Genomic DNA, 121,896 nt, shown 5'->3' with positions numbered 1-121,896 from the left:
GCGACTTGTGTATATACAGATAGTTGAATTCATATGAAACTGCACTTTGTGTTTTATGATGTATGACGTCATACATGTCCTGTGAAGGAGATGCTACGCATTATGGGATACAAAAAAGCAATTTGATATATCAAGTTAGCTGCTATCTTTTATAAGTAGTTTAGTCGGGAAGATATTTCACACGAAGCGTAAACTGATTTGCTTACTAGAACAAAATATGAATGAAACAAGAATATATTGTCAAGTTTTGCGATTATAATGCGCATGTGCGAGTTTGATACTCTCAGAAATAAGAAAGTGGTATATTTTTTATGACATTAAATTAAAAAAATTACCAAATCATAAGAGCTTATATGAAGAAAGATGCCATTATTGTCATGAGTGTGTTAGTAAGCATATTACCGATTTGTGATCCCTTAGGTTAAAGTCATCTTGAATAGGAGTAATCCCAGATGTTTCATGAGCATCTCCAAGGATTAATAGAGCAACTCTATAGAGCATCATTAATTAAACAAAAGTTTTACGCTTTATAATATTCTCTTCTAAGTATTCTGAGTTGGTCGTTAAGAATCTTCATACAATCTCAACCAAATTCAAACTGCAACATTTCAGGAAGTGGAGATTCCTTCCGATTTTTTTGGCTGAGGTTTCAATATTCAAAGCCATAAATTTCAATATTCAAAGCCAATGAGTGACATTGCTTGATTTTCATTTGTTTTATTTTTCTTTTTCGTCATTTTTCCTGTTAGCGTTGATTACATTGCCCGTAGATATTCCACACCGACCAAACGGACTCTTAAGTTATCCTTTAGAACGCAGTTCGGGAGATTTATATATTCAGAGACACTTTTGATGAAGTCTACGAAATGAGGATAACAAGAATGTTTTAAAAAAAATAATCTAAATGATCATCTTCCACGCGAAGGAAAGATTATCCTTAACCTCTCAAACCGAGAGAAATCCAAAGCAAACAATCTCCCTTTGACGTAAACGTCGGTAATAACAGAAACACGTTTTGCCGTTGTAATTAAACCCGAGGAGTTCAAGAACAACTGCTTGTCTTCATTTGCTCCAAGAAGGTTTTATACGAGTGTACTTCGACCCCGTTGCCGTGTTCCTAACCGATAATGCTCTCTCGCCATTTGCTTGCTAAGCGTCCCGCGAGAGGTGTCCATGATCATTTTCTCGATATCCGGGAGATCTTTTGAAGAAGCAAATTGCAGCATTCACGGAGCAACTCGATCCCTCTGACCCTTCGCGTTCCCGGGGCGTGACTACACCCGAAAGAATAACATAACCGTGCATCACAGATCTGTACTGTCTGTTCACCTGACACGCATCAACGACAAGCAGCAATCATTTTGGGGATATAAAATGTCCTCTCTCACGTACACCTCCCCTTGACAACATGTTATAAGAACTTTAAGACGACTTAGCTTTTCTAGCGGTTTAAATAAGGCGATCGTGTTTGCATGACGAATAAAAAAAAAAAGAAATTCGATATTTTTGGTGGTGATTTTGACCAAAGCAATGTTTAGAATAAAGTTAGCTGACAAAACTTTTTTTTTTTTTGCAAAATTATTTATTTCTCTCCGTCAAAGAAGGTCACATGACCATTACATAGCATAGAAAAGATAGCAAAACACAGCATACCATAGAATCCTGCTCCACACTACAATCTCTTAGAGATAACAATTCTTTTATGTAATTACAGATTTCTCATAAACATGAATGAAGTTACAGACATCTCAATTCTTCTCTCATTCCCCCACTTTATCACAGAACCCTGCTTCTTATTATAATCGTAGAAGATTAGTTTGAGGGAAATCAGTTGCAACAAACACACCACAGTTGTTTATCGCTGTTACAAAACAAAACTTTGGCTTACTAAAGCATTTAAAGTCGAATGCCGTTAAAAAGATAGATCATCTCACTCAAAAGTTTTGTTTTAATGATTACAATTTTAAACCAGCACAAGAAATGGGTGATTACACATTACGTATTCAACTAAAGGATCTAAGACTTATTTGAAGTGTTTAAATTGGCGTGATTACACTTTATTTCTTCATTTTTTCTTCCATTTATTTATGCCTAATTTCATACTTGCCCTTCTGGGATAAGTAGGAAATGAAATATAAATTAATGGACGAAAATAAATAAATTTAGTACAATAATTTCCACACACTTTTTCTTTATAGGATTTGCAATATCACAAAATTAGAGAATTTTCAAATTCTATTATGAAAAATGTTATCAGCGAACCCAAAGACAAGAATGAGTAAATATTGCCATGAATTGAAAGCTAAGATAAACGAAACAATAATCACAAACGTGAGATTGATATGAGATAAGGATGGGGAAGGCGTTTTTACTTTCAAGGCAACAACTCAAAGTATTAAGATTCCAATCCTATAAGGATGGATCATTTCTGTCTTGCAACGTCCAGTCTTAAAATCAGTTCCCATCTGCAGTTGTTGAAGCTCAACGTGGCCAATATCTCATTTTATTTGGCTGCTCACAAGTAAAGATCTTAATAGGTTATATTTTCTGGAAGATTAGTAAACGGACTGACCATCTTAATTAGCATTTTATCTGAATTACATTGAAACCCAGAGAAAAAATGCTGTTAAGAGAAAAAATCAAAGAAAAGCCAAAAGATTAGTTAGAATTTTTTTCTCTATTTTCGCTTAATTCTAATTTCGTTAAATCCACAAAAATGAATAATAACTCCGATGATTTAAAAGAAAAAAAAATAAAAAGATCACATCCTTTCTTTATGCAACCCAAACCATCAAATCAATTGTATGCCAACACAGATTAGAATGATCAATACTTCAAACTCGATATAATTTAATATAGTTGCCATTTTAACGTGTCAATTGCATTTACAATAGTTCAAATTTGAATTCAGATTTTTTAAACTTAAACATTAATATTTTCTTCTCTTAGAATAACGTTTAGTAGGATAAAAATATAATATTAGCCTTCTATCAATGTTGGAACGTATTCACTCCTATTCCACTGGACGCTAATCACTGGACAGCAAATGTGGGCAAAAATTTGTTGCAATTTTGCTGAATATAAGCAAGTCTCTGCCAAACAATAAATCAACAGTTAAACGATTCTAATATAACAAATGGCTATTCAAGCACTTACTGTAACATCTGCATCAAACCTTTAGTTTTATATATATATATATATCGGACACATGGGATGAGACTAGGTTGAGTGCACCACGACAAACATATCTAAACAGTACTCGATTAACCGAACAGTTCATCTTTATAATTAATCCGCTATTATAGCTCGGACTTCATCTGGTGAGTATCATGCAATGGGAAACTGAACGTCAGGTCTCCATTCAATGCGATACGCGATAGACTGGATAGAGTATAAATGGACAATCAGCTAAAGACAGGAAAACGAATCACAATATCCCACACCGATATAGAATAGATAATCTCGTTCTCAATGTTGAGCAAAGGCCGTGCTTCGTGGTCCAGTTTGTTTTTTCTCTTTTTCTTTTTATATTGGCCTGTTCTTCTACGCAATAACTAAAGACTGTAAATGTAAAACTGGAATAAAATATATAGAAAACACTTCCATTTTAATCTGATGGATAAATCTGTTGATAAACACTAAAATCTCATATATACGAAGTGTTGGAACCCCCTAACATCGAATGTTTGTGATGAATACGCAGAAAACGAGCCTCCAACACATACACGTATTTGGTACGATGTCTGGATAGACTTGGTGCAGAATCACATCGACTGTTTATGTCTGTCCATGCTCTTACAGGCACTCATCTTAAGAAAAAAAACTTATTCTGATGATCGAAGTTAAAATAAATGAATAATACTATGTATTCTCACGTGCACTATAACAGGTGAAATTGTAAAAAGCAATGGTTTATTATTATTATGTTTTTTACTCTGTTGAAGCTCCCTACAGCGGAAGTTGATATAATAAACCACGCCATACAAACTTCCGTTTTTTTGACATGAACAAATCCTTTCACAAGGTATTCATGTAATCCTAAAATCTTCATTTAACTGTCCGCTATAGAGAGATTCTGCTTTAAACGATGCACATAGAAAACTAACCATTAAAAATTACAAATAAATCTACTGATGTAGACCGTGTTCCCAGTATAACGTACAATGACAAAAGTTGATCCTCCAGTTTTGTTTAACAGTAACGCAATAGGTGGCACTGGCAGTCATGTTCTTTTTTATTTGTCATCTGCGAAAGGTTTTGCCAATATATTGATGCACACAGTCGAGTTAGCGTAGGCTCACTTTATAATTCGGTCCACCAGAGGGCACGCACACACTATATCCTGTAAGGATGGCGTTTAGTACTTGACGCTCTAAAGGATAATCCCGCGCAGAGAATTAAGAGTCCTACTCCAGTGATCATGAGGTACATAGACCAGGATAGCTGACACGTACCTAAAAGATAAAATTAAAATCAAAATGATATATTGGGTTGCGTACAGTTAACTATTTACCTGAAATATCAGTGAGTTGATATTATTTTTCTTATGAATATTTATAAGACTATATATAAAAATAAAAATAAAATTGCTAAATATTTTTGAAATTGTAGATGTCAGCACTTGCGTTTTACATCAAGTTATAATAAAATATAATTGGTTGTATGTTATAATAAATGTATTTTATGAAAGGCGAAAGATAACCTCTCGAATTATATTGAAATCTGTATTTTAATATCTGAATATATTCTAGGCTATAATTTCTCTACAAGTTATGATCGATTACAATACAGTTTCACGAATTTGAAGCATTTACGAAGGAAGAAAAGGAAATCAAAGCTCAGGTGGATTGTGGCAGCCTGAAGTTCTGCCCTTACAATATTCTAGTATCTTGAATTAATTATTCACGTGTGACGTCATATCAACACCGTACGATCATTCCCGCACCTCGTTTCCCTTTCCACAAAGATTTAGTAGGACAATCAAACTTTAATGCCCCTGCGAACCTGCAGCCTCCTTGGCTGTGGGGGGAGGGGGTGCACTAACCACTCATCAGCCAAACAGAAGGGCAGATGTAGAGTGCGAAACCTAATTTAACAGAAAATATTCAAATTCGGCTGCAGAAGATCTTCATTTTTCTTAGGTGATTTGTAACGATTTAGTCATGGGAATGCATCGATAAAGGGACGAGAGTCTACTTACCCAAGCTATAAGCGTCAGAGGTTCCCCCGCATGTTTCTTGAACCTCAGGACTGCTCCACCCATTAGGATAGATGGCGCAACCAGTTCCTATTACGACAGCTGGAACAAGGAAAGAAAAGTGAGACGGGATTTCATACATTTAAATGACAAAATAACTCCAATTCAGTTTCAATGCTAAAAATTAAATGAAAAGCGCGTGAGAAAGTGAGCAAAAATAATAAACAATAGAAATAAACGAAACGGGGTGGTTTCGCAGTATTCTAGCATTATTTTGATTGTTTATGGGCTTATTTTTCCGCACATAAATTCAATGACATGGCCCCATTATAAATATTAACTGGTTGCCATTAGCAACGTAAATAGATAACTTCCATATAATACACAATCTTGAGCAATTCTTCATTGACGTCAGTGTTGGCATCAAGAAATCCTGGACATATCTTATTGCTGTACATGAACGTTCAGCATTGCCAAGCTTTCAATGAGTCCACAACGTATTCTAGGATTATCCACCCTGATGTTCTTCAATATATAACTCGCATTATTCTTAATGTGTCGATTGTGTTTTTTTCTCCCATTATTTCTAGGTGTTAAATGGCTTAAAACTAGCCGAAACCATCACTTAAATGCTTAAGATATTCTTCCTTCACTTTTCCGGTTACATCCCAAGCCGAATGACTAATTGTAGCAAGTAAATTGGATAATCCTAAAAATAATGGTTGATCCAATCTCTTAGCTTGCCATGCCTTCCATCTACATGTTTGAAGTTGGAAAGGAACTTCCTACTATCATATGGCAGCAGTTAAATCATCTTTAATTTAAAAGCCTTTTAGAAATTGCCTCTGCATCCAAGATAAGGTTCGAACCCAGGATTTTCCAGCTAAAATGGTGAATGTGTTAAATTAGTGTTACAGTTAATTTATAAAAAAATCTATAAATATTAAAAAAATTCGATGGAGGAGAGATATCTTTCATAAAATTTTTCCTAAATGAGGTTTCATCCCATTTAATAAACTTCGCATCGTGAAATGTTTTAGTTCAAAACCCCCTTGACATTTAAACCCAATTAATGCAGTTCTCCTATGAGGAGTTCATCGTGAAAGCACCGAAATGCCATCATCGCCTTCTGCGTGATATACTGAAGGATTCTACTCGAAATTTCCTGTTTCATTTCGCATGTTAAAGGTCATGCAATAGGCGTTCCAAGCAAACGCAAGTGTTATCCGAAACACCTCCGTCTCTTGTGCGTAAACTACTCCGACGACACACACACACCAGATTCTAATTTCTACCTGGCTTCTATTTGCAGCGCTCACCTCATCCATTGATCTGCTCAGAAAACACCCAAGAGGATAAAGGGATTTGAATGTTTAATTTCTTCTTCGTTTTTTTCGGTAACCGAGCTGTTTCTGTCTTAACACTGTTTGCTGGTAGAGCAGCTCACAGTTAAAAAGATTTCCATGCTGATACTGTCAACCCAATCCAGCTAAGTCTGCCGGTAACCATGGCAACGATAATAAGTAAAATGAACGGAACAGTTGCCCAGAAACAACACAGAAACGAGAATACCCAGAGGTGTTTCCATCTGTAGGCAAAGATTAGTGAAAAACCTTACGGTACCCCATCATTACAGACTGCAGCTAGAAAAATCAGCGCGTGTTTCTTTTTTTATTTTCATGCAATGCGAATCCTCGGGATAAACATAACTGTAGAGAACACATAATGACATTAAAAATTCTGAATTACCCGAGGATTTGCTCTGATAAACGCACAAACTTTTTATTTTTTTCATGCAGTCAAAAATCTGATTCCTATCTAGTAGTTTTCATCGCAGAATGATGTTTTTCAAACTGTGGGGCGCGCCCTCTAGAGGGAAAACGAAGTCAAGTCCAAATAGCATCGATTCCATGATTTGTAGCTTAGTGTTATGTACACTGTTTTTGGTACATTTATGAAAATTAGTACATGTTTTTGTTTTATTTTAACCCATAAGTTTTTTAAAAAAATTAATTGAAGGATGAGAAAGAAGTTCTAATATTAATATTAATATTAATATTAATAGAAATAGAAATAATACGCTTGTAGGCATTTCGATAGACATCGATGTCAATGCGTTTCATTATTTTTTCCTTTGATTTCTGTTTGTCCCAAATATTAACCCGAGTATTTTGCTAGACGGGAGCATATTATTGCCGACGAAAGTCCAGTTATTTCTTAATGAAGAGACGAGACGATACGCTTCTGATGTACTACTCAGAAATCGTTTAGAAGGCGCCCGCCAAACGAGACCTCGTGACGGCTGAAAGGTTACCAAGAGGGAAAAAAAGCAATCACTTAAGGATTAGCTAACCCTTTCTCGGCTCGACTGTTACCGCAAACAGTTGACTCGCATACGCTACGGTTGAGAATGCGTGCGTGTGTGTGTGTGTGTGTGTGTGCGCGCGCTCACAGTCCTGACAGTTGACGCCGGTATCCACGACAACAGCGTCATTGAACAACACTTCTATAGCAGATCTGGGTAACAGGAAATTATTTTCTGAATCTGTGAAATTATAGTTAATGGTCGACGACAGGTGATCGGAAAAGATCGCAATGACTTCACAAGCAGGTTCGAAAAGTGCGATTGCACAACAGCAAACCCCTTTGAAGGAATGTTTGAGATAATATTGTTGTGCTGGCACGAAGAACACATCTCAGAGAGCCTCTGATTGGCGTTTCATAACGAACAAATCATCCTTATCACTCCATCTTGTCTCCAGATAGTAATCATAGAAGGGTGAATCAAGTCGGCTGGCAGCGGCTGACTCATGATTGTCACGTTCTCCGTCTTCACTGCTTCGAGTGTGTGTGGGTGGGTGTGTGAGAGTCATATTGGAATGTCGTTGTCTTTCATCTGAGGATGATGAAGTTTAGAATATATAAACAAACAAATAACATCCTATAATGCCTTTTAATTCTCTATAGCAGTGTTTCTCAACCTGTGGTCCGTGGACTACAGGTGGTCCGCGACGATGGGACAGTGGTCCGCAGACAGACTTAAATTAAATAAATAAATATATATTTTTAATTATCCAAACAAAACAAATCAAAATTGAATAATAAGTAAAAATTATTGAAATAAAAGGGATACTTAAAAAACCAACAAATACCGGCAGAATGACGAATGATGAAAGAGGGGTGAAGTGAACATCAATATGGTTTTATTGCTTCCGCCTTCTCTTGCTGTTTTGTGAGATTTGAAGTGAACATGTGTAGTCCACATTTCAACCGATTGCTTGTTGGTTATCGATTTTTATTATTGAAGGTTTTCCTCCAAGATTCAATATGTCTTTAGAAGTGGTAAGTGGTACTTGGACAAAGTGTGTCGTGAATTAATCCCAGTATTTATATATTTTTCGGAAGCGTTTTTTAATAATGGAAAAGTGGCTTAGAACTAGGACTTTGAGAAGCAAAACAAATGAAACAGGTGATGCTAAGTCTAATTGTGATACACGTGTTGTAACGGCGAATAAATCTGATATTATTAAAGTAGAAGAAACAAGAAGTTCAAAGAAAAAATACCATCGGAAATATAACAGTTCATATTTGAAATTCGGGTTTACTTGGTGTGGAGATGAAAGTGAACAGAAACCTCGGTGTGTTTTGTGTTATGAAGTGTTGTCGAACGAGTGCGTGAAACCTGCGAAACTCCGACATTTAGAAACTGAACATCGTGATGTGAAAAATAAGCCAGTTGATTTTTTCAACGACACTTACGGACATTAAATCATGGGAAAGATTTCGACCATGGGTTCGATTAATAGCAAGGCACTGGAAGCATCCTATCTCTTAAGTTTGCACATAGCGAAAACAGGGAAACCTCAATCTATCGGGATAAATTTACTACTTTCCAGCTATAAAAGATTAATATGTTAATATTAATCTTTTAATATGCGCAAGATAACAGCATTCATGACAATATTCTGTTTTGTAGAACTTTGTCATCCCGAACAACTGGAGAAGAAATATTTCACACTCTCAATAATTACATAATACACAAAGGGATCCAGTGGGAAAAATGTATGGGCTTCTGTTCGGATGGAGCTCGCGCCCTTACAGGCAGGCATAGTGGAGTTGTTTCTAAGGTCAAAGAAGTAGCTCCGGATATGAATTGGGTGCATTGTTTCATACATAGGGAAGAGTTAGTCTCCAGAGGAATGCCAGCAAAATGTAAAACTGTGCTGTACAACGCTGTAAAGCTAGTTAATTTTATTAAGGCTCGACCGTTAAATAACAGGTTATTTTTAGCACACTCTGCGATGAAATGGGCAGTGAATATATACGACTTTTGCTTCATTCTGAAATTCGCTGGCTTTCCAGGGGAAAAGTACTAACAAGGTTATTTCAATTAAGGCACGAAGTTTTATTGTTTGTAAATGAACATAATTCTGATTTTGCATCACTCCTTGTTGACGAAGCAAGGTTATCAACACTATCCTATCTTTCAGACATTTTTTCAAAATTAAATGAACTAAATCTCTCCCTTCAGGGAAGTTTCTTAACTGTTCTTGATGACTACGACAAAATAAAGGCATTCGAGAAAAAACTTGTGTTATGGATTAGTTATGTAAAAGAAAGTCAATTTGCACCTTTTCCAACATTGGAATCCTTTTTAGTGGAAAATAATATTTTTGTTGATTCTGAGTTTCTGGAAAGGGTTTGTGACCACTTCAAAAATCTGAACGGAATTTTGAAACATATTTTCCGAATAACTTTTATAATAAATTTCTATCGGTTTGCGATCCATTTCAGGCTTACAGTCACGAGAACAACCTTTTGTTATCGAAAAAAAGAACAGTTAATTGAGCTTTCAAGTGACAGTGGGCTTAAAATGCAATTCTGTGATATGGTATGGCTCGTTCTATATTCTGTGATATGGTATGGCTCGTTCTATATTCTGTGATTTTGGATCTCGCCTTCAGTGAGAAGTGAATTTCCCGAATTATCTGAAGAAGCATTGAAAATCGTCATGCAGTTTTCTACAACCCATCTTTGTGAGAAAGGATTTTCGTCGCTACTTCAAATTAAAAAAAAAAAAATACAGAAATCGTCTTAGTGTGTGTGTGTGTGTGTGTGTGTGTGTGTGTGTGTGTGTGTGTGTGTGTGTGTGTGTGCGTGTGTGTGCCGATCTTCGACTGAAGTTGACCAATATTGAGCCAGATATCCGCAACTCTGCAAGGGCCAAGAAGCTCAACCATCTCATTAAAAGTAAGTAGTAACATAATTATATAATTTTATTTATTTGTTTAATAAAAATTAAAACTATTTTTATTGATGATACACTTTTAATCGTTTACTTCTAATTTAATTCAAAACATGCTTTTAGATTTATTATGTTATAAATATCATAGTTTTTGCCAAATGCTGGTAATCCCCAAATAGGTTTTTAAAAACGTTTTATAACTTTGTGGTCCGTAGAATTGTTTTAGGCAGTTTACTGGGTCCTTGGGCTTAGAAAGGTTGAGATACGCTGCTCTATAGCAAGCATAAGACACTCTTTGAAACAGTAACTTTCTTTCCGGAAATCAGTAATTATACGCAGACGATTTCCATCTTTCTCACCATCTCAGGCGTTGAGTGCATTCGTTCAACGTGCTATGCGAGAGACCATGCGAGACGATATTCTTATTCCGACAAGTAGTTATGTGTGCTCGTGTGTGTTATGGGTGTGTGTCGGGGGACTAAAATCATGAAGGCTTTCTCTATAGAACTAAGAAAGACTTTTTTTAATGCCTAAGGAGGTAATTTGGTTGAAAAATGAAGGTCCAGAATAACAAATTCATCATAAAATCTCTGACGACTGCAACTTTAGCAACACAGTTTAAAGCCACAGGAACAGTTTAAACATAGAAAACTACACGTATTTTGAAAAAATGACATCCAATACTATCAATGAAATTATGTTATCAGTCTAGAGATCTAATACAGATCTCGGATCTAATAATATTGCAAACTGGGATTGAGTTGAGGTGATGAATATGAAATAAATCTTCAATCCATCCGTATCTTAGGAATGGTTTGAGTCTCCTTAGGGATCGAAGGCCAATTAATGCAGTCTGTCTGTTTTGAGAGACTAAAACTCCAAGTTTCCAAGAAAAGTCCTCCACTTCCGTATGAGCCTGGTTTACTTACCATTTAAAAGACCTGAAAAAAGGTTCCTCGCGCTATAAACGAGATTCGAACTCGGTTTTTTCCAACCAAAGGGTTCGTCTGTACCAGCTGAGCTACGGAGGCTCGCAAAATAAATTAAAAAACCGAATTATTATTCATGAAACAAATCTAAAAACTAACAGGGAATGTTACAAACTTCTCAGGCATAGAAAGTACTTCAGGTTAACTACCTTAACAATGTAAGATAGACCTGTGCTTAAATAAACTAAACGCCTTCTTAATGTTGTACCTCGCCATTATTAACAATGCGTCTCATGCTGCTGCGTTAACGTTCTTTCATTGATGCAAACACCCATAGAAACGAATCGGTCACACGTGCCGAGTTAAAGGTGTGTCGTTTAACTCAGATCCCTATGATGTGACCAAACTCCGATCAACTCCCACGCATTCTTCATGGTCTGCTAATCTTACCATTCCTAATCAGTCTACTTTTAACTTGCTGAAATCTTATGGATGTCATCAGCTCACCGGAATCCATGGCTATAGTGTTTTGAGTTATTTGTAATCGGTTTTAAAGGCGTAGATAGAAACGCCTAATTGGATATCATTCTACGTCACTAAGGCACTAAAGTCTGTTCTCATTTAATCCAAAGCACTTCAACAAGTTTAGAAACACTTCAAACACCAAATTTCATCAAAATTCGTCCAGTCCGAGTGCCATTATTATATGCATGCGTTACTGTGGATAAAAATACTTCTTATATGTGCTTAGAAGTTGTCGAAACACACACATAAATGGATAAATATCATAAATTAATCCGTGCAATTTTAATTTCAACAAGAAAATTAAATTTCCTTTCATTCTAATTACTACAGACGACTTCTACTCGCCGTATCAAGTAGCGAACAACAAACAGCACCCTCTGAGGATAACACCCTTCAGTCTGCACTATTCCGCTCCATCTGTGAAGGACGGCAGGCAGTCTCCGTATCAGATCAGTGCGACACTAATAAATGGTTTCTAGCTGCACGTTCGTCACAACGCTTTCTACGGGGACGTCCTTTGAGAAAATTAATGGTGTGCGTCTTTAGTTTTCCTGCATGTACACCTACCCAGCAGTGTCTCAAGGTGATCGATTGTTTTCTTCCTTCGATAATTAAGGGATGCAACGGGGGGGGGGGGGGGGGGAGAGTAACCAATGGGTGTGTTTCCAAGAGGTAAGTAAACAGAGAAAGACACGGCAAACATCCGGGGAACTGAAAAGTCGAAGGCTGCTTCCAATAGCATGCGGTCCGCTAATGAAGTTTTCCACGTTTGTTCGTTTGTTAGAGCGAAAAAATGAAGAGTGGAGAAAGTTAAAAATCAAGAAAATGCAACGAAGACATCCGCTGTGGGATTATCTCAACGCAGGAGGTAAACAACTGTCCTTAGGTTGACGGTGTGTATTAGTTAAGTTCCCAGTAGTAGCAAGGGAAGTCTTTATTATTATTATTATTACTATTGTTATATTCGTTTCGAAAATTGCATCAAAACCTGTTAGATTCGATTGAATCCGTCTGGGTATGACGTGTTGTTATCGAAAACTTCATTGTTGAATACAAAGACAATTGATATGAAGTCTACATCCTCTATATTCAAGTAGGCTAGTCGTGATGTTTCTTCATTGTCAGACTTAGGTATAGGATTAAAAGAAGAATATAATTTCTTGTCAACTATAATATATATAGTTGGCCAGCCTGCTGGCCGAGTGGTTAGCGTATCTGCTATCTAGCGAAAAGGCTGTGGGTTCCAATCCCGCCTTGGGCATGGATTTTTGTGATTGTCTTTGGAAATACTAGTGGCGGCAGATGGTGTTGGTATAGTTTCGATCAGTTGGTATAGATTGAGCGGTGGAGCAGGTGTTCCTCCCTCGATGAGTCTTTGGACTCCCTGGAGGTGTCTAATAATAATCTTATATTTAAAATTGAAAAATATTCTTTTTTTTTTTCTAGAGTATTTAATAATAAAATAATACACCTTTTATTTTTATATATAAAAAATGTATGAATTCTTTGTATACGATAAAGTAGGAAGAGACCCCGTGTGGTGGCCAGGATAAGAATAGCCCCAGTGTAGCCTATGCATGTCGTACGAGGCGACTGAAATGGGCACCCAAGGAGGGTAATGGATGGCAATGCTGTAGCCAATGAAGTTTTAACTGAGGCTCAACTATTGTTGTCCTCCTGACATGATCAGAGCTTATAGCACTATATTACCATATTCATACATTTTCTTTACTAATAACAGGGAATATGAAAAGCATTTTTGCTTCACCCATCTAGCAAAAAAAAAAAAAAAAAAAGTAGGAAAGAACCCATAGTAGATGGATTTTTAATTCGTTATCTCAATGACTGAAACTGAGGCCGTTGGTAGCATACGGTATGTAAGGTGGAAGCTTTTAAAATGTCAGTGAGATGTTCTAACTGAAATTGAGTTCGCTGGACATATTTCAATAGATATACTTAAGTACCAAAATATTAAATTCCATCCAACTAAGAAGGAATTATTACTTTCATATCAAAATATTTTGTCGAACGTGTTCCTTAAAAAAATAATTAAAATAAAGGAGAAATATCTTTTACAATTAATTTTGAAGATTCACTTGCCGAATTTTAAAATAATTATCGTAGCCAGAGCTGAGGAATAATAGATGCACATTTTTTGAAATGAGCGTTAGGTTTAATTGGCCATCTAAAACAATCTAATTTAGTGTAATTCTATCACAATGGGATACAAAGTTAGCTTACAAGTGCGTAACCATGACAACGTTTTTTTTTTTTTTTTTTTTTTTTGCGACATATATAAATTAGAGCAACAACAGCCATTCCATTAACCCACAATAAATGTTATCCCATCTATTTTTCTTGCTATAATGAGTCACTGCTTACGTAACAATGAAGATTATATGCTAAGTTTTCTCTTTTGGATATTGTCCAAACCGAGCCATGTTGAACATACAGAATACGATAATATGCAGCTAATAAAATAATTATACCCCCTCTTAATGTTTCAGACAGAAAGTAGGCTTGATCAGTAAATTTGTGGTTCTTTCTTTGCACGAAGAGGTCGCTGTTAAAGAAAATATGCAGACGATGACGTCATCGCTTCTAAAGAGATTCAACTCTAATGGAGTCTAGTAATCATAAGATGGTTTTGGAACACTGCCAAACATTCAAAATCGACATGTTTATGCCTACGTAAGTAAGAATTGTAATTGAAGATTTTTTTTTTTTTTTTTTTGTGTAAGTAAATATGTTTGTTAAGTAAAGAAAGGTCAAAGGTAACAAGTTACAGAAGAAAATATGGAGAAATTTTTATGCTGAACTAAAACGATCCCAACACGCAATTATGATCATGAAATAGACAATTGGAATATTAGCGTGATGGACCAATAAAAATAAAGCCGAGAACAGCTGACCTACATTCTATAAAAAAAATAAACCAATTAGCAAAGGGCTTTTTAGTTAAGCCAATCAGAATATAAAGTGGGTTATTTGCATTCCAATTATGTGAATTACGTTATGGAACATGAAAAATAATGAAGAAACGAATTCGGTATTTTTTAAGTTGATCATTTAAATTATAATAAATTGTTTTGGTTGTCATAAATATAAAAATGCAAACAAAACAAGCCTCTAATTTATAACTAAAAGAGGAAGAGTTTTTTTTTTTTTTTTTTCCCCCTGCAATGAAGAAACTGTTCATCTTTACTTTTCTTTCTATTATTGTAGATGGTACGTGTTTTTATTTGACGCAATCTACTAGTTCGGTGGTCACGTGACCTCAAGAGGAAATTGCCTTATTTGCAATACCAAGAGCATCTGTTCTGTCTCAGTGCGGAAGTGATATGAAATGTCAATTTCCTTAACAATGAACTTACGTAAGAGCACGTGCAGCACTTAAAAGCAGTTATGATTGGACCAAGCGAAATTGCTTCGGGAAAATAAACAGCAAAAAAAAAAAAAAAATTCCCTTCCTTCAAACTCGTGCTCAGTTGATCATTTCAAACAATCGAATTTAATAAATATGAAACAGAGGGCGCGCTTGTTTCGTTTTTGTTTTCCCAGGGAATTAAATAATCACAGTAAAACAAAAGTAAACACGCTGGCAAGGTAACAGTGGCATTCGCAACTTAAACAATGTTTTTAACAAGGCTTCAACATCCAGTACACGTTCCCGCTCATACCAACAGCCCCATCCTTGCTTTGTTTTCATAAAAACCAGCATTTCTGTGCCCATTAATTTTTATCTGGATGCCTCGTAGCAATTTGTCTCCGAAGATTTTTCGATCGTCTACGCAAATGCTACCCTAACGATAATCACCTTGTATTTACGTGCTATTCTTCGCGCGCACACACACCTATATTAACTTTGACTTCCTCGTGTCATTGACGACACAGCACCGTAATTTCCTATCGATTTTGACTCCTCCGGATGTAAACACGTAATCTGTCGATGTTTTTTGTGTCTGTATCAGAAAGAGATAGCAAAATAATTATAGTTTAGCGGAGGATGGCAATCGAGAGCTACAAGATCAATTTTGTTCGTGTAAAATTGTACACCTGCGTATACACCGTACATAATTTTCACTGGTCGACAGTTTGTAGAAGAAAAAGTTGTACAACAACTGTATTATAATTTTTTTTTTTTTTTAAGTAGTGGGGCTCTAGAGGGGCATACTTTTAAAATGACGACAGGTTGTTGTCTTTTTTTTTTTTTTTTTTTATAAATACAGCATTCCCACCCATTGTAGAGATCATACCAAATTTGCCAGTTTAAAATACAATCCCATCGCGGGATTCGATGCCCGCGACCTATTGGTTGAAGAGTGGAGTCTCTTAACTTCTCGACCAATCAAGCCGCAACCTTGCTATGGGTTGGTCGAATGTAATCAGCTGCTTAAGGGAGAAGAACCCTCTGGAAAGAAAGCCCAGCTGTTGGATGTTAAGAAAGTTTTGGACACCACATGTTTATGGCAAGAATTTTTTTTTCTTCCACTAGAGAATAGTCGGAAGCGGAAACTTGCGTCAGTGTTCTTGCAATCTTATCGATGTATTACAAGACCACCGAGAAGTGCTAAATACTAAATATTAATATAAATCCAATGCATTGGATTTAATATGAATAAACTTTAGTATATTTCTGTATATTCTGTTGATGTTTTCAAACCTTTCGAAGCATTCTTGCAGATTTCATAAAAATAATAATAAAACAAATAAATAAACACGTGCCAATCAGGAAACTGACAAAGCCCAACAAAGAAAAAAAATCAAATTGTTTTTTATTAGCTTTTGATAGCAACAATGCTCACGTGCAGCAACATTAACAAAAATCTTTCATTTTCACAATTCAGACGAACAGAAACGATTCGATTATTTGAAAACAATTGCATTCTCTAAACTGTCTATCACGTCATTTAAAGGGTTACGAACAACAATTGAGAAATTTATTGGAAAAGAGCCAAAAATAATCCATTTCTGTCTGCACTTAAGTTCGGTTGCCGCATTAACTTGGATCATATTCCGTTTTGGACGATGGTGTTTTCCTCATTATTTACACGGAAAACACCACCAACGCAGGGAGTGTAAAGACATTTAGCTTAAGTTATCTGAAAAATCGTTTTCTGAGTCATTACCTCAGTCGAATACGATGAAATATTTGGGTATCTCGGAGATACTTGAAGACGGGGGAGGGGGATAATTATAGGGTACTGCTCGTTAAGGACGCTGTGCACCAAATTACACCCGACAACTGCGCCTGCAGAATAATACAATTATCTAGATGACGAACGAGGTGATCGTGGTTAGCTCTCATGAAGATGATAATTGCCGCCAACGTTACAATTAGTCCAAATATGAAGGGACGTTGTACGAAAATGGTGTCGTCGTCAGCGGGTAAAATTCACTCCCCATCCCCTTCGGCGGGAGATGTTAGCAAGTAGTTTAGTTTGTTGAGGACAATGTTTTCGAACGGATAACCGACGAATTAAAATGGCTAATAGCGGATGCAAGGGAGGGAGCCATCTGTTTCCTGGAACGATAAATATACAAGAAGGAAAGGTTAAAATAATAAATAATTGTAATAAGTGGTACGTGGCCTTTCTTTTTCTTCCAGAACAGTTCCATCGTGATGGCTCACTTCAATTGGTTGCGGTGTGACGTCATAGCCACTTAGGGATTCCACTTTGCGCTAATTCAATAGTCGAAGTCTGTCAGAATGAGAATACCCTTTGCTCTTTTTTTTTTTATTCTTTAGGGGGGGAGGGAGGAGTGTTAGATACTCCTGAATCTGAGCTCTAGACAACCAAACATGGAACTTTTCTCAAGCCACTTCAGGCCTTTAATAAACAGGGCGATTCAAACCCGCAGTTTCTTGGTTAGACAGTGGCGCTCGTGCTATTTTTGCTCCGACTATCTCAAGGGTTCTCTGTCTTTTTTTTTTTTTTTTTTTGTGTTGTAGACTCTTCCATTGAGCACGTTTGTGGCTCTGATAACAGTAAATATTCTTATGTTAGCCACGGCATGCCTGAGCGTACGGAACTGGTGTAAACACCCGTATTTCCGTGTCATCGCGGAATACGGGTGTTTACACCATCATTGCAATAGATCCTGTGTCAGTGTCATCGCATCCGGACATTACTTCAAAGGGTCTAATCCCTACATCAATCTTCGGTAATGGGCTATACATAGTAACACTTTGTTGACTCGCTTAGGGAACTGTTCTTAAAATAGACAACTACTGTTTAAGAAATTCGTCTTAAGGATTTGTTCACAGAGGGGGGGAGGAATGTTTATAACTCCTAGGAGATGATGTCGTTGTTCCGTACGTGCCGACACAGTTGAGCAACACACACTGAGATAAAGATATCTTGCTGGATTTCTTTGGCTTTTGTGGTCTAGAAATCCGATACTCTGGTAGACACAACCTTCGAGGGGTGGGGGTGAGGAGATTTGTTAAAGCCTATTTGTTTCTATTGGATGATTGTATTTTTATTTTCCTTTTTAAGACGTAATTCTCGCATGGTTGATCTATGTGGGAGTCAAGTTTTTCTGTTCGGACTGACTGACTCAAGAATATTTGTTGCTAAGAGTTTTATGTTGATTGTAAATACCTTCGTTAGTTGGTTTCAAACATTGTTGATTGCTTTCTGTGCAGTATGTATGGTATGTGCAGTATAGGGAGGAAGTAAGAAAGAAATTTCTTTATAATCTCGCATGTCTTACATGCTTCGATAATAGCACTTTTGAAGTGGATAAGTGTAATTTGGTGGCGTTCGATTTATGGGTGGAAAATCGTTAGTCTCGTGTTTATTTTATAAATATTGCAATCGACAATCATAAGCCTGTCGTTCTGAACCTACTTTATCGTTTGCATGTGGCTTCCGAGTTGTTCCTTTCATTAGCTGGTGAGAATTCATTTTTAATGCATCGGCCTTCTTCATATGTAAATGAACACACATAAAGGTGAAGTTAAATGCTCCATTCACAAAGTCAGGTATAACCAATTTCACATCGTTCCACTAGATGGCAGCACTTACAAAAATAGTAAAATTATGTTTTGTGCAAATAAATAAAAAACTGCCATTTAATAGAAAATTTTCTGATTGCCTTAATGTTTCATTAAAATATATTTTCATAGAATTCTGAACATTTTGATGTATTTTATAAAGAGAAGTAGGAAATGCCCGTTTATCGAAGAATGCATGTTGCTAAGCAACATGCATTCTTCGATAAACGACTTTGGGAATTGTCTTATAAAAATGAAGTTTTTAAACACTGTCAGCAACTTTTTTCACTCGCTCCGAATATATCCCATCCTGTTACACACCGTCGATTTGATTCTTAACGCCATACATTCTTGAAGCATCCAAACCTTTTATTTATTTTTTATCGGATAGTTGGTTCCATGCTGAAACGTGAAAAGAACTCTTAAAGAGCCTCGACCATTTTTTTTTTTTTTTTTTTTATCGAAGACAGGAAGCTCTCGTAACACACGTTTTATGAGTCGCTGCCCTGAATTCCTCTGAGGTATTTAAACGTCCCTTCACTGTGTCTAGATGCAAAGATGCGTTTTCTTGGTAAAGAAATGCTTTTTTTTTCTCTTACATTTATTCTTGAAAATCTTGGAAATAAGCATTGCAGTAAAACACGGCAATTTCGATTGAGAAAAAATATTTTCCTGAAATGTCAAAATACAACAGCTTTCCAGAAGATCCGTGTTCACGCAAAACCTTTCAAGAAATTAACACCACGGTGACGTATTTTCACGTGATTTTCTGTTGCACGCATGCGCAGACATTAATCAAAGACTAATGACACGCCAGATGTATCTCTAAACACTAATGCGGGTCTGTGTGTGGGTGTATGTGTGGTGTTTCTTCTTCTGACATTATTACGAAAAAACGCTCATCATACAAAACCAGGGATGGGAAAAAAAAGTTAATTCTTTCCAAAATACGAATCATTTCATAGCAAAATTTCACAAATAGAAGGATTTATCAATTCCCCTTCAATGCGGAATCAAGCTACCACCTCCAAACGTACAGTTGAAAAGATTTCGTCATTTGCATCCTTCCTATCCCTTCCGGAATGATTTCCCAAGAGGCTTATTTGCCTGTCAGTGTACATAACAGCTTCTAATAGAGCACTAAAGCCTCCGTAACTCAGTCAGCATAGACGAAGCCCTTTGGTCGAAAAGACCTGGGCTCGATTGCCCCGTCCATGACGTGAGGAACCTTTATCTGGTGAAGTTAAATGCTGGGGGTGTTTTTTTCCCGGAAACCCGGGTTTTTAGTCCCTCAGAACAGACAAACCGGCCCCGTGAACACACGCTGCTATAGTCAAAAAAATACACACTTTATCCTTCATTAGGAGGGCTCAATCAGTCCTAAGGGGCGGTCTAGGAGGGAACCCCCACATGAATAAAATAAAATAAATCAAAGCACTGGATCTCATTAACATGTGGCGAAAACATTCGACTCACTAAACGTTATCGACTCAAATCACTATCTTTGTCTTTCAATACCCAAACTTGATTTCAGTAATAAGAAAAAAAGTTCCACATTCTCAGTAGAATCTCTGATTGGTGAAAGGAATACAAGCAGCAGGAAGAGGAAAATGAAATTCTTACGGTCACCAACATCCGGATCGAAGATGGCACCTGAATGAACATGCAAGGAGTTTATCTTTGTAATTCTACGAGTTTCCTAAACTACGCTCACTGATGGTATTGATGCAGCGTAGAGATGTCTGTCTGTCTAACCCCCTGTGAGCTAGCATGGCACTTAATGAACAAAAAGGACAATTTCACGTCCGACTTTACTCTTTCTATGACAGCCAATTTCTGAATTTGTTGGAAAACAAATCATAGGCTAGAAATTCACTCATCTTAAGCGATTAAAAGTGGAGCTCCACCCACTCATTAAATATGTGCAACTAGAAGTCTAATCTATTCCATTTAGAGAACAGAATGGTATAAAAATTATTTATTTACTTCCAGTGTGATGAATTCTATGATAATTTTCAAATTAATATCATTAAAGTACTCGGCCCTTTTTGTAAACCATCATTTTGATTGTATGTGAAGCTTGTATTTGGAATATTAATATAAATTTTAAATTACCACCCAAAAGGTATTCGATGCACAGGAAACTCTTTACTAAGGTCAAAAGAAGTTCTACTTGCTGAGTTTTTATCGAAAAAAAAAATCGGAGTTTGAATCCAGGAGTCCAGTCCGGGACCATTCCTTTCTAATGGATTTTAAGATGAAGTAACTGCTTTGGATTGAGAGTCAAATTATTTTGTCGTATTAGGTGTCAGTATAGGGTATTGTAGTACTCATCTCCCAAGATCCAACACTAACTCTATATTAATAGACTCTAAATCAGTGTTAAGTATTTTTGGTGATGCAGCTAAGTCATTGAACTGTACAGCAAGGTTGATTTCTTAGTTCTCATTACATTTCGTGCATATCGAGATTCAAGGGTGAAAGCTGTTGTTATCCAACAGGAGCAACCAATAAATGGAATGTTGAACAACAACAACAAACAAAGAAAAAAAAACTAGTCTGTACGTTCCAAATTGTCTTTCGGTATCATCTGAGAACATTAAAGATGATGGCGAAATCATGACAAAATACATTTTCGTGTAAACTGCAGAAGGAAGGCAGAAACCCTCTTTGTCATGTCAGCAGAATGTTTCCACAATGCGGGAGAAAACGACACAAAGCGGCTAAGAGCCCTTATAATCAAAGAGACATTGTATCTTCACGGGGAGAAGATATGCAACCTAACAATGGTTGCGTGATTAGCGGAAGCAGTGTCATCTGGGATGATGGATGGTAAGCATACAGAGGCGACTCAGCGATCAATTGGATAACATAATAGATCTCCGCCAGTGTGAACCGAACTGTCTGCAGCTTGTGGGGTGAGGAAGATTTACAGTCATCATCTGTTTATCTTATCTATCACTGAAAGATTCAATCTCTCATCGGAGAGTGAGGGAAAAAGATAACACAACCTTATGTATTAATACTTCGTGTTTGAAGTGGAGTACTCGTTGTGATTGGCTGAAGAAAAGCTGGGAGTTAAACCGGAGGTGAAGATGGTTTTTAATTACGTCAGTTCTATACATAAAATCTTGCAATATTTTTTTTTTATTTTTGTAAACACATATTAATTTAGACAGAAATGCTACATTTTTCTGAATAAATTTACGAAGTTCCTATTACAGAACATCCTTAAGCTCGCTTATTAAATTATCCTGTTTGACCGAAGGCTTTATTAACAGGCGGCTACTTGAAACAGTATCCCTTTGCACGCTCTGCAAAACGAGACTTTGTAAGCAAGCTAAGATAGCCGCTAAACGAATTTATTATGGATGCAGTCAGCTCGAGCACTTCTCTTTGAAGTAAATTTCCCCCATTGGTTATTTAAATACTAGTAATGGCATATCGGAGGTGCAGTTCACAAGATCGTCGGAAGCTTTCATTGCTCGGAGATGCTAAAAGAATGTTTGGAAGAGTCGAATTTTGAGTCAGATGTTTCTAATTAGCCTTAAAAGTCATTGGAAAATTAAGAGAAGTCAAGAAATGATTGGCGTTGAAGACCAAAGTTAGAGTTTGGTAAAATTGTAATTTTGTGAATAACAATTTGTTTATATTATTGAGGGATGGGTACGATAATAAGAAAGAAAAATCGAATTATTCTCTTGAAGTTTTAAGAAACGTAACTCCGTCTGAAATGCACGTATGAGGGTGGATCAAAATATCCAAGAAAGTACAGAAACCACTATCGAGTGACAACGTGTGGGTTTCCAAAAATTATGACAAGCGTCGTGAATATTTAGGGCATTTAGCAACAGATATTGATATCGCCTACAAATAAAACGAAATTAGCACCGCCTACAGGTTCTTGAAAGAATCAGGCATCACTGAGCTGATTTAAAGTGTGAGGGTTAGGAAATGGATTCGTTAAAGAAGCAAGCTGTGTACGTGTGTGTATGTGGGTGGCTGGCTGTTCGCGCGCGCATACGCATGCACACAAAATGCGCACAGCGTGCTAGCTCTGTAATAGTTAATGAAGTTAACGAACATCATACACTACTAATTAAGAACTCCGTCTCATAGTCCAGCACGTTGAGTTTCTTAGAGGCTATTATTGGTCGAAGTAACGTGTTTTAGCGTTATTTTAACGCTTTTTTTTTATTTAAATGCCACGTGACATTCTTTGCACACATGTTAACGCAGAAAAGCGACAACCAACAGCAAGGTATTTAGCACACAATCGTTCAAATTGAACCAACAAGCTAATTGATGTCCCTTCACTTCTAGGAAACGGGGGCTCACTAAAGAAAATGTTTTCTTGATTGAGTTACCAGGAACAATAAAGAGTTTCTTTGCCACATTGTATCGAGTAAACATCATCTATCCTATAACTGGTGTAGACTATTGTCCAAATTAGATTAACCATTAATCGATTCCCTATTTTTGTTTTCTCAGCAAAGTGGACGTGGTTGGAATACCTCACGACAGGTAGAAAGAAAAATTCAATTCATTTTAGTGGCAGAATGCTATAGAAAGAGTGTACAGTCCGCACTTGTACGGTCGAGTAAGTGCACGTAAGTTAGTCATCAACTCGAAGAACAACAGCGTCAATATCATGACTATTCGATGATATCGGGGTGTGACAAAGTAGGTTACATTCTTTTCCGAGTTGGTTGGAGAAGGTGAATGTGGCGAATGCCCACAGAACATCTTAAGTCTTGAGTGCCTTTATGAAGTTTGGTGACGTATGTATAAGGGTCTGGATCCGTTACTCCTGACTAGGACGTTTCATCTGAATAATGAGGTGCTTCTAGATTGCGAAACAACCACCCCATGTCTCTTTGAACACGATGATGTATTGCGTCTACTACAGGTATTGCAACACGATTTCAGGATGATCAGGTGGAAAAACTTGACTGGCCTACATCGAGTCGCCATCTCAACCCAATAACACCTTTCTGAATAACGCCGTTGGCAGGCAGACCTTTTTATGTTCAACAATGACAGAAAGAATGGCGGTCATGTTGAAGGTAGAATAGTCCAAACTACTCAACTCGTATTATCGCAAATTTGTGGAGGGGATGCCAAAAAGGATGGAAAATACAATCGTGGTCAGCGGAGAGCCAAACGTTATTGGTGTGTGTTCGCTCGCGCGCGCGCGATTTACGTTTCTATGAAATATAATGCTTCCTCATTACTTATTTTAGCTTATATAAGTGTATATAGGTAGTGAGTAATCAAAGTAAAAAATAAATTGGACTATACGGATGGCTTCACATTTCAATGTACGATACTTATAAAGTATAACATTTCGTAGGTGATGTTCGAATAACGAAAAAAAAAAAAGATCTCCAAAAAAACACCTGACAAATTACAATAAATGACACAACTGTGTTTAGGGTCCCATCCGAGATGCTTACAGAAACGTGTCTGCCAAGAGAACGCTCACTGGATTAGTATTCGATTAGAACACCGATATCTTGTTCCGAGAACGAAACCTAATTTTTTCCGTCACTTCAGAGTAGCACTTGATGTTATCAGATATGATTAAATAAATAAAAATAAAGAAATAAATCCTACAACGTCTTTTATATCCAAAAACAGTACGCGAAGCTTCATTAGCGGTAACTAAGTTTTTGAAGACTGTTCGACAACCAATCTCCCACATTCAGCCATCACTGGCAGCTGAGCTCGAGTCACTCAGTGATTTAAATTCACATTCGTTATATGCTAGAAAATTATTGGGTACTACGCTCGTAGCTAGCCAGTATGTATTAAGAGGATGATAATATAAAGAATAATAAAGATAGATCTGACTAGGGGATGTTCATTATCCATGACCTATAGAACTGGAACGAAGTACTAGTTCTACAGGTCAGGTCAGTAAAAAGAGCTCAGGACAGTAGGAAATGGTAAAATCCCTATGCTAAACATCACCATCCTTTTTAACAGCATCACAGGCTTGTGGTGGATGCAAATGCATCCGTGTCAGTCGAAGCCAGTCGCTTTCTCCACATTAACGCAATTAATGTCACTCGCACAGCTGACAGCTACGTGAAATTTGAGTATGAGCAGGTGTGAGTGTGTCATGGCCCATTTCAGCATCGGTTCATCATTCTAATAAACTTACAATCTGCGTTTTTCAAGCCATAAAAAAGCGCATTTCAGGAAACTAATATATCATCGTAGCGAATGTGAAAAATGGAAGTAACACGTAACTGCTTGCAGAGGTGCAAGTGCGAGGAATTTAGCAGAGTTTCGCATCCTATCTTGCCATATATTGAAAGAAAATTTTCACGAGCAGCTATTAATCATTCTTCTTAGACAGACTGACAAAGTCACCCCCATTCACTTGAAAAAGAATTAGTGACATGGTCTTAAAACTTTCTAGCTTTATTGCGAGGTATGCGATTACTGACTCCAGAACTGAATTTTGAACTTCGTTTATAAAACTTTGTGGAAACAGTCAGAGTGACAGCCAATATAAATGATGGAAATGTTTATGACGTCAGAGTGCTAAAAGGGCTCGGTTGAATTCCATTTGATAATGGAAAAGGAAGAATAAATTCTTCTCACTGTTGATCACACTGTTTGGATATACCGATGATCTGGATGAACACAGCGTTAGCCGCAATGCATTTCGGATTATTATTTGTATTTATTCTTAGCAGCTGCTTCCGAGGTAATTACTAACACATCATAGTCATTTAGCGTAACACAGAAAGGCATTTTTAGTCTACGGACCAAAATTTAACTTGGTGATTGGTCGAAATGGGGGAACAATATCTCGGAAGAGCAAAATCACCAGGGGGTCTGTTTTAGGGCCATTCCTGTTTAATCTATATGCGTTAATGATATTGGCGAAGATTTGGATAGAGATATTCAGTTATTTGCAGATGATGCAAAGTTGGGACGAGCCATGAAGAGTAGTGAAGATGTTGTGGCCTTACAAGAAGACTTGAATAAATTGAGTGATTGGGAATGGGGATGTGAGTTCAATGTTGCAAAATGCAAGGTTTTAAAATTTTGAAAACAAATATGAGATATAGAATTTATGCTTGGTGTGGATATATTGTCGGAGGTGGAGGAAATAAGAGCTGGGGGTGATAGTGGATAAGAATCTGAAATTTAGGGGACACATAGCCAAAGTTATGAAGACAACACAAAGGCTTCTGGAAATGATGCGGAGGACACTGACGTGTAGAAGTAGGGAGATTCTTGTTCCATTGTATAAGGCTTTGATTAGGCCACACATGGACTATTGTGCCCAGATTTGGTCAGCTGGTTTTCAGAAGGATGAAGAGATAGTCCAAAGGAGACTGACTAAGGTAGTTTCTGACCTCTGGAATGTCGAGTACGAGGAAAAGTTGAGGTTCAGTTTACAGAGTCTGGTGGACAGAAGGAAGAGGAGAGATATAATAGAGACCTACAAGTTATTAAGGGGTTGTTATAGGATCAATGTTTGAGAGGTTTTACTACAAACGGCGGGAGATCAGGGGATATCCCTGGAAGCTGTGAGCATAGTAGTGAGAAGCAGGTTTTTTCATGCAGAGTTGTGAATGATTGGAATGCCTTGCCTGAGAGTGTGGTGTCTGCAGAGAATTTGAGTGTGTTTAAAACGCAGTATGATGAGCTGTGTGAATGACAAAAGGACCCCCCCCCCCCTAGATGAGTCTTTGACTCCATGAGGTCTTAGAATAATAAAAAATCCCGTGGAACTAAAATGCAACGGAACTCAACGAAATCTACGAACACTTCATCTGTGCGCATGCGTTATTTTCATATGCGCAAACCACTAACAAGAAGATCACGAAGTGAGCTTTTTTGTGCTACCATACAATTACGTAAAGTATGAATGCTTCGCCATCTGTTTCTTCTCTCTCTCCAGATATTTTTAATTCCTTATCTTTACGATACTGCGTGCGAACATTCTTCCTCTCTCGTGCATCCACTTGTTCACGGAAACCAATACACGAGAAGGAAATTCTTACTGGCTATATTTAGGATCTGCTAAACAACCGGATGGCCTGGAAATCAATTACAAATGGTTAAGCAACTTCCTTCTCTCTCTATCTATCTCTTTCTTCTTCAAATATTCATGTCAGAAAAGGAGAAAGAAAACGTATCAACGGAAAAGAGCGCTAGAGTTATAAAAGTCTCGTGACTTTTCTCGATCCGTAAAATCTGAATCACAATCTTGGAAAATTTTTCAATAAAAATGCTTCCATTAGTGTATGAAGCAGAAATTATCAATCTCTCTGTTTCTCTCTTTCTCTCATACAAACACTGAATGACCTTTTCTCGCATTCACACACTAGGTATACGGTATCCATGGTAACAGCACTGTTTCTTTGTTTACGTGCCTAACTGGTAGATAAAATTCAACAAAGAAAACAAAAAGTGTATAGAAGAAGGCTTCTTGTTTATATTGTGCCTATCGAAACCCGAGAAAAACTCGAGAGCATTGAGGGAAGCGTCCCTCGGTCAATATCTTACTATGCATAAACCCTGTTTAAAATTTAAAATGTTAATCTGAAGTGTTTTAGAAAAAGAAATGTTGGGTGTTCTTCCTGCTACGAGTTTGAAGAATTGATGTTCTCAAGTCGACTACGCAAAAGTAGTTCGTTTTTTGTTTATACATAATGTAACGGGGGGAGATTGGGACTCGGATTTAGATATAGAAGCTCTCTCTTCCGGAAATAATAAAAAAAAAAAAAAAAAAAAAAAGCCCACACTTACGAAATTTATTTTTGTTTAGGTTAGTGCACTTGTGTTTTCTTTTTTATGTTGGGGAATAGGGGGGGGGTGGAATGCCGAAAAATATCTATACAACAAATGGCATATCATTTTGTTTAGGGAACATTAAACTTATTCCAGTGACAATTCAAGTTAAAAGCAAGAAATTTCGCAAATCAAAACGAAAAATCAGATGGATTGTTTTATTTAATAATAAATTGTATACGTATTCAGTTAAAGAGTAAAAATAAAAAATAAAAAATAAAATAAATAAAAACGGATTTTCCATTAAAGAAAAGATAGTTACTATGGCAACAACGAAGCGATAACAATGAGCAAATGATTCTCTATTGTGTTAACTGTTAGTAGATACTTTCCACATGCTCGTGGGGAAGTGTGTGTGGGATTTTATTTATTTTCAGTAAAGACCAGATACGAGTCACGTGATTAAAGATAACGTAACAATGTCGAGTCTGTTGTATGTCAAGCATAGCGCTTACAGACAAGACTAGGGGATGCATGCAAGGGTGAGTATTTCTCCTGTCTTAGTACGCCTCTTCAAGCCTCTGTTCCGACACCCACCCACATCCGTATGAAGTTTTAAATCGATGGGTGAAAATGAAACCTTGTTATTTTTTAGAGATGCACTTGAACAAGAAAATATTATGGGGGGGGGGGGGGGAATGATTGATTTTCATTTGTTTGTTAAAAAGATGCAAGCAAGTCGTACGTGCAATAGATATTTTTATAGAGTCTTGTCTTGTTCCGGTTTCTCGATTATTTGAGTAAAATAAGTTATGAATGTGAACCTCGTGGAAATTTAAGGTTTTCTAAATGAATCCCAGTTCCCATGCCGTGTTCCAGGCACGAAAGGCTGGTACAGAGATTGATGGCTTTAATAAAACCCCGGCAACCCCAGGGAATGGAAATATCGGTTTCATGTTCCGAAATCTGAAACGTCCTTAACAAATCATTCGTGACGGGTAAGTTTTAGTGGTGCACTTATGACATCCTGACTGGAGGACGCTACCAGATGGCGTTGGGATCAAAGTAGCTCTCTTAAACTTTAATCGTGTATCCGACGAGGAGATGCGACCGTTAAAGGTGGGGGGTGGGGGGGGGGGGGGGTGGGGGGGGGGGGGGGTGGGGGGGGGGGGGGGTGGGGGGGGGGGGGGGTGGGGGGGGGGGGGGGTGGGGGGGGGGGGGGGTGGGGGGGGGGGGGGGTGGGGGGGGGGGGGGGTGGGGGGGGGGGGGGGTGGGGGGGGGGGGGGGTGGGGGGGGGGGGGGGTGGGGGGGGGGGGGGGTGGGGGGGGGGGGGGGTGGGGGGGGGGGGGGGTGGGGGGGGGGGGGGGTGGGGGGGGGGGGGGGTGGGGGGGGGGGGGGGTGGGGGGGGGGGGGGGTGGGGGGGGGGGGGGGTGGGGGGGGGGGGGGGTGGGGGGGGGGGGGGGTGGGGGGGGGGGGGGGTGGGGGGGGGGGGGGGTGGGGGGGGGGGGGGGTGGGGGGGGGGGGGGGTGGGGGGGGGGGGGGGTGGGGGGGGGGGGGGGTGGGGGGGGGGGGGGGTGGGGGGGGGGGGGGGTGGGGGGGGGGGGGGGTGGGGGGGGGGGGGAATAACATCGTAATTATAGCGAAACTCACAGCGGGTTTTGGTTTTATGGTTCTTCTTAGTCCACCGCTGTTTCCTGGCACTTATGGTTAAAATAATTTGCGTCATTTTAAATTATTCTTCCGAAACCATTCCTTTTAAATTATTCTCTCACTCTTTCTCTCTCTCTCTGTGTGTGTGTGTGTGTGTGTGTGTGTGTGTGTGTGTGTGTGTGTGTGTGTGTGTGTGTGTGTGTGTGTGTGTGTGTGTGTGTGTGTGTGTGTGTGTGTGTGTGTAAACTAACTCCTTTTCAAACTTTCTTTTAATCTTTGAATTGGGAAAATGCTCCGTTTGCCAATTAAGGACCAACAATGAGTCCGGAACCCAAAAATATTAACTCAGGTCCTCTGGCAATTGCAATTCTGAGAATATACTCTTGTTTCCTCTGGGGAAGACACAAACAATTATATCCCACGAACCGTTTCGTTTTGCGCCACATCCCAAAAAGATAATCACAATTAGTTCTTCATTAATAATGGATTCGAGATTCCCCTTTATGTTCCAGGAAAGCATCCTGAAACTAACTTTAGGATTTTTTTCAGACTTTTCATGCAAATGAACCGAAATTTTACGTCTGCGAAAAATACCAAGAAAATTTCAAGACCTATCTTTCTGAGATTGCTTCATATACTTCGATTAAATATTTCCAGGAGTCATACACCTAAAAGTTGTTTGGATTGTCTTTTGAATTTATCGACCTTAAATTACATCGCCGTGTGGGTGCCTTAATCATTTCTGGTTAGCAGAAAGATTAGCGTCTACGCTCTCTAATCAAGGAGGTCATGGGTTCGATTTCCGCTTCAGATATGAATGTCATTAAGCGGAAGATGAATTTTCGTCGTCCCGTATGAGATGCCACCCATTTTATTAGAGACCGAAAGTAGTTCGAAAAAGTTCCATGTTTATTCTCTCGAGCAGGGTTCATGGATAACATTAACCCACATTTCGCTGGGATCAGCTTGTGCCATGATCTCGAAATATCGAGGACGTTTGTTCCTAAATGCGACCCTCTGCACCTCAGTCTACATCGGCGATGTCTTTGGGACGGAAAAGCCTTGGTTCGAATCCCGTCTCGGACGCGAAAAACTATGCCATCTCGTACGGCGGTGGCATAGTTTTTTTTCCTCCCAGCAACTCGAATTTTTCTTTCCCCAAAACAGACTAACTGGTCAGAAGAATACACGCAATTACAGACGTAATACACTGGCCTCATAGGTTCTTCTGCCGTAAATTCAAAAGAAAAAAAGCTTAATGCACTCTACATGTGGACTAAGAGAACTCTATTGCAACCTTCTGTGTCTTTGACTGTGCTAATTTATGCAACTGCAAAGCCTCGAGAATCTCATATTGAATAAAACAATCGAATAATTGTTTAAAGTGTTGGAATTTCAGGCACGAGGATCCCTGGAAGTTGACGTTGCTTATAGTGGCTTTTCAACAAGAGTACATTCAGAATGTCAAAGGTTAGCGTGTTCACTAGTTAACAAGACATGGAATGCATATGGTTGCTATGAAATGCTAAAAATATTATTCACCATAATGTAAGTACTCGGGAAAACAAAATGCAATAACTGTTCATCTTGGAGAATACCTTTCTTTATTTTTTCTTCAAATTAATTTTTCACTTTCTTTTTGGTATGCGAATTCGATGGAGAAAATAAAGAAGGTACTTAAACTTAATGGGAAATTTATGTAGGATGCAGTGCGGGTAGTAATTAAATCATGTTATTGTAATTAATCGTTATTCTAGCAAATAAACGACGTTATAAATTGCCCCTATCGGAGGAAAGTTAATTGAATTTCTAGTTCGATTTTTTATGTTATTATATATTGGCTCACACGTACTGTTAAACCACCAACCACACTTGCGAGTTGGGTAAGAAAAAAAAAAGAAAAAAAAACTTTTAGTGTATGAAATTGAAGAAAAATTCTTCCACGATACATCATATAGTTCCAACTTTTATCGATGTTTATATTTTTAATATTAGATATATAAATATACATCCCTTTGATCTTCGTTTCGAGGAACAAGTATAAATTACTTTCCCGGCCTCTAAAATAGAAAATAAAAAAAAAATACAAACGTTATATAACTCCGTAGCAGCCAGAACACATCTGCTTAGAGTTACATTCATATGGTCTGCTATCCCGGATAAGATAACAAACTCCGCTTGTCACTGAGCCTACTCCACATAAAAATAAATAAATAAAATTGAAAGAAAAAAAAGTTCTTAAAGTAGAAGCCCGTGAGACCAGAAAGAACATTGCGGTACCAGTTTTCACATAAAATATGACTCTGCTAAATAGCTACACGTGAAATCGAGGTTTTTTTTTTTACAATAAACCGGAGTTCTTTAAGTGATAGCAACGTTTCCACCACTCCACTTCTTATGGTAATTTTGTCTCTTTCAAATCCCTTTTAATATTTTATTTATTTTAAAGAAACAAAACTCAGATTTAGGGTTACTGATTACAAACAAAATCCAAATATATCACTGTAAAAATAAGCAATTGTTGCTGTAAAAACATAAGCACGTGTTTGGATGCCACTCTTTTTCCCCACTCGTGTTCTCTTTCTTGCGTGGGAAGCGCAGTGTTAATGGACAATGGCAAACGATAAGAAATTCCTGGGAGATCTGCCATATGCCATGTGGAGCAGGAAACTGTTTCCATATATTACACACGCTGACCGAGAACATAGCTTTCAGCTGCAGAACGAGGACAAACAAAAACATGGTATGGTTATAAGGGTTGGGATAATGGAAAACTTCTCCATCTTTCTACATGACTGTCTCTCTTTATTACCGAGTTCATTCGTCTTCTCTTCCTGTATACACACACACACACACACACAAATGGCCATTCGATTTTCTTACGTTGTTTCATGAATATCAAGTCCATTTTATTAGAAAAGATGGACTTAGATTCAACCGTCGAAAACAGATTAACGAGAAGCGGCGAATGCTTAGAACGGTTCGAAAAATTGCAATCGGAAGTTCTTTCTTCAGTCTATTAGTATTGTTTTCTATAGTCTTGGCAACGTCTCTCTGCTAGTGAACACACACACACACACAGAAAGAGAAAGGGAGGGAGTCGAATGAAGATAATGTGCAGTCATTGCTGTAAATAATTTATCCAACACGTGCATTCAGCGTGGACTGTTTCACAGTTTCTTTTCCACTTTTCCTTACGAAAAGAAACTGTGATAAAAATAAGATGCAAACGGAGTTTTATTGTCCAGTAATTCTTCTAAGATTGTTAGAATTGAAAATGTGGGTGATGAGTTGGGTTTGATAAGTGCTACGAAGATGTTTTTTCTTTTAGCAGAAAACTGGCAGTGTTCTGGAAGAGAAAAACAGTTATCGAATTTCTTTTCAAGACCAAGAAGGGATAGTAAAAAAACAAACAAAAACAAAACATGAATACGAAATGCAAACAGACTACAGTGGACATTGATTAGTAATTGGATAACATTTTTTTTTTTTTTTTTTTTTGCATTTCTCACCTAAAGGTGTCATCTTCTAAACAAAACGCAATCTTAAAATATTTGTAATGATGATATTAACTTTAAATTTGTATTATCATCAGAAATGCGAATACATCCTAACATTCAGAAGATGTTGATCTCTCTCGACATCTATAATTCTTTTAATTACAAATTTAAACGGACAAATCCACATTAAAGCACCGTAGGTATTGGAAACTAGCTCCGTATCTTCCAAATGTAACATAGTTCAACTTTTTTCCCTGCTTGCATCTTCATAAAATATGAAGACTCCAGGATTTCATATTTTATTCAGTACCAAATTCATATTTTATAAACTCAGAAAGGCATAATTTATAAGTGCGACTCATCGTCCTACCAAATGCTTTCATACGGCCATGGCTCCACGGTTCTCTGCATGCAAGTATTAAACGCGCTGTGTGGTATGCAGCAAATCTATTGGATCATATGACGCAATTTCTAGAACTGCAGTGTTCGTTCTGTTTGAATCTACCATCTTTGTGTTTAATTTGATGAACTTAACAAGATCAACAGTAATGACATTAAATATAGCCATTAGTTTCTCATTTCGCTAATAGAGACTGTCATGATGGTTTTGATAATGTCCAGTAAGGCTGATTAAAGATTTGCGAGTAATGTCATTAATGCAGTAACCGTCTACGATTCACTATAGCAACCTCACATTCAATTTCGATCTCGGAGACGTATTAGTAGACAAATGTAATTTATTTCCATAAATACGTAAGAAGTAATAGAGAGAATGGACGAGAGATCGGAAATTATTTTAAAACTTTGTCTTTTGCAATTAATAAGCACATCGAATTAGAACCGAAGCAATTAAAGTCAGTGTATTACGTCTGTCAATTATGTGTGGGTGTGTTCCGCTGTTGGTTTGTTTATTTATAGGGATGAAACTCTTACCCCCTCCGCACGAGACCGGCTAACTCAATCTCTTTTGAAAGCGCTATAAAGATCTTCCAACCACAAGATAAATGTTCCCAATATCCTCAGCACTGCGTAACGAAAGCTTTAATTAGTTTATTTGTCCAATTAGAAGCATTTTTAGGCTCTAAACCTGAAACTTCGTTAATGGGATGTTTTGCTAGAGTGCAACTGACAGCATTTTTTAGTTCGTTGTAATTGCTGTTAGTATCCTAATGAAATTCCATTATGATGTCGTTTATTATTATGTTTTGGGTATCTGTGGAAAGACGGATGATTTCAATAATAACATGCAATTAACTACAAAGAAAGCACGCAGTTTTACTGGTCTTAATACTATCGTTTTTTAAGGATGAGCAAAATGAAAGTTAATGAGTTTGTAGCTTCTAATAAAACAATGAACTTTGCTAAAAATTAAAAAAAAAATTGCTAATACGGTCTAAAGATTTTGGCACCCAAGTTTAATTTACGTTTAAGTGTTTTTTTTTCTTTTATATTAATGTCTGTTATTTAATTTCAATCCATAACAAACCAAGAGAATGCTGCCTCGCAGAATTTAACTAAAAAATCGCACTCACATAATACTTATAATGCAGTTACTTTTAGCGACATGTTAATGTTCCTAAATACAACTGATCCATAACTATTGGTCGTCCCAGAGAGCGCAGTCGAAAGCATGCAAGTTCTTTGGTTATAACGTACTAAAATCTCATTATAAGGAACTGTTTCAAAACTTTTCAACAGTTAGTTGGTCACAATATCTTTTGGCCTCTTTAGTTACTGGAGAATCCAGTCAGCCGGAGCCTTAGTTGTAATCATCACGTATTTTGTTTCCTTGATCACTTTAATTTTCAAAACAACTCTTTTCTCTTATCATAAAGTGCTGGGAAGAATTAGCAGCTGATGGTTATAAATGAAATAAATCCACTATTCCCGTTCTCATTTCCCAAAGAGAGAGGAATGAAAAAGCATTAGTAGGCAGACCTGTTGTAGTCAAAACTTTTAAAAATGGGTAAATGGTGTCTCTACCTTATCTATCGCGGCAGCTGTGTATTTGTATATAGATGAAAGGCAAAAATTCAGTCATTTACACTCACCTGTTGCCATCTTGTGATCCTAATTCTAATCAGCATTATTCCGATGTGTATTTAGTGTGTTTTATGGTCTGTTTTCCTAATTGTAGAATTAAAAATTGCATGTCTTCTAAGATAAATTGAAAAAAAAAAAAGTATTTATCTATCCCCAAATCATCGACAGTTTAAACAGGATTTAAAAAATAAAAATAAAAATAAAAACATTCTGTTCTCGTTTGCTAGAGTTGTTCTTGCGGGAAGAAATTATTCTGTCTCGATTGTGTTGCTTTGAACTCCCTCAGCAATTCACTTGCATTCCAACTGATGTGTTTACGGATGTCAACAGCAAACAATAATTTACGCATAATTCGCAGTTAAGCAAAATGAACAACGAACAGATGGCCAAAGTGGCTTGTGAAGCATGCTGATGCGAAACAGATTTTACTCAACCGTCTGTTGCGATCATGTGGGATAGTTCTGAGTCTGCGTTAATCTACTGATCAGAACATCATGTCGAAAACTCACAGTATTAAAACACAAAATTGTGAGTTTTCGATTAAATAGCAAAAAATTAACTGTCTATGTTATTTTAAATTACAGTATAGAGTTATATTGTAACTGTATATTTTACAAATTTGTTTAAAATTCAGAATTTGGCATTCCTCAAACATTTTATGCATTTTTTACTCCACTGCTCTGTTAGTTCGTCTTCTGATTTACAGGTTTAATAATCTTTAAATCCACATGAAAAGTTTATTATACTTTTATGACGCAGTCAATTTTCCTGAAATTTTTAAAGAGGAACTCAAGGATCCGCATTCAGCAACTGTGATCTCGTGTGGATCCTTGAGATTCCATTCCATGCCTTCTTAAGATGTTTTCCAATGTGGACTATCAGAGAAAGAAATTCAACTGTTCTCAATGATCTTAAAATCTAATCTGGATGTTTGTTTATTTTTCTATAGAAATCTTGACGCTGTCACATTGGCTACTTTAAGCACAACATAAAATGAAATTTAAAAAAAAAAAACACGTTTTATAAGATTTTAAGAGGCTTATTGACTTTATACTGTTTTTACGACGTCATAACATTGGTCATTTGGTCCTTGTTAAGAAACCCGGATGTCAGTGTGGCTCACAAAACAACGTTAATGGAAAAAAGGGGAAAGGCGAATTAGGCCTTTTCCTTAAGGAATATTTATTAGCCATCAAATATTGGCATTTCGTTGAGGAATAATGAATGATTTGTACGTTATGAACTAATTTAACAGAACTTTTGAAAGAACTCTTCATGCCATAAAAACAGAGGTTCTGGTAAGCACAAAGATAACAAGGCTTAAATTGTATACTGTCAGTTCCATTAGCTCCTGCTCGCAACAGAGTTATTTATTTCGCTGTTTTGATTTTCTCCGACCTTAACCAATACAAAAAACTGCCCAGCAAACAGATACAAGTTAGAACTCAGTTCTTGAGTACGACCTACATTCTAAGAACAGTGGGTAACGACCTTGTCGCATGAGGCAGGTTTTGCAACTCGCGCTAAATTATATGTTTCATATATCTGACTTCCCAAATAACAATTAGCAGTACCAACAATAACGTTCTCAAGACGTATATCTACGAAATATAGCTACAGGCACTCGCTACCTTCGGAACTACGTAAACAACGATAACGTTTTCCGATAAGCTGGCGGTAAACTTCAATATGTTCTATCTGTCTGAACGATTTCCGTCCCTACGAGCACTCGGCTGACAACTTATCAATAGGGTTTCTTGTGTTGTGCGATCTGGCGCGGTAGTTCAGTTCGTCGGGGCCGCCACGCACTGAATGGCGATACGAAGGAGCAACACAAGTCCGTTGAACTGAAGTTTACTGACTCCAGGTGGGGCTGGAAGCTCCTCGCGATTTCCTTTGTGATCCTGTAACAAAATCCAATAAGATTTATTACTGAGAAAGTTAGCCTAAATGTCGTAACCACGTTTTAGGTTCATGTAGGTAATAATAATAAAAAAATTGAAACGTCTAGTCTGTTTACGCAACCTTCCCCCCCCCCACCCTGAAGTGTGTTGAGAATGGACTCTTCCAATCGCGACTCCTAGCAACAGTTTCCAGGTGTTCTTTCTTATTAAAACGTTCCCTTAATGCTTTCTTGATGACCGTTTCTTCTTCGCACCTACGCGAGAGGGTCTTGTATGTATTCGCTCTGCTTCTCGCCGTCGTTTTCTCGTTCACACTTGCTTTCTTTTTCTTTCTTTCTTAGCCATCACTTACTTAACTCACGGAATATCGGGAAAGCAAGTTTTTTTTTCCCACCTCTTTCAACTCGGCCATTGTGATCACAACCAGTCTGGTGGGGTCTGATGGAAGCTATTAAACTCTCAAATGGTAGTTCGCTCGGGCCGCTGCATCTACCTTAAATTAAACATTCCATCAGTGTTTCAAAGCACTCTTAATTCGGGGGTGTGGCAGCAGAAGAAACTTTTGAACGACGCAAATAGTTTTGCGCATTTTCTTTTGTCACATTGAGGGGCATTGAGGAACTCTTCGGTTATTTCCTTCCTGTGATATTTTATAAAAAGGCTCATCAAAGCGAAGGAGATACTTGATGATGGGTGCAATTTCAAGAAGTCATCAGGCGGACGTTATGATTCTCCGCAAGCCAACTAAATAAGATTTCTACAAAGAATGTTTCCTTGGAGCAACATCACCATGTGTGCCGTTCTGAAACAATGCAATCCACACACAACTAGTCTCTTTAACCTGTTTGTTACGATACCCTCCCTTCCCCATTGAAGGAACCTATTAAGTGGTATCCACAAGGATGTTTTCCAGTACATTTATACTGAAAATGCAGTGCCATACAGACAGAGAGAGAGAGACGGAAGGAAATAAATTAAGAAATATAGACAAATAATACTCCATGAAGTAAATAATGAGACATCGTGGCCATTAAATTTCTGTTTAGTATTAATTCTCTTGCATTACACGCTCTATTTCACGCATTAGCTGGCAATTAAAAGCAAATACGTAATATTTCCACACAGAGCAGGTCACGTTACACGTTCACAGGCTGACTCTAATGTCGCTCCGTGCACACCGGGTTTAATAACAACCTATTTTACTCCAGTCAGTAAGGAGCCTCTCATGTTAACCGACAACTGCATCCTCGGAACGAAATTCCGCTTCTAAAAACATTACTCGTCTACTGACTCACTAACCAATCGAATTTCGTTTCAGTTATATTTCGCAAAAAAATATCTGGAAGGAATAACCTTTCTCCGTGGCCACATTACGACAATTGCCTTCCGGATACCCCTGGCCTACATCACATATATGACCTTGTCTCCACGCGCTTTCCGCCAACCCTCCCTCTCCTCGTACTGGCTGACATGCCCTTCTCAAGTACTTACCTCTTAGCGCTTGCAAGGCTTCTTTTCTTTCCTTAACCTTCAAGGATATCTGGCTACTATCATCTTAGAGGTCCCAACTCACGCTTCTCTATTCTCTCCCGTTTCTACCTGTACGTCTTGTTTGCTCCCGCCGGTCTGAGCTGGACCAAGAAGTTATTTACGTATTGTGGGAAAAGGCCAGGTGGGGGAACGTGGAGGGAATGCATTCAGAGCTGGTTTATTTCGGGGAATACTGAAGAAGGAGTGTTTTGTTGGTACGAGAGATAATACGTTCAAGGAAGCTGTTTTGTAGGTAGTTGGCTTTTTCTGTAGGACTCTTCCCCCGCAAAAAAAAAAAGGGAGGAGGGTGAGATTATTCTTTCAGGGACCTGGAACCACGTAGGTCTGGTACGCTAAACATATAACACTTTCAAACAACTTCTTTGTCTTCATTTGTCGAGTCTACGTTATCCCTTGGAGCTCAACAACTTTTATATCTTCGTTTTCATTTAACTGTTTTTATGAACTTTAAGCTGTTTATATCATTTTCTTTTAATCTGTTGACTCCTTTCTTTTATAAACTCCTTTCTTTTATGAACTTTAAGCTGTTTATATCATTTTCTTTTAATCTGTTGACTCCTTTCTTTTATAAATGTATACAAAATTCAATTTTTTTTTATTTGCTCATTGTGTATTAAGTTGGGATTCATGAAGGATATTTGAGGTTCAAGAAACCCTTTAAGATTTGAAGAAACTGAAAGACGTTGTCTAATAAAACACGGTGCATACAATCATTCCAGTAGTCAAGATAAAAGAATCGCTGCATGTTCCTGAACAGCCAAGTTCAAGGTTTACACAGGAAGTACTCATTCTTATCTCACAAGCGTGGGGTTCTTGAAACAGTCGGCGCATGATTAGCATAAGAAATGTGTTTATATCATAAGAAGTGATGTGTGTGTGTCGCGTTTCAATGTGATTAGCAACATTGGGGTGTCAAGAATCGAGGTTACCAAGAGCGTGAGAAAGGAGCCCCGCCTTTTTTTTTTTTTTTTTAGATATCTGTAAAGAATGAGGAAGACACGAGAGTGTGACTGGTTCTTTTTTGCTTAGTTTTTTTTAATTAGATCTACAGGACAATTACTTAAATTTTTAAAATATAAATCAGTGGGGAAATTATCTTGGAGTAATCAAGATTAATATTTATACACGCAAAGTGTCTAATTTGCTCATCTAATTCTATCTCTCTGTCTCTGAAACCAGGGCCTCCTGTAGTAGCTATTAATAGCTGTGCAAATTTGAGAAACTCATCCCTTAGCTACAGTGGAGATATCCAAATTCCAAGTTTATTTGAAATAAATAAAATTAAATTAATTTTAGCTTTTTGGAAAAGAAAAAAAAAAAGCAAACATCATGTCTGTCTTATTATAGATATTCTCACCCCAATGTCTTTGTTCGGTGGCTTCAAGTTCCCCTGTCGAAACAGGCTGGAGCGCAAATATTACGACAGTGGGTCACTCTTAGTGACGGAAACCACTGTTCCGTGCTTGGCGGTTGTAAGGGATACGGGCTCCAAAGTTAAAAAAAAAAAACATTTTTTTTTTTTATTATATTCAACTTTAAGGAGATCCCCAACGTTGATTTCTCCCTGGACCCACACTCCCTAAAACCAGCTCTAAGTGCAGCTGTTTTAACAGAATACTTGAGTCGTCAGGAGCAAACCCATATGGTGGGCACACACACACACACGCACACACGCTTTCTCTCTATGGCCTGATGATCGCGACAACGGTCCTCACTTTAGCGATAGGAACGCTGATGTTTGGAAAGCGATTCATACGTCCTGAAGGCATTTCCGAACCCAGCATTATCTGTGTTGATTTGCAACAGCAGATTACGCATGTATGTACGGTTAGACAATGGGGTGTAAGCAAAGAGACGGATCACTTTGTAAGCAGAAACATGAGACTTGTGCGAAGCTACGAATTCGTTCGGTTGGCTCTCCTTTCAACAAGCACTGACGTCCTCTTTGTGTGATGTGTGGCATTCACAGGCGTTTGATTTATGATCATTTGAAATGAATAAGATATTTTATAACAACAATATCCGATAATGCTTTTGCGGGTCGGTAGCAACGGTGCACATTTGAGTAGATGGGCACAAATGTTGATGATGATGTTAAGAGGAGTGCGATTCGATGCAGGCCGCAACTATCCTCATGGAGAGTGTGCGTTGTGCACAAAATTGACCGTTCAGGTGGACCCACTCGGTGAAATTAGTCTGTTCAGCAACGGTAGTTTCAGATGATTCGAACAGATATGCTTTCGTTGAGAGCTTAAGATAATAAAAACAAAAATAAGCAAAATAGTTAAAAATTGCGCGTAGCACATCCTCAGGGGAGAATGCACCAAACTATATGATCATAGCTGCGATTGTTGCGAACATAAATAATTTTTTTTCTAAAAATCAGAGAAGCGAAGGTAGCTATCGAATACCTCCTCCCTTCCCCCACCCACCCACCCACACAGAAAATGCTCCTGGTGTCAAAGATAAGTCAGACAAGCGGGGTGACATTTGGTGAAACGCATAGAGCGAAATAGGCGGAAGCATTCACTTCATATTTAAATACAAATCGTATTTCGTGTGTAGACCAACTCCAATTTTCGCTACGGCAGCAGATATCAGAAATTCCCCGTAGTGTCAATTGATAGTAACGGATGCGACTCGTGGAAAAGCTCTCAGGTTTAAATTAGCGAGCAATAATGTTGCGACACGAAAAATACATTGATAAATATGCATTCCTGGTAAAGAAGTATAAATACTGATCATTAATAATAATAATAATCTCTTGAACATTGTGAATACGATATTTTAATCTTAACTGAAATCGCCTGGACGGAATGGGAACCAACTAACTACTCACTGAGGAATTACCAGCGATGGGGACTCGTTGCAGAACAAAAAGAGGAGGATGCATGCGTGTACTAAATCAACCAGCAGTGTGACAGAGGGAACTGTTCCGTTTATAACAGCAGAATATAAACTGGTGAAAATAGAGCAAGGATGTACAGAGAATGCTCGCTTTACTAGCATTGCACCATCCACAAGACCAAAACATAACGACTTTCCTTCACGAAGCAGTAAACTGGATGAGCAATCTCACTTTGATGACACGTGATGCGAACATCAGTGCAGCTCACCAAAGACCTTCGCGTTTGAATACCTCGATCAGCTGGACAGCTGCAACTTTGCAAATGCCATAACAATGTGACTAGAGAGTAAATCAAGGAAAGCAGTCTGTTTAGCTTATGCACGGATCACATCCAACGACTTCTCCCAGACAGTGAATACGACGTCTGCACTGTTAAATCAAAAACATTAATCGGGACAGGCTTAATAGATGAAAACTATCCACAGGGAATATAAGATGCTGTTCGCTAAACATCCCATAAAAGCAACTAGATGAACAAAATAACAATAAATAAATAAAATAAAAAGTAAGGAATTTCCCCCTTTATTAATGATAAAATTCTTTTCTTAACCCCACCGACAATGGGGCTCCCGTAGCTCAGTCGATTTGATTTCGATTATTTTAAATTTAAAAATAGTGCGCCAATTAAACGCTATTTTAATGCATTACACGCTGAAGGTCTACTTAAAGCATATTCTAATGTCGATGATGATGATGCCCCCCCCCCTTTCAAAACACTATGGGACCCGAACGAACTAACGGCCTACTCTCGACAACTTAAAACACAAATGCTAACTGTGAAGAAAGAACTTCAACTTGTCTTTGACCCAAAATTATATCCGTAACAGGGACAATTTAATAGATGCTGCCATGCACGGCGGAAATCTACGGAATACCTCCGAACCAAACTTCGCATTATTTTGCCGTAAAAATTCTTCTAAGTAAAAGACAGACGCAGATACCGACCTGCATTAAGAAAATTATCTCTAACAGTGGTGGTGAATCAATAATAAGACATTAGCAAAATTGCAGAGAAGAATTGTTTCGGTGGTACTTTGGAACACACACGCACTAGTCAATAACGAACCCTCTAATAGCTGCACACACACACACACACACACAATTCTAAGCATGAAGGAATGTCGGGCATGGCGTCCAAATATTAAAATATGATTAGTGTAACGACAGCGACAGAACATTGCACAATGTAGTGTCTAGTTGGGCAGACGGCGCTAATTTCGTACGTAGTTATGGAATGGCCTTCACAATGCGAAGTTCCCTGAAGAGAGTAGTCCATAAAATTTTGGAAAGCACGTGCCAGAATGGTAAAACGTTACAAGTTTATTTCATTATTATGTTTGTGTGTTTCACATTTTCACAAAAGAAGAGAAATCCGATTGCAAATAAATGCTTTGCAGATCACCAATCGAAGAGCACTTGGACGCATGTGTTCTCGGTGTAGCGTCTTTGCGTGCATATTGCTGTTTAAGATTAGTTCGTAAGGCTTCCAAAGATTTGTAAGCTGAGAATTTTTTTACGCGGCTCTTAGTGAAGAAATTCCCAACTATCTTGTCTAAGGTCTACAACCCACCATAAAAACATTTCTTTGTCGTATTTGTTTTCGTGAAACGAATTTTTGAGATTCCTCCTAGGATGCATCTCCAAAATTCAGGGGTGCATCCAAGGAGAATATTGTTTCGAATAAAAAAACATCTAATGAACATATGTCCAAAGAAGCTACATATCTGAAATTTAAAAAAATATATATTTTTTTTTTATAATTAATAAACTCGTATTCAAAACTATTCTTGTGTTTCGTATTGATATTCAACACATTTTGATTTAATCGATGAGGATGTTTCTAATGCTATTTATATGCAAACCTTGTTTAAATGAAAAGTTAAATCTTTTCATTTAACAGAAGAAGTCTTTACTTTAAATATTTCGTGTGAGGATCTCAACGCTTTTTAAGGCTCAGAAATAGTCTTTACTAGCATGAAGTGTTACGTAACATGGCCACTGCAAAGTACTTAAGAAACTTGCATTCCCGATAGACAAAGTTTTTAAAGGGGGAAACGACGTCCCCCTGCCTCCCCAGGAAAAACAAAATCTCCTAGACGATCCCATGTATCTAATCCTTGTCCACCGTACACAAGGAAGGTCTGTGGGCGTAATAATGTGTTGAGGATGCCGTCACGAGAAGATAAATTTTAAGAAATAAAATAAGCCACTTCAGCTTCCCTTCCTCCTGGGATTGTGCATGTCGGATTAACACGCTACAAAGGCGTGCACTTCACTGGTGGAGCACACGAGCCACAACTAAATCCCAAATAGTTGAAAGAGAAGCCTTTTGTGAGAAAACAGCAATGTCTTGAAGGGCACCAAAATCCCTTTCGCGAAGTAAGCACAGCATTGGCCTCGAGCAGGACATTAAGTGGAAAGAAAGGGAAGACCCTATAATAGAAGCCCCGCGAGCTCGTGCCACAAAGCCCACCACACTATTGTTTCCATCAAAGACTTTTCTGTTCGTCAGTTCGCACAGGGAGGATGCTGTAACGGCAGAGGGCGCACGTACGATCAATCCGTCAATATAGGCGGAACAACGAAACTCTGTTACATCCAGTAATTTTAGTAGAAATGTTGCCGATAAAGGAAAGTTTCCATTACACGTACCTCACGCGCGTTCTGTCTGTCCCCACAGCACTTACTTGAGATGGATTACTTTCCGACTATTTTCTCACTCCGCCATTCTTTAGATAATCGCTTATTTTATCTGAGTTCTTCCGCGAATAGTGATCTACCTTCTTTCTCCTCTCGCCTTTTACATTCCATCTTTCCTTTTCACTCTTCTCTCTCTCTGTCCTTCTTCGTCATTCTTTCCTTCAAAGATTTTTTCTTCTACTTCTAACCATGTGATTTCTTTTGTCAGTCTTTAATCTCGTGATTCAAAAGGTACTCTCTCTCTCTCTGTCATTCACTCACTCACTCTCTCTCTCTCACACACACACTGGTAACTGTGTGTGTGTGTGTGGGGTGGGGGGGTTGTAGTTCCGTACCGGCACTGAGCCGATAATCGAATATCAATATCCACTAATCGTTTTATCGTAGCTTCTATTGAAAAGAACGAAGGTTGCAGACATCATTCAGGATCTCTGATAGAACATGAATCCATTTAGAATTCATTGAAATCTGGTCTTATTACTACCACCGCAATTTAAAGACTATATTCTTCACGTTCAATCAGTCTATTTTAAAGAACCGGAATGAAAACAATATTCCGAAGAACAGAAGAATTTAACCAGATTTGTTTATCAAACATATGTATAGCGTAACGTTTCTCCTGATTTGCGTATCAGAAAAGTTCCATTTGTACTGTAATGTTTGCCTAACAACTTTTCTTTTAGTAGCTCAGTGGTAAGATGCATGCTACTACTTCCAAAGGTTTGATGGATGCTCGAATCTAACTTATATTACAAATATTCTTTTGAATTAGGGGTAAATGACGAATAAAGCGATTTTATCTCGCACAATCACCAAGGGGTAGTAATGATTGTATTAACTTTATCAAACGCTTGTTCATTGACTTATTCTGTGATGGCGAAGAGCGATTCCTTTGGTTACTTTTGTAGAGTTCATTTGGTTTTTATCTTCATCTTATTTAAAATTGACCTCTATTTACTCCAGAAAGAGAGAGAATTGTCGTCTAATCTAACACACGACACTAAAAAAAGGTCCTTAAAAGGACTGGCTTAAAGGGGCGAAGCAAGAATGCTTTTCATCTTCCCCGTTATCTGTAGAGGACAGTGTAGGGATAAGGTGTTATTGAGCTATTAAAGCTCTGATCATGGCAGGAGGGTAACAGCAATAGCCGAGCCTCAGTTAGAACTTCATTAGCTACAGCATTGCCATCCATTACCCTCCAAGGGTATTGGATTGAATGAATCAATCCCCGACTGTTTAAGTAAAGGTGATATCTCAAAAAATCGGACGATCTCTAGGCCACTCCATAGTGGGCGAAAGACCGTCCATATCTCAGCGTCGGTTCCACTCAGTGACGGGCTCCCCGACCACCGAGCAGAACCGCTCAAATTCCGAAGAAAATAATTCACCGACAAAGTCCGGAGACTCAAATTGCTCCCTTAAGGCAAAAACCTCAAGAGAGCAAACTCTCGAAACTCATTATCCAAGGGGGTAACAGCAACAGCCGAACCTCAGTTAAACTTCATTGGTTCAGCATTGCCATCCGTTACCCTTCATGGGCATCTCATATAAAATCAATCACCGTATGTTTAAGTAAAGGTGATATCTCAAAAATATCGGACGATCTCTAGGCCACTCATTCGTGGGCGAAAGACCTTCCAAATCTCCGCGTTGGTTCTACTCAGTGAAACTCGACCACCGAGCAGAACCGCTCATTCCGAAGAAAATAATTCACCGGCAAGTACCCCTCAGCGGGCCGTGCCGGAGAACACTTTCCCCGGAGACTCAATTGCTCCCTTAGGGCAAAACCTAAGAGAGCGAACTCATTAACCCAGGATAACAGCAACAGCCGAACCTCAGTTAAACTTCATTGGTTCAGCATTGCCATCCGTTACCCTATTTGGGCATCTCATATAAAATCAATCACCGCATCACACGGTCGACAATTGACAATTGACAATTATGTCTTTAGGGGTGAAGCAAGATGCTTTTCATATTCCCCGCTATCTGTTGTGGTTACAGTGAAGGTAAAATTTATGAGCAGAATGCTCCCCCTGATTGGGCATGGAGATTATGCATCACTAAAGGAGGCCAATATAGCTTTTGGTCTTCTATATTTGAATATGTCCGTTGGATAGTATGCTGTAGCTTGTTGAACCAAATCGTTGGGATGTGTGGACGTCTTCAGGAAAAACTTGGTGGCTAAGGATCGTAGAAAAGAGAAAATATAGGGAATATTTGTGTCTCTGTGGAGTTGAATGTTTCTAACATACCACGGGGCGTTCAAAATCATTCTCAGGCACTTGTTCTGCACTCGCTGTATTTTGATGATGTTAGCATTAGAGGTGTGGCTCCAGGCCGGAGAGGCATAGGTGATTATAGGACGAATTGTCATCTGGTATAGTTGCAATTTGATTCTGTTGCTGAGCTTGCTATTTCTATTAATTAGCGGATAGATCTGTGCTATGGATGCCTTTGTGCATGCAGTCTTGGTGTGTTGATTGAAAGATAGCTTTTTGTCGAGAATTACACCCAGGTAATTTGTTTCTGACTGCCAGGGAATTTTAGTATTGAATAGTAACAAATCTCCTACAGGAGACATTGGCCTTTTTGAGAAAAGAACGGCTGAGCTTTTCTGGGGGTTGACTTCCAATCTCCACTTAGAGAACCAACCCTCCAGCTTTAGAATGTTTTCTTGAAGCTTTCTGGTAATGAAAAGGGGTCTGAGAGATCTGGTTAGTATTGCCGTATCGTCCGCATATAGGGCCAAAATGGAAGTCATCGGATTGTGCGGGATGTCTGACATGTATATAGAGAACAGTAATGGAGCCAGTAGAGATCCCTGCGGCACTCCAGCAAAGATATGGCGCTGGGAGGATGTAGAACCGTTGATTTTTACTTGCATTGATCTATTTTGAAGATATGAGTGGATTAAATGAACCATTTTAGGTGAGATGCCGCTTGAGATAAGCTTGTGCAGGAGTCCAAAATGCCAGATTTTGTCAAATGCTTTGGATAAGTCTAGGAAAACAGCGCCTGTGCACTGGCGCCAGTTGTAGCTGGTTGTGATGTATTCAACAATTCTGTGGATTTGCTGGGTAGTACTATGGTGTTGCCTAAAACCAAACTGTTCTTTTGGAAGGATGTTTAGGTCATTTATTGAGGTCTGAAGTCGTAAGAGGATGACTTTCTCTGCAACCTTACCCAGATTTGAGATGAGACTGATTGGACGATAATTTTGGGGTAGGTGTGAGTCTTTGCCTGGCTTATGTATGGGAATTACGTCAGCCAGTTTCCAGGTGGAAGGAAAATAGTGAAATCTTAAAATTGCATTTATTATACTGGTCAGGTACACTACTGCCCTTCGGGGCAGAAGTTTAATCACACGATTAGTAATGCCGTCTGGTCCAGGAGCTTTTTTGTTCTTTAAAGTTTTAATAATGTCATATATCTCAGCAGGTGATGTTGATGCAATATGGTCAGTGCTGGTGATAGGAAGTTTGAGTGAGTGTCTGACCTTGCTGTGAATCTTATGTATGTGGTCAAAGTCAAGGTTTCCATACGAAGGCCTGCATTGCTCTTCCAAGCTGTGCGCTATAACCTCTGCTTTGTCCACATCTGTGTGAGCAAGGCCCTGATCAGTTAATATTGGGGGAAGGGATCTGCCTTTGTTTTTGGTATTTTCAGTAGTCCCCAGATGGAGTGATCACTAGGTGAAATGGAGGATAACTTTTCATCCCATACAGAGTCTCTATGAGCTTTCAGTGCATCTCTTACTGCCCCATTTAGTCTGTTTAGATTTGTTTTATCTTGTGGTGCACACGTGTTACGGAATCTTTTTCGAGCTCTGTTTTTGTCTCTGATTAAGTTCATGATGTCTTCAGGCAAACGATCTGGCTTGCGGGCAGATTTGTAGGAGGAAGCTACCTTTATAGCAGAATTAATTTGTTGTGGGAGATTTGTAACTGCAGTTTCTACTTCTTCTTTTGTGCGTATGTGAGGAACAGGTCCAATATAATCCTTGAGTGCTGCTGACAGTCTTTCCCATACAATGTAGGAGTGAGAAGGAGGACACAGGAATTCTTGATTTCCCAGCTGTAGTAGAATTGGATTGTGATCGGATGATAGTTCATCCATAGATATGATACTGTACTGAAGTTTAATATCCTGCAGGATAGCTATATCCAGGATGTCAGCAGTGCCGAACGTACTGAGATGAGTTGGTTCGGTGGGGCCTGCCACAACAGCATTGCTTGATCCTAAGTAATTGAAAAGGATGCAACCATTCTTGTTTGTAGTTGAACAATTCCACGCAGGATGCTTGGAATTCAGATCCCCGGCAATAATGGTGGGCCCTCTGATGCCTAAGATGGCATTTAGATCAGAGTGAAGTAGAAATTTTTGGGGAGGGTTGTAAGCTGAGTAGATTTTCAGTTTGCCAGTGGAGCTGGTGACTACTTCCACTCCTGTGATCTCAAGGTTAGTGGTTGAAGGAATGCTCACAGAGTGGTGCTTAATGTAGTTTTTAATGAAGATGGCAGTGCCACCGCCTCTGTAGAGTAGTCTGTCATTTCTGCATAGGTGATAGCCCCTTATTGTAGGATTGTCTGAGGGTCTTAGATGAGTTTCACTGATTAGAATAACATCTGGCTGATACCTAGATGTGAAGGCACGGAGTTCCAGGACTTTGTTTTTGAGGCCATTTGCGTTCCAAGCAACTATTTGAAGAGATGCTGGAATGAGTTTGTTACTATTCATTTATGAGAGCTGTGAGGATGACCTGTGTTTCACGAAGAAATCTTTTAGTGGAGGTTTCAGTAGGGTTTGATAGGCTAAAATTTTGTAGCATGTTTGCTAGTGAGGCCGTGATAATAGCTGTTAGGTTTTTAGGTGCTCTTGGTTGATTTTGCTCTGGAATTGGCCTAATTGTACGGGTCACATCGGCATAACTTCTTGTTTGCTTTTGGTTGGAGGTCTCCGACTGTGGCCGCTGAGTCTCCGGTTTTGATGTCTGGGCCGCTGGTGTTCTTGTACTGTAGGAGGAGGGCTGACTGATTGCCTCCATCCGTCTGTTCTTTGGGTGTTGAGTACATCCTTTGTAGTTCGCCGGATGAGGGCCACTGCAGTTGGCACATTTGGCCGAGGTGGTCCTTGGCTTAGTGCAGGTATTGGTTGGGTGGCTGTCTCCACATTTTAAACATCTATATTCTGCTCTGCATAGATTCTGGGCATGGCCAAACTTTTGGCACCTGTGGCACTGCCCAGAAGATGATCTTTTACGGAGTGGTTCCGGTGTGACGATGAGACCACAGACTGTTTTTAAGTTGTGGATATCCTTATATATTTTGTGAATCTCAACCAGGACTAATGGCATGAGAGTTTTGTCTGTTTTGTACATTCCGCTGACCTTGACTGGTGGCAGATCCTGAGAATTTAGGTCAGCAGCGATTTCTGCTGTGTCAATGTCTTCACAGACACCACGAAGGACTACTTTTAAATTTTTTTCCGAACTGAGCGCAAAGGTATGATACTGGATGCCTCTGTCGTCCAGTTCCTTGGTCAACCTTCTATAGTCTGTCACTGTTGCTGGCTGGATCTTTATGCCTTCATCCATGTTTTTGGCCTTAATGAAGCCAATATGCAGATTGGACATTGTGGATCGTAAAGCTGCCCACTTTTGTTTTTCTCTAAGGATGACCGGAGGCACCTTTTCTTTGGGAGAAGTAGCGGCGTCCGAACCCTGAGAATCCTGTTCCATTACAGTATTGTCATTGTGCGGTTCTTCTGTTGTTCTTCGCTTTTTGCGAGCACGCACTTCTACAAAGTCTGAAGGAGTAGAAGGCATCGACTCTAAATGATCTTCAGCGACAGCGTCTGAGACACATTCGGGGGGAAACGTGTCATACAGTTTAACTTTTCCCGGCCAATTATCACTCAGTAGCTTTCCCAGTCTGAGGAATTCCCTGTAAACTTCTTCGAATTTGGTCTCATTCAGAAGTTTTGCCATTTCAAGAATTTAAAATGTGTTGAGACACAGATGGAGAAAGAGTAGAGATCCCTCAGGTGCCCCGAGCAGGCAAAGACAATCCTGTGGACTTTTGAGGGTCCACTAGCAAATCCCGTAGACACTCTTAGGTGTCTACCAGCAATAAAATGTTACTCTCTCTCTCTCTCTCTCTCTCTCTATATATATATATATATATATATATATATATATCCCGTAGATCAAATCGATCTACCAGCATCGGTAGCAAATATTTCACCTTAAAAACCTCAGAAAATGAAGAACACTTACCTCTATATATATATCATTTATCATTCAAAACTATCGCACTGAACTAATACGCGAGCCGCCATTTGCATTTCATCCGGAAGCCACTCACACGGTCGAGTCCTTATAAGGACTGGCTTAAAGGGGCGAAGCAAGAATGCTTTTCATCTTCCCCGCTATCTGTAGAGGACAGTGTATGGTAAGGTGTTATTGAGCAATTGAAGCTCTAATCATGGCAGGAGGGTAACAGCAATATAGTCGTGCCTCAGTTAGAACTTCATTGGCTACAGCATTGCCATCCATTATCCATTACCCTCCAAGGGTATTGGATTTTGGATTGAATAAATCAGTCGCCGCATCTCACGGTCGATTGATTCATTCATCCCATGACCACACGGTCGAGTGATTCATCTCCTCTTTTAAATATACTAATATCTTTATTAATTTATGGTGAAATTTAAAAAAAGTCATTTTTTTTCTTTAGCCAGCATAAATATTATAAAATATAAACTAAAATATAAATGTAAATTCAATTTCAATATAATTTTATAAAAATTAAAATTTTAAATTAATTAAAAAATACATTTCAAAAATTTGAATTTGACTGAGTTCATTGCAACGATGAATATTTTTAAAGCACGCACTCGAAGCAAATTTAATATTTCTGGAATCGATGCAAAACTTGTAATAACGAAATCAAGATAGTTAAGTTGATGCTCGTGGTTATTACTATTAATGATAGCACGTATAAAATAAACGCAGAAGTTTTTACTCTACGAACATTTAACAAATTATTTTATTTAAGACTTATTTTTATACAGGATTGGATAACAAAAAAGTAATAAAGAATAATACGGCATAATTCAATAATGCATATTCCTGTTTAAGGCAAACGATAAAATTGATTATTTGAAATGTATTTTTAAATTAACTTAAAATTTTAATTTTTATATAAAATAACATTGAAATTGAATTTAAATTTAAAATTTATTTATATTTCCTAATATTCAAATAGAGTAAAAGAAAAAACACTACTTTTTAAATTTCACCATAAATTAATAAAGATATTAAAATATTTAAGAGATTAAAATAACACTAAAGTGTCAAAAGTCCTTTTTAGGACTTTCAGGTAACAAATGGCAATGCTGTAGCCAATGAAGTTTTAACTGAGGCTCGGCTATTGCAGTTACCCAGCCATGACTAGCTTTTTAGCTAAATAACATCTCATCCACACAGATTTACTTCGTTCAGATGACGGGATAAAGAGTCAAGGACTCAGTCCATCGCCCAGTTCTTTTAAGAACTAAGCTGTCAATAGAAGCTTGCTTTTTTCGGCAGACTTCTTGTTCAAATATTCTGGTAAATAAACGTATAAATAAACGTATGATACATATGAAAACTTAATACAAAAAGTCCAATCGCTAGGTCAAATTCGGCTATATTTATTTGTTATATTGTGGCGCCAACTAACATTGTTTTGAAATGTTTTAAAGGTCACTGCGTATATCAGGAATTAGGCAAAACAACCACTTGAGATCAACTGACTAACTGTGACTACAGTATTACTCTATTAGAAAGATTCGTGTGTAATGAAGCAGAGAATAGTGTGGTGTTGGTTTGGATACTGTTAATGCGATTTTAGAGGTTTAGGAAGAAAAGAAAAATATGGGCGAAAAATGAAAACTACACTTACTCAAGATAGTTTACTAGTTAGGAAAATCAAAATGAATCCAAGATTGTTTGATGTAGACTTAAATCGAGACTTGGCAGCTAGTGGGATTAATGCTTTTGACATGACAGTCCGTAGAAGATTGCCCACAGACCAAAAACGAAACAACTGTTGATGAAGGCTATGTAGAAAAAGCAGCTCCAATGAGCAAAAGTGTACAAAGATTGGACTGTTGAAAAGTGGAAGAAATTTCTATTCTTGGATGAGAGTCTTTTCTTTCTCCATGGAATGCGAGTACCCTATGTTCACAAATCAGCGGCTGAAAAGATTTCTCCCACCTACTTTCAGCAAGCTTCTCCTAAAAAGGTGTTTTGGGGGTTGTTTTACACATGATGGTCCAGGATCACTTCTGTTTGTTGACGGTGTGATGAAAAGCGACCAATACATCAAAAATATAGAAGGAAGTGGTCTCACAGATCCAAAAAGACAAATCTTCTAACAATATCTCGCTCCATGCTGCACTTCGGAAAAAGTGAAAGAGTTCCTCAAAATTCACAACGTCCAATTGCTTCAGTGGCCAGGTAGCTCTCCTGGCATTAACTCAATAGAAAATTTGTGGGCCATAGTGAAAAGAGATTTGGAAGATTAAATTGTGATACAAACGATAACTTAATCCAATCCATTATAAAAGTATGGTTTCGAGATGCAGAAATAAGAAAAATGTGTTCTGAGTTGGTAGAGCCCATGCCTAAGCGAATTATTGAACTTATTAGGAACGCAGCAGCACAAATAAATTATTAGGTAAAGTTGAAGTTTATTTTGCACTTATTTTCTTGCGAAATGAAAAATTTTCTTTAAAATGTGAGTACTCAGATTAATTTGTTCGCTACTGTATTTTTCTCTCCCGCTCTCCTCCATGTAGACGATGGGTTCGAATCCCACACTGATTAATGTCTTTCATCGTCCGGTGTGACGCTACTCTGCTTATACGAGGCTTGAAGTGGCTTGGGAAAATTCTGTGATTGGTTTTTCGGAAATCGATTTGTACATGTTTAACTTTGGTTTTTGTACGATCTACTATTAAATTGTACGATTAAACATGTACGATTTGTACATGCTTAACTTAGTAGCTTACAGAAAGTGGACACGCATTTGACAAATACAGGATACCCTTCCATAAAGTTAGTTGCCTAATATGAAATCTGAGCATCCCAGTACCTGCAGACAAATTTGTAAACTGGATAAAACAGATCCAGCCTGACTAAAACCGTACTCAAACAAGGGGCGTCCTTTGAAGGGGTGTTGGATTACAGGCATTGATGAAGATTTGAAATAACTTTGCAATTTCTTTCCACTGCATTTTACAGCGAACGAATTTTCTTTTTGTTAGATTAATCTATATTAACATACTAAGCATCATCCTATTTCTAGGTGCTTTCTAGCGAATGATTTGTTTCTTCCAATCATATATTTCTCTCGGAAGCGAGGAATGATGAGTTGCAAACTATAGCCTGTTCACACAGTCGAAGAAGTGTATAGAAACAAAGCCCGTGGCACCAATCACAAGCAACGCAAAAAATTCTCCATTTTCATTGGGTGACGTACCAGCTCCTCGCGAAAATAAAAGAAGCAAACTCACATCACTGCAATTGCAAGTGTCTCAGTTTAACTCGCATTTCCGTGAAAGAATAATTTAGTTTTCTTCATTTTTCAGGTAGTATTAACAGACGTTCACGTTTAATAAAAGATGTGAACACTAATACAGTTCAAGAAACAGGTTTTCGACCAGTTACTTGCAGCTCACTTCTAAACACCCAAATAGGAAGTACGCAGATCCATAGCTTTACAAGACAAGATCAGCAGTTATAAGAAGATCCAAACAAAATTTCTAAAAGGCAAGATTTTAATAAACACACAAAAGTGTCTTCAAACAGGGGTTCATCCCTTATTTTCTTATGCTCCGAGACTTGAACTCCAAAGTAAAGTTAGGGGATAGAGATCTCTTAAGGGTCACTTTAAAGCCATTTCTTTTGCGATCTTCCTCAATTAGGAGGCCCTTCGTACCCTAGGTCGTGTGATCAGTAGCGCGGAACCTTGCAACTGCTGTTATAGCCTGTCTTTATTTTCTCGTCAAGAGTCCCGTGGCATTGTTAGTTGCCGTAGCATTCTCTGTGTACGTGTTACCAAGGGACGTACAACGGAAGTCACTTCCCATTGCTCCTTTTTTTTTTTGGACAAATAATTACTTGTAATGGAGAAAGTTGCTGATGGGGGGGGGTAATTATGGAAGAGTAAAAAATATCGGTAACAGTGCTGTATATTGACTTTGACCCCAGTAACATCCCTTGAGACACTTCTGAATGCCTTTTTTTCTTTCAAGTTATTTTGCACCTTACGATTTATTTTCGTAAGTGAGTCTTTTTCTTTGTTTAATGTGATTTTCACGGCCTACATTAAGATCTTTTTGTTACTCAATACGTTTAGGAAACTCTTTTTAATTCCGAAATGTCACCAGAAAGTTGCGGGATCAGCTTATAACTCGCTTCGATTCTAAATCAGTGCACGAGTGAGACGACTGCTCTAACATGGCATAAAAAATTCCTGCTTAAGAACATTCCAGATGTTATTTCGAGAGAAAGAAATTCATGAATTTGTTCCCGGAACCTTTATCATTTCAGAATTTTGCAGACTTGATCGATATCAACACAAAGGAAACACGATTGCCTCCAGGGATAGTCCATATGTTTTCTGCAAATTCAAGTGTTTTGACTTCAATGGAGAGCATTCCCGAGTTAAACTTATTTACTAGACGTAAGCCATTGGCGATAATGTCGAAGCAAAAACAGCTTATAAAACTCTGTACTGTCTTACGATAATTCTTATATTAATATTAACATCATCATTGATAAACAAACTGCAGAGTACGAACTTACCTGAACGTCACGTGGCTTCTGGATATATTGCACATGCGCAATAACACTATTTCAGAAGTTAAGATCGTGAACACCCGCGACTGTCTATTTTTCAGAAACACTCGAGTTCTTTTTATTTCTCCCCAAATATTCTTCTCAACTTGAAATCTTGTTTTCAAGCTCGTCATAACATTCTTATAATCTCCACAGGAGGCGAAGAGAATATCGCTCAAAGGGAAAGACTGAAGAACGAACCACACAATTAACAAAAATCTCCTCCTACGTCACTTGTTCATTCCTGATGTGTTGCCTTTCCCCAAGTAGATGGAAATGAATAAAGCATAATTGCCATTTCACGGGAAGTCGTGGCATCAATTTGTTGACTGACGGTTAGAACAGCAACCCCAGAAATTAAATCTTTAAGGCCAGATATTATGTCTGTAAATTGCGTGTGTTCTTCTGGTCGGTTTAACTGTTTGAGAGACAGGGGAAAAAAGAGTTTCAAGTAAGATAATCCTCCATTTCTGTATGAGACTGAATTGCGCACCTTCATTTGAAAAGTCGTTTCGAATTTCTTTCATGTTGTGTTGTGATATCCTAGCGATTGTGCTACGTAGGGGACTGCATGAATTAGGAAAACCAGTTCTAGTTTCAGGATCATACCCCCCCCCCCCTCCACACACATACACATGTTTGGTGTAACAACCACCGATGATGCGGGAAGCCTCACGTAACTAGTCCGTGTTTGATCTCCAGAGAACAGATTTTAGCTTCTGACTTAACTAAGTCGTAAACCAAAATAGCATTATCACTTTCTGCAGTCAGAAATTTATAACGTAATTAACTTCTTGCCGGAAAAGACTGACTTCCATTTTTCCTTCCCGTTTCAAAGCTATCTATAATTTTTAGCGTTTTATCTTTCACCCCAAAAATAACAAATAAGGAACCTTGCCAAGTTCAGGTTTGTATTCTGATAGGAAAGTGTCCTCTGACGATCTTTCATGGCATCGCTCCACCTTCCAAATGACGTTAGTCAGTTATATCATCAACTGTAATTAATTTAATCACCCATTTCGCTCGTCGGAGCATGATCTCTAGCAACACTACTGAACTAAAGCATCACTTGCCTGTTGAACTCACGGCATTTGACGGTGAAATATCGCGAGTTCATCTTCACCAGGTGTACCATCACTTTGCTACTTGGAGTAGTCGATTCTATTCCCGCTCTGAGGAGTTGAAACAATAATGGATTTGACTGTCACAAAAAGGCTTCGTAATTACACACAAACCGTGAAGGGTTGACGAACATTCACACATTATAATTAACGATGAAAAAAAAAAACTTCTCCGATGGGTGGATTAAAGACAATTTAATAAAAGGGAAAGGGCGTAGAGGTTCCAAAGGATTGCTAATTTGTTAAGGAGCACGAGGCTACACACCCTAACGGAAGACCTTGTGTTACGTAATAAGCGCTCTTGTTCGAAAATAAGAACAACAACAAAAAAAAAAGACCTTTAGTGTGGGTTGACAGTGAAATGTCCACTTATGAAAATAGTGGGCGGGAGTCGCTTCGGAGGCGATTCGCAGTGAACGCCTCGCTTTCTGTAGCCTACAAAAATGCTCCGACAGAAAATATGTAAGACATACACTGCAATGTCTTTTGAATAAAGCAGTCATTGTGTTCGCATTTTAGTTGAGACTTACTCTAAAGATGTTTTCAAACCCTACTGTCAATTAACGATGTGTTCGAGAGGGGAAAACCTCTTTTAAAATAAAAACCAACCACATTCATCTTTACGTATACAAGTGTGACAGAAATCGCTCTTGTCCAAAGCTATCAGACTCGGCATAGCCCCTTCTTAAACACTGGAATTGTGGGAAGAACTTCGGATGGTTTGAAACCAAGATTTACTCTTTTTGTTCGCAAGCATCTACTTTCCAAGAACATAGTCGAGTCAATCATCTAGTGGAACTTTTCTTCCTCTTACCACCCAATTTAAAATCTCCTAATGCTATTTCATCTCTCCACGCCATCTAGTGTGACAACAGAAGACAGTACCAGCACTTGTCGTACTCTACCACTTACACTGTCCTACCTACCTCAAACTACACCAAATGTTCTACTTTAACCAACTGTGAAACATTTTAATTCCCAAAGGTGTGCTTCTAACTTCCCAAGTAGGTCACCTCATTTCTTTTCACATTCTTTGAGAATTCCATTTTTTTTTTTTTTTTTTAACGAAAAGCCATTCAATTTTTCTGTATTCTTACTGCAGAAAAAAAAATTCCAGTCTTTTTACAAGTAGAAGGCGACCTTATTTTGCCTCGTTTTACGTCCATTGTGTAAGTGAAGGGCGACGAAAGGTCCTCTGAGACTGGGCGTCAGTTACATCGGAGGGGAGTTGGAGGGTTGGTTTCCTAAAGTATCAATTTAATTCCGACGTAGAATAGTGTATGGGATTGTAAGAAAAGTATTGTCTCGTCTTTTCCACAAAATACGGCGTGTGTGTGTGTGTCAAAAAAGAAAAGCAAGACGAGGGGAGTGAGACTAAAGAAATAGATTTTTAGTGACGGATATTTTGCGTGGGAGGATGCTGCAAAGTGCTGACACTTTAAGTAATTATCCCTGACGGCTAAGTGAGGAAACCAGAAAGTGAAGCCAAGAGATCTTATTAACCTTCCGGCGTTCTTCGTACGGACGGTAAACATATTAACAGATAAATTTCACCGTCCTAGAAAAACATTGCTCACATTTCAAACCGTAGTCGTTAACACATGTCAGCAACCAGCCAGGTCAAATAAACAACCCTAGAGCGCACCACAAAGTCATTTTCGCGTTGTCTGGCTTCACTCTCAGGACTATCCAATGATCGCATTATAATGGCATAGCAGAGGGGGAAAAAAAAGAAAGAGGGAAGGAAAAAATGCACACAGTATCATTCGGTGAAGATGTCTGACACCACCAATTCCCTTTTCTGTTAGGATATTTCTCAAATGCAAAGTGTAAGAAAGCACAATTCTGGTCGTAGTGATTGAAAATAATGTCAATAAAATATCTTTAACCCAGAGGAGGTGAAGTTTGGAGATTTATTCGGGGAAAGTGTAGTTGAGATGGGCTAGTTGTAATTATTCTCACCAAAACCGCAGTCTTTTAAGTGAGTGTGTTCGCCGGCTGGTTTGACTATTTTGTTGAATGAAAAACATACGTTTTTCAGAGAAGAAAATTCTGCTGATTCGTATGAGACCGGATAACTCACAATCAGCTGAAAAGAGCGGGATTCGAACCCCCATTTTTCCCTAGAAGAGATGGAATGATAGGGATTCGAATGTCGAAGCGTTCTTTGTACTACACAAAGATGGGTGGACACGCTACTGATGAGTTCTATTGTGTGCTGTGCTAATCATAATTGTAATCCCATTCTCAGCTCACGTTATGATCGGTAAAAACGTGCATTAATTTTGTTTATTGATGAACATCCTCTCTTCTCATTGTTATTCACTCCCCTTTAGTCAGGCAACAGATTATGTTCGCGATCCCTACTCGTTCTCTTACCTGATTCTGGTACCGCAGACTGACTTGCATAATGAAAAGCACTCTTTGGAAGTTGCACGACCCTTTGACCATTTTTGTGTTTGTCGACAATGTTTCGCTGGTGAGAAGACGCTGAACAAAAGATGTTTTGTTTCACAGCGTTTGACTACTGGTGGACGTTTCCATTGATGTTCGGCGATTTTCTCTACTTAATCACACGTCAAGGAAAAGAGCTCAAGGTCGACTTTTAAAACAAAACTAGACTGCTAAGACCGATGGTGTAACGAAAGATTATACCTCGTTCCGTCAACCAGAACGTTCGACGTTGCTTCCTTATGGGTCCTCAAGTGGACACACTCGAATGACGGAACTGCTTCTTAATCGAATCCGGAGAACCTTCCATGAGTCTGAATCATGTTATGCTTAAAAGGAAATTGTATCACGTGATTGTCGTACAAATAGTCTTTTTTTTATTATCCCTCCTCCTTAATGAAAACAAAGAGCACTTTATCAGAAACCAACAGATATGCCCACAACATAACATTATGTATTGCGAATGGAAAATGAACCCGAAAGAGAGATATTTCTTCCTTCTTTCAGTTGAGTATAACGGACATGTAAACGTCGAGGTATCAGAATCGTAATCAGCTGTGTAGCACAGCTAAACTTTGGTGCGATGATTTTATATACTGATTATCGTTATAGTTTCCAGGAACAGGCAAAACAAGTGGATTTAATTTTCATTTTAAACTTGAAGAATACCGTTGGGATTTTTGATGTGTCCGTTGATGGGGAAACAGGTGCTGATTGACGATACAGATGACATCGGCAATTGTGCAGTTAACGACGAATTTGTAAAACAGCTTTTGGATTTCGTTCTGTTCTACATTTACGAGCTGTCCGAATCATTCGCTAATTAATTTTATACTCACGCACAGAACTAAGCAATGGCAACCCTTGGTCCATCATGACTTCAGAGGAGGACCATGTGTAACTTTGTCCATCATGACTTTTAGAGGCGCAACCTTCCTGTTTCACATGTTGCCATAACAGAGAATCAACAGCTTGCACACCACATCGATACGGGAACAAGTCAAATTGTAATAAGGATCCGAAGACCACAGAGATAACTACACTTTTAGCTTACTCGTTGGCTGCATAGGATTGACGCATTGCTTCTCTGACCAGTTGACTGTTCCTTAATCTGTTTTCGATGAGGTATTCGTTTCCTGCACAGTAAAATCATCGTATTGAATTAGATGCGCAGAGAAAGTGGTTTGATAGACAAAGAGAGCGCATGTTGCGGATTAAATATAAGGCAATTACGTGAACCGCTAATAGATAGATAGAGTGTAGGAATTTTATCATCGATTAGCAGCTTATACATTAATAGAACTTCTGTAATTAAGGTATAAGAAAGGATCCATGTGGAACGACAATACAAACCAACTTCATGAAATCAGAAATAACATGGCGAATTTTCAGTTAATTAATAAAAAAATAAATATTTTAATTTTGTATGCGATTTTCAAGCCGCTTGGATAGAAAAATCTTCTTAAACTCCGAAGTAAAGGAAACACCATACACAAGTATAAATATTTTTCTTATTAGTAAAGAAAGCAGCAAAAGTGACTTTTTTATGTCACCAGATTCCCAGATAAGCCACCGTCTGCAGCGAAATCTTGTAATGTTTACAACATTCGTCGCAAAATCCTTCAAGGTCACCTAATATGTCTCTAGCGGCACAGCTGTTCGGGTTTGTCTTGCAGCAAATACCTTCGAGATTTATGACGACTTTTCACGCTTTGTAGAAAAATCCTAACCAAGCGATGGTCTAAAACTTTAGACTGCGTTTTAAGAAATGATCGTCAATCACAACAATAGTTCACGTGCTATGATTGGACACAAATCTAAGTTTTCCAACTAGGAAGCAGCACCTAATCCACACCTCAGCAACAATAACATTTGCTGCTCTTGTAGTTCCTTTTTCATTCTGTATTTTAACTACCACTTGCTTAATTAAAGGAGAAGTCATGGTCCGGAAAACGACAGCACAGTCGTTTAGTTCCGATGTTTTTAATAAATGTTTCCGGAAGTCGAAATTTGGTTGATGGATGACTGGTGTATCCCAGTTACACTAAACGCTGCTCAGACAGAGCTCATGACATTAATAACGTACACATTTTGTAATGAATTTGGACCACTAAGTTGGGTAGACAATCAAAGATTTTACCTGACTATCAGATGGACAAATAGTCCATCTGATAGTCAGGTAAAATCTCTTAGGTTCTATTGAACAGAATGATCAAATAAATTCATTTCGTGTTACGCACCCTCCCTAGAGACACAAAGTCGGCAGAGGAGGAATCTGGTACTCACCTGCAGCCATCTGAATTAGTCCGAGGACTCTCGCCGTCGAAGATGTTAAGACATCCGAAACGCAGCACGAAGCCAGGACGGTAAAGGCTACCAGAAATGAGGTAGCAGCTCCCAACCCTACGGTTACCGTGACGACTTGCCATGAGACACTGGGGATGTCGGCGAAGGTAGTGTATCGACCGCATTCGTATACCATCTCCAACTGACCGTCCTCAGTCACTCGAGGGTAATTGCATCGTCGGAAGGAGCCAAAGGTCACTTCGGTGATATTGGTCAAGGATCCCCTCATCCAGAAGGGGAAATAGAAACCCACGGAGTTCATAACAGACGCCACAAGAGAGAAAAAGGCCCAAAAGGCCCCCGCAGCTGTAATCCGACAAGGCATGATGGGAGAGGGATGAGGTGTGTGCGTGCGTGCGTGTGTGTGTGTGGTTTGCTAGAGAACAGTCGAACCGCACTCTCCGACGAGGTCACCAGACGAGGAGAGACACTTCACTCCCAAAGCGTCTTCCACGGTCGTACTATAGCGTTGCATGCGAACCCAACACAAAGCGTCGTTGTTCACTTCGAATGGCAGCACTCATATCCGACAGAACATTCCTGTTTTCGGCAGGGTGGTCACGCAACTACTTTTCAAAAACGTTAAAGCCGATCTGGCGAGGTCATGGAAGAATTCCGCACGCACGCACACACACACACACACACACACACATACGATGGCGCCGAACGAGGAAAACAAATTCCTCCACACTGACAGGACAATCGAGCCGTCGGAGTTAGGCAGTTGCACGTGTGGTCAAGACGACGCAGACTTCACGAAGAACCCCCCGCACGCTCGCTGCGAGCCATCAAAGCCACACGCGGCTCGAGTGCTTCTCGCGTGAGCACGTTGAGTGTCAAACTGAAACGAAACAAAACAAAAAACCAAACACGCGGACGATGCACACAGCGCTGCCCTTGACAACCCTCGGTGTATCGCGCACCTCACTCGACAGAGTGCCGTCTGTTTCTGCAGCTTAGACCCGAGGCCGCTCTTTTCTCAAGAACCACGTGATCCAAATAACGACGGCAGCGCCACCATCGGCTAGGAAGGAAACTCGATGGATAAGTGCTTCTATAATGGACGACGTAGCACTCGAAAGATTGACCCGAATTGTGCTGTCGGTGGGAACCAAGTACGGGGGGTGAGATTGAAACACACTTCGGACGAGACGGCTGTCCTTTCGCTTCGTCGGATCGGGAAATGCGAATCGAAAATGTCCCGGTTTAGCGTAAAATCGCTCTCTGTAGTCGTTAGAACGGGGATGGTTGACGGGAAGCGAACATCTCCGAGCTCTAACAATCGCACGGGACAGTCAGAGCGGTTCTTCGATACGTCTTGACCGCTGTTGCACGTTGCGATGACGTGTCTGCCGCGTCCGAACGGTTACGACTGTTTCTTTCTCCGTTCTGTCAACGAAGCAAAATTACGCGCCCACCCCCCACCTTTCTGTCTCGCGCTTGCCTCCTGACGACTGTCAGTTTCGGCGAAATATGCTTCATCAGCGGGCCTGTAGCTGACGTCGCTGGTTTTCGTGTCGCACTCAATGAATGAGTCTTTTCGGCTCGCCAAGAGGTGCGTTTCTCGGCTCTGTCACGCTGTCGTAAATGTTTGTGACAGCCGTAATCCTTTTCGAGTGTACACTCGCCTTCGTTTACATAGGAAACGATTCAAAGACGAATGCCATCGAGAGGAATTCAATTCGCTGACGTAATCAGACTCGACTGTTCGGAGATTCGATTAAAAAAAACGTCCAATCGCTCTCCCACTCGTTCTTGTCTCCCTTCTCAGAACGGGCATCGCCTTTTGTTCGTAGTCTTAAATACCTTGGAATAGCTTGATGAGAATATCACTTAGAGCGATCTCTCTCTCTCTCTCTCTCTGACTGAGAATTAAAGAACAGAAGAGTGGTTCTTCCAGAGTGCATCATAACGCCATCATTAGACATTACAATCGATGGAGATTACTTAATCCCTTATTATTATTATTATTATTATTATTATTATTATTATTATTATTAATTTCATAACCGCCTGTCCTGGTTTGTCACTCCGAGATCGTGGTTTCAGTTGAATTAAAAATTAAAAAGAAATATTTTAATCACGTTAAGAATCTTCACACAAAAAAGCAACAATTGGCGTAACACACATTCACATAGTTTGGGAAGTCTGGATTTTCAATTTTGAAAATCTTTCATAAATCACTCGAACTACGGGGAATGTCCGTATAAAAAAGAAATCTTTTCATTAAACCCGAGTATCTTATTCTCAGAACTTCTTTCTTTCCCCTTTAACATGGCCTCCGGTGTTTCTTTGACCGTGACGTCTCCACAATCAGATTCAAGCCGGCAAATAACCTCCTCTGAAAAACTGCCTCCAGCATCCATTGCACGCTCGAGCCATGATACTACGACTTTGGCTCTACTTCAAGGTCACCCGTAATTATAGTTCTCCCCCTCCAAGATTGGAAAAAGAGGGACTTGAATGCAAGGAGATGCCTACAGGTATCATTTTCTTTCCTGATATCGTTAGCCGTAAGCGCATTGGTAGACCAGAGAGTACGGACGGTTAGGTCATTGTGTGCACCATGAAAAAAAAAAAAAAAAAAGGAGAGAGCGGTTAATTCATTCCGTGAAACAGAGGTTGACACTGATTGTGTACGGTGGCATACAACCCATCATCACCCGAAACAAGAAACAAAACTCCACTCCATTAGATGAAAATTACGGCAACCAACAGAACAAACTGCATCCGAGACATCTCGTGTATGCAACACGTTATTTGATTCCATCAAGCGATCGAGCAACAAAATTTCACATTAGTTTAGGAGGTGTAAAAAAGGTCCTTTAGTAAATTCAAATACGCTGAGCATGTACAAACTATTTTTCCTATGAAGTAATCTTCACAAAATATTGTAGACTGTTTGTGGATATTCAAATTAAATCGATCAAGTGTGGAAGTATTTACCAAATAGAAAAATTCTTCTATTGGGAACATCACTAGGAGATGTTGAGGCAGAGAACAAGGCTCAGAACCACTGAGCCTTTTTCAGGGTGACGAGCCTCGATTAGTAAGACTGTAATAATTCCTGAAACTTCAGATGGCGCTAAAATGCAGTCATTACTTAAAGTTCATCCCTTCTTCTTCGGTGAAGTTAAAATATTCGATTTTCTGTAATATTTCAAGAAGCAACTCTTCCGGAAACGATTTGTTTATATTCACAATAAGACAAAGAAGAAAAATCTATTTGGAGAAACCAATTCTAAGAAAATACCCAACGATTTTAAAGAAGTAGTGAAAAGTGAACCATTTCCCAAGAGTTTGATTGAAATTTGTTGGGGATATCTCCGTCCATCAGTGACCATCAACTTCGATCTGTTTCGCATCGAACGCTCTTTCAAAAACAGGGAAAAAAGCGACTTTTTTTTTTTTTTTTTGCTTTGCATTATCTAAGGACGAAAAGAAAGAATGAATAAAGAGCAATGGCGGCACACGGGCTATTTGCATAATTGGCGTACTTGTGAGAAATGCTGCACTTAAATCCGCCTTCACAGAAACGTTCAAAATCGGGATCGAAGCCATTAACGCGTCTAGACACTGATCACGACCTTTGACCCTTACAAGAGAACGGATTATTACGAAAGGGGAGAGAGACAACAGTTTTGAGATAATGAGCATCCCTCTGAAACCATCTATTAGTAAGTTAAACAGCGCGGGATCTTCTCTCCCCCCCCCCCCGCCAGCAGACCTTCTTCACCTTTGTGTATCGAACGCCACGTGAGGGAACAGGAGACAAAAGCCGTTGCATTTTTATCCGAATGACGTCACACGGGTGTTCAAAAACCACAGCCGTGCTAGGCGAATTAGTCATTGTCGCCAACTCCCTTTCAAGAGGCTGCTGCTTAGTGCGGGGTCCTGTGAAAAGAACAAGAATAAAAAGCTGGACTTTGTTGACGTATTGTTCCAGACCTTCACCCTGTAAAGAGAAGACGTTCACAAGGAAACCATCGAGGCCCACGTAACATCTTTTCTTGTGATTTACACTGGCCAGAAAACCCTTCAGACGCTTTCTATTTGGCAATCTGCCAGTCCCTTGTTGCAGTTCTTGTTGGAGCCCAAGTCTTTGTCCTGTAAAAATAATTTACAAGGTAGAGTAGGCTTTAGTTCCAGTTCTCCCGGATACATTAAAAAAATAAAGAAAAAAATAAAAAAAAAAGGCGACAACAGGCTCGCTGAACTTTACGGCGATCTGCTTGTGCGTAATTAACATGAGCTCTGCTCACCGGTATTAAAACCCTCCGGGGGACAATAGAACCCCATTTTTTCTTATTTAGAAAACCAATACACCATCCATGATGGTGTTCAGTTGGACCGAGATTGTTTGTGTTTGCAGGGTTCTTTCATGCGTCTATGAAAGACGACCGATAAATGAATATCTGTAACCCACGGGGGAGTTATTGTAAGGGCCATCTATTATCATTAGTAATCTGTAGCAAGCTGTAATGACCTGCTCAATTTTTTTTCTTTGCTGCCACCTGGGTAGAAATGTCGTGTTTAAAGTCTGGTTTTGCAACGAAGACAGAAATATGTCCACGAAAAAAATGGGGGGGGGGATTACGTAAATGTACTTATAGATCATTTTAAGGGGTTAATAAATTTTAATCATGACTAGTAGCAGTCATGATTAAAATGACTCTCGTGGCTTTTAAGGTATAGTTTTCGAGTTTTATGGATAAGGGTTTCGAATTCGAGTGTCTGCGAAACAAATTTGGCAACCGGTGTCCTCCCCGCTGATTTCAAACATTCGAGTTTCTTGCAGCTCTCTGTTTTCCGTGTTTAATGCGTACTTTTTTTTTTTTCAGATATAAATTTTATTCATTTCAACTGGCTATTCAGATTACTCTACAGCGACGAACTCTCCTAGGCTGTATCATGTCTGGCTAATTTGCATGTCGTGTGACACGAAAAATCTAAGTTCCTGAGAATAACCTACATATAAGGTAGGCAAATTTATCCTCGACTAAAATGTATTGACCGCAGCTACACCAACGCCATCTACAACCCACCACTACTAGTATTTTCACAGACAATCACAAACATCCATGCCCACGACGGGATTCGAACCCGCAGCCTCTTGACATTGGAGAGCGGATACGCTAACCACTCGGTCAGCCAGGCTGAGCAAAAAAGTTATTTTCCGGCGCCGGGAATCGAACCCGGGCCTCCTGGGTGAGAGCCAGGTATCCTAACCACTAGACCACGCCGGAATACAACACAGTTCTCATTCCATATAAATTTATTCAGCTGACTTCCTACCATACCACAGCTTTGCTAATTCTGTTGTCTATTTTCATACTGATTTGTGTGACCAACAAAAAAAATCAATAAACAGAGAATAAAATATATACAGACATAAAGACCTGGACGTCAGATAATTCACTCTTTAGGACGTTTAATTAATTTCTATTTATCGGCTCTTATTCTAAACAGACTATCAATATACTTAGAGAAGTTCAAGTATTCCCTGATCAGGTTTCTTTACTTGTTTGGATTATCTTCGTTTCTTATTAATAAGAATAGACTATTGAAGATTTTAGGACCAAATAAGTACACTATATAAGAAGCATAATTACCTTACAAAACAAGGATAACGTTTTTAATTTTTTTCACTAGAGGGCGCTTGTATCTTTGAATAAACAGCACGTTCTTATGACCTCGTGTAGTAACAAACTTGCAGTTTACAGTGACATCAAAGGGGGACATCCATAAAGTTTTTTTTTTTTTTTAATATATTACCGTGGGGGTGGGGGGGTGGCGCACGTGTGATGAATGAACAGAATCAGCAGTTATCATCTATTCTCCAGTAGCAAACCTCTAAGACTGATTTATAGCCGTGGGTCGATCCGCCTGCAGCTCTGTAGAATGCAAACGCGCAAGACAACTACGAATGACAAAGTTGGCCAGAAGTGCGCTTAGGAATTTGAGCTACGGACTTTTTTCGCGAACATTCCCGTATCACTCAGCTGCATGTGAATTTTGCAGAGACACATTTATAATTCATCGCCATGTTGCCAGTCTCCATTGCGTGTGTTTGTAGGGTGGAATTTGTTCGAGTTTGTTTATGAAAAATAGCAAAGTTTGGCTCTTTGACAGATCGAACGGTTCCAAGAGGATGTCAGAAGTGCTTCAACGTTCACTTGAGAATTAGGAATGCAGAACACGGAGGCCTTGTTAAAAACCAAAAAATGGAACAACATACGAGATACCTCAAACAAGACTAATATTGCGTCCAGTCACTTCTAGGTTCGTATTTGGTGGAGGAAGTCAAGAACTTGTATGTCATTGTGTGAAATGTCAACTGAAACGCATTTTTTTCCCCTTATTTTGTATTCACTTTACAAAATAAAGATTCCTCAAATGCTCGGTAGATGGCTCTGTATGCATTGCATTCAAAAATGCTAAACAGATATTCTAGAAATATTTATAAAAGTAAACATTATAATTTCATGTCTAACGTAATTCCTCAAATGTTCGGTAGATGGCTCTGCCTTTATTCGATTCTAAAACCTAATGAATGCACTAGATATTTGGCAATTAGATTAGGCTTAAATACTATTTCTAAATATTCCGTGCGTTTACACAAATATACTTTTATTTTGGATTTTATCGTCGTGCAACTACCATCCAATTGGTGGAGTTCTCTCCAGTGACTAAAACGCTTCTAAAATAGGACAGCGCGTACAAATATCGGGTTTATTGTACCCACCAGGGATTTTCCTCTCATTAGAAGCCAAGGATGACGCAAGTAGGGTGATGACAGCCGTAAAACTGAGAAATAGTCAACACAGTTTCAGTTAGTGCCGAACAGCGTAGCTGATAGTGAGTCAAGAGCCAAGTTTCCTATCCCACAGGAACAACAAACTAGTGTGCGTTGGCTGTCATTTGTTTGCTAAGTGCGCACTCTGGTGTTTGTGCGGTGAATAGCCATTGTTGGGAGTGCTTTGCCAACCGTTTAACAGAACAATGTTTAATGGGGTGTGAGCTATAAACAGAAGCAGATGTTGTACGAGCTCCCACTATATTTTTATAGACTCTGATGTGCTGTGCCTTTCCATTGCTCGAGGTGCAACGAGGTTTTGGAATTTGCTGTTTAGTGGTCGCTCCGAGGCTGTTTTAATAGGGGATACCAACGCCTACCAAACAATGTTTCATTGGCTGATTTAGCAGTAAGCCTTTCACGCATGAGTTACCACTTTCCTCTCCTATGTGCTCTTAACTAATCCGATACCTAATGGATGTCATAAAACATTACGACCTCACAATCTTAGATGGTCAAATAAAAATTTCTCCTTACGCCACAGAGTTCAACACCCTACTCTTAAGAAGGGATATTACTGTGAGAGTGATAGGTGCGACTTTTCGATGATATACTTCGGGAATGATCAAAGACAGTTTTACTGTTGATGCGTGTCCAATCCATAATTTTAATGAATACCCGGATTTTAGCTTCAAAAACAGATAGCTCGGCCCAGTAGCGCACTCAGGATTTAATCTTGGAGGGGGTCCGAGTTAGTAGACACACTACGCATCGCATACGACCTATGACTGATCATCTGCAATGATTGCTAATTCATAAGTAGTATAGAAATAGAAGACACAACACAACAGAAATAAAAAAAATGAATTTTAATTAGGAAAAGATTTTTGGAAAATTTTCTAGTTTTTTTTCCCTTTTTCTTTGGGGGGTAGGGCCCCTCTCCCCCCCCCCCTCTGGGTGCGCCACTGGTTCGACCCAAAAACATTTGATAGATTAAAAAACAGCAACATAAACTGATACTTAAAGTCCTTTGTTACCCAGGTCGTAAACAGATAACAAACTCAGTTCATATTCCAATTTCAAATACTCTGTTTCCTTGGCAACAGCCATTCTTGCAATTCATATAGTCAGCCGTAAGAATCGATATTACTTTCTTCAATCTTTCATGATTTTTTAAATCCCGAAACACCTTGCCAGTCTAGTTGGCCATGCGGTTAACCTACCTGCTCTGTCCACAGCTGTGGATTGCAATTTCTACAATAGACATGGATATTTGTGGGTGGGAGATGAATTTCATCGCTTGCTGTGTGATCCCCGCCTCGCTTATTGCGGATCTGAAGTAGTTTGGAAAAGTTCCATGACTGGTCTCGAGTACTAACACTAATGCATTATAAGCTATAAACTAACAGCCTTTCACAGGTAAATTCACATAAATAAAAATGAAAAATTCTTTGCAAGAGCACAATATCCATTGAAATCTTACATCGTCTTAGACAAGATTCGTTGATGCTGGCGATTTTGTCAGCAGTCGTATGCTTTCAGACATTCGCTTATTCTCCACACAAATGGCCTGTTTTTATGGCGTCCGTAGAAAAGCCATTCGCCGTATGAGAAGCAACGAAAAAGCCACTTTCCTAAGACAAGTTTCCTTCGCTCCAATTATTAAAATGTTTTCTTTCTTTTTCCTTCTCTCTCTCTCCCCGAAGATGCACGAAAAGAAAAAAAAAAAAAAAAAAACTTGAGCGCAGATAACTAAACCACAGCACGCCGAGTTCCTAACCATGTATTAAAATACATATTTGAAAACGTGTGGATATTTCATCCTATTATTAATATCGTATAGTATAAGTTAAACACAGCGCATGAAAGTTTTAGACTCTACCTTACGCACTCTCGTTCATTTAGAACTAGCTATCGAAATTTTTCCTATAGAGGAGTCATCATTACCAAGGCAACTGCATCCTTTCGGTTGCATCATGCACTGTGAGCCATATTATTACCTGGCAGGATTTCTCTTTCAGAAACGCTGGGATTTGTTTTTTATCCTGTAAAACAGACTGGAAAGTACACACCGTCTTTCTGTGTGTGTGCTTTTCAAACAACAGCATTTCAAACCGAATTTTAAACACGTTCGGAGTCCTACTGAAACTCAGGAGTTTCCGTGTGGGTTCTGACTTCTTTAAAATTATTCGCAACAATTTATAACAAAAAAATCTGCCCAGATGACAGTGATGAATCGGTTCATGACTTGGTATATTTCATCTTTCGGCATAGGTTACGCACCTTTCTAAAAAAAAAAAAAGAAGAAGAAGAAAAAAGAAACATGCATGGTCCACCATTGTCAACCACTTCGCTGATGATATAATATAATCAGTGAATTTCACAGTGTAACATACGAAAATAGGTCTAAGTTAGATCTATATAACTTAGACTCATCTTCGCTATGACAGCAAGGCTATTCGTTATTTGCATTCCCGATTTTTAAAAGACATAACTCCAATTTCCTGTGAACTTTGCATCCTTATTACTATAAAGAACTCTTTTATTGCCTAAAACGTTTATGGCGTTAATTTTTTTTCTGAGAGGAGTTTACATTTTTCCAAACGTTTATGAAGGTATCCTGCATGACATGTAAATATAAAGCATAGTGGAGAACCATTACAATGAGGGAGAAATGGATAGTGCGTGTGGATCACATTTATTTCATTATTAAAGATCGTGTGGATGAAGGACAATATACTTCCAGCAAAGATGTACGCTATATCAACTTGTTCCTACTTAAATCTTTATGCTGTTTTAATGTTTTTACGATACAAAACTCCCTGGAGGACTCAAGAAGTTAAACAAGCAGGTTAGATAAAAAAAAAAAGCATAAAAGAAGTTCCGGTAAGTAAGCCAGCTTGTGCCCTTAAAGAATATCGGGTAGGAGGAAATGCAAGGATGATCAGTTAATGCAAAACTAGATAAAACAAAATAAAAAAAGAGAATAGTCTACAAAGAATAGAAAAGGTGAATATCATGAAAACGAAAAATATTATGGGAGCCTACTTCTAGGACAAAATGTCTCAAAAAAGAATGAAACCTTATCGATGCAATACGAAAGCTAAAGATATTATGAATGGGTGGAAAAACTGAAAATGTATTAAATAAGATAATCAGAGCATATCCAAGAGAATGTAGTCATTATATGTACATTCTCGGTATTTCAATAGAGTTTAGAAAAGACCTTTGGAAATCTGAAATGCGAAAAGGCAGCTGCAAAGACCGGAAAAATTCAAATATGGAGAAATAAAAACTGTGCACACTACAGAATTCACAAGCCTCACGAGAAGTATGACTCTTACAGGAATGGTGATGGAGTTCTCCTTATGGCAATTAAAAAAAGAAACGGAATGAGAGCTAGTCCTATGGAGAAATTTCTCTACTAAGTATCTCGTATAAGACTTATGATGAAGAAAAATTGTAGAAGACAAAAAATTAAAGATTAACACAGGCTAAATACAATTTACGAAGACCATAGATTTACTGTTTAAAACGACATCATTCCAAAACGTGTATTGCAAATCCTTAGGTGTCTAAGGATTTGATCGGGAATGCGAATCCCAGAGCAGAGGACGTGAAAGATCCGAGAGAGATACGATACGGATGTAGCGTACTCCCCACACGGCGAAGCTCCTACCCGACGATAGGAGGTGGTTATCGACATAACGAATCTCAACAAAGGCTAAAAGAGTAATCCATAAAACTAGAGAATCGATAGCTGGCTGCACAACCATATCGACCAGGTCAATTGAGAAGAACACTCTAATGAAGAACGCGATCTTTTGTGAAGCCAGCAGAAACATCGAGAGAGTTTAATTGCTTGTTGACGGCCAACAAACCGAAACAAACTCCTCCAACAAGCGGGTCTGAATTTTGGAGTTGGTTTTGCGATTGAGTCGAGCGAAGTACTTGAAATTTAATACGCGTTTCGACGATATAAATCGGCTGATAGAAAACTAGGTCAGCAATTGTTATTCATTAACTAATTAAAATCAATCACACAGAAGAACGATTTTTATCTGTAAAGTGGTCATTTAACAAAGTTAGAACGAACTTATTACAGCTCGGCTCAGGTGTACTCAGGGATATTGTGCTCAGTGATACTCAGAGCTTGTTGACCTAATTCTTATTATACTGTAATAAGAATAAAATGGACCCCCCCTCCAAAAAAAAAAAAAAAACGATGAATATGCCAAGTATATTTCCTTACTTCGAGCAACTCGGTATTCCAAAACCACACTTTTTCTGAACGTTTTCACTGGAGATGACTTAAAGGTATATTTTAAATTCTCCGCGTGGCTAAAGACGGTCCTTTACCGAGGATTTCTTGTCAAATGGGTTGATACATTCTTTTCCTTACGGAGACAGCTCCAGAGCATTTTTCATCCTTCCGCTATGGAGAGGATATTCCTCAGAATGTAGACGCAAAGAATCGTTGATTGAGCCGTTAGGGAAGATACTTCCCAGGTTTTAAGCAGCTTGTCGACTATGCAAAAATATTATCGTAAGCATGTTTAAAAAAATAATTAAAAAAAACAGAGGTTTGTCTTGTGAGAAAGAAAATTACTTCGGTTTTGTCTACTAGCAAAGTTATTACGATGATTGATGAGGAAAGTCTGTTTAAATGAAATGAGCGAAGTGATTTGGAGGCAATGAAGGCTATTTTGGGAGGGGGGTCAACAGTGTTACGGGGATCTAAATAACGGCAAAAGCAGCTAAGGCTGTGAGACGAGTGTGTCATGTTTGTTAATGTATGTGTGTGTGTGATCAGTTCCTTTGTTTTGCGGGAGGTAAAAACCCTTCGATCTCCATATGGAAAGACAAATATCGTGAGCTACTCCATCGCTACTTCATTCCAATTTGAATAGAGTTAGGGACGATCATGTATATAGTCAAGTAGACAATGCGATCAACACACCCACCCACCCACCCACCCACCCACACACACACACTCCGAAAAAAAAATTATAACACCTACTTGACTTAAAAATGATTTGATGGCTGTTGCACGAAGGAACATTTATTTGTTAGCATTGGTCGTAAACAGTCAAAACTGACTGAGCAACTTACTAAAACACTCATTGAGGATTGTATAACAAAAAAATGGCACTAAACAGTGATTGAAAACGTCTGAGATGGACTCCTTGTTAGCTCCCATTGTTCAGACAGCACATGATACCAATAGCAGTTCTTCTCACCACTGAAAAAAAAGTGAAAAGGGAAAACGTGTATCGACTTTTCACTTTACGATATTGAAATTTATGAAAATATCCATTAATACGACGCTTTTGTCACGTATATACGCCGATGAAAACGTTCAAACCGTATGGGTCCGCTCACAAATTACCATCATGTTTTTTTATGGTTGCATTTGAAGTTTCTTTTGCATGTTAACGTGCATTTGACGGAATCTCTTACTTTTCTCCGACATTAATGGGATTGTTAAGAATCCGTTTTTTCGAATTATTTTTATTATTTACCAGGGTTTCCCAAATTGTGTTCCGAGGAAAGCGAATAAGTGTTCCGTGACGTCAGAGATCAAGCCGTGTATTTTTAAACATGGAAGGAATTCGGGAAAGCGAATACCGCTGTTTATGATCAGTCATAAAAATTGCCTGCAAGCCGATTACAACAATGGGTGGCATATCCTCTGTTCTCAAAACTGAACGAAGTAACATCTGTGTTGCAAATGTTAGTGACTAATCAGCAAGGAAGCATAAAGAAAATTTTTCCACTGAAATTGAAGATCAAGGTAGTCTGTATCCGGTTCTCAAATCTAGTAATACTTTCGCATTGTAGGGTAAAAGTTTCGAAACCGTAGTGCCGTGATTTTTTAAAAGTAATAGGACTGCAGATTTAAATTTTAATATGAATAAGAGACAAGGGGATTTGTTTAATTTTGGTGTTAAGAAATCTCTTATTGAAGGTGTTTGTTACGCAACAGATAGTGAGTCATCCCCATCCGGGCTACAAAGCGATCTCCAGGATGTACAAAAGGAAGGGAAAACTACCAGCACACAAGAGAAAAAGTCTGCATTCACTCGTAAGTACTTATAATATTACTATAAATTTTTGATCAGAATGGGATAGGTCAATGAAAATCAGCACAAATTAATTTAATGATGTTGGCCTGAGGAAACTACAATATATGCTACAAGATTTCATTAATCCAGTGATTGATGACTAATTTAAATGTAATTTTATATTTGTCAACATGCCACACCGTATTCACCAATACTCTTTATGATTATGCCATAATTAATTATTAATACGTTACAAAATAACCAAGGTGTTCCATGAAAATTTCAGGATTTGTGAAGTGTTCCATCGTAGGAATAATCTGGGAAACGCTGTATTATACCAAGGATTCGCTCTATGCGGGTACAACAGGTACACCGCTCTTCATCCCAGAATTCTTTTGACCTCGCGCGCATCCAACTGCACACCGCAGCCAGAGCTGACAGCGAAAAGCGTTTTGGCTTCGAAATCTCTCTTTAAATACTCCTTAATAATAACTAAATTAGACTTTTTAAGTTAAATTAGAATAGCTAATCTATTAACTATTACGATCTTAACTATTAACATCATAAGTGTAGAGGGGTATTGCGATGTACAATGAATACCTCCTATTGCATTTATTGCTTGTAAAAATGCATCGTCTATTATCTACCGATAATGAATGCTCACATCAGAATACGATTTCCAATACAAAGTTAGACGTCCAATGTGTTGTTCCCATACACAAGTCTCCATTTTGGGGGCCACCTTACGTTTATAATGTAATATATGTATAATTGCTAACATACGCAATTTATGTTGCTGTTCTTAGGTTGTGAACGAACCAAAATCCTGATCTAACTTGCTGATATTTCATCACGACAATCATCATAACAGACAAATTAAAAATGCATTCTTTTCTCTTCTGTCCCTCCGTCTGTTTTTGGAAAAGTCAGTTTTTAAGTGCAAAGTTTTGTATAATTCAAGCAACTTAGTTCTTTCTTTAATCATTTTCAGAGGTACACAATTTAAAATTAAGACGGATATTAAAATTACATTTTTTTTTTAATTAACAGACATCGAAAATTGTTTTTCGCGGTTGACGTGTGCCTTGAACGATTGCAAAGGCTGCCTGCCAATGTTACTCGTTTAATAAATGTATTCCCAGCAAGAAATTACATCAGAATTGTTTCTTAATAAATAAAAAAATAAATAAATAGAATTCTTTACATAAAAATGAAACTGTTTTTATAAGTCGCTTTTCAATTAAAAAAAAAAAGCACACACACACACACACAAAATACAAACTTTAAGAAAGTTAAAAAAGCTATTACTTCGAACAGAATAAACAAAAAAAGTAAAAAAAAAAAAAGTAAAACACACACACACACCCGTGGGTCGTCACTTCAAGTGCCAGCACGAGGCACTTGTGTTGGCCAGTGAAAGACTGGCCTTACAATACAGGCCGCTGTCACTTTGACAAGGTTTAGCTCCAACATGGCAGGAGAAAATACTCTCGAACGAAAGTGAAATAGAAAATAGCCATTCGCCGAGAGCATTTATTGGATGGGTTAACAGTAGCGATAATACAATGCCTCAGTGACCACGAGAGTAATACTTGAAGCACCACTGGTCCGCTCTCCCAACCATGCTACGCCAAATCCTAGAAGGTCGCACAAAGTTTGAATTATACGAGCTTGTTTCCCTGTTATCCAGAGCGTGAGAAATATAAACTTAATAAAAAAAATAATAAAAAAACACGACTATAACTGCCTTTCTGGATGCATGCATTTGAGTGCGTGTATTTATTTGAAATCATAGTGTGACAGGAAGGTGCACCAATAAACTAAACAAAAAAAAAAAATCCTTTTCAGTTCAATGTTTGTAGTCTTTGAAGAGATAAATTCCGTTTCGTTTTCTGCAATTTTACATTTAAACTATTGCGCATGCCCAAGACTGACGTAAGAGAAACTGTCCAATAGCAACTTCATTACCAAATTGCTAGAGAATTAACTCTCCACATACGCTTTTAGAAATGTCATTGTTTTTTGTTTTTTACCTCTTGTTTGTTTAAATTTTCATTTCTTGTTTATTGCAATTGTTAGCTTTTTTTTATTTTTGTACTTGTATTTTTATTACCAATTGTTTACTTTCGTTTTTTTGTTACTGTCAATTGTTGACTTATTTTTTTCTTTGCATTTATTTTTAACGTCAATTGTTCATTTTCAATTTTCCTTTTAATTCAAATATTTTCATCCTACAAAAAAACGGTCTCGATTTCCAGCTCATCGTAAACATCATTAATTTATAATTCACAGAAGATGGATAACAATACCGCTTCAAGATACCAAATGCGTTTCAGACCATGTGCATCTCCATGGCACAACCACAAGGATGCCCCGTTAATGCTGATATTCTACTAACGTGTTTGAAGCGTCAGTTTCATAATCGTGTTCATTAACCTTCCCGAAGGCTCATTCTCGGTGTCAACCGACCATCTCGTGAGGAACACTGAAGCTATTTGTCGCCATTGTTAAAGCACAAAAACCTTCTGCTTCGCTTCCAGCGACAATCAAGGATGATGTCATTAGCGATAGCAAATGTGTTTACACTCCCTTCTTCGCGTGCGCGTAATGGACCCGCCATTCTTTTACATAACTGCGCGCTTCATCTGCACGGTATTCTCTCTCCAGTCCATTTGAGTGGGCACTCATGATGGAACGAAATGAAATAGAAAGAAGAAACATCTTACCGCTGACGGAAAAGGACATCCGTTAGTCTTCAAGGACACGTATTAATTCCACTAAACACACAAACTCTCTCTCTCTCTCTCTCTCTCTCTCTCTCTCTCTCTCTCTGAGACAGTTAAGATAATCGACCAGCAACGTAGCTTCTGTGACTCGAAGTGTTTCTTATGGATAAATAGTATTTTTATAGTTCCGAAGGATGATATCGAGTAATTTTTCTCTTTAATTTTTTTGTTCTAAATTTTTAAATAATTTTATTTTTCTTCTTGAGGCAAAAATTCGTTTAACATTTTTAAAGCAAGATTAAACATTTCCGTTTTTCCCACACCATTCAGCTAGTTTAAAAGAGTCCAGACTGCATCTATTGTGGATCTTCCTCTTCTAAATCCCATTTGCTCTTCTCCTAAGTGTTACTTATAAGTAAGTGACTTTAATTCTGTTTTGTATAATTCTGATAAATAATTTATATGTGTGACTTGATAAGGTTATTGTCTATAATTTGAATATTCTTGAATACACTTGAACGGTGTTTTTTGATGGGTGGGAATATTTTCTCAATTTCCAGTCATTAGAAATTAACCCACAATTTAAAGTTTGGTTGAATAACTGCACTAAATAATACTTGGCTATTCCTCCTCATACTTCCAAAATTCTATCAGTATTCCATCCCTATCCGGAACTTTATCTGTTTTCATCTGTCTGATCGCAGTATCTCTTTCCATCTTTAATATTTTGGGGGTTTCCTCACTTTTGCCAAACTTTTTGTTCATAATTTTCAGTGTTAACTTTTGCAAAAATGTGTCCATCCAGATTTCATATTTTTTTAAACTTCCAACGAGATTGCCTCATTGATCTTTTATTTTAGTGTGTGTGTGTGTGTTGAAATTTCTTTTATTGTGTTCTATACTAATTTTGATATTGTAATGGCAGCTGCATATTCCGGCAGATGTCTGCTTTTTTATTTACCCAATTTCATTTGGCTTCTCTACATTTAGATTTAATTTTACTTTTTAAGATTCTTGTGTGTGCTCTGAGTATAAATTTTATCTTTTATCTTTTTTTAAATTATTTTTCTTTTTTTAGGCCACAGAAAAATATTGTCCAAGTTTTAAAGCGAATAAAAGCTAAGCAGCTCTCAAATGTGAACTGTAGACTAAAATACACAAAGATTATTGAAGAAAAAATGAAAGAGGAACCAAACCTTGGAGATTCAGTGGCAAGCCTTGAAGAAAACCCTGATTGATTCAGCAAGAGAGGTATGTGGTGATGTTGTTTGCAACGATAGACAAATTAGACCTCCATGGTGGACACAGGAAATTAAAGAGGCGGTGAAGGAAAAGAAGAAAGCATATCAAAAGTTCCTGTCAAATAAGTGAGCTTGTGCTCTTAGAGAATACAGAGACAAATGTAAGAAAGCTAAACACTGTGTCAAACTAGCTAAATAAAAGTCATGGGAAGAATTTGGCAAGAACTTAGAAAATAAATATCAAGACGGTGGTAAGATATTCTGGAGGTTGTTGAAGAAGCTTAGGAATGGAGGAAAGAGTGCTGTAAAAGGAATTAGAGATGATAAAAGTGACATGAAAATGGAAGAAAAAGATATCCTTGAAGTACGGAGTAATTACTTCGAAAATTTGCTCAATGAAACAAGCAGTGACAGCACAGTGATAAAAAACACTGACCAGGCATGCAATCAGGAATTAAGTCTTGAAGTAGAAAAAGCCATCAAAGGCTTGAAATGTGGAAAGGCAGCAGGAGTAGATGATATTCGACCAGAAATGCTGAAGTATGGCGGAATAAGAGTCTTACAGTGGCTGCACTGCATAGTTCAGAAAGCCTGGACAGAGGGACGAATTCCATATTATTGGAGTAGAGCACTCATAGTACTCATATATAAAAAGGGAAATAAAACTGCATGTGAGAATTACAAAGGTATTTCCCTACTGAGTGTTCCTGGTAAGATCTATGCAAGTATACTTGAGAAACGGTTGAGAAGAATTGTGGAAGAAAAGCTTGGTGAAGAACAAGCTGGATTCAGGCCAAATAGAGGCTGTCAGGATCAGATCTTCACTTTACGACAAATAGTCGAGAAAGCATGGGAATATAACAAAGATCTGTATTTAAGTTTTGTCGATTTGGAAAAGGCATATGACAAGGTGCCAAGAGAGAAGCTATTCAATACTCTACAGTTAAATGGTGTCAATGGGGCATTATATCAAGCAATTCTTAGTCTTTATTTGAGTTGTAAGTCAGCAGTTAGAATTGAAGGAAGTACAGGAAGATGTTTTAATGTTAAATCTGGTGTGAGACAAGGATGTACATCATCCCCTCTGTTATTCATTATCTATATGGATCACATTATGAAGGAAAGTGGTATTAAACCGGATATCAAAATTGGAGATGTTAATGTCAGCTCTTTGCTTTATGCAGATGATGTTATACTTCTAAATAAATCCGCTACAAGTTTGCAAGATTCCCTGACAAAATTGAATAACTGTTGTAATAGATATGGTATGAAAGTCAGCAATAAAAAGACAAAGACAATGAAAATAGATAGAATTGTTGAAAATGTCAACTGTGTTGTAAACTGGGAACCTGTGGAACAAGTAAAACATTTCAGCTACTAAGGCACGATTTTTTGTGAAGATGGTAAATTAAATATGGAAATAGACAACAGAATCAACACAACATGGTAAGAAGTCAATTGAATAAATTCATATGGAATAAGAGAGAAATTAGTCGGAACACTAAATTAGCTGTATACAAGACAGTGTTCAAACCAGTTTGAACTTATGGATCTGAGAGTTGGGTCGGAAGTAAAACACTTGACCAAAGACTAGCGACCGCAGATATGAGAGTCCTGAGAAAGATTAGAGGCGTGAACAGATGGCATCAATGGCAATATCGTATTAACAACGAGGATATTAGAAAAGAACTTGACATTGTCAGCATCCAGGAATGCGTTAGCAGAGCTAATCTCAGGTGGTATGGTCACTTAAACAGAATGGGAGAGGAAAGATTAGCAAATCAAGTGTTCTCTGCCAGGTTGGCAGGAAAACGACCCAGAGGAAGACCAAGATATAGGTGGATTGATACGGTACAAAGTGCCTTAGACGATAGAAATATAAGATCTGATAATGCTGGAGTCTTGACAAGCAACAGACTGATTTGGAGGAAAATTGTAGATAGGAAGTTAGTAATGACGTAAATTTTTCATGTAGTACTATCTTATCCTGTACACCCCTTGAGGGTACATGGCAGGAATTTGATGATGCTGATGATGTAAGTCGATTATTGTTAGGTCTCTATTGTTTCTGTAATGTTTGTTTCATTGCCTGTATTATTATTTTTTCTCTTTTTCCTTCTGTATTTTCAACGATTAAAGTAATCGTTAATTATTATAAAGATTACTTTATAATAATTATTATTTTTTAAACGCATTTTGCGTGTTGAAATCTTTTAATTTGAGGAGGCAAATCGTAGAGGTATTTTCCTTTTGGTGGCTGTTTTGAATTTATGTTTGCTGATGGAATTTCATGACTAGAATCCATAGCTTTTTTTTTTTTGTTGTTACATTTTGAGAGCAGTCGACAGGTGCCAGCAAAGAATATTGCAAATGTATCAACTTAATACCAGAACAATATTGAAAAAAAGGGAAAAGTTAAATGGTTAAAAGAACAGTTTAAAAAAAAAAAAACTAAGTGGAGGGTAATGTAAATACGTTAGAAACCCGCTGGGAAATCGCAACCGCAATGATCAGGAAGAAAAGATGAAGCATATAGAGGAGGAGGAGGAACAGCAACGACTAACTTTTAAATTCAATAACAGAAATATCATGGTGGAGCAAGTCTGCACGATGTGTAGAGTCAGGCACTGGTTTTATTCACAGTACGATAATAAACATTTGATTTTCATAAGAAAAGCATCGGTACATGACTTAAACAGAAGTGCCACAATCTTTTGTTTCACTTCAAATCATTCGAACCACAAAAGTGTGGGTTTTGCAGATTAACGTACGAGAAGTGCAAAGTAATAATGAAGAGCCCGGTTTTTATTTTGGTCTCCAATCGCGTTCAAAGTAGGCCTTACGTCAAGAAGGATGCTGTGTCGCTACTCATTGGAGCCAAACACACGTGCGCGCGCATGCACACACACACACACACACAACAAAAATAGTTTTGATTGTTTTTCAGGGTCTTAAATGTGGCATAATAATAATAAATGAAAGAAAACAGAGATTTGACGATCTTTGAGAACAAGTGAGAATGTTAGCAGACTTAGTTTGTTCAAGTATCCCTTTATGTAAGAGAGAGAATTGCTCAGACATGTTCCAGCCACGCCTCCAGGGCAAGATTTAAGGTTATCTATATATCGAAGGAGAGACCCCCATGTAATGTAAGGTCTTAAGCTGTAGTACCGTATTTATTCGAATATAACTCGCACTTCTTTTCCCTAAAATTAAAATTAAGAAATCTTGGTGCGAGATATTTGCGGAGATTTTCGGAAACTAAAGTTTTTAAGGGAAAATAAATAAACTGATGTTTATAATCAAATTCTCAGTATTCATTGCAATTTATAATTGGTCCCATTATTTATATTAATGCGTTTACTCGCAGGAGGAGTTAATGTCTTTCGCTTGTAATACTGTTCGAATCGATGGCGGTAATGTGCTCAGTTCGACTACAGGGATTGTACTCGTATATCCCCCCCTTTTGCTCCCACCCACCCCACCTAAATGGCATGTACGGAAGGCGTTCTGTTCGTATCACGCACTGGACTAAAGGTATCCCTCCTTGTATTCGAATTCCAGTCGGATGTTAGTGTTGTCATGCGTGATTGGGATATTGTTTAATTGGAAATGAGTAACAGCACAACTTTTTTATGTAGCTATCATAAGTATCCTCTGAGGATACATAACAAAAATTTGAAAATGATGACGATGACCCTTTTGGAGTAGCTTCTGCATCATATCCTCGGTGTGTCATTTCCTGGACTCCGACATAACATTTCATTACCAGTTTTCTGTAGGTTTTTTTTTTTTCCACATTGTATTTATAGGATGGTTCCTTCTGGGAAAAACGTACAAACTAGCCTATGAACACACCCAACAGGAAAAACGCACCATTCTCATGGGCTTAATGGTTCTGGTGTAAACTTGCCATGTGCACAAGGAGAAGAAACGATAATGGGTGGATGTAATGTACTCGACGACATTACTTATGCGTATAAATTCACGCGAGGTCTTGCATTATTGACGCTTCCTCGTTGGCGCGATCCCAATCACGCACGATAGCATTAAACATCAGACGGGAATTGGAATACAAGGAAGGGTTCCTTTAGTCCAGCGCGTGATACAAACAGAACTCCTTCCGTACATGCCTTTTAGGTGGGGCGGGTGGGAGCAAAAGGGGGGGGGGTATACGAGTACAATCCCTGTAGTCGAACTGAGCACATTACCGTCGAACAGTATTACAAGCGAAAGACATTAACTCCTCCTGCGAGTCAGTGGGAAGATCAAACGCAACATCGCCGTGTACCTGCCGTAAGTGAGACGGACCGAAGTCACATCCCCACTCTGGTTACCGCAGTAACCAGCAGACTTCCTTTTCTAAACTTATGGCAGAACTATCATCCGTGAAATAACCATCCCCTTTTAGGTATGCAAGCCACGGTCCGTTAGCTCCGACTACATTACACGAGACGAAAGAAAGCTCCCCGAGTTACAGAACTAAATGGAACGTATTCAAAGGACGCCTTTGCTAAATCAGTCGTCTAGCTATTACTTAACGAGATTCGGTAACGGACGAGGAAGTCGGACGTCTTGGAGTGCCTTCCGTCATCACTCAAGGGATTATATGCAACCGCAACGCAATGAAGCGTGTAGTTCTTACTTATTAAGATCGTCTTAAGTGACTACACTGCCTGTGCACAAGTGTGTCGGTTCTAGACGGCATCCGTGCGATGTTCAAGAGTATTCGAATACCACCCGTGCCATCAATTACGTACACCAATGAGATTGGCAACATTAGTTCAGTTGTTATCGTAGAAATGCGCATGCTCCTTGGTTGTGATTGTTAGCCTTAGACAATTGAGAGCATCGCATTGTTTGGAAACGTCTGGCTTAAATTATAGTGCTACATTTATTGCTGTTCTAGTACAACACGTAATTTTTCGCCATGAAATATTTACATTTTTTTTTTTTAAATCTTGGTTTGATAGTCTTTTTATGAACATGTCATTCTCACCACTCAATAAAACGAACTCAGTTTGTGTATATCTTACACACGCAAATTCTTGTAATCATACGCCATCAGCTTTCAAGCGTCTTGGTAAACAAGAGCGAGTTAGTTGATCTTGAACTATACGGATTCGCTTTGTTCGAAGTTGTTCCGGACATTCAAGCGGAAGAAACATTGCATTCAAAAAGTGCTGGATGATCCGTGAAAGGTTTTTGAATTCCTTTGACACTTCTGAAGGGATTAAATGTTTTTTTTTTAAAAACATCAGTTGTTTGGAATCGCACAGTTTGGTAACGTTTCGTCGAAATTAAAGCCAAGTTTGAGAAGTTTTCAAAAGAATCAGAGAAGAAGAATTTATTTAGAACAATTTCCATTAGGATGTTATCAGGATGACATTTATTTCAATACTATTTTCCCTGTTCGTTCAAGTCTATGTTGAGCACAAATACGGAGCAGAAAGAAAGACATATATTTATTGAGAGGCATGAAAGAGGGGGGGGGGGATGGATATTCATAGAACAGACATTGGCGAACTTTATCAGAAGGCCACGTTGCTCTTATCTTAAGATCTTAATACAATCGATGCTAACATTCCCAATTGCGGGATATTATTGCAGGCACACACACACACACACACACACACACACACACACACACACACACACACACACACACACACACACACACAGGGAGAGAAAGAAGGTGAGAGAGAGAGAGAACGATGCAGTCGACTGGAACAGAGACTGCTGCTCAGAATTCCAAGCACGCTCCAAGAGATCGTGTCTGGAAAGCTTAGGAACGGATTCTGTTTGTTTCCACAGGAGCAATCAGCTTGATTACAGAATAAAACAAAAAAGCAAAGACGCCTTCTTTTGAACGATGCTACTGTTAGCGCTCTCCGCAGTGGTACGGTGGTCACACACACACACACACACACACCGTATAGTACTGGCGCAAGACTCTTAATATGCAACCCCCGTTATTTATTCATCATACCGACTTATTCGCGGAACATTAGATAGAAACCTTATTTGGCGATCTCGTAGCGGTCCATTTTCCACGAAGGTCATAACCTTCTGATTATCGTGTTTTATTTTGATAAAAGAGAAAGTCTTCGAGAACTCATCTGGCTACTTAAATAGCAGAAAAGCAATTACCAGACCCTGGTAATTACGACGTGCGAGTAACATTTATTTTCTGATAAGGTCATGACTTTATGGAGCAGCAAGGCGATATTCTTATGATGTCTTGCGAGATTGAGGAAAAAATAAAAAATAAAAAATAAAAAAATTGGCAAAATTTCTAAGTCTTCCAAAAGACTCAATTTACATATTGGCGTCAGTTTAATCCAAGGAAAACTTCTCAAGCACTTTCCTTCCTTATTTTGATATTCATGAAGTGTACCAGAACATCAAAGTAAAAGTCTTAATAGAGAAATGTGCTGTCATATTTCCCGTTCTCTTGACACGTCCAAATTACGACTTTAGGCGTTTCATTCGATTCTCCCCTCAGATTTATTTCACGTTTCTGATTTATTCGCGTAATCACAGATCCGCGAGAGGCCACGTCTCACGCGGATTCTTTTGCGCATCGGGGATTGGATGGGTTTATCTTTGAAAAAGTTACGCATTACGATGCGAATTGTATTGAAGCGTGCTTCATATTTCAGCTGAAGGCTAAAGGAATTTCGATGTCGTGTAAGGAAATTTCGAGATCTAATTCTTCCCCCCATTACGGACAGAAATCAGCTGTCATTTTCGTCTTATCAAAGTAAGAGGACTGCGATATTGTCTGTCAGTGTAGTTTTTATCACGTTGTTAGAGGGCGCTATAATCTACTCCTTTAAAAGTAGATGAACATCGTCGCTGTACAAAATAAGTAATAATAGTATATTAATTATTGAGCTATTAAAGCTCTGATCATGGCAGGAGGGTAACAGCAATAGCCGAGCCTCAATTAGAACTTCATTGGCTACAGCATTGCCATCCATTACCCTCCAAGGATATTAATCACCGCATCTCACGGTCGATTTTCCTTTCTCTCCTCATATTAATTATACGCAGGACGCAGGACATATATGGCGCAGAGGGTGAAGCTTGACGCTTTTTATATATTAATATATTAATTATAGATTGTTAAATTAAATTATAATTAAAATTCATATTATTTATAAAATAATAAATTAACCTATATATTGAATTCAATTTTAAGAAAATATTTTGTAAGTTTAAAATTTTCTAAATTATTTCAGAAAATTTATAAATACACCTTTTTTATTAATATAATTTTTGTTTTATAAGAAAAACAAACATAACATTATTATGTGAAACAGCGTAGCTTTCCATCATTTGTGAAAGCTGTCTTGCAATATTCAGGAAGCTATATTTAATTCAAAAATCCATAAAACAAAATGTTGCATACCAATCACACATGTGCAGACCTGTCCTCCTACTACCTGAGTTTTCATTTTCCCTTGTTTGGAGTAAATGATTATAAAGCTCCAAAAGCTGAGATTGTTTCCGAATACTACAATATAATGTGCTTAGATTGCTACAACATTCTAGCGTTGAATTCTTACCCATAATAAACGTAAAATTTGGTATAAAGAAATCTTTAACTCTTTTGCCACGAACTTCCAAAGTTAGATACTGACGACACTTTGTTTCATAATTTACTGAACGTCCAAGGATACCCAAATAGGAGGAATCTTGCCTGGAGAATTGCATATGGCTACCTTCTAGTCAATACCATTAAATGGAGGTACTTCATCCAATCTGTACCGATTGGAAACAATAGAACATGCTTTCTACAGCTCTCCTCTTGCCCTGCATATTTGGAACAGATTATGTAATCATTTGGGCATTCCACTGCTTACAACAGAACAGTTTTTTTTTTTTTTTTTAGCATTACCCACCACCTGTCAGCAAAGGGAAGAGAAATTTGATTTTTATAATTAATTAATTAAAATACTATTTATGGAAAGATAGGAAAAAACATGGATTTGAAAACCAGCAATATGACATCCAAATGCATTATAATATTATGTTGTGGAAATTTTATTGTTCAGTCAGATGATTTTTGTATTTAGAAAGAAGCATTCTAAGGAGATATCAAATTTTTGACCAGATGGCGCAGACCACCCACATTATGCAATGTTCACTAGGGGAAGATAAAATTCAGTCTATTTTGCTATGCGAGGTTTTTTGAATGATTCCATTCTCTTCGTTCAACACGGTCTTATGGTCAGTTACAGGGATGACTGGAGAGCAATCCCAGGCAGACAATGCCAACTCAAAGCAGTTAACACAGATAAGGCTAACCACCTGAGTATCAGTCATCTTTTCGCTTTAGTTTCAACTGGTCTTTTGGTTGTTCACCTGCATGAGATCGATGAAGAAGGAAAACTGATAGCCTTTTGCTATATAATGATGTAAAAGAGCTAAGGCTTTTTTTTCTCTCTCTCTCTCTCACACTGTGTATCTGTCTTTTATTTCTCCTAATACTATCAGGCTCTCTTGCATCCCTATATTAACTATTCTAGGCCTATGAGGACTACCCCTTAACTTTTTTTTTACCTCCATAAAAATACATCGTCATATTAAAATTACGAATCCTGTAGCTATTTTAGAAACATTTCTGTTTGTAAAATAGTTACAAATGTTTCTGAAATTTGTATGTATAGGAATGAGTATATCAATCTTTTTTAAAAATTAATGAATTGTGCAATACTGTTAATTCATGATATTTGAGAATAACAGCAACACATCTGTTTGCATAATTCCATAGTCTTATGGCAACTTTTGGTGACCCGTAGATGCTTATTTGTAATATAAGATTTCGCATTTTTAAACAAGGAACAAACAGAAAGACAGATCCTTATATTCCCATGATTTCAAGAAGTATTTGTCTTTACGGTGAAAATCTGATCCTGACAGTCTCTATTTGGCCTGAATCCAGCTTGTTCTTCGCCAAGCTCTCCTACCACAAACTTTCTCAACCGTTTCTTAAGTATACTTGAGAAACGGTTGAATAAATCTTACCAGGAACACTCAGTAGGGAAATACCCTAATTCTCACATTCAGTTTTATTTCCCGTTTTATAGATGGATTCTATGAGAGCGCTGGTCCAATCATCAGGAATTCCCTCTGTCCAGGCCTTCTGAACTATGCAGTGCAGCTACTGGGAGACTTTTATACCTCCACACTTCAGCATTTCTGGTCGAATATCATCTACTACTGCAACCTTTCCACATTTCAGGCTTTTGATGGCTTTTTCTACTTCATGTATGGATATGTATTCCTGATTGCAAGCCTGTTGAGTGTGTTCACTGCTTATTTCATTTAGCAGTCTTTCAAGGTAATTACTCTAGACATCTAAAATATGTAATATTCAGTTTTCATGTCACCTTTATCATCTTTGATTCCTTTTCCAGTACTTTTTTTCTCTCCATTTCTAAGCTTTTTCAATAGCCTCCAGAATATTTTGCCACCTTCCCAGTACTTATTTTCTATGTTCTTACATTACCAAAGTCTTTCCATTACTTTTATTTAGTTAGTTTTACACAGAGCATTGCTTTCATTTTTCTCTGTATTCTCTAATACTTACTTGCCAGTAACTTTTGATATCATGTTCCAACATAAATAGTGATCAATTCGAATTTCGAATCCTCTGTACACTCTGGTGTCCTGCACCAGGACACCAGAAAACGTCACTATCAACAATAACATAGTCAATGAGACTTTTCTTATTCCTAGCCTCTTCTCTCCATGTGAATTTGTGCACATTTTTATGTTGGAATGTGGTGTTAGTAATAACCATGTCCATGTCCTGAGCAGAAATCCAACAGATATTTGCCATTATTATTAGCTTTGCTCTTTTCTCCAAATTTTCCCAAAATATTTTTGTATGTCTCACAATCATTTCCTACTCTGCTATTTAGATCCCCAACAAGGACCAACTTTTTCTTTTTCATTGCGTCAGCTGCCTTCTCTAATGCCTTGAAACATTCCTCCACTTCTTCCTTGTTAGAACCTTCTGTGTTACCATAGGCACAAATAAGTGTCATTGTCCGTATCCCCATTTTGAAGTTTGCTCACATCACTCTACCTGAGACTGACTGCCATTCAAGAAGATTAGCCTCGTATTTAGTGTTGAATACTATGGCTACTCCTTCTTTTCCCTGGATTCTCTTGCCTGAATATAACATTTTGTATTTGTCACTTACAAAGATGTCACCTGTCTTTGTCTTCTTTGTTTCAATCACGCCTATTATGTCGATCTGGTATTTGTCTAGATCAATCAATATGATGTTTCTTATGTTGATATTACAATCTTGTGCTGTGCTGATGTCGAGTTGGGATGTGTTCTAAGAGTAGTTGACTTTTTTTTTTACTGTTCGCCCTGGTTCTCTGGCAAAAACAACGGGGATCGTTTTAACTGGGCCACACCCTATCCAACATTGAAATGCTATCATTTTGCACCATCAGTCTGCATTATGGTTTAAGCCAATAAGAATACAAATTGCTCGGCTGAATTCCAAATTACCAGCTCATTCTCATTCCTTAAGTATCCAGGTTGATTATTATGGATCTCCGGCAGAGATCCATAATAGTCAACCTCCAGGATGGGGATGACCTTTGACACTACGACAATAGAAAGAGCGAAATAATAAAATTCTTAAGGTTTTTGTTAAATATTAATTTGTGTCTCATTTATTATTAATAATCGACATCAATAAATGTCGTTTCTTTTTTAAAATTTATTAATAATAAATTAAAAAGATTAAATGTTTTATTCATTACTAATACGTGCTGTGATTCCCCCCCCCCCCCCCGATATCCTTTAACGTGTGATTAACATAAAATCGGAACGGTGCAGTCGTCTGTTTTTATTGTTGGGCTCGAGCAGTCGAGAACGCGAGGAAAAGTCATCCTGTTTTGCACTTACTCTATCTCATGTGACAAAAAAAAGCACTTCTGTCGAAAATAAAGACAAAAAAAAAAAAAGGGGAAAAAATCAATGATGCGAAAACACTCGCTGTTTCCCAATCGGGGTTGTTCTTGAGAGCGTGTTTTTTTTGTGTAGCCGGAACACTGTCGGTTATCGTAAGAAGTAAAACAATTTAAAAGAAAGATGGAAGTAACGAGAAAAGAAAAAAAAAAGGAAAAAAATTACTCTCCGCTGAGTCTTATTCTTTATTAATTATCTTGATGACTCCACTATTTATTGGGAGTTAGGTCTTTTGGAAATGTTTAAAGCTTGAATTTTTTTAATTAATGAAAGATTTTTATGAAACATTTTGTCAAGAGAATTTATGCTTATGAAAATCCTCTAATTTTTCTGTCATAATTATTTTTTTAAAATATTTTTTACATATATTTTTATACAGTATCTACTTTTTAACATCACACTAATACTAAATGATGTCTTTAATCGCGCATGCGCCAAGGGATTCATAGTATGATGTTCAGACAGTAGATGGCATACATTACAAAACGCGTTGCTTCACTCCAGCTAACGTCTGGATAAAGATTCGAATTTAAAACAATACTTCGGTCAGCACCTTCTACGAATTTACAATACAGTTTTGCTATTAATATTACGCCAATATCTGACATGTGCATTATATCAGACGAAGATGCACATAAATATGTAAACATATTTTCTTTCTACGCTCGCTACAATTGATGTGGACCTTTTTTATCCTTTGCAAGCGAAACGAACAGCTGAGAAATATGGTGAATTTGCATAATGCCAAGTTATTACCTACCTCATACGTAAGCTACAGAGTCTCTCATTGCCATATCCCATTCTAACAACAGTAGACAAATAAACTAACTCTGAACGTCATACTAACCACTGATACTCTTTATTTACTGTCTTACGTCCGTATTAAGAAAAAGAAAAATATGATTAAGAAGTGATGGAGAGAAAGAAGTTGGAGAACTGAATGTAGTTACAGGATGGATTTGACATGTTGAGTAAATATCACGAATGAGGGGATTGTAAGAATTCTTTTATTAGATTACTTCACTGTAGTTAGAAGGATAATTCAGACAGACAAATGGCTCACACTGCTCGCTCGGTATCACGCATGCTGTCCATTACTTGATAACAACAGAGTGCGACTTCCATCATCGTATTTATTCCCACTGATTGTAAATTACAGCAAGTAAGACTACAAGGAGCCAGTTTTTTTTATGCTTTGTATGAAGAAGAAAGTCTCCAGAAGGAAAAACTCTGTCACCTCCGTCTGAGACTGGTTATTTTACTCAATTTCATTTGGAAAGTCTCTCAAATTATAGACGGGTCTTAAAACGAAGTTTTTTTGCGCTTAATAACGACTGACTTAAAGATGATCAATCCAGGTTCGTTTCGTTTTCAATGTCGTAGTGCGAGAGCTTTTGAATGATCGTTCTGTGGATTTAGTTTGTATCTGAAACGTTTTTTTTTTTTTTCTTTTTCGTTCTTTTCCCCCTTCCTGACGCTGTCTTCATATTTCATTTCTATTTTTCAGCATGGGATTTTTTCCCCAGCAAGATATTTCATAGAGATCTTGGTGCATGAAGTTAATTTCCGTTTGCGAAACTCAATCTTGAGGTCGCGAGTTCAGTTAGCGTGCTTTCCACTGTTGTAGTATTTAAACATGCGCTAACGTACCCGAGGGTCAACAAAAGACACTTTCGATAACTGTAGAGTGGAACTACGAGAGATTTTTGGGTATCTACGGTTGTTTGAGTGGACTCTGAACACAAGTTAGGCGGGGTGGAGAAAGAGCTTCAAGGATGTGCTTGTCACTTTATTGATATAAGTCTGGATAAGAGCAAACCCACTTTCACTTGCTTACAGAAACCTCACAAAATCTTACGCAGGTGATGATTACACTCTTCCCAATGGTAGAAAGAGATAAATAAAAAAAAAGAAAGAAAAAGTATAAAAAAGATAGTGCAACGAATTCTAGTACTGTAGTCATAAGTCTTCCATCCAGTTGAAAAGGTTTATTGGGATTAATGCTGGGTTTCTACTTCTCAAAAGTATTTTCATTTTTTATAGATAATGATCCGACATTTCGGAGAAGGTGATGGAACCATTAGACAGTGTGCTGCCATCTTCTGGTGAGACTTTGAACTAGAAGTACCACAAAGGTAAAAATGTATAATAAAGACGATATGTTTTTTGAGTATATTACACGTTTGATGTGCCAAAAAAAGAGACTGATCATATTAGTTTATAGTTTTGTGAATGAGGATCCATAAGCAGTGATGCTTATGAAATAAACCACACAAAGACAGGCTTACTTCATAAGCATAGCAGAATATTCATTCATAATTGTAGTTATCAAAATATGTGACTATAACTTCAGTTCTAAGTACTGTTTTAAATTATATATTTTTTCTATTTATCCTTTCCGATGTTCATACCATTGATTTCAAAGTAGAGTGATAACAAAACCTATATTCGATCTATCAATTCTCTTTTTGCTTGCTTGTTGCCCACGAATTCCAATTTTAAGATCCAAACGTTCCACAGACTCTGAGTTGAAATAAAAACGTGAAAAAAAAAAAAAAAAAAACAGAGTGGCACACCAGGCTCACCTTCTATTTCTTGTCCGAAAAAGTCTCATTGCTTTCCCAACACATCTAAAACCACCAGAGGCTGCAATTCTCGCGAGCCAGAAATATTTCAATGTTGCTATTCTGTGCCACTTCTTGCTCTCAGCCATGAAACAGCTCGGTGCCGTTACGAACGAACTACCTCCGTAGACACATTTCAGAAGACAGTTTGCCACTGACATTCCATTCGATCTGTCCTCGTGATCTGGCTTACAGCAGAGGGTGTTCGCCGAAGATATTTGTTGCCAGAGTTCTTTAATGGTATTCGGATTCCGATCATAAATCTTATAAGGGTTTATGTGCCTCCCCTTACCTTTTTTATTATATAACTTGAATTTTTTGAAGCTAAAAAGATGGCACTGCGTATTTTTTTAGTTTCCCTTTTTTTTTTTTTATGTCGCAGTTGTCATAGCAACGGAAATTTACTACGTAGATTTTTTTTTTTTTATGTATTATTGGAATAGCATGCGCACAAAACACGATAAGAAGCAAGAATGCGCTTGTTTGGTGTGATCTCGTTACCATGACAATTAAAAACAATACTTTTTTTTTTTTTTTTCATTTATTCCATCTACTGTGGATACGTTTGTACTTTTGTTTTGACCAGACGTTTACAAGAGTAAACTGCGCAATTACATCACGTGTTTGTAACCGCTAATTTTGTTAGTGTGAAACCATTAACGTACAACGTTGGAGCTCGTAGCAACTCTCCGGAGGTCAGTTAATGACCAACGTCGAGAGAGGGCATTGCTCGTTGTGAACACGACAAGAACGAAGCGGGGGACCTTGACGAGAAGTATTTTCGATCAGCAGGAACTCGTTGATAAAAGTTGGCGAACTTGACCAACGCCTATCACGATTACTGACGTGCACAAACACTTGAGGAGAAAAGTAGGTGGGGGGGGGGGTGAGAAAATGGGTGGGGAGTTGACAGCTATTTCCGAGAGCGTTACTTCTTTTACTGCTGTAACAACGAGAAGGCGAACAACGATGATGAAAACATCGACCGGTAGAGGGCGCTAAACGAAACTTGCACTTTTATAGTGTTGGCAATTCTTTAATTTTGGACACTTACTGTGACGCAAGAAAGCTGCTTACAGAATTTCCTTGCAAACAGCGGAAGCACTTCGACAGTTCATACGGCACGCTGTTCATCCATCTAAATACGTGACCTTCGACCTGAAGGCCTTCGTGAAGCGTTCGTCGTCTAATTGAATTTCTTGCATTAGCTCCCGTGAACCATTTATATTCGTTTCCGAGATGCGTTTCAGACATGGGCGAGGATAAACAAGGATTGTCAGTGGCGCCCTCTGCAGCTGACAGAGCCAGAGAACGAAAGGTGTTTATCACGTGGCAGCCTCCATAAAGAGGCCGTAATATGTTTACACTATGGATCAAGCACGTGATCACTACCGACAGTTTATTTAATTAGGAAATAATGCGTCGTAGCATTCCTTCACCCGTCCATCCCTTTGATCGAGTCGCCTTCTAAGGAATAAATTCTTGAGTCTTTCGTGTGTTCACAATTTGGGATATTTTTCAATGAAGGAAAAATATTTGATGCACTCGTCAATTCATTGGGATAAAGAAAGGGCTCGTGCAACTAACAACACAGTCGTTTACGCCTCGTAAAACAGATAAGATCGGTCTAAGTAGACGCCATTGAACATATCTGCTATGCGCACGCACGCACACACACACACACACAAAGTGACCACCGAGGAAATTAGATATTCCATTACCATATAGACGAAGGCCGTTGGTGGGATCTTGCTTAGCAGAACTTGTATCCGATTCTATTAAATGTCCTGGGAATGCTGGGAGCTCCGATCTACGTTTGTCCAAATTATTCCACGGAGAGATAGGTGTTAGAAGCTAGAGGAGCTTTTTTAACTAGCTTTTTTTGCATTCAAGTTGCTTAAGATATTTTCATTTGTAGTTAGTCGAAAATGATGGAAATCATTGAGTGTAAAAGCCCGTGATGTGGCTGAAAGAGATTGCATCGAATGCACAAGAATGAGTGCAGAAATACGCATGCGTATAGCATTATAGCATACACATTGTTTAGCGTTATTGTTGACAGATGCTATGAAATTAAGAAATCTGCATGATGCCTTACAGAATTATTAAATGGTTCTATGCCATTTATAAAGGTGAATTTAAATATTCCGATTCACTCGATCTATTCGCATTCAACCAACACACCAGCATTTTTTTCTTTGTTCTAGTATTTAATTTATTGGGTATCGTCAGAGTCTGTGTTATTCACCTAATTGAAGAGAAAAATGATTCACATAAGGCAGTACTAGATTGTCTCCAGTATCGCACCGAACTATTTTTTTTTTTTTTTAATTTTGGCATCCTCTTCAATAAGAACATCATAATTTAAATACATCTCTAGAATATTTTTTTCGCAGTACAAACAAACAAAAAACTTAATTAGAGTTTCCAGGCAATGAGAATTCTCAGCGGGTGAGGGAAAATCCTCCCTCAAATATTACAAAACGCTAGCACACCCAGCGACACTGACAGGGAGAAAAAAAAAAAAAAAAAAAGGTTTTTTTTTTTTTTTTTTTTTTCCCCCCTGCAGATTTTTATTAAGGTTGGTGGCATTCGAAATTAAACATTCTTTTATTTAGCTGTGCTCGACAGGACATCGTTCATCTTCGGCCTCCCTTGTTTATGGAATTAATTAGTTTACGAACAGCATACTTAATTAAGTTCATTTCGTATACGGACGACAAATGGAACCAGCCTGTCGGTGACATATATTAACTGTTTTCTGCATCACCACTACGATAAATAACCACATAGAGGGCGCTGAAGACGCGTCGTTGGCATCAAGCTAAGTGTGATTAATCCGTGTAAAGCTATGTTTCATTTGACGTTTTTCTTTAAACATATTTTTTAAAAATCTATTGCTAAATATAATTCAATTCTCTTTTATGAAATATTAAAGCATATGCTGGCATTCCTATGCTGCTCCAACAAAATGGAAATACCTCTTTTACGGACAATGCAAATATCCTGGTAACAATCGAGTAGTTTAATTCAGTATCGTGCGATCTGTGCTGTAGTTAATCGGACTCTTGGAGAAATGGCTATTGTGGCGTTTTATTCACAGAACAAACCTGTAGTCGTTTGCATTAAAAGTTAAACTGATCATTAAATGCGGCCAAACGTGTAGCTCTTCATTGTTGGCTGATCGTACTGGTACGGTTGCCTTGGATACGATGTCGCTATTAATCAGAGTTATTGTAGCATGCATAATCAAATGTCTGTTATAGAGAGAAAGTTAAGCGTGGGTTTTCGTTTTGTTAATATTAAAGAATAGGTATTGTTTTCGTTTCATAAAGTGTGCCTTGTTGCGCCATGAGAATAAATTGTACGGAAAAAAAGATGGAACTTAAATTGACCAGTGAACTTTCCCTTTGTTTTTCCTATGTTGTCATTGAAGCGAATCGGTTATACCGAACAAGATTTTGTGTACGTAATTTCAAATTACCTTATTTGTCAACTAAAACGCAGTTATAACTAAAGATAATTTCTTTAAGCAACCTTAAGCGAATAATAATTTAACAAAAATAAATAAATAGTCAATTTATAAATAAATAAATAATTAGCATGAGACGTTGACTACATGAATGTGAAATTAATTAATATTAATTAAATATAAGTAATAATTAATATTATCACTTATAAACGTTTATATAGAATAAAGTATTATACTGATCAGAATTTAATTATTGAGAATATTCTACTGAGTATTAACTTTTATATTTCTCAAGCAGTTTCAGTGTGTAATGGTATTTTCGTGAAAAATTCAATGATGTCACCATTTCAGTAGAAAATAAAGCAAATATGCTAAGCAGTGTCCATCCATTCCACACACAGGTTTTTATTTGTTGACACTGACGGATATGACGTAATTCTTTTGTGAAACATACAAGCAAAATTATACTTCCGGGATATTTATGAGTAAATGAATTATAGAACAACTAAAGGGTGACGCAATGATCCATGTTGCCATAGATACAGTAGATTTCTTTGCGTGTAAGTTTAAAATCTCCCTGACTACTCATGTCATAGCACAAGAGCAAAATGGGCTCTGTGTTCTTTTCATGAATTCGAGTTTAATTTACCTCACAAATATTATTTTGAGCTGTATTTTAGTGCATCGTACGGATAACCCAACAGCAGTTCGACAAGATTCCAAGCGGTATGAAGTTCCAGATAACTAAATGCATCGTACATCAGTAGTATGTATACACGAAGGCATCGTTGACATTAATCCATCTCCAATCAGAATAAAATCATAAATGAAGAAGAAATTGCCAAGGCAACGAAAGAGGCAGTGGAGCCGATCGTTGCCAATACCTTTCGAAATAGCCAGGAGCAATGGAAAAGGAAAAGAAACACACCTTCTGTCGCAACTCGCCTTTGACGGAAGAAGAAAAGCACATAAAAAGAAATAAACGCAACAAAGGGTTGAGTGGGCGCACTTTCGCCCCATCAGACACTGCAGATCAGCAGCTGCGTGAGGGGAGTGAGAAAAGAGTCTCGTGCTTTACCTTTTGTTTTGCTTATAACGAAGACGAAACAGCACGAGGTTGCAGCACTCCTTAAATTCAACGAACGCGCAGCGATATGGACAAAAGGGGTGGTCGAATAGAAAAGAACTAACGAACGCACCCGCCTTGAAAGGAAGAACATCGTTGCTCATCAGGTGAACCTTCTTGTGCACTTTTCTTTACTTTTCTAGTTCTTTGAACCCGCGCTTTAGAAATCTCTCTGCTTTTTTTTTCTTTTTCCGTGCTTTTTATTTCCTTTAAATTTTTGTTTCTTGTTATAGTTTTATGAGGTCTGTATTGTTATTATTATTATTATTATTAGTAGTAGTAGTAGTAGTATGAGGGTGTGCTAAAAAGTTGTGATAATCACCACGAAGGAATTTAGCTGGAACCATTAAACTTACACATTATTCTCCACATTCTCCACGAAGTTATCCACTTGTTACAATGCTGCTGCATCATTTGCAATCCTCTGAGAAGAAATAAAATGTTTCCCTTGTTGCACAAACCAGTCATCAACTGCAAATGACCTCATCGTCTTTGGTAAATTTTGTTCCTTTCAAGTGTTTCTTTAAATTAGGGAATAGGAAATCGTTAGATGGGGCCAGGTCTTGTAAATAGGGTGGGTGAGGCAGACATTGAAAGCCCGAGTGTGTATTGTCTGTAATAAATTTAGTTTGATCCTTTATCCAAGTGTAAGCCAACAAAGTTTGCGCCTGAAAATATCTTCAGGACTGAGGTAAGGTAGTGCAACACCAGGCAACTCTGAGCAAAGGTGGACCAAGCTCTCATCACTTCTTGTCTCGGTATCTCCCATAAAGCAAAGCACATCTTCTTGCAGACATGTAAACGGCTATGCATTAAGGGAAGGGCCACTACCCAGACCGGTTTCGACCTTTATTGAGGTCTGTTCAGTGGGAGCCAGGCCCATAGGTGATACCAAGGTTGAAGCAATGCAGAAGTCCTGTTTACCTATACGAGTTGCCAACAGATGTACCACCTTATTATTGAATTACTCTGGATTTAGAGAAAGATGTTGGAAGTTTATTTTGCACTTAGTTAGACTATAATAAATTTAGTTTAATCCTTTATCCAAATGTAAGCACTTGGATAAAACACTTGCGTATTGTCTGTTGTTTCATAAGCATTGTGAGCATTTGCGTTGTCCTGCAAAAGCAACACACCTCTACTCAATTTCCCGTTGCGTTTTTCCTTCAGTTCCTTCAGAAATGCTGAATAAACTGCTGTTGTAACTACCACTTTCACCTTTTTTAAGATACTTGGTAAGGATTACACCACCACATCTCGAACAACAACGGCAAGAACTTTTTCTGCTGACTTTTTGGGTTCGGAACTTCTTTGGCCGTGGAGGACCTTTGTGTCTCCACTCCGTTGACTTCCTTGGGGCATAGTGATGAAGCCATTTTTCAATAGTCACAATACGAGCCGAACATTTGCATCTGATTTCTCAAAATGATCCAATATCCCTTGAGATGACAGCATACATTCTCTCCTTTGGTCGGCATTCAAACATTTGAGAACCCACTTCGCTGAGAGATTCTGCATGTCCAGATGTTGGCGGATAACAACCTCAAATGCTTCCTAGAATATCCCCAGAGGCTTCGCAATGTGTTTGCTGGTATCCGTCTATCATCAAGGATCATGGCTTGCACTGCATCGAGGTTTTCAGGTGTGATCGCTATGGAAGGTCTTCTTCCTGACCTGGGAACATCTAGTGCCTGAAGATGCCCAGTTTTAAACTTGGCCACCCATCTGGCAGCTGCTGGGGGGCACAGTCCCCTAAAGTCTCCCCCAAAGTTTGGTGAAATCTTAGTTGCGGACGTTTTTTTCAGCACGAAACGTCACCAGGATATTTACATCTATCGAATTATTAAAACTGTCCATTTGGTATTGTTTTTATTGTTGGTGGGGGGGGATGATATTTGCATGATAAACAAAATGTTTGTTTGTTAGATCTTTTAAAAACTCTTTAACAAGAACAGCCGTGCATTTCTTTGAAGAAATCTGTGTGCAACATCTTTTTTTTCGCCCAACATTAAACTTCTTCGTTCACACTCTTTTAAGATGACACCAAGATATCGCTTTCATGAATATATAATACTTCCACACTTATCCTCCGATAATAGATTTTTCTTGCGTCATGATAGAAATTTGTTTTACAAATATTTATAATTACTGCTGATCATCGGGATTTATCAAGTGAATTAGTGAAATAGCTGGTGGCTCCCTCTAGATAATGAGTGGTGGAATGTATTAACCTAAATGTACACAAACAAGTGCAGGTTGAACACAGACAGAAGCAGAGTTAAACCAAAGCGGAAATCTTGAACAAGAAAGTCCAGTGTTTTTGAAATTCTTCTCAAGAAAGGCAGCAAACTCCTTTGTCTGTTTTCCTCGCATCCGATGCATAATGTATCCCAAACCTTCTGTTTTTGTTTGCGTTGCCAACGTCAGTCAAAGTTGCACAACTTCTACCGGAGACTTTGAAAGTTTATGTAAGCTTCAATCAATTCCAGATTAAAATTTTAAATTTGAACCGTGACAGGAGGGATATCGTTTATGCATATTTAGAAATGAATTCAGGGAAAGTTTCTTCAACTTTCTCTAGTTTTGAAAGGAAGAAAAGTCTCGAGAATTATTTCTTTGAAATAAAGAGAAAAAAAAAAGTTCATTTTTTTTTACTGTTCTTAAAAGAGCGATGCTTAAAATAGATAAACATCAAAACTATGAATAAGATGAGTTTGTTGAACGAATGGATATTCAGATCTTGAGTAGGTCAGTGGAAATGTGCGAAATAGTAGTCGTCAAGCGATATACGGCAGCGCGTTTATACACTTCAGAATGCGAGCTTGCAATTCCACCTATTCAAAGATTAGCGTACAAAAGATTTTGCTTTCACAATTTCTAATTTACAGTTAATAGTTTTTGAACATACTATTAAAACAAAATGTGTACGTTATACACAAAATATTTGGTCTTAAAAGAATATTTAGCGTGTAACGTACCAGATCTTTTAACAAAGATGTTTCACCACTTTTAAGGCGTATCAAATTATGAGTTTGCGATCCTCGTGAATATCGCTATTGTAAGCACAGGCTACTCCACACGTTGAGTTTGAGAATGAAAATTTGCGCACAAAATGTTTTTAATATGCACATGGACCGGCTTAAATGCATAAATTAGAGGGAATATTGCTTATATATTTGGCCTCTTCCACCTTGAGCGCGCACATTTTAAAAAAGTTTGGATTATATCTATCAGGCTAGTTTGAATGGTTTCGATTGCATTTTAATTGTCAATTTAGTGTTGTCTTGATGATAAAGTACAGGGTCTGTGGGAGGGGAGTTGTTTATGCAAATTCGGGTCGTTTTCCTTCGGTATTTCCAACTTATTGTCGTTACGTCCAATCTAATTGTGTCCGTACTGTATTGAGTGGTACAATAAACAGTACCATAGCTGATTGTATCCATTAGGAAATGTTTCATTTAATACCGTATGTTTTATAGCAAGCACACCTGTGACATTAAATAAAACATTTCCTAATTTCTGTTTAGTTATTTGAATTTTTTTTTTTTTTAATGTTGTATTTAAATGTTGTCCGCGCGGTTAGCCTAGTGGCTAAGCACTTCGCAACCGTATGTCTGGAAAAAGAGGGTCCTTGGCTTGATTCCCATCGCCGAAGTGAGGACTTCAGGATCTTTCTCAGCCTCAGCCATAGTCAAGTACAAGATGCAAATAATTCGTCAATCTCACGCACATTCAATGCGCCATCTGTGGTAGTGATGTACCTGTATGGGTTTTTCATTTATCCCAATGCAGAGAGCTACGCAAGAGACAGTGCAACAGCGGGCAACTAGTGCGAAAGGTCGAGTAAGCTACATGCATTTCCCCGCCTTTCAGAAATCAGTTAAATATCTTGGGAAGGGAGGTGGGGGGAAGAACGAAACGAAGCCCGTATCAGATATCGAATTGACAACAGATGCTATACTTTTCGCTTCTCGGCCTTTTTACTAAGTTAAGAGTGTAGTATCTGTTCTTATCAGCTTAATATCTGATACGGCCTACACACAGTACATATTATATTCTGTATATATTATGTAGAAGGTTTTTTACCTTGGGTATAATATACGTTAAAGATACGAAGCTATTTTAAACCTGGTTTTAATCCATTTCCCAAGTAAGCAAACAGACAAGTAAGTCAAGTTTGTGCCTGCAAGTGTTGCAAGTCTAGCTGACCCGCAAGTAGTGCAAGTCTTAGGCAACTCGTGGTAAAGGTGGAATAAGATCTGATCACTATTCTTAGTATTTACCCTTAATGCAAAGCACATCTCCTTGAGGAGATGTATGATGCTATGCATTAAAGGCAAGGGGGCCACTACCCAGACCGGTTTCGACCTTTATTGAGGTCTCATTAGTGGGAGCCAGGCTCTGTATTACTTAAACCTTGGTATTTCTAAGCCTGGCTCCCACTGATGAGACCTCAATAAAGGTCGAAACCGGTCTGGGTAGTGGCCCCTTGCCTTTAATGCATAGCATCATACATCTCCTCAAGGAGATGTGCTTTGCATTAAGGGTAAATACTAAGAATAGTGATCAGAGCTTATTCCACCTTTACCACGAGTTGCCTAAGATTTGAACTACGTTCAGGCGCAAACTTGACTTACTTGTCTTTTTGCTTACTTGGGAAATGGATTAAAACCAGGTTTAAAATAGCTTGGTATCTTTAACATATATATATATATATATATATATATATATATATATATATATATATATATATATATATATATAGAGAGAGAGAGAGAGAGAGAGAGAGAGAGAGAGAGAGAGAGGTTTCAAAAACTCTACACTAGACTACTTAATGCGTCCTGAGGTATTGTGGACGAAGTAGACAGAATAACGTCTGGAGGTCAGCGACCGAGCGAGGTAATAACGTTGATCCAGGGATAAGGGGGATGGGGAGCTGCGTTTCAAGTAAATCCACAAAAGTCCCAGCAGGTTCAAATGAGGACAATACGGCAGCCCTGGGAGAATACAGAAGCCTTGGATATGCTCGTACCATGCTTGCGCCAATGCGAGCCTTGTCACACGAGGTCTTGTTTTGCTAGAAGTGTTGAGATCCACCATGTCTCATTATCACCACCGTGTGAGGCAATATTGGACCTAAACAATACCCCAGATAAGAGGAGTCAAGGTGTGTTGAATGGAGAAAAGAGTACCCACTTATGTCCACGAGACTAATCTCCATACCAGGATACCACCACCAGGGACTTCGCCAGATTAGGTCGCGCTCTGAGGCAAACAAATAAATATCGCCCCTGATGGATTATAAGATAAAAATATAAGAAACTCTCCAATTGCTATTTTGTTTCTTATTACATGAGAAACATTAATGTAAAACAGATTACATAATAATATTAATTAAATATTTGCTCTAAGGGGATATCGCACAATAAAACTGTTTATAAGCTCTTCTAAATTTAACTTACAAGCCATGTCCGCCTCTATCCATATACTTGCTAAACCATGGGTTATTGCTGTTCGCAAACGATTTTTAATCAGTTTAAGCTTGGAAAAACTTCTTTCTGCACTTGCCACGCTAACAGGAATTGTTAACAATATTCTTAGGGCGATGGTTACGTTAGGATAAATTTCTACAAGATTGTGGTTATATATGTGATAAAATTTGGTGAGGACCACTTTTCTCTTGTATTGTTTTTGAGAGAATTTTTAATTCTTCAAATAAATCTATTGCATCTACACCAGATGTAAAATATCTTGTTGCCCTATTACAGCGCCTACCGCAATATGGCTGAACGAGCGCCCTTAATTGAGCGGCGCCGTGAAGCAGGCTGCCTCTATGCTACATCCTGTCGACAGTACTGACCACCACCACCACTGGCTTATTTCCGGCCAACCGTGCAGTCTTGTTGACTGAAAATGGATTGAGTGGTCGAAACAGTATGGTTCATGCGTGTATATTATGGCTGGTTTGTATCTTGTTTGAAGAAATATTCGGGAGGAAATATCTTTCCAATTCCATATGACACTGATCAACTTAAATCGAACCCTAGTTTAGAAGATGATCTAGATCCACATACTAGAGCGAAAGTTGGGGTACTTGTTTAGAATTAATGACGAGACAACTAAGACCAAGAATAGTCTTAAGTTCTTCTTGGATATGAACTCCAGAACTGCATGGTGGAGAAACGCTAGAGTTGATCCATGCGCAGTGAAACACTTTCAGTAAAATTGATCACCGAGTAGCAGCCAGGGATATGGAATGGGGGAGGGGATATAATGACGAAGAAAATCTCAGTTTGTCTCTTAATTAACTTCGCAAAAGCAAGAAGGAATTAAGAGCTAGTGAAAGTCATTTATATGCAAGCGCCAAACAAAAACACAACCACATTATGGTGTGTGTGTGTGTGTGTGTGTGTGTGTGTGTGTGTGTGTGTGTGTGTGTGTGTGTGTGTGTGTGTGTGTGTGTGTGTGTGTGTGCGCGCACTCACTCGACGCCAGCATTGGGGTTGTTAATGACGAGCTTGAAGCAACCGAAAGAGACGAAGATAAACTTTGGCTCACCTTAAAAGTTCAAGTACCCTGATAAGGCTATTAACTAGCCTTCTCCGTTAGAAATGACACGTGCATTCATTAATTATTGCCGCTTTCTGGTAACGAGACTAAGAACAATGCGGCCAGAAGGATTTCAGAAAAGTTGACGGCAGTGAGCGGGAAATGGATGAAGAATTTCTTTCTTAAGTGGCCGAGTGAGACGAGAGATCGCGCGCGCGGTGAGTAAGAGAGAGCGACTGCATCAGTGACAAGAACACGCACTTAATGAGTGTGCCTATAAGGATACACAGCGTGGAAAATAAATAATTAGTTGCTGCTGTGAAGCCGGATGAGAGCCCGCTAGCTTCCCTACTCACGCATTAAGGAAAGATTTCTCGCGTGGATGGAGAGTGCATCAGGGAATTGAGAGAACCCACAAACACGGAAAAGATGGCGCGTGCAACATTACAGGAAATGAATTTCCTGCATACATTCACAGCGAAGGCGGTTTGTTCTTTTCTCTGTTATGACACAGTCAGGTAAGCCATTAAATGCATTTTCAAGGATTATATGCAGTTTTTTTTTCCTTAATAACTTTTGATGGTCCTATTACAGAAATGTTCATGTTAGCAACTTTTCTCGAATTATTTAACGAGCGATTTCAAGGAAAAAAAAATGAATTACTCGTTTTGTCAAAGTGAATCTCTTTGTTCGTTTTTTCATGCATTCGATGTTCAAGGGGGGGGGGGGTTCAATTTTTTTTTTCTTATTTAAAATCTAAAACTACTTCAACACACTATTTCAAATGTCTTTTGTTGAACCCTTATCGCAGTGGATGATGAAGAAACAATCCGACTGAATATAAATTCAAAAAACGATATTCAAGAGTAACTAAAACGAAGACCTACCTGTTTATATTTTATTAGACGGCAGGGATGACACGATATTTGAAGCCGAACTTGATTGAGACGAAACCCGTAATAAGGAAAAGGGGTTGAGAATGAAGTTCGATCGTGTGAACGTAAATGCGTCTATTCAATACCGAAAATGAAACCAGTAAACGAAGATGATCATCAGTCAAATGAACTATAGGTTTTGAAAGATTAGAAATTAACGAATAAAAAAAAAAAGAAAGAAAATTAGTAAAATAACTAATTGGCAAACAGCATGACAGTGTACTAGTCATTTCTTGGTAAGCATCGTCAGATTATAAACAGAGCAATTATTTTTATTAATTTATATTAAGTCAGACCTAAGTCAGCCATTTTTTTTTATATCACTCACACGTTAGAGGCAGCAGTAGCAGCGTATAAATGCCGTGTGCGGGCTTTGATTGGAAATCAGGGAGATTCTATCACCCAATCAGCCTTACTATTTTTTTATATTGTTTTAATTATGGACGATACGAAATGGAGCGTGAGATCATTTCAATATTATTATATCCTAGATTTTTTTAATATTAATTTTAGGAGGAAGCGTTTGCACAAGTCAGTTTTTGCAATTTTTAATTCCTTTATAATTGACTTGTATTTATATTTTTAAAATATATTAACGAGAGTACTGTGTCAAATCATTAAGTCATTTCCTCAATGGGGGAAAAAAAAAAGGAATTTCATTCCCTAACAAAAATAATTAGCCACAGAATAATTTACAGACAGGATTACTCCTCCTATCATTGTATTAATTAATTCTGAACAAAGTTGTTGGACCGATGACAGCCTATTAGGGGAAGTAATGTCTATCATTACATACACATTGTCAGCTTTATCGTATATGAATTCGTTGTTTCCATCAATACACCAGTGTATATGTATGTGTATAATAGGTCGAATCATCAACTGATAAAGGAGCAGTTTTATTTTGGTATCCAGCTTGCTATTCCTATTGATAAGAGGGTAAAGATGTGCAATGACTCTTGATGCTTTTGTACATGAGGCTTTTATATGCGAACTGAAGATTAGTTTTCTGTCCAACAGTACACCCAGATATTTGGCTTCTGCTTTCCAGGGAATCATGGTATAAAATAGGAAGATGTCATCTTTGGGAGATATGGAGTTTTTAGTGAAGAGCATGGCGATACTCTTCTGAGGGTTTACTTGCAATCTCCATTCCGAGAACCAGTGCTCTAATCTCTGCAGGTTTTCTTGCAGTTTCTTAGTGACAAGGTGCGGTTTAATAGATCTGGTTAGTATAGCTGTGTCGTCTGCGTATAGGGCAATGATGGATGACATTGGATTGTGCGGAATGTCTGCCATGTAAATCGTGAAAAATATCAGTGCCAGTAGGGACCCTTGAGGAACTCCTGCCAAGATGCGTCGCTGGGTAGATAATATATCATTTAATTTGACTTGCATTCGTCTGTCACTAAGAAATGACTTTATAATTTGGACTAGATCTAATGGAATGCCAGATAAAATCAACTTGTATAGTAGTCCAAAGTGCCATAATTTGTCGAACGCCTTTTCTAAGTCAAGAAAAACTGCTCCTGTGTATTGGTGCCAATTGTAACTTTTGATAATGAATTCGATTAGTCTATGAATTTGTTGGGTGGTACTATGAAATTGGCGAAAACCAAACTGTTCTGAAGGAAGGATGTTTAATTTTTTTACTGAAAGGTGAATTCTGGAAAGGATAGCTTTTTCTGCTATTTTGCTCAAATTAGAAATCAGACTTATGGGACGATAACTTTGAGGCTGCTGAGGATCCTTGCCAGGCTTGTATATACGAACTACGTCTGCCAACTTCCACCGCATATCATAAAGACTTCGTACTTGAGCCTTATGTATATTTAGAATTGAAATATTACCAGGTGTCAAAAGTCATTATTAAGAAAATAGCTAAATTGAAAGAAATATATTTGGTATATATTTCAAAATCAACAAACAAAAGTGAATTACATTATTATTTTATACAAATAACTAAATTTTGTCTTGGCTAATGCCAATCAATATGGTATTCGTTTTGCACAAAACAATATTTAGAAACTACTTTCTAAGTAATGGTTTCTTGGGAAACTACATTAGGTAAATATATTTTGAGCTCGTATACATCAGTCAGCGAGAGAAGGATCTGTTAGTGAAGCTGAAATATCTTGAGATTGAAAAAAGTGCAGGAAATAGCCTCGCGCACTTGTATGTGTGTGAGAGTGAGTAAACATAGGTACGCATGCTTTGGATCGTACTGCACACTAGTTCTCAATAGAGGGCAGCACAATATATCAGTTGTATGCCATCATGTTAAATTCTCAACAAATGTAATATTGAAAAAAAAAAATGCTTATTAAAGAAGTTGATTATGAGCATTTAACTTGTAATATAAAACTTTGGCACGCATATCGCGCTAAAATACTGCGAATTTCTGCATATCCGTACATTTGTGGCATAACTCTGAAAGTAGCGTTGAAAACTTAATCACTGAGTCTAAATGGCTCGCCTATTTCGGTCTTGGCAAGTAACTTCATGCTGAAAGGAAAAAAACAAACAACGTGAAATGACTACTCATCTATCTGCGTATACCACCTAGTAGACGCCAGCAGAATCTGTTGTTATTATCCAAATACGAAGCCCGCCGACTATTCTATCTTAAACACACGAAGCTCTTTCTTTACATAGAAAAATTTCTTTTAAATGACATGAATTTAAAAAGTAACCGCAAAAAAGTGCGAAGAAGTTTCTCTAGCGCTAGAAAAAGAAACTCCGTTGTAACAGCGTTTCTTTCTCTACCGCTATATTCCCAGAAGGAGGACCTTTATAAGCTCCGTGCTGATCTCTGAAAATCCTGGAAACTCGTTTTATATTTATTTGTTAATTTTTTAAACCACGCAACTCAAGAAAGTCGACCGTAGAAATAGCACTAGTTTATACAATAATGTATAATGTTAGGAACCACGAGATGGCATCAGTTGTCTGCTGTACTTTCTCCTGATACCTATGAAATCATTGATAGGCTTCACGAACCTGTCAAACTAAAAGAAGCTAGCATACTTGCCATCTCGTGCATATATCGTGTTTAAATAGTAAAAAATAAGATACACATCCTGTATTAAATACATACAAGATAAATACATTTTATCCAGTTGGTCAATTTTTAAACATTGACATACCAAATACTGTATTTAAAAATTTGACCACACTTTAGTGCTGGTAACACAAAATACAGGGTGGCCATAAAATAAGTTTCCATCTTTGGAAGCATCTGTAGCTAAAACCAATAAACGGAATGAGACCAAATTTTATATTGAGACTTTTGAAGGCATGGGGAGATGATTTCCGCGAAAAAAAAAAAAAAAAAGATTTAGTACTAAAAGTCGCCTATAGGGGAAACTTTGGCGCTGGCGGAGCAGAAAACAAGCGGATAATTACATTAAAGGCAGATAAAATGGAATAATAACATTTCGACGGTGTAAGCGATAGCCGCGTCACTCATTCCAGCTGGATATGTTGCGCTTTCCAATGATAATAATAATTAAACTAAAACAACAACGTGCGAGAGACACAGAAATTAATGTAGTGATTGAGCTCACAGGAAATAATGTTTTTTTTTTTTTTTGACAAGTACTGATCCTTTTGTCGTAGAACACCGCAGTAGAAACGTCTGTTAGTCTTTGCACTGCTTTCCGTCCTCTGCCTGGTCTAACTCCTAGTGATTCAGTTCCTTCAAACTTCTTAATCATAGCTCTCAGTGCTACAGTTGACATAGAACCTGTACGCAGGTTATCAAGCCTTCTAAATTCCCGAAGGGCCGCTACTGCATTGCACTGTTTAAGGTAAAGCAACTTAACAAGTAAAGCACGCTGAGGCAAGGTAGGATGCATATTGAGCACAATTCGTCAGTCATTCGAATAACTGCCTGAACGTCCCAATCCCTTTTAAGTGGAATTAGTGGCGCTGCTGTCACGTACGAACAGTAATCGTTTTAACCTGCGTTTACTGCAAATATTTGACTGCGTTCGGCTCCGCCAGGGCCACAATTTCCCCTATCGGCGACTTTTGGTACTAAATCTTTCTTTCGCGGAAATCATCTCCCCATGCCTTCGAAAGTCTCAATATAAAATGTGATCGCATTCCGTATATTAGTTTTAGCTATAGATACCTCCAAAGAGGGAAAGTTAATTTATGGCCACCCTGTATTAACAGGAAATTGTCACTGCACATTATATTTTTAACTCGTGGCTTTCAATAATCCGAACTCATTCTAGGGATAAAAAAAAAGAAAATCAGGAATAATCAACTAAACAATACAGTCCAAAATGCTCCAATAGCATTAAGATTGCATTTAACGAAAATAAATAAGCAAAATAAAAATAAAAACTAAAATGTGTACATATTTTTGCATGTTGTTAAGTTGTTAGTTATAAAAATCTGTCAAGAGAGCTGAAACGAAATAAACGAACGTGTTTAGATCCATTTTCTCAAGCCGAGCTAAACAGGAAGTTGAAATGCATCAGCCATCTCTTTTGCAATGGATCTTTTTGGTTCCGAGGTTTCGTGTTTTTCTTCATCTGCAACATTAACAGCTTCCATGTCAATGAGATCAACATTTCGTAACTGTTCATTTAGATTTACTTAGTAGATAACTAAGTAACTAAATATAGCCTTGAAGTTTGCTATAACACCCTGATCCATCGGCTGCAGTAATGATGGAGTGTTGGGTGGAAGGTGGACAACTTTTACATTGGGGCGGAAATCACCAAAAGGGACAAGATCGCTGCCAGAATTGCCTAAACTAAGCATCATCTTAAACAGAATGTCATTTTTATTTGAATATTTTTCTTTTCAGTAATGAAGCAGTTGATAATAAAGCCGATAGTCTTTTCAAATAACGTTAGATTCATCCATGATTCCTAGTCGGATCGATAATGGACAGGAAGTGGTGCTTTGGTGATGCCTTTTAATGCTCGTGGGTTTTCGAAGTTGTGAACGAGTAGTGATTTGAACTTAAATGTTCTTGATGCGTTTCCATCAAGAAAAAGTGTTACCTTTTTTCTTAATCCTGTTTTTTAATGCTTTGTTTCCTACATAGTTTTTTCGTCTATTGAAAGTAGAGGTGCGAGATGGCATTTTTGATAAAAACAAGTCTGTTTCATCCATATTAAATATTTGCGCAGGCAAGTATGGACCTTCATCGATTATGGATTGTAGCCACCGCGGAAAATTTTAAGCTGTTTCAGTATCATCGCTAGCAACCTCGCCAGATGCGTGCACATTATGAAACCCAAACATTGCTTGCAGCAAACAACTGTGTTCCTTCAGGATATTTCCCCTTAAGGTCCTCAAATAAACTTCGTGCCTAAGCCTGTCACAAAGCTCAAAGCAACACGTTTCTAGATCTGGTCTCCCATCCATAACGTGAACAATTTTTCCATCGCAGTTAGTGCGCCTTCAAGTTTTTTTTTTCTCTTGTTATTATGGTTCTGTTGATGCTGGCTGTCCATTTAACATGTTCTTTTATACGCGAGGCATCATTTACTATGGTATTTACTGTCGATACCGCAAGATCGAGTTCACGTACTATACTCAATAAGCTTCGCCCACCTTCATACTTCTTTATTATCCGTAATTTCAAGGTTCAATGTCTAGATCAATAGCAGTACGTTTGCGAGATGGTTCACGTTTTGGTTCAAAGTCACGATAACATTTAGAAAAAACAAACGTGAAAATAAGCACAACACTATATAGGTCCGTTCACAGCAATATACGGGGGAGGGGTGGACTGGGACGATGCAGCGCGCGAGGCTGAGCGTCGACTTGCACATATCGTTGCGCGTAAGCTCTATCCGTAAATATTGTGTATCTCGGGAATTTCTTACGTATGGGTTTACGTATCTCAGGATCTGTCGGTATTCTATTGAAGTGTATTCTTAGTTGCAAATAAAAATTGACCTTAATGTATTTAACGTAATGTAGCCTAATGTAAAATCTACACATTTCAGTCTGATTGAGAGATCTGATTAAGGAAGAGAACATTTTCTCTCTCTCTTTTCAGTCAATAGGCTGGGTTCGAATGTACATGGATGTTTGTGATTGTGTTTAAGTGGGTGATGGGCTAAATTAACGCATTCTGGATCATGCAGTTTATCTACGGGTTACCCTATTGTTCCATAGTTTAAGATAGATGATATAGATCAACCTCATTGGATTTCGTATAATCGACAAATTTCAAGCCAGCAGAACACTTTTTGAAAGAATAACTAACACATGAAACAATGAACTAGTAGTCCGTAGTGAAGAACGACATGTGTTGACTCGTCGAAATTCCTGATTACTGTTAGCTAGAGTAGAGTAATCACAGAAGTCCTTCAACCAAAGTACAGGCATCCGTCTATGAAAATGAATTATTCTATTAAGATGACTGTACAGATGGAAGTGTGTATAATAACTGTTTGGGTTGAATTAATTAATTGACTTACACTTGCGTTTATTTAGTTCATTTGTTGTTCAAGATCCACAATTAGTAGCACGCTTTAAAATTGATCACAGACTCAGCTCGATAAAAAGGGCTTTTGCATGTTCTTGTTCAAAGCTCCAGCTTGTTCGCTGTGAACAGAACTGCATTTGATATCACGCACGCGCACACACACACACACACACACACACACACAATCGATACATTCATGGAGATATTGACTATCATTTAAAATGATTAAATATACTTGAATGAAAATTGGATTTAAATATCTCGAGATTAAGGATTGTAAGATGTTCATAAAGTAAAAAAAATTGTGATTCGAACATATGGGGATAAGTTGTGAAGAACATCTTAAAATTTAAAAATAATGTAGGTAATATGTAATCACCTGACATTATGAATATTGAAAACAAGGGATTTGTGAAGTTGCTCTACATATACTTGAAACTTCTGAAGTTGCGCTAGATAAATCTAAAGCTTCTAAGAATCGAACAAATTTATTTTGTTTGCTTTCCAGCAGGGAGCCTGCTGCAAAAATGATCGTATTCAAGCATAAGAAATTATGATATGCGGGCTGTAGGATCCCTATTGCTTGGTGATGACCTCCATCTAAATCCAATTAGAGAGAGTGTATATTTGGATGTATACGTGTGTGTGAAATTAGTGCACGGCTCTCATCTACACCCACGGCGAGATTCGAAGCCGCAACCTATGGATTGGAGAGCGGATTCGCTAACCGATCGACCACTCAGGTTGACAAGAATAAAAACTTCAGCACACATTGTATTCCGCTAACCCAAAATTTACTTGCTTTTCATTTAGATCAAGGTTTCCCAAACTTTTTTTTCCCGTAACCCGGTTATTTTAATACTTCATCTTCGTGATCCACTAAAATGTTTATGGCCGTTTGGTAAAAAAAAAAACAGATTTGAATGTTCGTAAAGTTTTCATTTATTATTATTATAATAAGGAAGCATTTACTCTTACAAAAATATAAAGAAATTAAAGTAAAGCCAAGTAATTTATTAATGAGAAGTGTGATGCTGTTGTTTGTTAACTAGAAACTTCAGGTTTGAAGGAAAAGATGATAACTTTATTCTTAAATCCGGTTCGACTTCCACTCGGTTTCTATATTTATTTTTTTTAGAAAAACCAGTGTTGAAAAGCCTGTTTCACACTTATAGGCTGTAACAAAAGGCATTAGAAATTTTTATCACTTTTTCTGCTAAAACTGGGTACTCCTGAGGGCAAGACAGCCAAAAACCCATCAGTGGTATTGTGTCGAAGATATCTTTGAGTGCCGTATCACACGACAGTTCAATTATAGATTCAATTTGAATCCGGCAATTCTGTCTCAGATTCTGCGTTCACTGTAAAAGGGTTCCTTATCCATGCTTTGTTGCTGTTGATGGGAGGGGGGGAATATTCCTTAAGATTTGTCTGCAGTCCTAGGATATGTTCCTTGATAACAGCTGAAATCTTATCCAGCATGGAACTCATATTATATTCTTTTTATAATTCTGTTAGCTTAGTAAAAGATATGTAATTCCCTGCTTCTACACGATGGGACCACAAATTGAGTTTCTTTGTTGCAGTTCCACCTTCTCTTGCACTTTAAATGCAGTTACATTGCTACCTTGTAATGTCAGATTTAAATTATTCAAAAAATCAAAAATGTCACAAAGGTAGGCAACCTTGATTAAAAAACTGACATCATGAAAACTTCCTTTGAATTCAAACATTACATCCCTAGCCGTTGGAAGATGTTGGTCTAAGAACATTAAAACTTCATCCTTCATTTCAATAAGTCTTAAAACATTCCCTCTTGACAGCCATCGCGCCTCGCAGTGTAAAAGAAGATGTTCGTGTTCACTCCCCATTTCTTTGCACAACGCAGAGAATATTCTTAAATTCAATGGACGAGATTTTATAAAGTCTATAAATTGTACACACTCTTGAATAATTGCATTTAAAAGCAATGGCATTCTTTTGACGGCCAATGCTTCTCTCTGAATGCTACAATGCACCCATACACAGTCTGGTGCTACGACTTTGATCTTCGGAAAAAGTCCAATAAGTGCGCATGCCATTGCGCGGGCTCCATCGCTACTCAGTCCCACACATTTCCTCCATTCAATGTCCTTTTCATTGATGTAATTTTTCGGCAACTGTGGAAGGATAACCAGTTTCAGCAATTAATTTTGATATTTCATAAGAAGCCATGACAAGGTTCTCAGACTGAGCTCCCTGAGAAAAATTCGAACTTAGTCACTGTTAGTTCTCTCTTTTTATTTATAAAGAAATCTATTGGCTTATTACTGTAGTTCAGATGTTTCAATCCCAAATGTCGCTTCAACTTTGAAGGTCTCATGGACTCGTTTGCAAGTGCCGCACAACAAATAACACATAATGGTTTATAATCAGCACCTTTGATGAAACCGAATTGTATATAATCCTCAGAATACTGTCGGGTCCAGTACATCTTTTTTATAAGAGTAGTAGACAACACATCGTGCGGCCGTTTGTTAGTGCTGTTCCCAGTTCTCGTGCCCTGCTGCACGTCACTCGATTGTTCATTGGTGCTAATCGAAGAGTTTGTAACTGGCACATTGTTTATTTGTTGTTTTATCACCCATTTATCCATCGTTAAATGGGTAATGGCAAGAGAGATGAAGAAATAAATTATTTAGAAACAATTATAAAAATTACGGTTCTTCAGCCGAACCCACCGGACAAGGTACACGTAATCAGTAAATACAAAACAATACGCTCTCTCTCGATGCTTAACTCAAACTAAACAAACAGAGTGAGTACGTGGCGGGCCAGACCGCCAAACGATTCGGCTGGTGACGCGGTTGCTGCCGCGCAGCCCCGCCATTAGTTGAGCTACTTTATTGCGAACAAAGAGACTGGCGATGCGGACGGAGCGCGTTTTTCCTCTCTATTAATTAAATTATTTATTCATTAGTCCCGATTAAACGCTATTTACTTGCATTTTAGAGTTTCGTAAAAAAAAGAAAACCCAAAAACGAAAACCTAGGTTTTCGAGAGTTTTCTAGGCGAACCCGGCATTTAGCTTTCGTGACCCGGTGCCGGGTCTTGACCCACCATTTGGGAAAAACGCTGATTTTGATCTTTTCTGTTCAACACTATTTGACATCTGGCCTCTTTTTTTTACCTATTAGCATTTACCAAAGATTTACAAAGTTACATCTTTTCAATAAGTTGGCAGCGTTTATTACCGAGATTAATTCTGTTTTGGGGTGGAAATCACCAAAAGGGACAAGATGGTATTCTGATTCTTAACATTTCTTCCCAGTTTATCCATAATCACCAAAACAGCCGTACATACACAGGAACCCAGTAGTATTCATTTACATAAATCTATTTGGTTTCCCTTAGCACATATTTTTGTTTTTGTTCAAGTGTTAATTCTCCTCGCTCTACATAAAAAATAATCCTGGTGCAATCAGCTATTGAAAAGCCTATCAAATCACTTCATACTTGAAACTTATGGATATATCGGAATGTAAATATTAACTGGTGTGAAAGTGTCATATTAACTGTCAAGAAAATACAAAATAAAACTTAAAATATTTTAAATATATTATTATTTTCAAAATTAAAATAAATTTACATTCTTATTTTATATAAATAGTTAAAATTTTCTTGAAAAAATATGGGCCAATATGGTTTTCTCTGATATACAATTGAAACAAATATTTAGAAACTATTAACGTAAGAAAGAAAAAAAAATAACAGGTGAATATCAATATGCAGCTGTTTAAAAAATCCGTTCTCTTTAAACAGGCAACAGTAAGTTAGTGCCAAAGAAGATGGACATAGATATCACCAGACGGCCAAAACCAAGAATACTATTCACTATATTACTGTAAACCAAAGATGGAAATCAAGTATTCTAAATTGCAGATCCTTTGCTGCAGACTGTGGATCAGACCATAAGCTAGTGTTAGCAAACCTAGGAATAAAGTTAAAATCTGAAAGCACTTTTAGAGTCAAAAGGAGGCTGAATGTAAATAAACTACAAAACAATAATATTTTAAGAAAATATCAACTAGAACTAGATAAAAACCGTAACTACTAAACAGGATATAAACATCGAAGAACATTGGTGCAAGTTAAAGGAAATAATATTAAAATCGGCAGAAAATACAATAGGCTACACCGAAAGAAAAAGTAAAAAAGATTGGATCTCGAATGAAGTCAAAAGATTAAGTGACAGAAGGAAAAGCATGAAATTAAAACAGGACTATAACAGAAATGAGTATAAGAGATTAACCAGAGAAAGCTATCAAAAAAAGTAATCTCCATGGATTATATAAAACAAATAGATGAAATTAGTAAGCCACAGACGACAAAAATGATGATAATGATCAAAAACAAAGAGGGACAACTAATTGAACGTAAAACAAAAAGAATGGCCAAATGAGAAGAATACTTCAAAGATTTATATAATAAAAACAGCTCTCAGGATATTACGATTCCAGCCACTGAAATGGAAGAGGAAACAAATATCTTTCCCAAAGAAATAATAGCACACAGCATAGAAAAACTCAAAACTAGGAAAGCACCTGGCATTGATCAAATACATGCAGAATTCTTAAAAGCAGGAAAGGAACAACTTTTGGAACCATTAAAAACATTATTTGACAGGATCTACAAAAATGAAGCGCTATTGATTAGACCAAATCAGTTATAACTCCTATATACAAATAAGGGGACAACACAGAATGCAATAATTACAGAGGCATTAGCCTCCTCATTATTCCAAGTAAGGTTTTTACGAAAGTACTCCAAAAACAATGCCAATGTATATAAGATTTTGAAACACCTAAATGCAGATACCAAAGAAAACATAAAATTAAACACTGAATTGAAATTAGAAGAATTTCTAAATTACTACACAGAACTGTGGACAGACAAATATTTTAAAAAAGACAACTGACAAACAATTAACGAAAATGAAAAGGAAATAATTGAAGAAGAATTAGAAATCAGCCTGAAAGAAACAAGAAACGGAAAATCACCTGGAGAAGATAAGCTAGGTTCAGAACTATATAAATACGCAGGAACAAGATTCAAAGGAAGACTCTTATTATTTTTAAATAAAATTTACTCAACTGGTATCCCCCCAATAGAATGGAAAAAAGCAATTGTGATTCCTATCTTTAAGAAAGGTAATAGAGATGACCCTAAAAACTATAGAGGTATCAGTATACTAAATTCATGTTACAAAATATACAGCAGAATCTTAAATAACAAACTAATGAAATATTCCGAAAACTTTATTCTAGAGGTACAAAATGGATTTAGAAAAGGACGATCATGTATAGACCCAGCCTTCTGCCTAAAATTAATAATAGAGAAAAGAAGAGAATATAATTTAGAATCACATATTGCATTTATTGACTTTGAAAAAGCATTTGACAAAGTTAAAAGAAACATATTATTTAACATATTAAAAGAAAGACAAATACCAAATAATATCCTAAAAGCTGTCACAAGTATATATGAAAATAATCAAATACAAATAAGATTAAATTATGAGCTATCATATACAAGAGAGATAAACCAAGGGGTCTTACAGGGATGTCCCCTCTCAGCAACTCTTTTTAATATCTACTTAAATGAAATAATAATAAAATGGAGTAAAACTTTACATCAAGGAATTAAACTTTCACCTACAGTTAACTTAAACACTCTCCTCTTTGCAGACGACCAAATAATAATTACAAATTCTGAAGATAACTTACAGAAAGCTATTTTAAATCTAAATGAGATATCCAAAGATTATGGTATGATAATATCAACGGAAAAATCAAAAACTATGGACAAGATCCAGCAAGAACTAAAATAGTATTAGATAACAAGATCTTAGAACAGGTGAATTCATTTAACTACCTAGGATGTATGATCACTTATGAAAATGAAAAAGATATAAACATAAAACTTGCAAAATGTTTAAAAATAACAAGAGTAATTAACTCTATATTTAAACTAAACCTAGTTCAAAAACAAACCAGGCTAAAAGTATACAATACGTTAGCCCTACCGGTCTTAATGTATGGAAGCGAAATCTGGACAATAAAACAAAAAGACAAACAAAGATTAACAACAGCAGAAATGAAGTTTATGAGAAAAACTGCAAAGTATACCCTATTTGATCACAAAAGAAACGAAGATATTATGAAAGAATTAAACCAAGAACCAGTAATTGAAAAAATTAAAAAATATAAACATTGATGGATGGAACACGTTCAAAGAATGAAAACAGAAAGATTACCAAAACAAGCCTTAAAGTACAAGCCATTAGGAAAAAGAAAACTAGGACGTCCTCTTAAACGATTCAACGATGACTTCTAAGGCCGGAACAGGCCACACTAGGCCTAAATCCTTGATACGTATGATGATTATGATGATGACTCCAAAAACAAATTAAGCCATATATAGAACTAGCATTAAGAGAAGAACAAGCAGGTTTCAGACCAGGACGAAGCACAACTGATCAATTATTCACCTTAAAACAGTTAACAGAAAAGACGCTAGAGTACAACCAAATTTGTTATATAAATTTCATAGACTGTCGTCAGGCATTTAATTCAATCCGTAAAGGAGAACTATGGGAAACCATGAAAGAATTTGGAGTCTCCCCAACAAAACTATAAGAATAATAAAGAATCTTTACGAGAAATCTGAAAGTGCAGTACGAATAGATGACACCTTAACCAACTGGTTCTACACAGAGAGTGGAGTAAGACAGGGATACCATCTGTCACCGCACCTGCTCAATCTTACACTGGAAGAAGTAACCAGTAAGACCTTAAACAAAGAAGACTCTGGAATCAAAATGTATGGGAAAAATATAACAAATTCAAAATTTGCAGACGACATTGCATATAGAGAAAAGAAAAATTATGCAAATAGGAAAAAGAAACACCAATCTGAAAATTGGAATTGATAATAAGAATCTAGAGCATGTAGAAAACTTTACTTACCTCGGAGGAGTAATTGAGTACAGTGGCGGCGAAATTACAAGATAAAACAAATGACATCCAACAAATAACGACAGTAAGAATTTATGAGCCACTGGTCTTCCCAATACTTCTCTATTGGAAGTGAATACTGGAATCTCAAAAAGCTGAAGGGAAGAAATTATGACTACTGAAATGGGTCGACTAAGAAGATTACTTGGAGTATTTCTGCTGGAGAGACTAAGAAACGAAGACATAAGGAAGCGACTTAAACAAGAAATAACAATCATAGACAAAATCCGAGAAAGAAGACTGCGATGGTTTGGCCATGTGACCAGAGTGGAAACAGAAAGGTTATCATCTAAAGTCCTGAATACAACGATGGAAGGTAAAAGATCCACAGGGTGGCCCAGAATTAGATGGATAGACAAAATAAAAGAGGACCTGAAAACCAAATCCTAACAAGCGACACCAAACTGGACAGAACTGTTCGGACTCTCCAGGGACAGACAGAAGTGGAAAGAGTTCATTCGGTCTCATCATCATCCACAATAGATGATGGAAGAGAGAAGAAAAAGAAGAAATTTAGCCGAAGGGCACATTCTCATAGGATGTTGATCACTTCAGAATCCAAGTAGGGACTCTAGTTGGCTATAAAATAACAATGGATATTAATATTTTCTTTTAAATTTTTTCGGTGACAAACTCAAGTCTTTTCGGCTATTATATGTTCCTCTTACAAGTTTTATTAGTCGCAGTTCTTGTGCTAATGCTTTTTTTTTTTTTTTTTTGAGCTTCAAGTTTTACACGTTTCATTTCGTCTAAATAATGACGTCACACTGCGCTATAAAACATATCCGGGCAGTTAATAGGCCATCAAATTAAAATGCAAACGGTATGAAGCAACAACACAATGAAATAAATAATTGGAAAGTATCGCGCGGTATTACCATCGATTTCACAATTCTACAGAAATATATTTGTTATCTTAAAAGAGGGGAAAAAAACGCACAAAAAGCGTCAACTATTTAGCTGTATCTCTTGAAAAAAAAAACCCAAAAAAACTTTCCCATGACAGCTACAAGGAGATCATTTGTTACATGAGCGACATTCAATCCATCTGAATCATGATAAATGAAGAGAAGCAGGAAGTGCATCCTTTAGAAATTCTTTTAGTGCAGGAAGTAAACGAAAAGGACAGTAAGGGTTAATGGTGTTTACTTGGAAATATAAACACTGCCGGATCGAGAAAACACAAACATAATGGATGCGAGAGACAAGACAACAACAAAGACCCAGAACGTAAGGGAACGCGACTAATTACGAAACCCCCTTGATTGATGATCGGTGCTGCACCAGTTCACTTTTGGAGTAAATTTCGATTATTCGTTGTACGGTTGTTGCTTTTTCTCGACAGATTAATAGTCGATGGTGCGAGTTAAGGCTCGTGAAGTTCTTTGTTTGAAGAAATGTGTGTAGTCGCAAACAAGCAAACCTTATTTGTCGAACTCGTTCATTAGATAAAATATATTGTGGACTCGCACACAATATATAGTAAAATTATTTGAAATTGGAATCGTGCAGGGAATACAGCTGTGTGCGTATGTGAGTGAAAGAGAGAGAGAGAGAGAGAGAGAGAGAGAGAGAGAGAGCACACGCGCGAGCTTTAGCTTCATTAGTTTTGTGCATCGGCTTTAAACAAACAGTAGCAGAATGTGTTGGTTTGTAGGACATGGTGTTAAATCTCCAAACTATTATAAACAATTCCTATAGATGAAGTCGATTATGAATATTTAGATTGAAATCTAAAACTTTGGATATTTAAACACGCATATAGCTCTAAAGTATTGCGAATTTAGTGCCTATCCATACATCTGTGGCATAACTCATAACTTTGAAAGCAGTCTTGAAAATCTTATCACTGAGCCTAAATGTCTTACCTATTTCGATCTTGGCATGTAACGAGATGACAAAAGCAAATAAATAAATCAAATAAAAAAGTGACTACTCATTTGCGTGTACCACCTAATAGACGCCAGCCGAATCTGTTGATATTATAAAAATAAAAAGCACACCAACTCTTCTGTCTTAAACAAACCAAGCTACTTCCTTATATAGAAAAATTTGTTCTAAACGAAATGCATGAATTTAAAAGTAACAAAACTTTTAGGTAGCCATATTGAAATTGAATTTGCTACTTTAGCTCTAGATTGCCACAAATAGGACCTGTCGAAGTTCAATGCTACTCGCTAACTAGAGGTGTTTTTAAACCCATTTCATGAATGAGTCGATCTCGGCACAGACAGATTTTTCACCTGGAAAGTCGTTTTTTTTTTTAATTTTTAAAAACCGCAACTAAAACAAAAATCGATATTGTAGAGCTAATACTAGATTTGAAAAGAATATATAGTGTCAGGAATCACGAGATGGCATCCGTTGTCTGCTGTACTCTCCCCTGATACCTAGGAAATCATTGATAGCCTTGGAGAAACTAACTGTCAGTGACATCTAAGAATAGAAATTGGCTACTTAGCAATCTTAAAAAAAAAAATTAGGACTAAAAGAATCTCGCATACTTTCGTGAGAATAAAAGGCATTAGATGATTTGTATTTTATTTATTTATAATTATCTAATTTTCCTCTGGAAGGAAAATTAGATAATTTCGGAAGAAAACAGATTCATTTTACCAGCCACAAATAGAAGTTTTCAAGTATTGATAGAATTATCTCAATGAGATATTCTGTTGGGAGATTAAGACTCCTGATTAAGGAGAGAACACATTTGCTGTCCAGTCAATAGACTATAGGTTTAAATCCGCTGTGTGCATGGATTTATCATTGCATTTAATGGTGGATGATGGATTTCTTCTCCTTGTTTGAGATCATTCCGCTTATTGGAGGCTTGAAAACATTCCCATTTGGTCTCTGCAAATGATATCGGATTATCTAACCTTTATCTCAGCTACGTGCTAATATACTTTATTCTGGATCACTCAGTGTTTATCTGCGGTTACCCTATTGTGACATGGTTTAGCAAAGATCGTATAGATAAACTCTATTGGATTTCTTATAGTTCCCGATTTCAACTCAAAAACACTTTTGGAAAGAATAAGAACGTCAAGCATGAATCAGACCAAACCATCCAACAATAATATAATACATGAACTCGTGTGTTGAATCATCCGAAATTCTTGATTAACATTAGCTGGTGTAGAGGAAACTCGGAAGGGTGGAGAGTGCGTCCAAAAGTAGCCCCTGTGTGCTATTTAAACCAACTATTGATGTATATTTTTTGGTTATCAGCAATGGAATGGTCAATAGGGAGAGATTACCTCCATTGTTCAGGAATGTTTTCTCTTTCATTTTCTTTAAAAGTTTTTTTTCTTCTCCCCACCCTCCTGAAGGATGATATCGTTTGCGATCAAATTAAATATCGGATTCGATATCGCAATTTCACTGACGCCCGCTATTGACAAGTGTCCGATGAAGAGAATTCCCGAAATATTCCACAAGCAAAACCAAATAAGCAACCGTCACGGAAATTATTGGATAAGATCATATCGGAGACTCGAAAGAGAAATTTGCTTTTCACCTTGTTAACGGACAAATCACACTTTTAATATTCTATCCGGGCTTCCACCCACGAAAATGAAATAGTCTACTATTAACTGCAATGCGTGGCTACACAGATGGAAGCGTATGGTATACGCACTTCCATATGTGTATGCACACATATGGAAGTGCGTATACACTTCCGATCCGAAATTAGGTAGCTAGTTGCAATCGTCTTTATGATTATAAATGGACAGGTGAATGTAGAGCTTGTAAGGATTTAACAAAATTAAGATTTTTTTTTATTTGCTTTCTAATAATGAGCCTACTTTAGTATCGCATTTTGGCATAAGTGATTATGAAATGCTGCCTGTCTGTAGAATCCCCCACCACTGGGTAAGTCTTTCCCAAATTCCAGAGGGTCGGTCGACTTCTTCTGTGGTGAACTAGTTGATCTTCTGAGAGCGTATATTTGAATGTATGCATGCGGAAATTATTGAAAGACAATCACGAACATTCATGAATGTGGCGGAATTCGAACACGTAGCCTATTGGCTTCAGAGTGGATGCCCAATCCACATGATCAAGCAGAATAAAAAGTATAAAATTAGACTTTTTTATGTGTCTTCCACCAACGAAGGATTATAAACTTGTTGGTACGCCAGTACTTGAAGCAGGTTATGGTAGTTTTGAAACTCATTTTAATTGCTTCATTAGAATAATTATTATTATTTGTCCCAAACATCTTTAATTTCTACCTCATTGAATACCAACATAAACCAGTGCAGTAATCTGATCACAAAGTACTTGAACTTCTCTAAGTTTATTCATTTAGAATAAGTGTATGCATTTCGAAATTAAATAATACCTTGATAGTGAATCAGCTGAAAATTTCGAGAATAAACTTTGACCTCCTGTAGAGTGATGTTTGTTAGACACTATTTCTGTATACATCCACCTATGATGCTCTGCATTGACGTGTAACGCTTCACATTTTGCACTGCATATGAGCTTGTGGTGTTCGGTTCTGTGTGATCTGATATAAGGTTGAAAAATGAAATAAAATCTACTTGGGTAAAAAAAAAAATTTTTTCTTACCGGAGTCTTCATACTAAACTGTAGGGTCCATTGTTTTGTATGAACCAAAAAATCACTTACCTTTCCTTTCTGTGCAACATCTGACTTGCGAAATTACGTTTTCCCTGTATTGGTGATGATTTCGCCTGCATCGTCTTCTTTGATTTTCTGTATCGGTGGGATTACGTTACTACATAATAGAGTTGGTAAAATCCAATATAATGTTTATCCTTATCCTTATAAGGACTGGCTTAAAGGGGCGAAGCAAGAATGCTTTTCATTTTCCCCGTTACCTGTAGAGGACAGTGTAGGGATAAGGTGTTATTGAGCTATTAAAGCTCTGATCATAGCAGGGGGGGGTAACAGCAATAGCCGAGCATCAGCTAGAACTTCATTGGCGATGTGTAAGTAAAACCAACTCTAAAAATTTAAGACGATCCCTAGACCACTCCATAGTGGTCGAAAGACCGTCTCGCTCAGCGTTGGTTCCACTCAGTGATGGCCTTCCCCCCCCCCCCCCCCTGAGCAGAACCGCTCATATTCCGAAGAAAAGCATTCACCGACAAAGCCGCTCAT

General features: G+C 37.9%; 1 protein-coding gene, 1 non-coding gene and 1 pseudogene across 2 annotated transcripts; 1 reads left to right on the top strand and 2 right to left on the bottom strand.

Moving 5' to 3' along the window:
* Positions 1–1,573: 1,573 nt before the first annotated feature.
* Positions 1,574–62,144, bottom strand: LOC150100796 (LHFPL tetraspan subfamily member 6 protein-like). The gene is made up of 3 exons (XM_090401464.1): positions 60,653–62,144; positions 5,201–5,299; positions 1,574–4,454 (listed from the first exon to the last, which is right to left on the bottom strand). The coding sequence occupies exons 1-3, from the start codon at positions 61,035–61,037 to the stop codon at positions 4,336–4,338; spliced, it is 603 nt and encodes a 200-aa protein (XP_090257590.1). The 5' UTR covers positions 61,038–62,144; the 3' UTR covers positions 1,574–4,335.
* A 3,742-nt stretch (positions 62,145–65,886) lies between these two features.
* Positions 65,887–65,958, bottom strand: TRNAE-CUC (transfer RNA glutamic acid (anticodon CUC)). The gene has a single exon. It is a non-coding gene; the product is annotated as a tRNA-Glu (tRNA).
* Positions 65,959–99,727: 33,769 nt separating this feature from the next.
* Positions 99,728–99,907, top strand: LOC150100794 (U2 spliceosomal RNA; annotated as a pseudogene).
* The last annotated feature ends 21,989 nt before the right edge of the window (positions 99,908–121,896 follow it).

This window comes from Typopeltis vanoorti, chromosome 12 (assembly GCF_054136105.1).
Source record: "Typopeltis vanoorti isolate ZY-2024b chromosome 12, IOZ_Tvanoo_1.0, whole genome shotgun sequence".
In the NCBI taxonomy this organism is placed as follows: Eukaryota; Metazoa; Arthropoda; class Arachnida; order Uropygi; family Thelyphonidae; genus Typopeltis; species Typopeltis vanoorti.
The sequence above is the reverse complement of the archived record's forward strand: the minus strand, read 5'-3'. Positions and strand labels throughout refer to the sequence as shown.

Coding starts and splice junctions, on each gene's coding strand:
- LOC150100796 (XM_090401464.1), bottom strand. CDS start 61,037: ATGCCTTGTCGGATTACAGCTGCGGGGGCCTTTTGGGCCTTTTTCTCT. Junction 5,300..60,652: donor ACTAATTCAGATGGCTGCAG/GTGAGTACCAGA, acceptor TCCTTGTTCCAG/CTGTCGTAATAGGAACTGGT. Junction 4,455..5,200: donor CTCTGACGCTTATAGCTTGG/GTAAGTAGACTC, acceptor TTTATCTTTTAG/GTACGTGTCAGCTATCCTGG.